This window comes from Tachysurus vachellii, chromosome 3, assembly GCF_030014155.1.
Source record: "Tachysurus vachellii isolate PV-2020 chromosome 3, HZAU_Pvac_v1, whole genome shotgun sequence".
Lineage (NCBI taxonomy): Eukaryota > Metazoa > Chordata > Actinopteri > Siluriformes > Bagridae > Tachysurus > Tachysurus vachellii.
In genome coordinates this window covers 20,943,910-21,088,088 of record NC_083462.1, presented here as the reverse complement: position 1 = coordinate 21,088,088, position 144,179 = coordinate 20,943,910, and the positions used below count along the sequence as shown (strand labels likewise).

General features: G+C 37.7%; 7 protein-coding genes across 9 annotated transcripts; 2 read left to right on the top strand and 5 right to left on the bottom strand.

The window, feature by feature from the left end:
- The first annotated feature begins 3,534 nt into the window (after positions 1-3,534).
- scara3 (scavenger receptor class A, member 3) lies at positions 3,535-16,539 on the top strand. Its single transcript, XM_060866241.1, has 7 exons — positions 3,535-3,873; positions 8,913-8,948; positions 9,179-9,223; positions 9,723-9,842; positions 11,275-11,340; positions 11,989-13,023; positions 13,109-16,539. The coding sequence occupies exons 1-7, from the start codon at positions 3,867-3,869 to the stop codon at positions 13,549-13,551; spliced, it is 1,752 nt and encodes a 583-aa protein (XP_060722224.1). The 5' UTR covers positions 3,535-3,866; the 3' UTR covers positions 13,552-16,539.
- A 21,613-nt stretch (positions 16,540-38,152) lies between these two features.
- ccdc25 (coiled-coil domain containing 25) lies at positions 38,153-43,716 on the bottom strand. Its single transcript, XM_060866240.1, has 9 exons — positions 43,552-43,716; positions 42,984-43,031; positions 42,857-42,896; positions 41,661-41,712; positions 41,501-41,576; positions 40,498-40,601; positions 40,104-40,306; positions 39,914-39,959; positions 38,153-39,146 (listed from the first exon to the last, which is right to left on the bottom strand). Exons 1-9 carry the CDS (start codon positions 43,574-43,576, stop codon positions 39,117-39,119), a joined length of 624 nt encoding a protein of 207 aa, XP_060722223.1. The 5' UTR covers positions 43,577-43,716; the 3' UTR covers positions 38,153-39,116.
- Positions 43,717-44,023: 307 nt separating this feature from the next.
- esco2 (establishment of sister chromatid cohesion N-acetyltransferase 2) lies at positions 44,024-50,377 on the top strand. Its single transcript, XM_060866238.1, has 11 exons — positions 44,024-44,205; positions 45,426-45,489; positions 45,632-46,478; positions 46,759-46,843; positions 46,930-46,966; positions 47,314-47,455; positions 47,537-47,668; positions 47,778-47,867; positions 47,958-48,101; positions 48,600-48,784; positions 49,732-50,377. Exons 2-11 carry the CDS (start codon positions 45,431-45,433, stop codon positions 49,862-49,864), a joined length of 1,854 nt encoding a protein of 617 aa, XP_060722221.1. The 5' UTR covers positions 44,024-44,205; positions 45,426-45,430; the 3' UTR covers positions 49,865-50,377.
- A 531-nt stretch (positions 50,378-50,908) lies between these two features.
- On the bottom strand, positions 50,909-56,381 carry pbk (PDZ binding kinase). Its single transcript, XM_060866239.1, is given in 7 exon segments — positions 50,909-51,167; positions 51,917-52,301; positions 52,839-53,008; positions 53,214-53,353; positions 53,440-53,533; positions 56,113-56,186; positions 56,313-56,381. Coding segments are annotated over 6 exon segments (1,095 nt in total). The 5' UTR covers positions 56,183-56,186; positions 56,313-56,381; the 3' UTR covers positions 50,909-50,931.
- Positions 56,382-63,635: 7,254 nt separating this feature from the next.
- Positions 63,636-69,286, bottom strand: slc35d3 (solute carrier family 35 member D3). Its single transcript, XM_060866250.1, has 2 exons — positions 68,567-69,286; positions 63,636-66,809 (listed from the first exon to the last, which is right to left on the bottom strand). Exons 1-2 carry the CDS (start codon positions 69,000-69,002, stop codon positions 65,995-65,997), a joined length of 1,251 nt encoding a protein of 416 aa, XP_060722233.1. The 5' UTR covers positions 69,003-69,286; the 3' UTR covers positions 63,636-65,994.
- A 551-nt stretch (positions 69,287-69,837) lies between these two features.
- pex7 (peroxisomal biogenesis factor 7) lies at positions 69,838-113,318 on the bottom strand. 2 transcript variants are annotated; one of them, XM_060866251.1, is made up of 10 exons: positions 113,011-113,318; positions 112,252-112,309; positions 112,007-112,157; positions 111,658-111,735; positions 110,632-110,740; positions 99,916-100,022; positions 99,181-99,294; positions 95,498-95,553; positions 80,039-80,138; positions 69,838-71,265 (listed from the first exon to the last, which is right to left on the bottom strand). In XM_060866251.1, the coding sequence occupies exons 1-10, from the start codon at positions 113,114-113,116 to the stop codon at positions 71,185-71,187; spliced, it is 960 nt and encodes a 319-aa protein (XP_060722234.1). In that variant the 5' UTR covers positions 113,117-113,318; the 3' UTR covers positions 69,838-71,184. The 2 variants fall into 2 exon arrangements, with proteins under 2 accessions (XP_060722234.1, XP_060722235.1); XM_060866252.1 differs by lacking the exon at positions 95,498-95,553.
- Positions 113,319-116,781: 3,463 nt separating this feature from the next.
- hey2 (hes-related family bHLH transcription factor with YRPW motif 2) lies at positions 116,782-122,679 on the bottom strand. 2 transcript variants are annotated; one of them, XM_060866236.1, is made up of 6 exons: positions 122,432-122,679; positions 121,740-121,784; positions 120,404-120,482; positions 120,236-120,319; positions 120,067-120,148; positions 116,782-119,154 (listed from the first exon to the last, which is right to left on the bottom strand). In XM_060866236.1, exons 1-6 carry the CDS (start codon positions 122,512-122,514, stop codon positions 118,613-118,615), a joined length of 915 nt encoding a protein of 304 aa, XP_060722219.1. In that variant the 5' UTR covers positions 122,515-122,679; the 3' UTR covers positions 116,782-118,612. The 2 variants fall into 2 exon arrangements, with proteins under 2 accessions (XP_060722219.1, XP_060722220.1); XM_060866237.1 differs by lacking the exon at positions 121,740-121,784 and having other exon boundaries at positions 122,432-122,677.
- Positions 122,680-144,179: the final 21,500 nt, after the last annotated feature.

The following is a 144,179-nucleotide window of genomic DNA, read 5'->3' as shown; positions in this document are numbered from 1 at the left end:
ACATTAACAAATCCCAAAACAAATTAACAAATGCCAAAACACATTAACAAATCCCAAAACAAATTAACAAAACAGAAAACACATTAACAAATCAAAAAACACATTAACAAATCCCAAAACAAATTAACAAATCCCAAAACACATTAACAAATTAGAAAACAAATTAACAAATCCCAAAACACATTAACAAATTAGAAAACAAATGAACAAATCCCAAAACAAATTAACAAATCAAAAAACACATTAACAAATCCCAAAACAAATGAACAATTCTGAAAACACATTAACAAATCAGAAAACACAACGACAAGTCAGACAACCCAGAAACGGTAGCGTATCGTTTTTGAATGGAAACTTACCGATCATTGGACAAGACACCTGTCACTCAAGATATACAGGTATGGAATCTTATGTGTAATGTGTGAAGTTCTCCGTTTAAATAAAGTTCTCCGTTCAAGAAAATAACAGAATTAATCCACAGTAATCCATTCCAACTTTTCCCTGTAGTAGACTGTTGAACTTCATGTATAATTTGAGTGACAGGTGTCTTGTCCAATCACAAACTATACCAACCGCTTCCGGGTTGTTTGAAATGTCGTTGTGTTTTCTGATTTGTTAATTTGTTTTCTGATTTGTTAATTTGTTTTCTGATTTGTTAATGTGTTTCATGCACCGATTTAGACAACCCGGAAGCGGTAGGTATAGTTTGTGAATGGAAACTTACCGATCATTGGACAAGACGACTGTCATTAAAGATATAAAGGTGAATGAAAGTGTACTCCGGTTTCCTCCCCCAGTCCAAAGACATGCATGGTAGGTTGATTGGCATCTCTGGAAAATTGTCCCTAGTGTGTGATTGCGTGAGTGAATGAGTGTGTGCGTGTGCCCTGCGATGGGTTGGCACTCCGTCCAGGGTGTATCCTGCCTTGATGCCCAATGACGCCTGAGATGCCTGGCACAGGCTCCCCGTGACCCGAGGTAGTTCAGATAAGCGGTAGAAGATGAATGAATGAATGAATGAAAGGTGTCTCATCCGATGATTGTAAGTTTCCATTCACAAACTATACCAACCTCTTCCGGGTTGTCTGACTTGTTAATGTCTTTTCGGATTTGTTAATTTGTTTTGGGATTTGTTAATTTGTTTTGGGATTTGTTCATTTGTTTTCTAATTTGTTAATGTGTTTTGGGATTTGTTAATTTGTTTTCGGATTTGTTAATGTGTTTTGGGATTTGTTAATTTGTTTTCTAATTTGTTAGTGTTTTGAGATTTGTTAATTTGTTTTCGGATTTGTTAATGTGTTTTCGGATTTGTTAATGTGTTTTGGGATTTGTTAATTTGTTTTCGGATTTGTTAATGTGTTTTGGGATTTGTTAATTTGTTTTGGGATTTGTTAATGTGTTTTGGGATTTGTTAATTTGTTTTCGGATTTGTTAATGTGTTTTGGGATTTGTTAATTTGTTTTCTAATTTGTTAATGTGTTTTGAGATTTGTTAATTTGTTTTGGGATTTGTTAATGTGTTTTGGGATTTGTTAATGTGTTTTGGGATTTGTTAATTTGTTTTTGGATTTGTTAATGTGTTTTGGGATTTGTTAATGTGTTTTGGGATTTGTTAATTTGTTTTCGGATTTGTTAATGTGTTTTGGGATTTGTTAATTTGTTTTCTAATTTGTTAATGTGTTTTGGGATTTGTTAATTTGTTTTATAATTTGTTAATGTGTTTTGGGATTTGTTAATGTGTTTTGGGATTTGTTAATTTGTTTTCGGATTTGTTAATGTGTTTTGGGATTTGTTAATTTGTTTTCTAATTTGTTAATGTGTTTTGGGATTTGTTAATTTGTTTTCTAATTTGTTAATGTGTTTTGGGATTTGTTAATGTGTTTTGGGATTTGTTAATTTGTTTTCGGATTTGTTAATGTGTTTTGGGATTTGTTAATTTGTTTTCTAATTTGTTAATGTGTTTTGGGATTTGTTAATTTGTTTTCGGATTTGTTAATGTGTTTTGGGATTTGTTAATTTGTTTTCGGATTTGTTAATGTGTTTTGGGATTTGTTAATTTGTTTTCTAATTTGTTAATTTGTTTTGGGATTTGTTAATGTGTTTTGGGATTTGTTAATGTGTTTTGGGATTTGTTAATGTGTTTTGGGATTTGTTAATTTGTTTTTGGATTTGTTAATGTGTTTTGGGATTTGTTAATTTGTTTTCAGATTTGTTAATGTGTTTTGGGATTTGTTAATTTGTTTTCTAATTTGTTAATGTGTTTTGGGATTTGTTAATTTGTTTTCGGATTTGTTAATGTGTTTTGGGATTTGTTAATGTGTTTTGGGATTTGTTAATTTGTTTTCAGATTTGTTAATGTGTTTAGGGATTTGTTAATTTGTTTTCGTATTTGTTAATGTGTTTTGGGATTTGTTAATTTGTTTTCGGATTTGTTAATGTGTTTTCGGATTTGTTAATGTGTTTTGCACTTCCCGGCCACCGTAGTCTTCCTTAGCAGAATCATAAGACCAGGTTTCTTGGTTAAGTCTAAGATGTCATTTGCCATCACTGGCACTATAAGGTGAAATTATGCATTTGACATTTCTGTGGACTTTAATGATCAACCATCAAGAGCAGTTACTTATCTTACTTTCCCAAAATTCAATGTTTATTCACACATCATCATAACGGACTTCTGAGACATGGACAAAGATATGCCTTCAATGTAACAGGTGTTTAAATGCTTACAACATTAGATTTTTTTGATGAAAATACAAACTGATTGAATATGCCAATTATAATGACTGTTACAGCTAGGATAGCATGAGAGCAAGATGTTGACATAGAGTATTAGTTAGCCAGTTGGTCCTAAAGAGAAGAGTGTTTCTCCTCTTCTTTCCTTTTTTATATAAGAAAATCTTTTCATTTTAAAATCTCTGGTCACCCTGGTGGTACGAGGGTCCTAACGAACCAGTTAATTGCTTATAGAAAGAAATAGTTTTGAATCTACTAATGCCAATCTGGGGAAACTGTGGTGCATCACTATGCTTTTATTATTATCGTTGTTTTTGTTATTTTATTTCCTACATATTTCCTACGTAGAATACATTATTACATGTAATTTTTTTTATTACTGAGAGGCACCAATAACAGGCCAAAATTTAAAGCGTAACTAAATTATAAAATATTAATCACAATATTTTTAATGGTTAAATATTATGTATACTTTGGAGGTGTTAATATATTTTTATAGAGCTACCTGTCTATCGAAAGTGTGAGAATCTCTGCACTAATCCACATGGCACAAATTCCATTCCACGGATACTGATTTGGAATGTGGAACATTGGGAAACAAACAAATGGAAGAATATGTGAACCGGTCTAAATTCCCATAAATGTGTCAATGAAGGAGTAACAGAAGACAAAGGTGCCTGTCCTTCCCTTTCCAGACATTTGTTAGTAATTAGGCTGGGATGGGACTGGCCTGCAGGAACATATGCACTCCCTTTCTCTCTCTCTCTCTCTCTCTCTCTCTGCACCTCTCCCTCCCCTTCTTTCTGTCCTTCTCCCACTGAGAAACACACTCCAATCTCTGTTGTGTCTCTTCAAACTGCACATGTTTTTAGCTTCATCTAGTTCTGCGGAAAAGAGAAGCATGTTCTGGAGCGGCTGCTACATATGCGCACTTGCTTAAACATGTAGCATGTTAGCTGCTCAAATCAGCAAGTGAGCTCCGATTACAATAAAGTGGACTTGTTAAAAACAGGATACTCATTTAAGACACGTATTCAGCTGTATAATTGGACAGCGGAGGACTTGTGAACTGAGACAGCTTTCAAGACTACCTGCTCATCACTGTTCCTTCTGAAACATCATTACATAGCAAATATGAAAGGTAAGACAATATTCTTCATTTTATTTTAATTACAGATACTCTAAAACTTGTAGACAGTTTGCTGTAAAGGCTGCACCTCTCAGCCCTTTCAATGTCTGGGGAAATTCAGCATATGTTGATCTTGGATGTAAGACAGACTCAAAAAGAGAGTTTAATATTAAATTTCTTCATTCTCAGCACTCAACACATTTGCTTTGGCATTTCAAACAAACTCCTACATAAACAATATGATCATGTGATATTTAAGAATTTGGTATCCTGTAATGTTTTTTTCACTGGAAATTACCTTTTGAAGGTAGATTTAGCATATGGAGAAGACTTGGTAAGCTGTTTTCATAGGTAAAGGGAGCAGGTAGGAGGTCTGTTTCTCTTTATTTGAGCTTATATCCCAGAGAGCTTTGGCAAAAGTACATTGTCGGAGATCAGGAGACAGGCAGCAGGTGTGTGCCCGGAGATCCAGATCACATGATCCAGTCTGAGCATGACTAAAGACATAACAAGTCATGTGTTTTCACAGGTGGTATGAAGATATACTTATTTGCAATACAGCTGCACTGCTTCGGAACAGTGTGCAAAATTTGTTTTGTGGTGGTGAATTTATACAATTGAGTATCTCTGTATTGTTAAAATATGTTTAAATCTGATAGCCAGCTAATTTTATTACTGGTATTAATGGACTTTTCTTTTGTTTCCCTGTGCCTATCAATCTTGATGAATGTGGCATGGCCTCTGTGCCTCTAAGTTGTACGAAATTGACTGTGACCTTTGTTGTGTCAGGTCAATGAAGACTGTTTAGCTGTTAGTCCCAGGAAATACAATTTGACTGTCAATCCTGATGATGGAGACATGGTCTTTATACATGCCAGCCCAATAAATGTGCTTGTAACTTCCAGTAAATGGGGAGTGGCATCTGTGCTCGTTAGTCCCAGCAAATGCTTTATACTTGATAGTCATAATGAGGGATGTGTGGCCTCTGTGCCTGTCAGTCCCAGTAAATGATCTGTGCATGCCCCTTAATTCCTGTCAGTCACAGTAAATTATTTGTGCTGGTCAGTCAGGATGATAGAGGTGTAGCCACTGTGCCTATCAATCCGTTGAAGAAGGTATGGTCTCTGTGCCCTACAGTTGCTACGGTTCTATGCCTGTATGTTTCATTCATTGGGTTGTGGCCTCTATGTCTGTCATTTCCACTAAATGCTGAAAGTCTGTTAGTCTTATTTCCACTAAAAGTTTGTTAGTCTTAATGATGGAGATATGACTTCCAAGCCTGTGAGTGCAATATAAGATGCATGATCTCAATACAAAAGGCATAAGGTGTGGTCTCTGTTCCTGTCAGTCCAATAAAGGAGGCGTGGTCTCTGTTCAATAAAGGAGGTGTGGTCTCTGTTCAATAAAGGAGGTGTGGTCTTTATGACTGTCAGTCCAGTGAAGTATCTGTGGTCTTTATGATGGTCAGCCCAATAAAGGAGGTGTGGTCTTTATGACTGTCAGTCCAGTGAAGTAGCTGTGGTCTTTATGATGGTCAGCCCAATAAAGGAGGTGTGGTCTTTATGACTGTCAGTCCAGTGAAGTATCTGTGGTCTTTATGATGGTCAGCCCAATAAAGGAGGTGTGGTCTTTATGACTGTCAGTCCAGTGAAGTAGCTGTGGTCTTTATGATGGTCAGCCCAATAAAGGAGGTGTGGTCTTTATGACTGTCAGTTCAGTAAAGTAGATGTGGTCTTCATGACTATCAGTTCAGTAAAGTAGATGTCGTCTTTATGACTATCAGTCCAGTGAAGGACGTGTGGTCTTTATGACTGTCAGTTCAGTAAAGTAGATGTGGTCTTTATGACTATCAGTCCAGTGAAGTAGATTTGGTCTTTATGACTGTCAGTCCAGTGAAGTAGATTTGGTCTTTATGATGGTCAGTTCAGTAAAGTAGATGTTGTCTTTATGACTGTCAGTCCAGTGAAGGAGGTATGGCCTTTATTGCTGTCAGTTCAATGAAGGAGGTCTTTTCCTGTTTGTCAAATTAAGGAGGTGTGGTCTCTTTTCCTGTTTGTCCAATTAAGGAGGTGTGGTCTCTTATTCTTTTAGTCCAATGAAAGAGGTGTGGTCTCTTTCACTGTCAGTTTAGTGAAGGAATGAATTTTACAAGGGTGTATCTCATAATAAGTATGAAGGTTCTACAGTGTTGAAACAATGCTTTAGCTTTCTTTATTAATATTCACACAGGATGCATGTGAATGTGCTTCAGTTTAACAGTTTTAACCCCAGACCACAACACATGCATACCTTAGTTCTTTTCTCAGTGTTTGATGAAAATGTATATACACATTCCTTGCATTTCATTGCTTCAGAACATGCCCACATGATCCTTATAAAGTACAACTGGAAGAGTTTGTTTGTTGACACGGATAAAGTGAGACTTGTTTCTTGCAAAAGGGCTTCATTGTGCATTTCTGAAAGTTGGGCAAAAACATCTACCACAGTGAAATGAATGCACAATCATTTTGTTTTTTTTGGAAATTTAAAACAAACATAAAAGGTTAAGTTAATAGTAAGAAATCTCCGAATAGGTTAGTAATAAGACATATCTGGAACTCTTCATCCTGATTTGTTGCATGAGAAAAAGACCATAACAAACATCTGAAACACCATATGCTTTGTGTATCTGGGATCCTGACTGGTTTTATGTTCCTGGGCTGTGTTACACAGCATTCATAATAACAGCATGCGACTGCACAGCATTCAAATACTAACTTTCTGTCAAAACAGCATACACATGCATTTTTATTCATTGAAAGACAAGTATTCAAAACCAGTGTTTTGGGACTCACTTCAGGAACACAAACCACTGAAGAAGAACTCTGGATTAGAGTGTGACAACATGTTGTGTTAGATGCCAGCTGTTAAATAAATAAAAGGAAATTATTTATTTTTCTTCTGTCAGAAACTAGTTCAAAGCCATTAAACTTCTTTTTGGCACAGAATGTGCAGTGGCTCAGGGTTTCCAAAAAAAGCCTCTTTCATCATCATGGTCTTGACTTCAATACAAACAGCCATCTACAGAGTTACTCCATAGAACAGACTCATAGATTATATTTAATGACTATACAGCATGTCATGATTCATATAGATGTAGTTATTCACTCAGCGCTGTTCCTTGTTGAGCTAAAGGGCACGTGTGTAACATCACCACGAAATCTAATCCCCCTGTTTTTACAGGAAGTTGGCAGAATGCTATTAAACATATGTCCAAGTAGACCAATCTCCTTTAATACTTCCCTCCACCTACATCTGAGAATAAAAATGCTGAGTGTCAAAGATTTGATATACTGCATAACCACACTTGTAAGCCAACTACTGGATTTCAACTAAGTTATAGGTGGAGCTCATTATTTTGTTCTGAAACTTTTTCTTTTCTTTCTTTCAATTAAAAAGCTCCTCTGACTTTGGCCTGCTGGAAAATGGTATATGGAACATGTCTGAAGGACATTTTGGTATCTTCATGAATATTATAGACTTTGAGAAAACATTTAACTATGTATAATCTGAGCCTGTATTGATCTTATATGCTGAAATGTTTCTGCATGTTTAATGTTTCTGTAATATTTAGATATGTTTTGCACCATTTATTTGAAACTAAGCTATTACGGACATTTGACATTTTAGTAGCTGGATACTGAACACCTTTTTTAAATTTTAATTGGATTACTGGAAATGAGGTGGAAGTACACCCTGAATGGGACTCCAGTACACTGTCACACAGTCATTTATGTTAAAGGGCATTTAGGGTAATTTATGAGCTCACCAACACTTGCGATCTTCTGGATTTCTGCAGCATTGTCTACATTTCATCTTTCCCAATTGCAGAGAGAAACATAAACACACAAGCAATTGTATTCGCTTTTCCATCATCATTGTGTGTGCTGTAAAATTTCACAATCCATAAACATACGGTTCTGCAGTGTAAACCTGTTTATGTCTTACATCAGAAGACAAACTAGATTTCAGACGTACTCGGTTTCCCGCTGACTCATCACTCTCCTCAAAACTAAATTCTAAAACTAAATAAACTTGTGTTCTCAGACTTAAGCAAACCCTCCATTTCCTGCAGCTTCTTGGACACCCGTTCCAAATATCCTGCCCTTTTCAGACATTCAGGACTTTTGAAGGCTGCTTCTGTTAAATGAGCCTCAGCAGTTTTTCGAAGGTAGGCTTCTGAACTTGTTTTTGGAGGGGATGGCCACCATCCAGACCAGAGGATCTCCTAAATTTTTCCTCTGTGTTGTTGGCAGCACTAATGCCAGTGGCTAAGGTTGGGGCTGTTGATCCCAAAGACACCTGCGTAGCCACTCCTGGGTTGGAAAAAGTGCACACAGACGCACATTTCCTGGTCTGTTGGTGCAGTACTTCAACTCTGACTGACCTGTACTCTCTGGGCAGATGATGCCTTACACACCAGATTTGAAAAAATAAAACAAAACACCAATTCAATGTATGTGAATACTGAATTTGCGAAATGTACCAGAGGACCTACAGGATGATAATTTTTTAAATGGTTAGATCCTGGTGTGGAGTTATTTATTTATATATGTATATACATATATAATTCTGCAACTTTCTAGTGAGCTTGGCTTAAGCAAGTTACTTCTTTAGCATCTGTTAATTTGCTGGTATAATTTACAATGTGTTTGTGTAATGCACCAAGTGGAGCCGTTCCTGTCAAATACTTCATGTTCATGCTGTTTACATACTCTTGTGTTTTCTTTATAAAAGAAGATATTTCTTTCTGAAGCACTGATTAAGCTACACTTCCTTCTCTGATTTCAAGTTTTTTGTGTATTACTGTGCAGTGCATTAGGTTCCAGATATTACCTCATGTTCATAAACAAGGCCAAGTCACATGGTTTGTGTCATGGACAGCAGAACTCAGAACTGGCAGCTTTTTTTTTTTAATAGATGGCATCATTAGCAAAAAATAATCTTAAAATAACATGTCAACATGTGTTTTAACTATCTAATACATAACCCTCTATATCCTTTTCTTACAGAAAGTTATTGTGGATACGAGAACCAGCTATTCAAAGGTACTGTGTTTTTTCTTCCATGATTTGTTAATTTATTAGTCATTTGGAATGTTTCAATAAATGAGTTTAAATGCAATTAAACAGAACAATTTGTCCTGTTTTGATCTATGTTTAAAAGTTTACATATTTTATATAAAATAAAGTTTTAATGTGCCTCAAATGAGTTGATGAGCAACATTGATAATAGGCAATTGTTGCTCATTAATCTTTTGAACAATCTCTTTTCTCAGAGGAGGACCTGACCGGAGAGGAGGAAGAGATTCCTCCCTTCAGAGGTTAGACAAATCTGAAAACCTGCCAAATATTACACAATTTCTAACATTGCGACAGTTATGTATCTACATGCATGCTGTGTAAACATACAAAACTTAACCTTACTGAGCGTAAATGAATTTAAGGCCAATAAAACAGAGACAAATTCATAGCATTAATGACATGATAATGAATGTGATACTAAACTGAAAACTCTAGCAGATTAGCACTTGTTTGTGTCAGCTTTTACAGTGTTGTTTATGTCCCTACATCTGTTTTTGTACAATTTACTGTGAAACTAGGAAATGATGTGTAAACTCTAAACATCTTGCACAGGCTGTATAGGTTTATTAAGCAGAAACCTAACTCCAGGTTATGTCATCACTTAGAGAATATAGAACGAAAGTAAAACCTTTGGGCGTAGGTTGAAATTAGTATTAGTTGTAATGGCACCACAAATCTAAAATGAGCTTATGGTTTGGCATATGAGACCATGCACTCAATACTTGTTTGTGTCTACAGGAAGAACCCGCGGAGGTTGTTTGAAATGCAAGCAGACTCGTTCTCTCCAGCTGGCTGTCAGAGTTCTATATGGCTTCTTTGCCTTCATAGTCATCACCTTGGCAGTCCTGGCTTCTCTGGGTGAATTCTGTTCTTGAGTCTTGACCACTCCATCCTGATGGAGAATATCCTGGGAATGCCAGTCACAAAGTAGAAAGACAGCCAAGTCCATCACTTGCTTCTTCACACATAGAGAGAATTTAGCATAGAGCATAGCTAATAAATACACCTACCAGCATGTTTATGAAAGTCGGAGGTAACTGGAGAACCTTGATGAAGCCCACAAGGAATGAACATGTAGGCATCAGGCAGATACCCATGATCAAGTTCAAACAGGTTTCCTGCAGTTTTGAGACAGAAATGCCACCTGCTGCACCATAGATATCATGTCATGGAGACCATGCCATGATGTGATAAAGCTGCAAAACCTTAGTATAGTATTTCACTCGTGTATTTTGAATGTCTCAGTAAGCCACACATAATGGATACCATGAAATTAAATAGCTTCATAAAGTTCATTCCATCATTTGGCATTTTAATAGGCACCATGGTTACAAGTCTCATATCACTAATAAGTCCACCAAATGCGTCCCACATTCACTACGCTTGACTTCACTGCATGCTTGTGGAATTGTAAAGCACAGAGAATTGAAACCATGGGGGTCTGACTGAAAAACAGAGGATCTGCCAGTTATTTACGGTATCATATGAGCAGGCCATCCTCCTTGTTTGCCATTGCAGATGTTTCTCTCCAGATGTTTCTCAGATTTCAGTGTAATCATGGGATTGCAGAGACCTAAACCCATGCTTTTAGATTTACAGATAATAACAAAGGGGCAGCAAATTCAAAAACACATTTGGGGCTCTGTGGTGGTGCTGATATTTTACTGGGAAGACATTAAATTGACCTTCAAATCCGTGGCCTAATGAACTGAAAACAAAAGAATTGGAAAAGTTGGATTCCAACAATGTGATCTGCTGTTATTGCTGAATGAAAAACAAGATTGTGTGAGGGCAGAAACATTCACATCTGGTTCATATTACCCAGTTGCCCAACATGGGTGTAAAACAGCAAGCATTCAATTGCCTTCAAATAAAGTATATTATTTCATAAAATCCGTCAAAGAGCAAAAAAACTAATAAACTTTGAAGTATGCAAAACATTTTAGGTGCCAGATGATTTAGAATGTAATTTATCACTATTGATCCCTGTTTTATAACTAAAGGGCCTTTTCATCACCCTGTTGAAATAAAACATACTACATATGCATGCAGTCTTGGAGAATTATTCTGTAATACTGCATTATAATTTGAGATTTTGAGCCTTGAAGAAATACCAGAACACTCCTACTTTCATGAGAAATCACACATTGGTCATAAATCACAGTGGTTATGAGTCTATTTCAAATGTCTGGCTGTTTTTTTTATTTCAATTTCTGTACCAGGGCTTTGAACATTTTCATTCAATCAATCACTAAAATCTGAAATTAATCAAATTCCATTATGTCATCAGTTTTTAGGAAGGTTGACAGCTTATATGAAGATAAAAAGATACCCAAGGCCCAGGGAAGTACCGAAGGTAAGATATTAACATTGTCATATGCCTGAAGAAAAATTGTTTCACTATGGGGATATTTATAAATTATGTTGGCAAGGATTGGGGTTTGGGTCTTGTACTTTTACTGTTAAGAGTTAAGTGTCACTACAAATCAAATCAATCATGTATTTATCATTTAATTACCTTTATCCTATGATGAAACATTTTGTTCTTGATAGCAGGGCACACTTCCCAGTTCAGTGAGCCAGATTTGTATCGGCCACACACAAACATACATAAATATATACATATATATATATATATATATATATATATATATATTTAGTAATTCATTTAGAAAACTAAATGAAAAGCAAAAGCCATGTTTGAAATTGGGCTGATATTAATATTTTCTGATCCTCTGGCTTATTACCCTTCATCCCCTTGAAGTGGGCCATTATGCATTGATTATAAAATATTAATAATAAAAACTAAATAAATAAAAAACAAAAACCTCCCTGTTACATTATTGGTGGCTTTACAATCAGTTCCAAACTCAACTGATATCCATCATTTGGAGACTTTATCTTTTTTCTGCTTTTTCCAAGTATGGCAGTCTAAGTATAGCAGTCTTTCATGGTACAACCATCCAAACCCATCAGAACTGTAAATATAAAACATATTTTGCAGATCTCATGAACTGCACTGAATGCTACAGCACAGTTAACTTCCGAGACGAGATCACCAGGCTCAAAAAGGAGTTTGATGACCTCCAAAAGATGATTGTGGGTCAACAGCAGTTATTGGACCAGTCTACTCAATCCCAAAACACTCTAACACAATCCAATAACAAGATGATAAGAGATTTCCAGGCTTATGGGATTACTATTAAAAGAATTAACCAATCTCTTGAGCAGTACCTGAATCAGGTAAATGGATGGCAGGCTGTTATCAACGAGACTGATCAGGGCATGAAGACCTTGGTCCAAGACCAATATGATTTGAAGGCTACTGTACAACAGGTCAACAGTACTGTCGCACTTAGTGCATTGTGGATAGATGCTCTTAAGAGGAAAGCAGAAGAAGAGGCATTGGTGCTACAGAAAATTACCAAAGACTGGCAGAACTACAGCAGAGCACTTACTGCACTCAAGACCAATTCCAGCACCAATGTCCAAACAATGCGAAACATCCAGAGTGGCATCTCTGCCACACATCAGAGAATCAGTATGAGCTCAGATATGGTACATGAGCTCACGTTACAGGTCATGAACCTCCAGATACAGCTGGACAATGTGTCTTCTTACATTGATGAGCATGAGGAGAACATGCATGACCACCAGTATCACGCCAAATACTATGAAAATAGGACTGGGGAAAGGTTTATGACACTGGACACAAGAATGAGTTCCATTGAACTGGAGATTGATACCATTGCCTCTAGCATCAATGCAACAGTCAGTCATGTTCAGAGCATGTACAAATACATCAACATGGAGAGCTCATCTTGCCAGTCAAAGCTGGGCAGCCACACAGAAGACTTGCAGAATTTAAACAATACTGTCTTGCTTCTGCTAAACCTGGCTGATTCCTTGAGATCACGATATATGCTGCTTAATGTACGTCTTGATATGGATATGAGGAACCTCTCTATGGTTATGGAGGAGATGAAGTTGGTGGACATCAGCCATGCTCAGCTAATACAAAACTTCACCATTTTGAAAGGTAGCAATTCTTTTAAATTGTTGCATATACTATTAGATCGTATATTAAAAAAAGTATATTAATTTGATCTCTTTTTGTTTTGCAGGCGCTCCTGGTCCACCAGGTCCAAAAGGGGACAAGGGCGAAATTGGGACAACAGGTCCTACAGGATCAATAGGGATCAAAGGAGACAAAGGCCGTGTTGGTTTTCCTGGTCCTCCAGGGCAAAAGGGTTTTATGGGGCCTAAAGGAGATCAAGGGGAAACTGGTCCTTCTGGAATGAAAGGAAGCCAAGGTCTAAAAGGAGCAAAAGGGTCTTTAGGACAACCAGGACCTCGAGGTGAACAGGGGCAGAAGGGTGACATGGGATTTTCTGGCAAAGATGGATTGCAAGGGCAGAAAGGACCACCAGGAATCCAGGGTCAAGCAGGACTGCGTGGTTTACATGGGATCCCTGGGCCTATAGGAAAGCCTGGTCCTGTTGGCCCACCTGGTCCTCCTGGTCCACCTGGTCCTCCTGGTCCACCAGGGAACTCCACAGTGGGATGAGAGATGTTAAGATCACTCTGTTACAAAACTTGTTGAACAATGTATTGAGATATTTCACATACAACTTTGTTGGACACAGTGATGTTACTGATAATGGCTGGATGAAATCAACTTCAGCTGCATACATTTCATGAAACTTTCACCTTTAATAGACCTTATCTTACATCATTTAGCAGACACCCTTATCCAGAGTGACTTACTTTTTTATTCAATTTATACAACAGAGTAATTGAGGGTTAAGGGCCTTGCTCAGGGGCCTAGCAGTGGCAGCTTGGTGGACCTGAGATTCGAACTCATGGCCTTCCGATCAGTAGTCAAACAGGATAACCACTGAGCTACCACATCCCACTATCTTCAATATACATCCCTCAGGCTATAAACTGCACATACATATACAATATCTGACCCTCATCACATGACTGGGCACTAGGCAACTTGGCATTACTTTGTACTGAGGATGGAAGACTATGTAGGACTTACTACAGCACAGTTTTTTTTTTGCCAAACCTTTTTGGACTTTTGCTTTTATATATACCTTGAATAGATATTTTGAGAATGTCTCTGAATCATAGAACGGTAAGTTGTGATATTTGTGATGGCCTTTTATGAGTTTATTTCATTAAAAATCCCTTACATATCATGACAACAAACTTTAAGGCACTTTAAATGTTAATAGAATTTTTAATCAAGCCATTATTGTAGAATTACTTCTATTTTTGTATATACACCATGGTGTATTCAGAGCAGGTACTCTGAACAAGATAGAACAACGTGAAGATTTTTTATTAATCATCCTGCAGCCATACTATTACCAACAAAAGTGTAAAATACAACACACACAATAAGAAAATGCATACTATAGCATCAATACTATGTTAAAGCGTACATTTTGCTGATTTTACATGTGCAAAAATTATTTTTAGTGCTTTCACCATAACATCATAGTGAACATATTTTATGCTCTTGTGGACAATTTTATGTGGTGTTGTAAGAGTTTAATTTTGACATTAGTGTTTTTACACTATGTTAAATAATAAAGAAATAAAATCATTTATTGAAATAAAGCACAATTCCAGGATAACTTGCCAAGTATTCAATACTGTACAATGTATAAAACTGACTAGCACCATCTTTGATGCAAATGATGTGCAATGATGTAAAACTAGAAGTAATGATGTAAAACTAGAAATATATTTTTTATAACTACTTATATTACACACACACACACAAGCACACACATATATAGTGTTGCTTGAAAGTTTGTGAACCCTTTAAAATTTCTATATTTCTGCATAAATATACCCAAAACATCATCATATTTTCCAAAATCCCCAAAAGCAGATAAAGTGAACATAATCAAACAGATCAGAAAAATATATTATACTTGGTAAATTTTTCATTCAGGAAAATGTTCCAATATTATATATTTGTCAGAGGCAAAAGTATGTGAACCTCTAGGTTTAGTACCTCATTTCAAGGTGAAATTAGGGTTCATCTGATTTCAGTCAATGAGATGACAATCAAGTCTTCATGAGTAACTATTTTATTTAAAGAACAGAGATATATCAAAGTCTGATGTTCTTGACGTGTGTTTGTGGAAGGGGATCATTGCAAAAACAATGGAGATTTCTGAAGACTTCAGAAAAAGAGTTATTTTTTCACGTCAGACTGGAAACGGTTACAAAATCCTCTTTTAAGGGATTGGACTCAGTCATATAGATTCTGCACAAACAGAGGAAATTTAAGACCATTGGTACATTCCCACAAGTGGTCAGCCAACAAAGATCACTGAAGTTCATGGATCTGCCATCAGGTGAACACTCAACAACCTCGGTGTGCAAGGCAGAGTTGCAAGGAGAAAGCCACTACTCTCCAAAAAGAACATTGCTGCCCATGAAGTTTGCTAAAGATCATGTGTACAAGCTAGAGGACTATTGGAAAAATAATTTGTGGATAAATGAGACCAAAAAATAACTTTTTGTTTTAAAATGAGAAGCATTATTTTTGGAGAAAGGAAGATACTGAATTCCACCATAAGAACATTATTCCGTCTATGAAACATGGTGGTGGTAGTATCATGCTTTTGGCCTGTATTGCTGCATCTGGGCCAGAAGAGCTTGCCATCATTGATGGAACAATGAATACAGAATTATACGGGTGCTCTCTAAATAAAAATGTTAAGACATCTGTCCATGAACTGAATCTCAAAAAAAAAATGGGTCATACAGTACACCAAGACAACGAGCACAAGCACACAAGTGTGTCTACCGAAGAATGATTAAAGAGGAACAAAGATAATGTTTTAGAATAGCTAAGTCAATGTCCTGACTTTAATCCAAAAGAAAAATTGTGGAAGGACCTAAAGCAAGCACTTCATGTGAGGACACCCACTAAAATCAGAGTGTTGAAGCTCTTCTGTAGTGAGGAATGGAATAGAATTCTTCTAAGCTGTTGTGCAGAACTGATCAAAAAGTTACTAAACAATTTATTTACAGTTATTGCTGCACAAGGAGTCACAACAGATACTGAAAGCAAAGGTTCACATACTATTTCAAGTCACAGTTATGTAATGCTGGATAATTTTTGTCAGTGAAGAAGTATAATATTGTTGGCTCATTTGCTTGATTGTGTTCACTTTGGTTACTTTTTTTGTCTTGAGATTTTCCAAAGAAAAAAATAGTATGGCAGCTTGAGGCCTGTTTATTGTAAACTAAATTCAATTTATTAAAGACATGCAAGCAAGAGAAATGTAATTAACATTGAATGATATTCACTTGTTTGAAGCTGAGTCAAATATTTTAAAGCCTTTTACGCAAAAGAAGCAGGTTACTGAGTGCAAGTACAGACTCACCACTGCATCACTTCTCTGTTCAGACACATGTAAATAACTTATCAAAAATAATCCCCCTGTATTTAATTCATTTTTAGTTTTCTTCATTGTGAAAAGTGGTGAAAAGTGTACAAAAAATACTAATACATGCTACTGTTGTAATAATTCATTTGAGCAAAAGTAAAAGTGTCGATCAAGAAAATGTTAATAAAAAATCTGATAAATTACTTGCATACATATTGACATCTGACTGAAATAATTTAATTCTGTTCTGTTCAAAACTTCCAGGATCTTCATGTGTGGACGTAATACATTCACATTGTAATGTGGTCTGTGGTAGATTTGCTGTTATATTTCTGCACAGTTCTCAATGTTCTCAAAGTTCTTTAATTGGATTTATATTAATATATGTTCAAAATAAATATTGCTTAGATATTTAAGCTTCACATAATTTTTTAAAACTGTGATGGAGAAAATATGACAGGAACAAAAAAAAACAACACTTTAAACATTTTACATTAATATTGAACATGAGCTTTATAACTTATATAAACAGGATATGACTTGTAAAATTGAGCTAAGACTAGAATTATTTAATTCTAACCAGAATTTATTTAATATTTGCAAAATGTAATCAATTTTCATATGTATACATGTGTTTTACACATCATTATATATACAATATTATTATTATTCTTTTATGATCTTAAAAATGTTTTGTTGTGATTCCTAGCACATTTATTACTTGTAGTTTACAAGTTTTATTACAGTGTGTGATTTAAATAGAAATGTGTTTAGAAAACCTAATTGCATTGACTTGGTTGAGTTATTAGGTTATTCATTATTAAGTAATTTGTTGGCTGGGAAAACAACATGCAGATTGTTTCAGCCGGTTGTGAGCTCATGTCTGATATTTTCTCTCACCCTCAATGTCACAACACAGGTCTTGCCAAGCAAAACAATCATCTAGTGCAGGTTGGTGTAATTCCCTAAAAATCAGTTAGAAAAGTTATGTAACATTTAAAGGGCATGTATGTGGACTTCTCATTTCACTAAACTTAGAAACTGAAAAAAACAACAGTAAAAAACATGTAGTGCTGTGTATGGTTATGCATGTGGTCAATCAAATTGAATTAATTTTTGACTGCTGACAAAAAGACTGCAATCAACGTCTGAAGCTACACACCACGTACCGAGTGATATATCACGAATATAACACAACAGGGTTGTGCTATTATAGCAAAACAATCAATGTCAATGTAGCTACTAATGTAGTGTTTAATTCTGTCCATTAAACAGGTATGTTCCTGTTATCATGTTAATGATGAACCAAAAAACATAAATTCCTCTTTCCTGAAGACTTTAGGGTCAGAAAATTTAAATGTTACAGCTTTACCACTGACTGTTATAAATCACTGAACCTGGAGACTCATTCCATAAATGTTAGGTAAATGTCTGTTCAGAGCATGCTTTAATTATAAACACTACTGGAATTACTCACAAATGTTGCACATGTAAGTGACTGTGTAATGAAATAAGGTGTAAAGTGTCAGTATACACAGCTACATGTCCATGCTCATGATTTGTAATATGTCATCTCAATTACCACTAGTCAACAGATAGCTGCTGAATAGAAGTTATATTTGTATTTGCCCTCTAAAAAAACACATTAACATTTTCTAATAAAAACACATTAACAACAATACTGTTCAATAACCCATAGTAAACTATGTACTAAAAAAGTTAACCTTTTAACGTAAAGCGTATGTGTGTAACATTGTGCAGACAGTGCAAGACAAGGCAACCTGACAATACACATTAACCAAAGCAACTTACATTTTAATCTCTTTTTAATACAACTGAGCAATTGAGGTTTAAGTGCCTTGCTCAAGGGCTCAGTAGTGGCAGTTTGGTGGACCTGGGATTTGAACTCACAACATTCTGATCAGTTGTCCAACACAATAACCACTAATCTACCACATCCCAGTAACAAAACTGCAACATAAAATTACATCAGTGTACAGTCTGTGTTGTTCTGGGTGCAAAAAGGATGCTTAATTTTGTATCGGAATTTTGTAAGTTATTGCTGTCAGTTTTCACTTTAGACCTGCATGGTTCAATAAAACCAAACACTGACCACGTGTTCCTCTGACAGGACCTATAATGACTCTTATAAACATTTACATTTTAGACACTGAAGTGTTGGAATAGAAATATTCATTCATTTTTAAGTGATCAGTAAGTAATAAGTAGATTAAACAGCAATTCTGTAAGCAAAATGTCAGATTATTGGAGTGTTACTCATACTAACTGAGCAATTAACTAGTAGTTCTTAGTAGTTTATAGGAATAGTTGTTAATTTATGATTAGTTCTTGCATAGTTCCCTCTGATTTGTTGAACAGCATTCTTACTAAAAACATTAGCATGGGGACACATCCCTAATATTAATTTCATAAGGACTTGTATTCTGTTAATGCTTCTGATTTAATGTATAATTGTATGGAACTGCACTGGATTTATTGGCACCTGAAAAGCTGGGCAAAATTTAACATGTTGAATATCAAATCTTGAATCATGTGAATTGTTTTGTAACAGGTGAAGTTTTACTGTTTAACTTTGAGACACATACACACACAAAAAAACAAAGGGTGTTATACTGCACTTTTCCTCTCCTGGAAATACAATAGCTGCCAGAATAAACGGCGCCAGACATTAAGCATGTCACTGGAGCCAGTTATTTTCCTTCTTTTCCTCTCCAGGTGGAATTCATTTTAGGAATGCATTTTTACCCTGTTATGCTTTGAAAATTAAAATGCTTGCCCTCCTGTTTTCAGGAGCATCTTCCAGAATGGTCACAGAAAGAAGAAATGTACTGAAATTAGTGTAGTGTGAAAAGGCACTACCATTGGTGATAATTTAGCTCTATCAAGAGCACTCGTGGTCATTTTGACAAAGAAGACAGGTATGTTTACAAGAAAATTAGGACGGATAATTGATCCAAGGATTAATCTCTGGCTTTGCAGCACCCATTTCATCTTAGCTAAGTAGCTACATGTAACTATAATCAATGAAACTCACATGCTAAGTAAAAATTAACAAGTTTAGCTTTAGTTGCTAAAATGCCTAATTCATATGTGGTGTTAAAAATCCTATAGTATATAGTAACCTACATCAAGAAGAAAAGCCAACGCTAGATATTTAGGTGATATTCTTACTGAGGTGTTGCCTATAACAGACAAGTTTATTTAGCTTGGTTCAACTTTGAACTAATTATTTTATAGCACCTGATTGTGAAGCACTTCAACTTTTAGGGCAACAATATCATTGGTGTTGTACCTAAAACAATAAAATTTTGAATGTTTCCACAAACAACAAAGTTGTAAAAATTCATAGACTTTCTATGAGATATGCATAGATATTCATCATTGAAGGCTAGACCACCACTTAGCAACATTTAGCCACTGACAGGATTACAATGTTCCATTAAGTTACTCTGTTTGAAAGTGTTAGTTTGCATGAATAGCACCGCCTTTTAGTCTGTTAGTGTAAATTCATAATAATGACTAGATTAGCTAAATATTTTAGCTATCAATCTGATTCCTAGTCAAACACCAAATGGTTCTATACACTTGTTTCACAATTCATGGTAAAGAGGTTAGGTTTTATAGAAAGATTTCAAGACTTAGTTGTTGGTTGTTTTTGCCAGAAAAGAAACTCTTCATCTAATTGATTAGCATTTGGTGATGTAACATTTAAGGGCTCCAGCAGACCCTGGAAAGGTTATAAATGAAAACACAAGAAAACAACAAAAGCGAACCTAAACTGTCACTTTTTGTGCAGAATTTTATTTTGTGTGTGTGTGTGTGTGTGTGTGTGTGTGTGTGTGTGTGTGTGTGTGTGTGTGTGTGTGTGTGTGCAAGTTTCAATGCCACAAAGATTTGCATTTGCATTCTGATGATATCCAAGGTCTTAAGTGTAAAAACAATGCAACATTGTGTTTTGTCCTTAGAGAAGCCCCAGATTCTTTTTGGAATGCAGTACTATGTGTTTTGGATGGTTTCTAGTGGGAAACTGGGCTACACTGTAAGAGCAGAGCCAATACCATGTTAACCTGAGAATACTTTGACTACTTCAGAGAAAAACAAGTCCAGATGGAGAGAAAAAGAGGTAACATTTGCTTATCACTGTGGTCCCCAATTTTTAACCATTTCTAATGTTTATTTGATAGTTGATTGTTAGATGAAGGGGTTCCATTTCAGCTATAGATTTTTGCACAGACCCTTTAAAGTTTCCCCAAGACGCACAGGATGCAGGGTGCTGGATGGAAAAAATAATAATTGTTCCATTAATTCTTTGAATAATTAATGGGTATTAGCTTCGCAAAAAGTTTATATCTTTTGCAGCATTGAAAACGATACTTTCTTTTGTAAGGCTCTTCACAGGACCATTAACAGTTTCCCTGAATGTCAAATTAAGGATTTTATTTATAGGCTCTGAGGGAAACTTTGTGGGATTTTTGCATAGTTCAGGATTGTTAGCATCTTTAAGGTGTTCTACATTTTTTCTAGAGTAACTTACCAACCAATCAAATACTACACCTTTAGAAAAATGTTCCTTGTTGGTTCTTTATATAATTAATGGTCCTTAGCTTCTTATCTACCTTTAAGAACTTAATGCCAGATTTTGTTCAAGGATTCATATATTCCTCTACATCCCCTACACCCCATGATGGACAAATAAATAAATCTTAGAAAAAAGATTTCTACTTTAAGAACCTTTAAGTGTAGTCCTAAGTGACAAATGAAAGATTTTCTACAATCTTAGATAGAAAATTTCTCATGTTTCTCATTTTTACCATTTTTTTTGTTTGTTTAATTTAATTTTTACTGTCTTGTTTTTTGTGTTCATATTACTTTGGTTACTTTGCTTACATAATTGTTCTGTACTGAACACTCAGTTCTATTTCTATTACATAATATTTTTAGCTCTCTAAAGATTTTTCACCTTTGGAAACCTTTTTTGTTCTAAGCATTAAGGGTTGCCAGAGTGACAAATAGAGATTTTTTTTCCTACACATTATTACACATTTAGCTTTAGTTTTGAAAGGGCCCTATATGCATAAACTAAAGAAAGTTTTTCTACAGGGAACTTTTCCTCCAAGGATTCTTTGTAAAATTATTGGTTCTTAGCTTCCTACAAAGGTCTACTTGGAACAGTGTTTCAGTGAGAAACGAAAAGTTCTTTATTTCTTCATAGAGTATTTATCAGACTGAATGTTTTTTGAAATTCATTAATATAATTAAGTTTTATTACACTGTATGTCTGGGATATATATTTTTCAGAGTTCATGTCCTACCTTGAGTTCATGAAGAGTTTAAAAGAGTTTCTAAAAGAGTTCTCATTCTTGTAAACACACACAAAACAAACCACAGAACACTTGTTAATCACAACCAGAGGAAAGCTCTGGCTGCACAGCAGTATGAATCTGATTACTTTTTTTACTGGTCTTATCTTCACAAAACTGACACTTGACCAATGTTTTCATTTTAAATTTTCACCATGAAAATGGATCATGTATTTCTCCCTTTGGATCAGTTTCCCTCTTCTGTAAGCAGAACAATTGTCCACTAAACACAGTAGTCTTTAATGTAAAGTTTGTATTTTTTTAAACTAATTTATGTCAGAAACATTCTCTCTATTAGCCTTCATGAGAAACAATTCTTAAACAAGATGTTTTTGGTCTTTTGGCAGTCACACCGATATTCTGCCATAATGTTCAACTGGTGCTGCAATGCCTAATGTCACAGCACAGCTGTTTAAATATGCAGCTTGTCAAAGAGGCTTCAGGTGTTGGCGTGGTTGATCTCATTATTTCTGCTGTGTAAACAGTTTCTCTCCACCTTTAGCTCATGAGTCAGTGCCACCACAACTTTGGAGCTCTGCATTTTGGTTGTCGCTTCTATCAACAGGTCTAGAAGTTATAAACAGAGGTTATAAGCAGCTGTGATATAAAACAAGTGCAGTGGATAATGTGTAATAATGTGCACAAATCTGAGCTCCTTATAATTAAAATGACAATGTAATGGTGTTAAAACACTGCTGAATTTAATGTTTGTGTATGATTGTCAATAATTTCGTCCTTGACAGGTAAGAATTGGAAGGCTGAGAGTTTTAAGGTGGGTGTAGTGTGAATTCTCTATATCTAATACTAACTCCTCACAAACAGGGTTAAAATGGATCGTTTTTCTTTACCTATTTCTGCCAGCTTGAGGATATGTTTTTTGAAAGAACTTCTTTAAGTTGTTCTGGAGTAATGCATACGCCAAATGCTGTAAATTCAAATATTGTGTTTTTTGAATCATCTGAATGGGTTATTCTAGAAACCTTTGTGTAATGGTTCTACACGGAACCTTTAAGGTTTCCTCCAGAGATGAACTAAAGAACACTTTTGAGTGCTGAAGCTTTTCTCTCAGCGGTGTTGGCTTCCACACTACAGATTTAAGAATTTTAAGGGTTTATTTAGCACCAAAAATTCAAACTCTTTTAGAAAGCTGGAAAAATTAACCATTTAAATGGTCCAATTTTAAGAGTATACTAAAACATATAAATTATTTTTTTTAGAGTATGTAGGTTTCCGTCTCTGTGTTTTGAGAAGATTAGATTAAATTTCAGTGTCAAAACAATAAACCTCTGGATATGCTGAACGTTTTTGAAGTAGCACTGTAAGCTGGTATGATTATAATCATGCCAGTCAAACAAATGCACAAAGTAATACACACACAATGAACATATAAGATGAACTTTGTCAAGGATTTAATATTGTGTGCCTACACATTCTTCTGTTATAAAATGTAATGAACATTATATTGTGGTTTTCCATGTTGTGGCAAACACTGAAGAAAATAATACCCTTAAAATGCCAGTATGTGTTTTATTAAAGCCACATGGACATTAAAATGCCTTCCAAATGTGATTAACTGATAGCTTTTGGCAAAGGGATTTGTGACCTCAGAGTGAATTTTAATCAGTGTGGGGTTGATTACTGAGGAAATGTGATTTCTGATCTGAATTTGCATAACTGAAGATGTAATGAGTAATGTAATATGTACGGTTAATAAAGAATGAAATCCTTCAGTATTCAGGAAATACAAGGTCATTATGTTTAATGACTACTATAAACTACTATATTAATTTAGACTACTATAAAAAGAGAAAAGATATTACCCTTCAGAGAATTCCTCACACAATACCTTGTGAAATGGTTGTAAATTGTTATGGGTAAGCGATTATGCTAGTTATACATGCATACATGTTTAGCTAACTGTCCCTATCACTATCTACTATATCACTATTGAATAATTATCTGGGTTCATCATATGTACTGCATAAAACGCTCAGCTATGGTGTTGTGTGGTTTATAGCCACATGATTCTTATCATGGATGAGAAATGAACTGTAACCTGACAAATGATTTTCTGTGTATTCTACTTGATTTTTGTAGTCAGATTAGTGTTACTCATCATTGGATTTATTGAATTTTGAGATTCAGATTATGTCCTAGTGTTGTTTAATAGCTTATTGATATTTAATAGCCAGCTGCTGACTGCTACAAGTTATATCCTTTTGAAAAAGACACCCTGGGAATATCTGATGCAAGAAGCGCATCGAAGCTGGAGTCTGTTCTGGAGCTATCTTATTTGAATTTTTTCTACCTATTACCCTTCTGTAACACTATAAACAAATTATGAAACCGAAAGTCATTCCAATTGAAATTCAGCAAATTACCCTTTTCCACATTTAGAATAACTGAATAAATTAAGTTTTTTTGGATGTATTCAGATGTAGGGCTTAGGACATGCATGTTTTCAAGGTCTGGGCCAAGAACCATTATCATATGGTCTTAAGTGCACAGCTGCTCTGAAAGAAACCTATAATTTTCAACTCTAGCTTTTATGTATAATGACCTCAAGTCTCTCTGTAATCTGTGTAAAGTGCCTGCAGTGTGAAGAGGTCATGACCACCCACACTGACCTTTTTTTAGGAAACAGATTAATATGTGCTAATATTTCTTTTCTGTTTTTTCATCCTTTGAGTATTCAGACCAGTATTGAATCTCAGACTGGATCGCTACATAAACTGTTGAAAGACACATTGTTGTTTGTTATTAAATTCATGTCTAACTTTAATGCCAAAAAGTTATTACATATGGGTAAAAGATACAAACAATTCACATGAGCACAATGGCAAATTTCTTGAAATTCAATAACCTTGAGAAGACTTTCAGTATTGTTTCAACCACAAAAATCAACAGCACAAACTGCTTATGTTCTTTATACCTTTTTCTAGAATAAATACAGCCTCATCCATAGTCTTCAGTTTTGCAGTTTGTCTCTCTGGGGAAACCATTAAACTTTCTATGCAGAACCCAATATAGAGATGGTTTCTTCTTGAGAAAAGTTTCCGATTATAAAAGACTAGAACCACTAACCATCCAAAGAACCGTTCAGCAAAGAATTTCCACTCATTTCTAGTGATTTGAAAAGTAACCATCCAAAAAACCCATTAAGACATAAATTTTTTTCAAGGGTAATGAATGAATAATTAGAATTTACCCACTAATCATATAAATAGTTATTTTATATGTGTAATGCCACCAATTAGCTGAAATCTTGACCATGATATGCCAATTTTGCTTTATTAACCCCCTTCATCCAAGTCTGTAAATAACTACTGTTACTGTACTTATAGACTAATTGGTCTTGGCTCCATTGGTAAAAAAAAAAAAAAAATTGAGGAAAATGTCTTTGTCTGATGGAAAAGTCTGCAAGAGCACTTTACTATATGTGTCACTGCAAGTCCACACAATATCAGTGGCTTTGCCAAATCTTTCAGCTTTCAACTAATTTCTGTAGATTTTGTGAAATGAATCAAGATTCAAGAGACTCACACAGAACAGTTGAGTTTACAAGCAGCAAAAATAAAAACTTATACAAGTCTGACATAGAAAATATTGTTGGCGTAAAGATTAATTAATTTTGATTTGATTTTGGTTATGTTTGATTACATTATCTGATGTCTGAGACCTGCACTCATCCTTTGAATAGAGTTAAGGTAAACATTTCTAACAATTTTGTGATTGTTTCCACTGATTGTCATAATGTGTTCAGTGTGAGGTGTTTATTGGCAATTATACAATACAATTATCTGTTTTTTTTTTTTTTTCACCTTCCAAATCCTACACATTTGGCAGATTTTCCCATCATTCGACAGCCTGGGGACGAACTGGGAAGAGAATAGCTATGATATGCTTCCTCTATGACATGTGAAGCTATCCAACCACATTTTTAGGTCCACTAGTCATGTTGCATCACAGGGCACTTAATCATACATAAAAGAAAGTGCTATCTGATGCCAGATTGATTAGTGTCTCTGTTAATGGACATGTATGCAAAAGTACTAACATCTCTGTGGCACCCAAAGTGTACAGTATATCCTTTTTTTGTTCCTGGCCATGGATTGCTGTGGCAGTAATGTTATTCTTCATGACTATTTTGTTTTGTACTGTTGTGTACTTCTTTTCTTTGCAGTAGTATCCGTATGTAGCAGTGCTCTTAGTAATTTTCAGGAAATAAAAATATTAATATATTTAAATAAAATATTTAAAAATAAATATAAATGTTAATAAAATATTTAAAATATATATAGCAATATATATAGCCTTGAAAAAAAATTAAAAATTATATATATATATATATATATATATATATATACATATATATATATATATATATATATATATATATATATATATATATATATATATGTATATATATATATATATATATATATATATATATATATATATATATATACATATATATATATATATATATATATATATATATAGCAATAAATTCTGCTATTTACTTGCAGACTTCTGTAGATAAGTATGTATTAAAGTGCACAAGCAGCTGTGCAGCAAGTATTTTACTGTAAAATCGAACTGGATTTTTCGTACAGGACTGGCTTCCTGACGTAAACCTCATTTAAATTTTAAATATTCCAATCATATTCCAATCAAGTGACAGCCAAGTTTGTTGTTTAATTGTTGTCTGTTAATCTATATATCTTTGGTGATTTGTGTTTATTGTCCTACTTGTGGTCTAGTTATTTTAATCCATATAACTGAAAACTGGCTTTGCTGTTGATATGACAATCCCAGGAGTCAGATATTATGTCACTTTTCCTGGATTAAGAGAAACACGTACATGCTGCATATATTGTATTTATAAAGACCCAAATAGTTACATAACACAGTTTTCACAGTGGTAAGTTGTAAGAGGAATAGAAGGCTTAGTGTCACTTGGTAGACTAGTTTGTCCTATAAACTGTGAGACATTGACCCAGCGTTAAAGAATGCTGTCATTGTGCTCAGTTCCCATAAACCGACTCTGCAGCACAACAGACTGAGGGGAGACAGCAGAGGCGTTTTAATGGCAGTAGCCCCTTGGCACAGATTTCTCAATGCAATTAGAGAAGAATGGAAGTGTGGGTCCAAACAGAGGGTCCTGGTTTGCTCTGCTTTTCTGCTGAGTTAATCATCTGCGGTTGCCTGTGAGGAACTGGAGGGGGGAGCGGGACACGACTGGCAACCCAAACTAACAGAGTCCAAATGGTGCTGTAGAAATGAGGAAGGTCAAGAGCTGTTACTACAGCTGCATGTGGTGGAAACCTAATATTATTATTTATTTTTTTCCTCTTAAAGGTTTTTTTTTAGCCTGTATGTAGGAGTGAGAAAAACGAAAGTAAAGAATTCCCACGTGAAATGTAGCAGCAGAATAAAAGAATACACGATGGATTATCTTCGTGTCAGAAAGAGGACTAAAATGCAGGACTACATGAACAATACTAGTGTCTAGAGATTGGGAGGGACTAAGGGAGGATAGGAGTGACATTGTTTTCTCTTTGCACCACACCTTGGTTATTTTGGCCCACACACCACCAAAGACAGCAGGATTTTTAAGATACCAGATGAAAAATTAAAATGCACAGTGAAACACCTAGTTTAATTTAAAAAAATATATCACAAAAGAACCTCTGGAGATTTGAATTCTTCCTAAAATATTGTTGAAAATGAGCTAATACACATGAAGGTGCTGATGGATACAATGTTCTATTTGTAAAGAGAACGCAGTTCAGGCCTTTTTCCAGTAATTCCTATACAAGTTAAATAAACAGGAATGTGTAGGAAAACAGGATAATGTCTGGGCTGTGCTTAAAATCGCATTTGTTTTGACAAGCACTCCATGGTTATCACGCTAGCCTTGAAACATGTAAACCTCCATGTGCCAGGTGGAAGAATTATCCACCCTGATTTTAGTATAAATAAAGCTGATCCCAAATGATTTAGAAGAAGATGTATCATATTGAATGGAAATTTATCCATTAATTATTTACATGTGTATTTCCAAAAAAAAAAATTATTATATTAATGCCCCTGAATTTGTGTCATTTTTATGAATATGTAGACTAACCTTGATTGAATGGCATAAATAATAGAGTGGTATAATTTAAGTTGAATTACTGTACTTTAACATATGGATCACTCTATGATAAAATCACTTGTGTCTTTCAGTTACTCACTCAAATTAAGAATGCCATTATATAAAAGGATGACAGACTGCATTTGCTCGAATGGTGTGTAAGTCAGTTTTGCTTGCTATCTCCTTTTAATTCCATCATTAGAGCCAAGCACTTGATTGGTTGATCTGGTATGTTTCAAGTTGCAATGTGCCTTTAATCCCTAGTGTGTTCTATAAAAATTGCTAACATTGTAAGCCAAATGTATTTAAAATACTGAATGAGAAATTTCTGTCTGAGACACTAATACACTTTGCTTTGAAAAAAAAAATTATGATGATACCGATGCATGATGTGCTTAGGGTATAATTTGGGAAAAGGCCCCACATAAAAATCATTGGTTATAATTACTGTACAATGGATGTTTAACAAACATTCCTAAATGTGGATGCCTTGTGTGTGCCAATAATGGGTAGAAATTTTCTGTTCCACCTACATGCATAAACAAAAAACCTACCCAGATAGCAACTGAGTGATTGCCCAATGCTAGCATGTGCTTCCCACTGTCATCTGGCTCACACACCACAATGGAGGAGCGGTGATTAACTCATCTGTGTCTGACTGCCAGAACACAGCAACAACTCAGGTCTGGTAAGCCCATATTCCAGACCTGAAATGGAGCTGAACCTACATCTGGGGAACCTTTAGGCTACAATTGAAATGCTGCACAAGCATTAGATATGGTAAGTTACACTCAGGTTAATTTTGACCAGACTCCAAATACCAGCAAAACTACTGCTTACATGTTTGGCAAATGATACACTTGACACTGCCATCACTGGCTATTATATGTCTAAGCTCAACATTGAATCATTGTTTGAAGCAAAATTATTCTGTATATATTCTGAAGCAAATTATCCTAAGCATGACGCAGTCATAAGCAGGGGTGTGAAGTAATTGATTTTTTTAAAGTGAGCAAAGTTCTATAACTTTTGTGTCATAGTTGCTTTGAGCACCTTGAATAAACACTATGTTTATTCAACAAATTTTATCAGTACATTATTCTAAAAGATTCAGATAATTTTTACTTTGTTGTTTTAATTTAATTTTTTTCATTTTTGCCACAAGATCTCACTATTTTGGATTGAACCTAAAAAAAAAATCAAAAATCATGTTGTATAAGGATCCCAAATGTTCATTAGAGTAGCTAAAATTATCCTGTGATATGTCTAAAATTATGTCTGAAGTCTTATTAACTTTCATTTTAAGTTTCATTGTAATGGCCAATCAGTCTAATCATTCGATTAAATGAGCACTTGTCCAATTTGGCCAATCCAGCCTCTATGTTTCATCATCAATAAATGCCATGTTCTCTAAAAATCACTTACAATTTATTTAGAGTTTGAACAGACTGGAATGAGAAAGGCTCATCCAAGATAAGCAAGATAATACATGTTTCCAGGTCAAATATGGCAATGGTATGCTCCCAACCATAGCTAATGCATGAACAATCTTTCAGTTTCGGCCCAAAGGTGGCACATCTGGAAGTTCAAATCAAGCTTGAGATGTGGTCCCGCTAATGCTGAATTGTGGATCAATTCTGGCAGGCAAATTTGGACGAGCTCATCCGGGAATTTATGTAGGCCAGATGAAAGTGCTCCAGAACTGTGCTCCAACACTGGGACATCACTCATTTACTATCTGCGTTGTTTTGAACAGTCCTTTCACCAACAAATAAAACACATTTAAAACAATTATGGGTGTTTTGTATCCTAATCCAGACCCATTTGTCAAGACCTAAAGAGTTGTTGAATGAAATGCCATCCACTACACTAAGCCACAATATGGCTTCTTTGTTTCCGAATGGATAGCAATAAAATTGTTAGTTTAGCCAACTGGGAATGACTTCAATACTACACAAGCTAATACTTCTTTCTGAAAATCCCTAAAACCAGTTCTAAGTTCTTATGCCACCCTCATAAATCAAGCTTCTTTCATGAGTACTTACTATGTGCTTTACATCAGTGGGAGAGATGAGGCCACACTTCAAACTTTGGCTTGGATGTGGCATAATAAACCCTGACTAACTCTTGGTATGAACCATGTGGGACCCAAATGCTGGATTTCATTCTGGAAATATCACCAGCTGAGAAACATGTGAAGAATCATGTTTATCAGAGTTGCACAAATTATTAATTTTTGATCCAAAGTCAAATCCAAAAGCAACCCTTCCAAGCAAATGTTGATCAATGCAGACTTAGCCAAGTGCTTCTGGACAGCAGGAAGCGATCACATGGCTGAAACTGTTTCCAGATTTCAACCCACAGCTGACCTGTTTTCCGCATGCCACACGCTCAGCAGGAAAAGATGTTTCGTGTTATGAGCTGTGAAGTGTGAAGTGATCTAGTTCAATCACAGTTCATTTAATGTGTTTGGCATACAGTATCCTGAACATTCTGATGTCATCGCATGAGCGTCGTTAGAGAAAGACAAGTGAGTACAAATTGGAGAGAGAGGAAATAGAATGATAAATAATCCTTCGCTGAACATCACATGCCTCTGGTCTCTGCCAAAGGAATTTGTGCTGTCAACTGTTGAAGCCTACTAAGTCTCCACTGTCTCGGAGGCCTCTGGTGTGAAATAGCAGGAGGAAGTATGCTAAATAAAGTGTGAAATGCTATGAAATGCATTTGGGAATCATAAAATTTACAACAAAATAGAGCTTCATGCCTTCATGCCTATTCAACCCAGTCACTTGTTATGGGCTAGATTTTTCTTTCCAGTAGCAAGTCAACACAACAGAAATGGCAATATAATCTAACATTTTAGAAGTCATCTGAGGAGCTTTAATCAGCTCTCATTAAGCTTCAGGTCTTCATATGTCATATATCATTAAAAGAAACTTCATTTGGCGAATTGTTTTAAATATCAAAACATCAAGATAACACCAAGTCCACCACCTTAATTTGCTATCAGTAATTCTTTTGAAGATGTAAAAAAGATGTAAAGTGCATTGCATAAGTATTTTCCCCCTTGGACTTTTCTACCTGTTATTCTGTTAAGGCTCGGAATAAAAATGGTCTCTATAGGAAGTCCATGTAATGAATATACTTATAATAGCTTTGAAGAGGCAGGAATATACCTTGCAATATCAACATTTGGGATATTTTAGTAACAGAACTCTGTTGAAACTCTTATCCAGAACTTTGACACAGACTTGTTTTGATAACTCATTGGTCTTCATCATGCTGTTAGTTTCAGCATGCACTGTAACAATGGGGCATTGTAGGAACAGGTGCATTTATATTAAAATTACATGACACTTTGAATGTACACACATGAACTATATATTTTTTATAAATTATGTGATAGAGACACTTGTACCAGAACTAGCACAAGTTAAACTATATTGATTTGGTTTATAACAGATAATTGCAATTAAAAGTAATCGGTTCCAGGATATAATACAAATCATTTAGTTTACTCGAAGAGAACAGAAAGGCACTTAAACACAAAGACCCTTAACTCTTAAGGATTGTTTGGTAGTTCCTTTTTGTGACAACGCAAAGGTTCTGTATCAAATCCCTATAACAGATCACTTTTTTAGGGATGTTCCAAATAAAACCCTGTGAGGAAGACACAATCCATTAACTGTCTATTTTATGTTATTTTGTATAGTGTTTATTTTGTTAATTTATGTTAAACTAGCTGTATATTTCTGAGTCAGTGAGAATGGTATCTAGTCTGTGTTATTTCAGGTTCACAACCCTTTAACTATTGTTGTTTTCAATGACACTATCCATGCAATTCCATGCTGTCTATCTGACCCTCTACCCCCCTGTTGTGTGAACTGTTCAATAAGCCCCATGTGTGCACCATATTTCCTTGCATCACAGCTGCTCATCTCCAACGTTGCTGTCCTCCACCTGCATTTTATTGCTTTCTTTGCTTTTCTTGGAGGCCATGCCAGCAAGAGGGAACACGGTTGAAGGGTACATCCATTTTTATTCGTGTGGCAGTCTACACTCCACACCACACCACACACCAGCTATACTCTTCCTACTCATTTTTAGTTCTTGTATGTGTGTGAGTGTGAGTGTGTGTGTGTGGTCCTTACAAAGTGTTTTGACACAAGCATAGTGATTTCCGAGGTGTAACTTTAGTTGACCAGGGTTGATTTTTCCAGCCACAACTATGGAGACCTTGCTTGTCTATTCTATTTTTAAACAAGAAAATAATGAACCATTATGATGTAGAGAGGTTATACAGAACTTCAGTCTCTGCATTAAGCTTAAATACATGACAGAGCATGTAGTAAGTGTTTGGCACATTTTTGTTCTTAATCTGTTCAAATCACTGATAATAATTTTGAGGCCAGCAGCTTTAGTATTAAGCCATGCCTTTGTCATGTTAAGTGCTTTGCAATGACTAAATCTTTCCTGTAAACACAAAGCAGAGCAATCCACCCAGCTAAGATCATCTAAGGCAGCTAAGGTCATGTTATCCAGCCTAGCCAAATTACTCCTTTCTTTTTGACTGCAAAACAAATGGCCTCAGAACTCAAGATGCTTGGTGGAAAAATCTTAAGTCTGTACATAGTTTAGTTATGCTTTTCTAAAATAAATAAACCCTACTGCTGAGCATGTAGCTTGTTTTAATAAGAAAATAAAATGTGTGTTTAATCAGATACTGTACATCAAATACAGGTCCAGGCTCCCCGGTTCAATCCTGGGTTCTCTGATTTACTCCAGCTTACCAAGGGCATGCAGGTAAGAAAAACTGATTCCGCTAAATTAGTACAAATGATTGTGTGATTCAGTCATCAGTGCCTTGTGTCATACCTAAGACTGATGTCTCATCCAGTGCGAATGGTTCTAGGATAGGTTCCAAATACACCGTGACCCATGATTAATGAAGATGAATAAATATATTTGGTTCGCATTGCCGGCAGTAAGTCAGACTTGTTCCCAGTGCATGTTGGACTCCGGCAGGGTTGCCCTTTGTCACCGGTCCTGTTCATTATTTATATGGACAGGATTTCTAGGTGCAGTCAGGGGCCGGAGGGAGTCCGGTTTGGGGACCACGGGATTTCGTCTCTGCTTTTTGCAGATGATGTTGTCCTGTTGGCTTCTTCAAATCAGGACCTTCAGCGTGCACTGGGACGGTTTGCAGCCGAGTGTGAAGCGGCAGGGATGAGAATCAGCACCTCCAAGTCCGAGGCCATGGTTCTCAGCCGGAAAAGGGTGGCTTGTCCCCTTCGGGTTGGTGGAAAGCTCCTGCCTCAAGTGGAGGAGTTTAAGTATCTTGGGGTCTTGTTCACGAGTGAGGGAAGGATGGAGCGGGAGATCGACAGGCGGATCGGTGTATCTTCTGCAGTGATGCGGTCGATATACCGGTCTGTTGTGGTGAAGAAAGAGCTGAGCCGCAAGGCGAAGCTCTCTATTTACCAGTCGATCTACGTTCCTACCCTTACCTATGGTCATGAGCTTTGGGTCATGACCGAAAGGACAAGATCCCGGATACAGGCGGCCGAAATGAGTTTCCTCCGCAGGGTGGCTGGGCGCTCCCTTAGAGATAGGGTGAGGAGCTCGGTCACTCGGGAGGAGTTCAGAGTAGAGCCGCTGCTCCTCCACATCGAGAGGAGTCAGCTGAGGTGGCTCGGGCATCTGTTCCGGATGCCTCCTGGACGCCTCCCTGGGGAGGTGTTCCGGGCATGTCCAACCGGGAGGAGGCCCCGGGGAAGACCTAGGACACGCTGGAGGGACTATGTCTCTCGGCTGGCCTGGGAACGCCTCGGTATTCCCCCGGAGGAGCTGGAGGAAGTGTCTGGGGAGAGTGTCTCCTTGCTCAGACTGCTGCCCCCGCGACCCGGCCCCGGATAAGCGGTAGAAGATGGATGGATGGATGGATGGAATAAATATATTTTGTGAACATGCTCTGGACCCTATGCTCAGAAAACTGGGCATAAGATGGGAATACACTCCAAAATCACTGACCCATGATTATCTGTTATATATATATATATATATATATATATATATATATATATATATATATATATATACATATACGTATATATATATATATATATATATATATATATATATATATATATATATATATATATATATATACGTATATATATATATATATATATATATATATATATATATATATATATATATATATATATATATATATATACGTGTATGTATATATATATATATATATATATATATATATATATATATATATATATATATATATATATATATATATATATACACACACCCATATATATCTGTTCACTATACTTAAAACAATAGTTTGGCCAAATTGTTCCCTTAACACAGAAACCAAGGTACGTACGTATACACAACCTCCATCTCAAACTTCATCAACTGAATGCAGAAATTATATACCTAATATAGCTTATTTCTACAGTATAGCATCACTATGCAGTTTGAGGTACAAACCCTGTGTTTTCTTGTCTAAAGTATTGCTTTACATACCCTAAGGAAAAGCACCTGACACCCCTTATATTGTCCCCCCATAAACAGATAAGCAGTTTCAGAGAACAACATGAGAACTCCTTTTGAATAAACTGCAATAAAAAATCTTTACATAATTGTTCAAGACTTTAAGAAACTCTCGACCTGTCATTAGTTTGCCCTCTGTAGTTTGCAGTTTCAATTCAAAAGGTACTTTATATAACTGCAGACATTCACAATAAATTAAATAATAAGCTTTATGAATAATTTAAAAATATTATTCATATATTTTCACTTTTATCTAATATAGTCTGTAAGGTCTTTCATAACAGGATATTGGGTGGTCCTAAAAGGCTTGTAAAACAAAATGCTGACACCTAGTGGCTTGGAGAGGTGTCACATTTTCTTCACTAGTGCTTACTAAGTGAAAACATACATATTTGTGTTTTAGCAGTTTATTTCTATCCATTTAGCAAATCAGTAATACACGACAAATGACAGAAAATAATCCAACATACAGATAAACAGGGACCATAGATTAGCATAATTAATATATGTCAGCTGAACAGTATTTTATTTATATTTTATTGTATCTCTTTCTTTTTCCTCTTACTTGGTCAATTTTATAACTAGTGATTGACTAGTGATCTTCATGCACCCTCTCTGTATTTATCCTATCTTGTACCTAAACTATTCTATCAACAATGTCTGTAAATGCGCCTAATACACATGCACATTTTTTTTTGTTCATCTTTATGAATACATTAGAGCTAATAATTCATACTTGGCAATAATGAACAATGGTAGCTTAATCTTAATCTTGATCTTGAATTCCAGGGCTTCAGTGAGAATATTTTCCATGCTGTGTACAAAGCAATTCCACATCCAACAATCATGACACTCTTTTTTACCTGAAGAAAAAACCCAAACCATTTATTACTACATTATCCATTCGTAAATATTTTATTTCACATTTCTCAAAAAACAAAAATAATAATTTCCCAAATCTGATTGGTCAGAAGGTATTATTATTATTATTATTATTATTATTATTATTATTATTATTATTATTATTTTTTTTTTTTTTATAAAAGCAGCTCTGACTTTATTTCAAGCTGTAATTCAAATCATGGGTTTAGATTAACAATGTTGTTATTTCTCAACAGCACTTTAGTATTGTTTCTATAGTACCCACAAATTCATTGCAACTTAAAGAGTAGAACTAGTACAAAAATATCTTATTATTTAACAGAGAAAAACATATTTGTTCATATTGTGTCTTTTCTGTAAGGAGAAGTGCAGTATATTTTACATGTTATCTAATCTAATAACATTCCTTAAATGTTCCTATTTTTTTTTCTTCCATGACAGAAGAGTCCTTAATAACCCAGCTACACAATAATAGTTTATATCTGAAAACACAGTGAACTTACTAAGTAATAACAAGAAATAATCAACATGGGAAAAAATGATGCGTATTTAATATAAAAGAAATTGATCATTTTACAGTGATTACAAAATCTAAGTGCTGTAGTATAATAAACACAACTCTTAAAAAATGCTCTTTGTGGAAAATGATATGTAATAAAACTGATAATACACTAAAAATGAAACTTTCTTAACTATTAGTACTCACTTTCTTCTGAGGTTCAGCATATTTCTTTAAGTAATTTCCTGCTTTGGTGATTGCTTCATTATTCTTTGGACAACTCAGCAGTCCGGAATCCTCATGGAACAAGATGTCCACCATCAACAAATTTTCCCTATCATACCTGCTGCTGTTTGGTGGAGTGGATTCGGTGTTGAAGGTGTGGTGAAGTATAAACACAATAGTGGGCTTATCACCTAGAAAGTCAAATAAATAAAAAAGTATAAGTGATATAGTATTTTTAGCAATTGGCTTTTACTCACTTGAAAGCTATATCTTTCAAAAGCCAGGATATAGCACTAAAACACATGGCTTATAATGATTCATAATTAGATTTCATATTAGGTGAACATCTCTGCATGTTGCAGTGTGGCTCTGAATAAAAGCCAGCTGAAGTTAGCTTTTGTTAACTTTGTCACATAAGCCAAAATAATAACAGATCCATACAGAAGAAAATTCTGGTCCTGATGATCCTGCTGTATTTCACTTATTACTAGTATTTTTTTTCTTGGAATTTTTGTTTCTCATATTTACAGCATGATTTATATTTGCCCAGGATTACTACTTTTGTTGCCATGTGGGCCAAGGCATTCACTAAATTCCAGGGGTTTCGTTACCACGACGTAAAGTGGGCGTGTTTCCGGAGGTCTTGGAGGTCCCTCTTTCCAAAAAAACAGCATACTACGAAGGACAAAACAGTCATGCAGGAAGATTTATTTTAGAAAACAAATAAACAAAAAAAAAAATACGGTTATGGTTTGGGTTAGGATTAGGGTTAGATTATCAAATCGGCCACGCCTACCCGATGACGCAATATCTGTTACGCTGTACTGAAATCCCTGGAAATAAGTGCCTGCCATGTGGCCATATTTTTTTCTTTTGCTAAGTCACGTGGATATTTACTTCATGTAAACAGGTTTTGTGCGTGTGTGTGTATATAATTACATTATAGTGAATATCCAGTATAATGTGATGATAAATATATTAATGATTTAAGTATATATTTACCAGGGAATAGGTTGCAGTTGATACATATTATTATTATTATTATTATTATTATTATTATTATTACTCACCTCGGACTCGAGTGAGAGCCTCTTGAATGTCGGTTCCTGCTCGAGAGACGATCGGACAGAAGAACACATTAACATCGCTCTTCTCCTCTTCATCATGATTGATAACATTCAGGATCTCAGACAGACGTCCACAGATTGCAGCACGAATGTCCTTGATTACAGGACGTTCACTTTCAACACAAACATTGATCGTGTACACGAAATCGTAAAAATAACGGTTTGTTAAAATTTGATGCAGAATATTCGCCATCGTTGCAGGGAAGAAAATAAACCCTAATTAACCCGTAAACGAAGATTCTTACAGCTACTAGTACTTATCCATGTGTTACTTTCTCTTTCGTTTCTTCAAAGTGAAATTAAAATCTGATTGGTTATAGCGACAGCAGGAAAATACTCGTTTCTGATTGGCTGGCAGAACACTTTCGTACCCATTATAAATCTGGTACATAACTATGGTCATATTTTATTTGTTTTTCTATTCTTACAGCCTCAAAAATAACAGTAACAAAATGTACTTTTACTTGTCTCTGGTATGGTGTAATTGATTAGGCACGTTTTGTACCTTAAGTGTTATAATTACCTTTAGTATATAATTTATTTTCCTCACTCACTCATTCACTCTTAGAAAACCTTAATCAGTATTTCTGTGGATGTGGAGGCTATCCCAGGAACACTGGCCATAAAGATGAATGCATTTATATTAGCCAATCCACCTACTTGTATGTTTTTGGGTGGTACTATATGAGGAAACTGTAGAACATGAAGAAATCCCACATGGACACACACAGACAGTAACCTGAGACCAGGATAAAAGTAAGGACCCTGTAGCTGTAAAACAACAATGGTACCCACTGCACTGCACCACTGCATCACTCTAAAGCTTTTAATGGTACGCTGCATCCGCCTTCCCAGGTAAAATATTCGTTTTAAAGTACAAAACTGTTCCTTGCAGCAAAAAGGGAAATCGTGTCATCGTTTTATGTCTGAAAGTGTACCTTCAAGGCAAATTGTTTATTTTTTCCTGTCTCAGTACAGTAAAGTCTAAAGACAAATTCCATGTACATGTCTGATTTGGATACATTATCTATAATCTAACAATCTATAACCTGTACATGTTATTGATGTAATAGATATATTATTAACAAAGAACAAAAAGCTATGGAACAACAGGATGTTACAAACAAAACTCCAGGTACGTGAACCCTGACAAGTGCTTTCTTAAAAGTGGACAGACTTTAGCGTCTGACTGCTTTTTACTCATCAAGTGCAGTAGCTATAAAACAAACTGCTTCAAAGATAACCAATCTGTTACCTATAACATTTCTAATCAACCACTGAAGAAGGAAAGGTATGTGGTTTAAGATTTATTGCAATCAAAAAAAAAAAAACTAGAAATGAATCAGGGCTGGCATACATATATAACACTGTCAGTAGGCTTGAATTAGCATCTGGCACTCTTCACGTTTCAAGAAAATAAGAGTCTTGAGTCAAGAGTTAAAGCACATAAATCTATACAATCCATGACAGACCAGCATCCAAGCCCTGTTATGGAAAAAAACTGATAAGAAATTTATCACTGCTGCAGGATCAGTTAAGGTATAATAAAACCGTGCAATTCCATTCCACTGAAACAAAAAATGAAAATGACAATTTGCACTGTAGAAAAATCAGCAAAGATACTGAGAAAAAAAAAAGTTTCTTGATTCATGAACAGCACTGCAACACCAGACGTTGCTTTTTCTTGTTTGGTGTTTTTAAGAAGCCATTGGTAAATTTGCTCCAAGATGATTTGTTCCAAGCAAAATGTTTTCTTGGCACAGGTAGTGTTTAAGATGCACAGAAAGCAAGTTCCTCCATAACAGCAAACCCTGTGGCCTTCCTCGGAGCATGCATATGGTTTAAGATGTCAGGTCTGCTCTGCAGATCTTTATGTTTCCAGTTACATAAAATCATCAGAATCGTTACCATCCTGTAAAAAAGGCAGATCGTAAAAGGTTAGATGTTGCATATAAAGCTTGCGTATTATGCACACCAGTTTAAGTCACACCACACTGTCAGGACTCAAAATGATCATTAATAAAACTATGTAGGACCTGCATTTATTAGGCTACCAACAAATAATTAGACAACAGAGAGAACCATTAACTCCAAAAATATTGGAACATCAAGGCCAAGTCTTTCCTTTTTATATGTATATTTGCCTTGTGGTTCCAATACTTTTGGACATGACTTTATATTTATAAGCATGAGCGGCATATTTATTTAACAGCTTATTTAAAAGATTATAATCCACAGGAATGTTAATGATTGGTCAAAAGATATTGATTAATGTACTAGAAATGCAGCTCACAGACTTAAAATATGTTCCTATAGTTACAACATACACAGTTCCCCATGAATCGATTTTCGATGTGTGTTATTGTGAATAAGGAAGATAAGGTTTTTAAAAGAGATATTTTATTTGACATTTTGGAAGGAGTCTCCAGTGTGAGCCTTGATTATTCTCCTACAACAGCACAGACACTGTTGCTTAGTCCTCACTTAAAGTATGCTATAATGTAATTTGGTAACGTTTCTGCATATTAAACATATTTTGACAGCAATCATACCAGTACTGAAAATTTTCACATCAACCCAAGTGAGTTTTAGATGTGCACTAATATTCTTTAATCTGGATAACAAAGATTACCAAAAAAAAAAAAGAGCACAAACTAGAGAGAAAAATGAAAGTTCTACCTCATTTGTGGTCATGTTTTCACTCTTCATAAGTGCTGAATAATTCCTGTTAAAGAAACAAATTTAAGCTGCACATTTAATTACACATCATTAAAATAGAACTCAATCTAAATCCTCTGATTTATATTAACTTCAGGCTTCAGGATTTACTGACTACTTTAACATTTTGATGCTAAATTCCTTGCGATACCTTAACTCCTCCTGCTCCTTTTTCCTCTTCATGTCTTCCTTTTCTCGTCTCTTTATGTCTTGAATTTGAGCCTTTTTCTCGTTCCGGTCCTCTCTGTCTCGAGACTCTTTCTCTGCTGCGAGATCGGGGTACTTCTCTTCTTTTGTCTTCTCGAGCCGATTGATGATTTCGTTGATTTTCTTTTCCACAGCCACAGTTTTCACCTGTTAATGGCACAAACATGTTCAACATACATAATATCACTTGTGTTATTACAGAGGCAGATACTGAACGATTTCACTTTTATCGGTTTGCTGTAATAACTAAACAGTTTCAGTGTATAATTAAAAGTCATGTCTTGACCAGTCAGCTTCTTTTGAGGTAACTGATCCCTTTTCCATCATGTTCTCTTTACCTCTTTCTGGCGATGAAAGCCAATCTGACCCACGTCCATGTCTCCAGTTTTCTTCAGGTTGCCCCATGATGTGTAAACAACGTTGATGTTGTTCATTTTGCAGCCTGTCAGTGAGAAGACAACAGCAAACTCTAGTAATAAAAATATTGTGAATTTAAATACCAGGAATATCACAAGGTCACAGACCCTTGAGCAAAACGGCTCACCTTATACTGTATGTTATATGTATGTAGACATCATTCGTAATTCATAAACCACAAGGAAACATGATATTAATGACAACCCTACTGAGTTTGGCTTAAAAATGTATCACTGTAAATGATTTACTTGAATTTTTATATACAGATAATGCTCTCTCTCTATAAAATTATAATTATAAAATTATTATTATAAATAAAAAAACTATAATAAAAATTTTAACTATAATTAAAACCAAAACAAATAATAGACAACAAGAAAACAGCCAACTCCAAAAATATTGGAACAGCAAGGCAAATTATTAGTTATTTATTTATTTTTGCTATACTCTTTACTCTATGAGACAAATAAAACTTGAATTTGATATTTAAAACCAAAACAAATAGACTGGACATTCAATGGGGACAAAAGAATTGGCACCCTGACACGCTGCAGTGGCAGAGCTGCATTACTGGAAGATTTAGCGCATGTTATCTTTAGGGGCTGTTTCACTCTTAGTCGCTATTTTGACATTTTTTGCTCTGTGAGCTTTGTCTTTTGTGTAATTTTGTGGGTGTCGTTGAAAATCAGAATTGCTGTGAAAATACTTGGTCATGTGAAAATGAAGAAAATCAGTGCTACTGAAACTTTGTGTCCCAAGAAATATTTTATCATTTTCGGCTGCATAATCGTGCATATTGAAACAAAACATTTGATAATAATAATAATACAATAGTAGTATTTGAACCAATCCGTAAAAATAGAAACACGTGATAAACGTAACTCAATGTTTATTCTGCTAAATAAAAATTATAATAAGATTTACCTTGAATGCTGTTGTTCTTTACGAGCTGTGCACAATCGATCAGGACCTCTTTGGGTATGTCATCTATCGTTTTCCCCTTTCATGCAAAAGTTAAAAATGTTTACTATAATAACAAGAAATACAGAGCTTTGTTTATAGCCACCTAAATAAAAAAATGTACCTTAGGCATTCTCAGGTAAACGTGTGCAGAGGATAGTTTATCCACGTGAAACCTGAACCACAAAAATATAGGATTGTTGTTTACAAAAACACAGATTTTTGTTTAAACCTTATTACCATCAATTGTGACTTAAACTTATAGGCAGCCTTGAGTCCATTTAGGGTCAAATCCAAAATTATTACAAAAAAACAATACACACATCAACACATGCAATTAGCTTAGGTTGAGTTTAAAGGTGGGGTGCACGATGTTTAAAAGCCAATGTTGACATTTGAAATCACCAAAACAAACACGCCTCTAACCCAAATGGGTGTCACCCCTGTTTTGATAGCTCCGCCCCACACATACATGAGTACAATACTATGCAATACAATGAGTAATACTATGGTAATACAAGTCAAATGTGTTTTTGTAGTACTGTGTGTTGTACCGTAAGAGGTTTAGCTCTGTTTCACGCGGAAGACGACGTTCAACACCTAGAACCCGAGGCAGAGGTAACTGCAGGTATCCGCCATGTCAATGTTTCAATTGCTTTTGGCTAATGTCAGACATGCGCACTGAACACTCTCTCTACTGCATATTGAGAAGACACACCCCACACCTGCTCATTGGCTACACGTTTGTTTTGTTAGTCTGCCCGACTCAGTTTTCTGAAGCATTTTTCAAACACCGTGCACCCCACCTTTAAATGAATGGGATCACAGAATAAATACAATCTTTATCCTTTACACTGGAAAACTAAGGTTTTAGATTTAATGCTTGGTACCCCTAATATTTCCCTTATGGGTCTATCAAACTTGAGACATGAAGAATCTTGAAAAAGTCATCTCCCTCTTTAATTTTTCATCCGACTCAAATTCAGAGACTGAGATTATCATTGCAAGAACCATTAACACTGTGTTTCAGTAACTACTGCTTTGTTGATTTGGTTGTATGTTTGGACTCATTCTCTTGTTGAAGATTTTAGCCTCCTGGATCTTTGTGCAACAGTCTTCTGAAAACTTTTCAATTATGTTTGTGTGTAATAGAAATTTTGCTATTCTCAATTCAAAATGGCAAATGTAGGGTCTTGTTTGAGTGGTGAAAAAAGAATTGGGGTGCCAATAATTATAGAGCTCAATCTATTTTATCAATCTGTGTGCTATGTAAGTGTATTTGCTCTTAATTCTACTACTCTAAGACTGCGGTTTCCTTACCAAATGTCCTCAGGCCAGCCGTATTTTATGAGATCTTCATCTGTTGAGAAAAGTAAATCGTTATCACTAAAGCACAACCATCAAAGAAGAGGAGCATAAAAGTTCATGTAAGAGAACAAACACTAACTTTCATATTTGTCTTTCCCCATGTAGATGGTATAGGGTGGTGTGACAACTGAAAACAAGATGGAAAAAAAAAACATTTCCAGCATAATCCACAAATCCTACTTCTTTAGACAGTTGAATGTTCACTATAACACAATTGAACCTATTGCTTAATTTCCTATAACAGCACACCATGAACATTATTTATCACTTAATATATAAGAGAGGTTTATTTTTAAACTAAAAATGAGCTAAAACTACAGCGTATGAATGTCATTGAACACATCTTCCATCTTAATTATCCTGTTATTTTAGTTAATAATAATACGTAATGATGTTTCTAATATACGAAATTTCTTCCTGTTCATATGCCACTAAAACCCGCCTCCTCCGTTCTGATTGGTTATTAATTGATACCTCTGAGCTGCGCGTCAACGAGACAGTTTTATTAGCCATTGGCAGCACGGAACCGGAGAGAATTAGCCAATCGTAGCAAAGGATGCGGGACTAAGAGGAATACGGGTGCATAAATAATATTGTCTTTATCAGATCGCACCAATGCTTCTGTCCAGACATAAAACAGCACTTACTGGCGCTGGTGAAGTAGAAAACCATGTTTCCGCGATTGAAGAAAGTACAGCACGGATTAAAAAAGAGACAGCTGTGAAAGTAAATAGTAAACGCACGCTTTCGGCATTACCTAGTAACTAGCGTGCTAGGAGCACTGACAAATCTGACACCGGATGTGAATTAAACATAAGGTCATTTCCGACACTGCACAGCCATATTTATTTATTTATATTTTTATTATTTTTCTTTAAAATGAGAAATTTCTTGAATTCAAAGAACTCCCAAACGAATCGCGTAATATCGCGTAAAGTCACGAAGTCACGTTTAATTACACTGCACATTTAAAGACTAATGGCTAACTTTCTCTTGTTACATATATTTAATCGTTTTTGCCATTTTTATTTCATTTATTTATTTTTTGTAGGTTTGGAATGGTGTAGTTTACCTTTTTATTCATATTTATGTTGTATTCCACGTTTACTGAGGACTTTTATACTTAAATGAGCAAACCGGAAGTCCTAGATGCACACGCGCGCTGGCGCAAAAGCCGAGTTTGGCGCGCGGTTCAAAAGCCAGAATAGTCCGAGCGCGCGCATGTGAGAAAGCAGCGAGTCTGTCATACAGGCGGTTTGTTTTTTCTCTAACGAACCGAGTTTACCAAGTGAATCAGTACAGTAAGTGTTTCCTATTTATAATATTATCATCTCTCCCACGCACACAAACTTTTATTCTGCTTCACATCGGTGTGTTTGTTAGCTTATTGGTGTTGTTATTTGCGCGCGCGCGCAATGTTTGCTACTTAGCTAGTAGCTACAGCTGAACATTTTACCTCAGAGTTTAACGGACGCCTGTGGAGATAAATATCTTTTTTCAGTGTTGTACGTTTGTACAATGGTATAATAATATATATATATATATATATATATATATATATATATATATATATATATATACACAATACTTGCTGTACAATATTTGTAAATATATAGCTTAAACACCTATAGAAGACGTCAACAGTCAGTTTTTGTCTTCGGTTCATCTGCAGTGGAAGTAAACAGGTCGCTGAACATACTGTATTTATTTATTTGTTTATTTATCAGGACCTGATGTAAGAAATGTCCTTAATAATAATAATAATCTAAGTAATTATTAAATATTAAATTCCAGTTAAATCAACACTCTTAACCTCTGACTAGACGCTTAAAATTCAGGATTGTGGAGGAGACTTTACTGTTCTTTTTCTTTATCTTTCTTTAAATTTTATATTAACAGCTTTTTTTTTAAGCTTAGATTTGTTCATATGACAAAAACAAGGATGGCTCATGAGCCAAATAGGACACAATTTCTTGTTTAAATTAATGTCATACCATAAATTTCCCCTTTTTTCTTATTCTTTCCTTAGATAAGATGCACAAATCTTAATTTCTTTGACTCTACATTACACACAGCTATGTGGTCCCTTGTGAAATCCCTGAACAACACATCTTTTGACCTGTATGATATCTATAAAAGTCTAAGGAGCTTTTCCAAAACAAAAACAACAACAAAAAAAAAGCATTTAATTTCCACAGTAGACCAGTAAAATTTAGATTTCACAGCAGACCTGTAGTGTAGTGACTTGGCAAAGATGTTGAGATTAAGGACATCGCAGAGATCTTTGAGTTTCTTTTTAAATCTACTTCTCAACTTTTATTGTTGATATCTGAAAAACAGATACTAAAAAAAAGATCACTAGTGTAAACGTTTGTGTTGTCTGTTCTAGCAGTACATTTCAACATTGCTGTTAAAGTAGAAAATTAGATATCTTGTGGCTAATTCGTGTTGTGACTCATTTTGTTCTATCCCTGTGCTCTTTGTATTAGTCAAAGTTTATTTTTTCCCCCCTATACTTTAGGTGAGATGAAAATGTCAAAAAGCACAGCAAAGAAAAGAAAACAGTGCTCTCCGAATGCTGAAAGGTGCGTCCTATTTTTACATAAAAATGTGTTTTAAATAATATTAAAAATTGTGTATATAGTTTTTTAATCTAATTGGTTCCTAATGTTTCTGACAATTTGTGTAGAAACATTTTTTTTTAACACTGTATAATATCCCTTATAGTAATCCTCCAAAGAAAGCCCTGAGACAGGAGACTTCCTCAAAGAGAACATCCATTAGGCTGAAGGAGAACTGCCCGTCCCTGCTGAATTCCCCTGAAAGGCTGCGTTCCTCGTCGTGCTCTCCCAGAACACCCAGGAAGATGCTGTGCACTTCCAAGTTGGAGTCTCCTCCTAAAAGAGCGTCACCATTGAAAACCACGCTCGGTGCAGGGTCGTTTTACAGCAAACAGAAACCCCTTTACCTCACACCTCTCGAGAGGAAAGTGCTCAAGGAAACCAAGTCGCCTCCCTCAAACGAAGGTGAGCTGAGCCCTCCTGTGTCGTCTGTAGAAAACGTCAAAACCAAAAAGCCTAAAAAGAGGGAGAAAGCGAGATCACAGAAATCCAACCTAAAGGGCTACTTTACACCTAAACCCAACTGGAAGACAAAAGCAGATTCATCCTCAAACAAAGTAGAAGTAAAAAAGCAGAGCTCTATTACATTCAGTAGTTTGAAATCCAAAAACAAACCCAGGATCGTCATCGGCGCTGCTTTCTTCAGCACCGGGAAAAAGTCAGCGTCCATGTACAAGCCTCACACTCCGAAACCGAAGCCCAAACAAGACACCTCTCAGAAACCTGAAGTGGGGAAAGGCACAGCACCAGTACAGAGAGATCACTCTCCAGTGCGCAAGGCTGTTTTTATTAACAAACCTAAACCAAATCCTCAACCTCAGGGTGCAGAACAGACGCCACAGCCTCGGCCCTTGAGCTCTCAGTGCCTCTCACAGGCGACTGAGGTTAATAAGGCAGTTACCAGGAAACCTCATTCACCAGTCAAATCCTTGATCTCAACTACAGATCAGCAGGTAAGGCTCACTACATCTCAAAGTCTGAGTACATTTGGGGAATGAACAAAATGTACAAAAGTTAGTTTTGTATCGGAGCTGTGAGACCAGTGTATAAAAATTGACAAAAGGATGTTGGTTCAAATCTGGCACAGGTTAAACTCGACATGCTTTGATTTCTTCATTAATAGTTTATTTTATAAAACTATTAATAAGAAAAATGACACATTGCAAACTGGATGATTTCAGCTCGCTTAACTGAGCTTAATAATCAAACATGGCTGATGTTTAAACGTTGTAGGAAACACCTGCCAATCCTGGTTCAGAAACGGTGCTGGACATCAGTGAACTCAGCACTTCAAATAATAGTGGCTGTTCAGATAATGGTAAGTTAGACCTGCTTTGAAACAAATAAACAAAAAAAAAGGTTTTAATCTTACAAGTAATGACACTTTGTGTTTTGTCTTCTCAGAATCATCAGCCATGTACCCCATCTTTGGCTCCAGAAGGTAAAATAAGATTTAGCAGAAAGTGTGTATGAGAGCATAATGTACATGTCAGCAACCAAATATTCTTAAAATTCAAGGCATGTAGAAATGACACAAATTATGAAAAAACTAGAAAATGAATCTGAGATTTGCAGTTGCTCATGTTCTCATATAGTTTCTATAGCAATATAATGATACAAACCACCCGAACAGATTTCACCATTTAGTTTTAACTCAAAGATTAAACATACAAAAAGTACACTGTACTATTGCTCATCATTACAAGATGACATTAAATGTCTGACAGAAATGCTACATTTAGCCGATTATGATTAATTTATCTTCATATTTTGTATTTTCTGTTGTAGGGCTCAGAAAAAGCACAGTCTCTCCTCCCCTCTGAACTGCAGCACTCCATCTGCTGGCACACCGTCTCTCTTGGTTAAGGAGAGGAGCTCCAGAAGGAAGAAGGAGGTGAAGAAGCAGAATGATGACCAGCAGCTTGTCATTGTGAGTAGAAATGACTAAGTAAATGAAAAATATCAGAGGATGTTTGCTGGGTAAGCTGAAAGATCTTCCCCTTCTGTACAGGATGCTGGCCAGAAGCAGTTTGGTGCAACTACATGTCATTCGTGTGGCATGCTTTACAGTGTAGACAGTCCCGAGGACAACTTCCAGCACACACAGTTCCACCAGCGTTTCCTTGACACCATCAAGTTTGTGGTAAGGAAGCACTGAGACTCAGAAAAATAAAATCAACACCTATAAAATATACAAACACGTATGTATTTTTTTTTTTTTGCCAAGAACTCACTTTTGTCATTTCATGAAGGGCTGGAAGAAAGAAAGGGTTGTGGCAGAATTCTGGGATGGCAAAATCATCCTTGTTCTTCCTGATGACCCGAAGTATGCAACTAAAAAGGTAAGTCTTTGTTATTAAAGTGGTTACATTTGACACACGTCCTGCTGATAGGAAACAGTGGTAACAGTAATCTGTGATGTCTGATTTCAGGCAGAAGATGTAAGACGTATTGCAGACAGTGAGCTGGGATTTCAGCAAGTCAACCTCAGCAGCCCCAGTGCTGCCAAAACCTACCTGTTCATCAACAGTGACAAGATGGTGGTGGGCTGCCTGGTGGCGGAGCCTGTAAGACAGGTGTGTATGTTTTTGTGGTGCTCACTTCTAATAAGGACCTGTCAGTGATTATATGTACTAGCTTCATGTTACCACTTTTGGTAATTTCTTACATATTTATACAGAGTCATACATATTCTTCCATCAATCATGGGTAAATTCTGTATAATTAATCTATGTCTAGCTCAAATGACACAAAGACCAAACTAATGTACTGCTTCAGCTTAACTGCTAAAACTTCATAATGCTACATCCTGTTCTTGTAAACATATTATTGCTAATTTATTGTGGTGAGTAATTGAGTGTTTAATTATATACATGTTTAGCAGCTTTGCTTTGGGTATTACTAGATCTCACAGTAAACTTTCCACAAGCTGATTTAAAAAAGAAAAGAGCAGAGATCAAATTGAACACCTTATCTGTGATTTTAATGATCCGGCAACCAGCTTCATGATTAAAGTGAATCAATGCTTTCAGAGGGATCTCTGTGGCTCTTCTTGAACATTGTTTGGATTGCAGGCTTTCAGAGTGCTGGAGCAACCGGAGAAGATGAAGGACATGACCAAGGAGGACTTCATGGAGCACCACAGAGCCTGGTGCTGCTCTACTGTGCCAGAGAAAGCTATTTGTGGAGTGAGTCGCATCTGGGTGTTTAGCCTGATGAGGAGAAAAGGCATCGCCACACGTCTTCTAGACACCGTCAGGTACACTTTCACACTTATGCAACTTGCTGATAGTATTCTTATTCTGCTGCAACTGTGGCAAGTACATTAATGTTATACATTATCAAGCACCAAATTTACTGTTGTGGAATGCTGCTGGACCAATAAATAACGTGCAAGTTGTCTATTAATTTGAACATGTAGACCAGGGGTGGCCAACCAGTCAGAGACCAATAGCCACATCATACACATGGGCACACACGAACATCACCCTATCCCTTCCTTACACACACACACCTTTGCTCAGCCAGGTTTACTGTAAATGTCACACACCAACATGATAATGACAGAAATTGACTCCTACATTGCTAAGACCACAGGCCAGTCATTTTCAACAATGAACACAGACAAACTCTCAGTTCAACCAAGTCCACAAACAAAAATATAATAATTTACAATAGCATTTTTCTTTTACTATGCATGTTACTTAGTGGGACTTCTGGCATTCCTTGCCTCAAACAATCCTCTTCAAATCTGGCAGTTCAGTCCCTTTTGGAAATTCCTTGTCGATGTTAGCATGGAGTGAGCTGAAGTGGCGCTGAAGCTTTGAAATGCGCTAATGACACCTGACATATAAGGCAGAATGGCTTGCCACATTCACTCTTGTTAAAAACGTCCTGTGTTCATCTTCATATTTTTGTTTTGCTGTGCATTTTTCTTCCCTGCCATTTTGAGAGCGAACTTGACAAACAAAATGATCTTGCTCATACTGGGAAACTTTGAGGTATTTTCATCCCACTCGCATGCAAGTTTGACAAAAATACCAAAAATTGAACTCAAGTGCAGCAAACGCGCACATTAAAAAACACAAATACAAACTTCTATATGAACCAAAGAGCCACAGGTTGGCCAGGCCTGATGTAGACCGATCTAATGTGTATGTGAACAATTAGAGACTTTATTAACCTCTTATTTCTATTTTTTTGCAGGGGATCGTTCATGTATGGAAGCCCACTGACCAAAGTTGAAATCGCCTTCTCTGACCCCACTCCTGATGGCAAGCTTTTTGCAACAAAGTACTGTGGTACTCCCACGTTTCTGGTCTATAACTTTATTGGCTAATTATTGTAAAGTGGTTTAAAAGTTCTCACTGTCTTATTTTTTGTCTGAGAAATAATTTGCTGCTATGTTTAACAGTTCTGTTCTAACTGAGCTATTTTAATGGAACAATTGGTCAGAAAAGATGAATGACATGCTGTGAAAGAGGTTTGACTCAGTAATCCAAGTGTAAAACAATTTTTATAAATCTATAACATAAGTAGAATGAAGTGTACATGCAATTATTTAAACATGCACATTTCAGCTTTAGCCGTTCTCCTGTGCCAAGCAAGAAGAACAATGAACCATCTCAGCTCAGTGCCTATATTGTGTTTTAATCTGGTAACTTCCCCAGTTCATTTTTTTTAATGTGAATTCACTTCCAAATTTGTTACTTTGGCAAGTTTTAGCTCTTGTTGCATTTATTTGGAGTATTCAAAGAATTTACACAGACACCATGTTAGAACAATCTGCTGGTATAAATGCTTTCTGTGCAGTCTTTCTGTAAATATTTTAAATAAATGTTGCTGCAAAGCATGTCTGTTTGGTCCTATATTCATTCATATAAAGTCATGAAACCCTGTGTAAACACAAGCACTGTGTGGGTAATTGGTAAATATCCTCAACATACCTAACAACATCAAACAGTTCCTGAAAGTCAACAGAAAAAGCACAGGCCTAAAACAGCATTCCTCATGGGTTCTACGGTTAGTTAAGTGTCTTAGCTTTCTTAAAGGAGTTTCACAAGGAAACTTCATAACTTCTGGCAAAAAACCTAAAGGACAATTGTTGGAAAGCTAGATAGAGTGCAAGATACTACATTTGTAAATATGTAAAATGTAACAATGAAAATTTACTTAATAGAAAGTTTTAGCATCACATCAGAATTAAGACAGATTACATTATTTAATTATAAACTCTTTAATAAATGAAAAGTCTACATCTACTTACAGTAAGATCAGTTATAATAAAAGTTGCAGGTTATAGCTATAGACTAAGTTCTGTATAATTATGGAGAGTTTTAAATGAAAGACAGGAAAAAATTAACAAAAACAAGGACGGACAGAGTAGAGAAAACTGACGAGCAGACTTTAATCTATAACTATCACCTCACTATGTTTATCATCCAGCTGGCTGTTGGACTCCAGAGCCTGAACGATGTGTGCAGCTGATGGTCTTTTGTTAGGATCTTCCTCAGTACAGAGACAGAAAAGTTCTACCATTCTCTGGTAGGCACCACCCAGAGTGGCTGCGTCCAGCGGAGGACGGGTTCCCAGTTTCTCGTAATAGGCTTCCTCGTCAAAGTCGTCCTCATCAAATGAGTCGTCTAAAATAGTTCAAATGGAGAAAATAAAGAGAAATCTATATAATCAACAATTCCTAATCCTGGTATTGGATTAATACTGCATTGTTATTCACAAACCTGATTCAAATAAATAAATAATGCTAAAACGCTTTCAGCACACAGTAAAGGATCAGTACTCTGTAATGATATAAACAAGTTCATCAACCAGAAACACTGACATCAGCAAAACAAGTTTGTTCATTTCCCAGTATGTTTTGTTTTTCATTATGTTCCACTTGCTGTAGTGCAAACTCCCAAATCCTACAGACTGCTGCACTACATAAATCGACCAAGAGCCACCTAGTTGACAGTGGAACAGTTTTTACCCAGCAGATTTCAGAATCAGGAACACGCAACTACATACGCAACACTGACAAAACTGAGAAATTTTAATGAAGAACATTATTTCCCTTCAACATTATAAATGAAGGCTCTTATTTGAGTTTGGGGTGAAAGAAAGTTCCAGAAATTAAAACAAAATCATGTATATTGCACAATGTGACTCATTTTGAGAGACATGTGTTTAATGTCTGGAGTAAAGTCACTAAAATAAGCACCTATGGGATATATAATTATACCAGGTCTCCATCTGAGGTTCAGTGTTTAGCTTAAAAAAAAAAAAAAAGGAGGGGGGGGGGGGACATAACTCTTTAGATGTCTACTGGCTAAGAACATATTACTACTGAGTGTTAGTAGTAAATGTTCAGTAAATATAAATAAATATATCTAACCATCATCGCAGTCACCCTCGCTGTTCAGCATCTCCAGATGAGGCACAGAGAGAGTCATCATCTCCCACAGGGTGAGTCCATATGCAAAGATGTCTGCTTTGTCTGTGATTAGTCCATCCTCCAGCGCCTCTTTTGGCTTCCAAGGCTCGGTGCCGATGTAGTGAGCCTTTCGGTCACTCACTACATAAATGATGAACATGATTATGAACAATTTCTATACCCATTTTAATTTACTTGCGCTTAGGGCTTACTTGCCTTGCATATTTTCATCTAACTTGAGGGAAACGCCGACATCACAGATTTTGATGGTCTCAAAGTCGCCTTTAATGACGATGTTGCAGGATTTCATGTCCCCATGCAGAAGCCTCTTCTCATTGTGCAGATACTGAAGCGAAAATTGTAGTGTTTATTATACAGTGGAATAAAAGGCAAGACATGAGCAGCAGTTGACATGACTGATGAAACTAATTCTTGTAATTAGGACGAATGTTTTGACAGAAATATTATTAATAAAATGGCCAGATTTGTAAGAAGTATAATACATTATAATTAACTGGCAGTGGTGGAGATCCTTTACTTTACACTGTATCTAAATTGTGTGTACATTTCATTTAAAAGAATAATAAGAGGACAATCAAAACAGAAAATGTCCCAGTTTATTTGGTTGCATAGTGTGGTTGTGTAAAATAAAAAATTTAAAGATTGTATTTTTTGTTGATTCAAATTAATAAAATGTGATTCAACTAGTTGGTTTCTAAATTGGCTGCTCATGAAGCCTTATACACAATCTAAAGATAAATACATCTCTAAGAACGTGGAAATAAAAAACATAACACAAAATCAGGTTTGTCAAAACAGTGAATTTGTAGATGATGAAAGACTACAACAGGAAGAAAGAAGGATCTGTTTGTGTATGCAGTACCTGCAAACCATGAGCTACATCAAGAGCCACTTTTTCAATAATGGCAACTGGGAAGGCCTGTAAACCTTCCTCTCTCCTCTTTTCAATCAGATCATTGAGAGACTGCTCCCCGCCGTATTCCATCGCCAAACACTTTGAGCCATCCTTTGCTGTGGTGAACGCTCTAAAACCTTGAGCCATTCAAAAAAAAAAAAAAACCACACATTTCTTAGTCTAAATGGCTCATTAAATCGTTTGGCAGAGGCACTTATCCAAAACAAAGCCACAGCAGGGTTAAAGGATCAGCATGAGCTGAAATGAAAAGGACTTCATTTCCACCATAGAAACACAGCTGCCGGTTCATCCAGTCCAGATGAGATTGAAAGATATAATTACCAACTATATTTGGGTGCTGCAGATCCTTTAAGATCTTTGCTTCTTCACATAGCCGCTTCTGGTACACGTTCTTCTGAGTCTTTGCACACTTGCTGTTGATCTTCTTAATGGCCCATGGTGACTGAGTCTGTTTTCCATTTCTGAAAGCAATTTTGAGCCAGTCGAGTGTTAACAGGGATCCTTCAATCCAGAAATTAATCAAAGAACGGATTTCAACCAATCATACCTGTTCATGAGGTAGACGTTCACACCAGTGCCACAGCCGAGCTTCTTCATGAACGGAGATGCTGGAATAGTGACCGGGGTTCCACATGCACTCACTACAGTGGGGAAAAAAAACAAAACCCAGAAACCATTTATAATTATATGACTAACCGTTTAATCCACAGGCAAGTGTATATGTTGTGAAGCCTATAAAATTGTCTCAGATTTACCACATAAAACTAATCACTTTCTTAATTTATAGACCACCTTGTGCTCTAAAAGGATACCTTGTAGTCAGAATGATAGGTTGTCAGTAAATTTGGATTTTGTCTGAACACAGTATCTATTTTATTAGATTCATAGTTATTGCCACTGTGCAAAGTACATGTACAAAGCCAATGAATTGCAGTTAGCATCTACCCAGAAGTACATAAGTAGCATAATTACAATAAATTATGAATAAAGATATGCAGCTTTGAGGGTGATATGTACAGAAGGTATACTGCACCTTCTGTACATATCACCCTCAAAGCTGTATAGAGGTAACAGCATGTTTAAATAGTACAATCTATACAGAACTACAATAGATTATAGATAAAGAATACAGTAGTGCAAAGATGTATAGTGGATAAGTAAATGTAAACAGTCTGTTTGTAAACTCAGTTTGTTTGTTCAGGGTAAGAGGTGTCTGATAACACCCCTCGTCCCTCAAATCTCTTAAAGTAAAAATACAACAAAAATGACTACAATACTGTATTTGTAATTAACCAAGTAATGAAATTCAAATTATATCTAAACCAAGGATTGTCCACTCAACTCCCAGGGTGTCAAGGTGTCATCAAATCAACAAGTCTGTTCACAGCATCAAAGTAGCAATTCTCTCTCTCCCTCTCTCTGTCTCTCCATCTATCTCTCTCTCTATCGATCTATCTATCTATCTCTCAAACTTGCTTCATCTCTCTCTCTCTCTCTCTCCCCCCCTTATCTCTGTCTCTCTCTCTCTACACGCACACCCGAATGCACCACAAGTCCCAGCACTTTAGTCATTTGGTTTTAGCTCCTTTTTAGATCTCAAACCTTGCACTTGCACACTCATAGATGACTGACTATATATTATTCACCCCCTAGTCTTCACCCCATATTCAGGACCAAAAATTCGAGTTTCTATATCGTCGCTGTCCGGCGGAAACCTTGTATGTTCAAATTTTGTCAATTTCATATTTTTTTAACATATTGATGCTATTGTTCAATCCCCATGTGGGTCTGTTATTTTTACAAGTTATTAACCAATCTAAAGCCTTGAAAATAGCTTGAGCGCAAATCTCTTAACTACATTGGACACTTTAACTGTCTGAGAAACCTCATAACTCCACTTCTTCTTCACTCCACGGGAGAGCTTCGCGGCATATTTCTCCTCAAGATTAAGAGTCGCAACGAATCAACACGTCTCAACATGAATCAACACGTGATATCTAAAGTGATTTTCGTGTGGCTCAAAGAAAAAAAATCTTAACCCCCGCTAGTTCTGGTGCTCATCTAAGGACAGGAATTTAGCGCAAGACAATCCACTGCAACGCAGACTAAACCCTGTGCATTGCAGATAAGATTGTATCTTACAATATCAAGGCAAACCGTTAAGTTCAACAAGTAGCTGCCTTTGCCGTCATGCTCATCTCTTTAAGCAAGCTGGCTGGCTTTTTGCCTCGTTATTATAGGTAAACATGCCGTATAACGTAGTGAAACGATAATTTGACCTTTATTAATTTTATTTTTTGGGTGAACTATCCTTTTAACTATGATTTTATATAGATTTCTATGTTTATCTGTGTTATTGATGTAATTTAAATATCTATTTATTACAATTTATTAATGCTTATTATACATGTTCATTGACGTTTTAAAATGTTTTTTATAATATAATATTTGAATTAAATTGAATGTTTTGGATACCACTATAAAATTATTGTTTTTATTATTATTTTACTGACTTTAAGTCAGCCCACTTATAGACAATGTCTCTCTTGGCACTGTGCATGTAAAACACTGTTTTTTTGGACACTAACAAGTGAAAATAGTTAGGTTAGATACATTTATATAACATAACATATAATGAACGTTGCTGACAAAATAAACACCAGTAAAAAAATAAATTACGCTATTAATGTTGCATTACTTTGTGAATATAAAATTGTAGATAGCAAACGTGCTAACATGTCACTAGCACTTCTTTCCTTATCTTTTGCATTTTAAATAAAAAATAAATAAATAAATAAACAAACAAAACAAACAAATAAATAAATAAATAAAAACACCTTTGACACTTTTTCATTATAACTCTGAACAAATGTTTTAAACTCATGGTATCTTAAGTATGTAACCTAGTGAGCCAGCATTAACGATTCAATGTTAGAGATTTAAGCACTTATATACGTCGCTCTGGATAAGGGCATCTGCCAAATGCTGTAAATGTAAATGTCACGAGCTCGTCGTGTTAGCTTTAGCGTTAGCTTTAGCGTTAGCTTTAGCGTTAGCTTTAGCGTTAGCTTTAGCGTTAGCTTTAGCGTTAGCTTTAGCGTTAGCTTGCTAAAACAACATAAGCCGTAATTTTTGAAACAAAATTACAATCTTTATGTAGTAAAATGTAACTTTAAAAAAAAAAAAAAAAAAATCAGACTTTATATTCATGATGTCTTGCCTGGACTCTTTATCTTCAGCGGTTTGCACGGAGTTTTAAAGGCATCCGGTGACTTGGTCTCGTCCTCCATTTTACTGAAATATAAAACAATAATAAACACCTAAAAAAAACAGCAACCCAGAACGTCTGTTGATAAATAGGAGTATCTGTAGATTATAGAAATACTGTTAAATATGTCTTATTTAACTGTATTTTATTACCGAAGCAGATGATCAGCTACCTCACCTCCTAAACAACAAGCCTTTTATTTATTTATTAATTTATTTTGAAAATCCGCGCCGTCTTTCAAAACACGCCCCACTTGGTATAAGTGCTGCTCCTCCTGAGTTGTTATTGGCTACTACGATAAAGCGTCCTGCGTTCTGATTGGTTGTAATTCCAATCTCTGCTGTAAGGAGCTAATCGACGATCTTGAAATTTGTACAAACAGGAATAGGGGAAAATAAAATGAATAAAAATAATTATAGCGATAAACTTTTGATTGCGTCTTAACTTGTCTTAAATGTTGAAAATTTAAATTTTGCCCCTGAAATTGGGTCCGTGCATCTTTTGGTCATTCGACTTTCCATTTAGAAACGGGTATAAAAAACAAAAAAAGAGTGGCTATTTGATTTCCGTTTTAAAATACAAAAATTACAATTGAAATACAACGTGTTTTTCTTTTTCAAAAACGGATGAGTAAAATTTTAAAAATGGTTTGATTTTCATTTTATATTTCGAATAACAAAAAAATAAAATCACCAGAAAACAGAAACGAAAAAAGGCCCGTTTTTTATATTCCGAGACCGGATGTGGTCATTTATATGACAAGAGCGCCAAATTTGAGATTGTGCCAATGTGGCTTTATCCCAGACTAAAATGTCTTTGGAACCGTACTCAGTTATGATATTAGATATGGCAAAACAAGGCCTGTCATCTGCAGAAATCTCTGCACGGATATCACACGAAAGTGGGGGAGCAAGAGGATGTTCTGCAAGAAATGTGAGGAGATTTTGTGCTGAAAATGGCTTAAGTTTGATGGGACTCCCCGACGCGCATTTGGAGTTAGAGGTGGCAAAAGCTATAACCGAGGTATGTACTTGCTATATCTCCCCGTTTTTGCACTTTTATACTCACAAATAGACATGTTGTATTTGACTTTGTTGACTTTGTATTTGATTGATTCAAAAATTGAGTTATAATGTTAATTTATTTACATGTTTAGGCTGGTTGATGTGATTGGTGTTCATTGTTCTTGTTACAAATTTACATTCTGTTCAAATAGAGCGATCTGCTTTTCACACATTGCGCTGAGTTGTGGTTATAAGACAGAGCAATGCCTGTTTGTACGGAGCCAAGTCAGTTTGTACGGAGCCAAGTCATTGTTCACTGCTCTAGAGAACAAGTCTGAAATGTCTGACTATTGCTCAGCAAACTGATTCTCAACTCTAAGTTTGTCCTGTTCAGTTGAAAATGGATCAACTCCAAAAGTTGAACGTGTGGTCAGTGAGGATCCCAGCTGTTGGCTGTAAAGGTCTGCTGCATCAACTGAATGAGGCAGCAGCTCCTGTGGGATTTTTTTGGGACATCCACAGCCGGCCAAGTCATTTGGTACACCTTTACCTGTAAAATAAAGAACAGACTGTTGGTCTTAACTTATGAATGCTTATTGTGATTATTGTAATCTTTGCAACACTTTTATTTCACCTGGAATTCGGTGAGCATTCCATGACTCCACCAGCCTTGTAAGACCAATCTGGCACAACTGGCCAGTCAGGTTTGACACACAGTATCTCACAAGGCTGTCGTTCATGTATATTTCCTCTTGATCCACGAACTGCAGAAGAGCTGTCTTCAGTGGATAGTTGACACGACTGTTGACTTCAGGCCAGATTCGTTCAACTATATGAAAAAAATAGATAAACAATGTACTGAAACTATTTCATATACAAAATCCCATTAGTCCTTTATACACTGCATCGGTTGCAGGTTTTATAAATGTAATGATGCCTATTTGTGTTGTCCATGTCAAATAAATTAATATAAATAATTATAATGAATAAATAAAATAAAAATTAGGGTATTTGGTTTGATTATACTATACAATTGTGTAAGGTTTTTTTAGACAAGCTAAGTAACTGCAGCTAAACAACCATATAAAAATACACATTAGCTCATAGTTAAACATAAATTGGAATTTTGATAATGTAAAATATATTAATGTTGAGACTGTACATATCTGACATCTTGCTTCATGGTAAGACTGATGCATAGTTCTGAGCACTGTTCCAATTCGAGTCTCTGCAGCATGCACTCCTTTCATGGCGAGATACCCCTTTATCATCCTTCTTCCATATGTAGGTCCCGTCTAGATAACAAATAACATGATTTCCGGGTCGCGGGGGCAGCAGTCTGAGCAGGGACACCCAGACTTCCCTCCCCCCAGACACTTCCTCCAGCTCCTCCGGGGGAATACCGAGGCGTTCCCAGGCCAGCCGAGAGACATAGTCCCTCCAGCGTGTCCTAGGTCTTCCCCGGGGCCTCCTCCCGGTTGGACATGCCCGGGACACCTCCCCAGGGAGGCGTCCAGGAGGCATCCAGAACAGATGCCTGAGCCACCTCAGCTGACTCCTCTCGATGTGGAGGAGCAGCGGCTCTACTCTGAGCTCCTCCCGAGTGACCGAGCTCCTCACCCTATCTCTAAGGGAGCGCCCAGCCACCCTGCGGAGGAAACTCATTTCGGCCGCCTGTATGCGGGATCTTGTCCTTTCGGTCATGACCCAAAGCTCATGACCATAGGTGAGGGTAGGAACGTAGATCGACTGGTAAATAGAGAGCTTCGCCTTGCGGCTCAGCTCTTTCTTCACCACAACAGATCGGTATATCGACCGCATCACTGCAGAAGATCCGCCTGTCGATCTCCCGCTCCATCCTTCCCTCACTCGTGAACAAGACCCCAAGATACTTAAACTCCTCCACTTGAGGCAGGAGCTTTCCACCAACCTGAAGGGGACAAACCACCCTTTTCCGGCTGAGAACCATGGCCTCGGACTTGGAGGTGCTGATTCTCATCCCTGCCGCTTCACACTCGGCTGCAAACCGTCCCAGTGCACGCTGAAGGTCCTGATTTGAAGAAGCCAACAGGACAACATCATCTGCAAAAAGCAGAGACGAAATCCCGTTGTCCCCAAACCGGACTCCCTCCGGCCCCCGACTGCGCCTAGAAATCCTGTCCATATAAATAATGAACAGGACCGGTGACAAAGGGCAGCCCTGCCGGAGTCCAACAGGCACCGGGAACAAGTCTGACTTACTGCCGGCAATGCAAACCAAACTCCTGCTCCGGTCATATAGGGACCGGGCAGCCCTTAGCAGAGGGCCCCGGACCCCATACTCCCAGAGCACCCCCCCACAGAATACCACGAGGGACACAGTCGAATGCCTTCTCCAGATCCACAAAGCACATGTGGACTGGTTGGGCAAACTCCCATGAACCCTCCAGCAACCTGGTGAGGGTATAGAGATGGTCCAGTGTTCCACGACCGGGACGAAACCCGCATTGTTCCTCCTGAATTCGAGGTTCGACTATCGGCCGAATTCTCCTCTCCAGTACCCTGGCATAGACTTTTCCGGGGAGGCTGAGGAGTGTGATCCCCCTGTAGTTGGAACACACCCTCCGGTCCTTCTTCTTAAATAGAGGGACCACCACCCCAGTCTGCCAGTCCAGAGGCACTGTCCCCAGGCGCCACGCGATGTTGCAGAGGCGTGTCAACCAAGACAGCCCCACAACATCCAGAGACTTGAGGTACTCAGGGCGGATCTCATCCACCCCCGGTGCCTTGCCACTGAGGAGCTCCTCAACCACCTCAGTGACCTCAGCTTGGGGGATCGATGAGTCCTCAACTGAGCCCTCTGCCTCTGCTTCCTCAGTGGAAGACATGTCGGTGGGGTTGAGGAGATCCTCGAAGTACTCCTTCCACCGTCCGAGAATGTCCCCAGTCGAAGTCAGCAGATTCCCGCTCTCACTGTAAACGGATAAGCGGTAGAAGATGGATGGATGGATGGAACATGATTTCCAGTTTCCAAAATCATACCAGCTGATATATGTTTATCATGCCATTAGACATTGCAGCATGTGTATGTCTGTGTTAAGGGATTTGTCAGTGTTGTAAGGATTATGTTGACAGCGATTACTTACAAATAATGGTAGGCTGAGGCTATTTAGTGTGATTTATTTACTATTTGTAATAAGCGGGCATAAAAGATGCCAGTTGAAGACCCTTTGGGGATGCAGGACATATGTGTGTGCATATAGGCCTACATGTTAGTTCTCACACTCTTTCTTTCACAGAGACACACACACACACACACACACACACACACACACACTAAAAACGGGGAGATATAGCAAGTACATACCTCGGTTATAGCTTTTGCCACCTCTAACTCCAAATGCGCGTCGGGGAGTCCCATCAAACTTAAGCCATTTTCAGCACAAAATCTCCTCACATTTCTTGCAGAACATCCTCTTGCTCCCCCACTTTCGTGTGATATCCGTGCAGAGATTTCTGCAGATGACAGGCCTTGTTTTACCATATCTAATATCATAAGTGAGTACGGTTCCAAAGACATTTTAGTCTGGGCTAAAGCAACATTGGCACAATCTCAAATTTGGCGCTCTTGTCATGTAAATGACCACATCCGGTCTCGGAATATAAAAAACGGGCCTTTTTTCGTTTCTGTTTTCTGGTGATTATTTTTTTGTTATTCGAAATATAAAATGAAATTTTTAAAATTTTACTCATCCGTTTTTGAAAAAGAAAAACACGTTGTATTTCAATTGTAATTTTTGTATTTTAAAACGAAAATCAAATAGCCACTCTTTTTTTGTTTTTTATACCCGTTTCTAAATGGAAAGTCGAATGACCAAAAGATACACGGACCGTAGATAATTGCCCCAGGGTTTTATATCTCCATGTGCACTATGTATATTAACCTATTGTGTCCTACAGTTAAGGTTTTTGTTTGGTATACTTATAAAGTGTAATATTTAAAATACTTTAAATTGTGTGTGTGTGTGTGTGTGTGTGTGTGTGTGTGTGTGTGTTGTATCTTGTGTAGAATTTCCCACATGGGATCAATAAAGTACTGTAGATTAATTTTTTTCAATATCAATTAAGTATCTATCTATCTATCTATCTATCTATCTATCTATCTATCTATCTATCTATCTATCTATCTATCTATCTATCTGTGTCTGTCTGTCTGTCTGTCTGTCTCTTTTAACTGAGTCAGATCAGTTGAATCATCTCATCAATAAGAGCACCTTCAGTTCGCCTTTACCTTCATTGCTATGATATTTTTTTTTCTAAACTGGGTAAAAAGTTTGCAATATTCTGACCAGTGATTGGTGTTCTGGCTGGAATAATTTCATAAACTATTAAACTAACATTTACTAACAAATAATCATAACTATAAATGGCAATTTACAACATATATACAATATGTTATAACCGTGTGTGTTCTTTCCAAAGCGTTTGCTTTAAAGTTTGAGGCACATATTTGTATAGAAACCCTTAAAAAAAAACATGGCATATATTTTATATGAAATTTGTCTCTATTTGAAAACGTTTACATTTTGAACATCAAAATCAGCCCCATCTCTCTGCATCAGCACTGTTCACTTCTCTACAGGAGATACTGATGCTCCTATGAGACCAAGGTCTTGTTTTTTTTTTTGCCTCTCTTTTGTTACTCTGAGGCCAAATTTTCATTTCATTAACTTTTCATGAGTTTGCCTTTTAGGGCCTTTGTCATACAGTTTCTGATAAATGATCCACTCGTATTATGCCCCAAGGCAAAACTTTAATGCATCATATGGTGCTCTTAACCTAGTATAACAGCACATGGTAAGAGATCCTGCAAAACACTGGAGTTAAAAAAAATGGAGGGAAAGTGAAGATGAAACCTGGGGTGATGGTTTCAAACCTCAGACTTGGTTATGCAAAAGCACATTTTGCTGTTTAGATATAACACAAGAATGAAGCTGAGAAGAAGCTTGAATTAGCATTTTCTCTTCTATGAAAAAACTGGAAACTGTGGTGCTTTGTGAGAAAAGACTTTTTTTTTTATTTTAAACTCACTCTCTAAAGCTCCTCTGAATCAAAATCTAAATCATCTCCCACAGAGTTAAACATGTCTCTATGTTCTTCTCTCTACAGGAGTTGATTTATACTGACAACTTTAGATTATACCTAATTTGGGCTTCCAGTCACTAATTTATCCAAAAGCAGGTTTATTCCAAGTAGAATCCAATCAAAGCACCAAATCTAAACATTGGAAAGTTAATGATTCTGCTCAAAGGTCTAACCATTCATTTTTAATAAAATACTTAACTAATAAAGAGCTATTTCTTTAAAAATACTGAATTCCAAAAATACCAAATCTCTTAATTGTGTCTATCTTATTGGTGATAATACTATAATACATAATACTGTGCAATGAGAAAAACACCTCCAAAAAATTCCATTCATTTGAAAGTCATTTAGAAATGAAGCCTAGTTTTTGGATTTAATATTAAATGTTAAAAATATGCTAATACATTATGCAAATTGAATAGGAACAGTGGCAAAAGTGGAATAAGGTGAGAAAAAGTAAGAGATGGTTTTCAACACATTAAAAAATTATTTAGTTAGTTTTCCAGAAATGTACTGTTAGGTTTAGTAACACAACTGCGAATTGAAATGTGAAGACGAATTTTATAGAGATTTAGGGCTTAATTTCTGAATACCCTAGAAGAAGAAATATATCTTCAGTAACTGCTTTATTCTGGTCTGGGTCACTCTATATCAGAGATCATCCTGTATCCTTGGAACACCGAGTGTGAAGCAGGAATATACCTGGAATGAGACAGTCTGATGCAAAGCATCATTCATACACATTCACACGCTCATTCACACACCAATAAAAAGTAGCCAGATGAAGTATCTAGCACGTTTTTGGGAGTTGGGAGGAATCTAGAGACCCCAAAGAAAACTCCACATAAAGAGTAAGACTTGAAGCACATAATTAGACATTCTTCATCTTTAAAATAACAGTAGGAGAAATGTAAAAAAAGCTTCATTTTTGCTTCTCATTAAATTTTTGTAGTGACTCAATTTAATAACTGCCCCATAGACTACAATTATAAGTGAGTTTTTTGAATATGTTTTATTTGCTCAGTACTGAGAACTGTTGAAATGATTGTCTGTGGTGGATGGTGATGACAGCTATCGTGGATGGAGATGTGTTGGTTTATTCCATTAATGCAGAACGTTAAACACGGAGCCTCCACTACTTACTTCCTACTGCAATATGGAAATCATTTTACTTTGCCTTTCTGTTTGGTTTGATGTTTTATAGTCACTTTCACGGTGTGCACAGAGAAGAACATCTACTCATTGTATGTGTCTTAAATAAAAGTAAACTTCACCCTTTGTGCTTGTGTACATTTTCAAAACCAAATTCTTGTTCAAATATGATGATTTATTAAGCTAAATTTGTATTTTTGGTGTAAAAAGCATCTGTGGTTCATCAAGTGTTAAAAAAGTCTGGGAAGCTTTTACATTCATATATGCGCTCTTTTAATCACAAAGACATCCCTTTACACAGAACATACTCATATGAGTTAGAGAAAAATCGCAGTGCTCACGGTCTCAGAAGGTGGTCGCATCCTGGCGTGTCTTGACTCGGACCCCCCTCAACTATATAAACATAGGTAATAGATTCTCTAATGATGCTGACTTCAAGATTAAGGATAAGAGGCCAAGACAAGATCTTCTTGCCCTTGAGCTGAGCTTTCAGAGTGAATCCAGATTGTTTTCATGTTCAGTGACCCTTATCAGAGTCATCTGTGTGTAATTCAGAACAAGTCTTCAATGACAGCTCAAGCAGGGCAGCCAGCAGGAATCTCTGATAAACGCTTGATCGTTAATGATAACATGAGCATTTCAAGTGTTCCATATCAAACTTGTTTAAGATTACTGTTACATGACACATGCAAGTAATGATCATGGCTTCTTTTTTGACATCGCATTTTCTCAGCTCGAACAGAACCCAGACCGGGACAGATGATGCGTGTAGGAAATTAAAAAACAAAATGCTAAAAATTAACTAGATAAGAAATTAGATTCTAAAGATCTCAGTTGTTTATCAGAAAATTGAAATGATTTGTTTCTTAATCATATTTTTTCTCATTTAAAGGATTTGTAAAAAAAAAAAAAAAAACATCAACTTTTACAAATCAATTCAACAAATTTACACATTTATTACCCTTAAATATTAGCAATGAGCCAAGACGTGATGCATTTGATGTGTGAAGTTTGCTTTTAACATAAAGTGCGAACGAGTCTATCCCAGGAACACTGGATGTGAAGCAGGAATACACCTTGGATGGGGTCCATTTCAGTACCATTCTAGTGTTCCTGACAAAAACTGTAAACTTCGCATAAAGTTCAGTCTTTTCAAACAAATCCGTGTTTGAACTTTACTGCCGTATATTCTGCCGCAAATGACATAAAAACTTTTTTTTTTTTTTTAGATATATGATTATGTTAAAAAGCAGGATGTGTTTTAGATTAACATAAAATTAGATTCAACTTGGAACTGTATTACGATCCACATTACTTCCAGCTTTCTGCTTCAGTTCCAGATCCTGAATTAAAGACAAACCAAAAATAAATTATAATTCTTGGTTGATTTAAAAAAAAAAAGGAATTTGTATTACTATTGTCATTAATATTTCTGCACTGCATTAAAAAAGTAATGTTTTAATTTGTATGTTTTAAGAAATATTTCAGTAAAATTAATTATATAAATTAAAGCACAATTGGTTGTTGTGTAATTGAATAGTATAGAAAAAGATCCTGATTGTCAATAAGATACTACTTTATAAATTTGATAAATAAAATAAAATAAATAAAAAAATAAATTAAATTAAGTGCTATACTAGAACTGTGAAGCCCCGCCTCCTTCTCTGATGCACTGATTTTTTAAATTGATCACGTTTAAACCATTTGGTCGAAAATGGTCAATATGTCTCATATATCCTTTTGTTTTAAAGTATTGACAAGCTTGTTATTGGGGTTAAAGATGTTGGTAAAAACGGGGAAAGTGTCTGTAACCAGTTAACCACAGTTAACTACAACCTGTGAAAAAGTTTGAATACAAAGAAAAAGTTGGACTAGTTTGGTCTAGAATATACAACTACTAGAAAATCTAGAACTTTTAAGGGTTCCTCTTAGGTTTTGATTAATCCTTTAGGGTTCTCTGACAGTGTTTAGTTTTAGGAAGCTTTGAATAAACTTGTATAATACTAAGTAAACTCTTAAGTGTCAGTTGAATAACCCTTTCTAAGAGTGTATGAGCAAAACATTTTAATTTAAACTGTGTTAAGGGAAAAAGTGGTTTTCCAAGATGGCTGCCCTGTAACCATTTTCAGTTTCATTGTGCAGGTTGTTTATGTTTATAGCTTACAGGAAGTCATCTATTACATGAATTACTTCTTAGGTAGATTTTGCAAAACCTAAAAAGAAAACTTCACACACCAAACACGTCCTGCCTGATCACCTACATCTAATGTAAACCACCTCGTTCAACCATATGTAAAACTGTGTGAATTTAATTTTTTGAAGGATTTCATGCCGTATAAGACACTGAGAGAACTATCAGTCATCATGAAACTCCCATTCTTAAAAACAGCCTATATATGACTTCTGCCTACATACAAACAAATCATAGTATGTTTTTTAAAAAATATTAGCTTTCCATAAATCCAGGTTAAGTAATAAAAGGCAACATTCCTCTTGCTCACATAGTCAGTCTGTGAGAATGTTTAAACTTAGCATGCATCTCTTTTAACCTTCATCAAGGACTTTGCACCTCCATGTTGTCCAATAATGTGTCTTTCTTAAGGAACTTTAAGGTGCGCACTGATCTCCACACGTCCACAAAATTGTTACTGAAATTCTGGTTTTCAGCTTCGCTCTCTGGTGCCAGTGCTGATGTTTGTAACTCTATAGATTCTGCAACTTTATTGTCAGACACATGACCCAGGCCACTGTCCTCCAACGATTCAGTCAGGCAGCCATTTGGAAAACTCTCCACATCTCCATCAGGTTTGGTTGGAGGTTCCACATACGGCTCTCCGGGTGGTTCCTCGTCCTTCGCGGCCTTTTCCATGTCCTCATAGCTGAGCTTCTTCTTGGTCTCGTAGTACTTCACTATGCAGTAGGTGATGGAGCCGATGGTGTTGACCACTACACCGGCTATAAACAGGTTGGTGGGCTCAACGTCGCTGAAGGCCAGCATGCCTACAGTGATGGTAGCAATGCTCTTTACCACCCCCACAAAGCTGGTGGTCACTGCTGAGTTAATGTATGTGCAGTGCAGCGTGGTGAAGTTCATAGCGCAGCCAATGACTACACAGACGCAAAAGATTCCCGTGATGATCGGATTACTCCAGCCCTCGTAGGTCCACATGTCAATAGCGTCCATGCTCACGAGGGAACAGACAAGCAGCACGGGCGAGGCCATCAAGGCGATATTGTATTGAGCCGTCAGCGGGCCGTACTCGCTTTCCACACTTGTCTTTTGGATGAGTACCAAGTATGAGGCATGGATAATAACAGCTAAAATGCCTGTCACATAGCCAAAGGGGTCGCCTGTGAGGTCTCCTGCACCTGCACCAATCAACCAAAAAAGAAAACACCAAATTTAATACCAAAATAATATCTATTTATCTTTTATCCTATAGTAGTACCCTTTCTGTAGAAAGCAACAAATGGGTTACAGGCAGTACAAAAGTCTAGGTACACTTACCTTGTAGCACATATAGGCACGTCCCAAATTGCATACTTGTACACTATTCTATGTCATTTTGTAGTATAAATAGTGACCATGTTCACACTGAGAAGAAGTGTACTTTAAGTACCCGGAACAAAATCACAAAAAAAATCACTTGAGCACATCCAAGATCAAATCATCACTGGTTCACAACTAACCTCAGAGCTGCTTGGGAGGACACTTTATAGAATTACCTATTGACCTAATCGCCCCTTGTGTACAATTTTCATGAAATGCCATTCCATCAGTCTTTAATTTCTTGTTCATGGATACACACATTAATTCATTAAGCTAATATATGACATAGATATTATAAAAAAATGTATATAACTAAAATTTAATTGTCTTTTATTTGTAAACTGCAAATCTCACTAGTTAGAGAAATGTTAGTTGACTAGGTTATACCACAAGTTTCCCTAATAGCTATAAATAAACAAAATGTTATTTCAATGCTAAGTTATTTATTTATAATATATGATCTGCACAATCTACATCCATCTAGATTAAGATAAAGAACTTACTAAAAAATGAATGAACGAATGAATGTAGTACATATTCAACACGGACATATTAACTATTAAACACTTCTACAGTGTCAACCTCACTAGAAGTTAAGTTACATTAAGGTAACTTACCTTGTATACTGTATGTGCCAGTAGGTGCACTTAGTAAACTTAGTATACATGAAATATAAAGTATAAAATATAAAATACTCATCAAGTCTGATAACCAGTTAATATGCTTGTAATAATAAGATAATGTTACAAGCAAAATGTAAATAAAAATTACACTGTAGAAATAAACAGGATCAATCTGATCTTATGTGGTTTAGGAGTCTATAAGTGTCGTTAAGAAGATAATATAAAATAACTGAGTCTACTGAATAATAATTAAGCCTATAATAATTAAGCTATTGAGCAATATGTCAGTATAACAAATTATCCAATGTTCTTTATGAAGAACATCCACATTGTCAGGTGTCAGTATATCATTATTCCAGTAGTTAAGAGGTTTTTTATACGTTTTTTTTTTTTTTTTCAATTCTTTCATGCCAATTTGGAAATAATGTTTCAGGAATAGAAGACTCAGCTCTATTCATTAAGCATGTTATTATGGTACATTGTACATTGTAAAATTGTAATTAATTACATTTACATTATTTACCGGACGGTTTCACCAAATGAGGATGGGTTCCCTTTTGAGCCTGGCTCCTCTCTAGGGTTCTTTCTTATATCATCTCAGGGAGATTTTCTTTTGACACCGTTGCATAAATAATAAATCTTAATTTCATATGAAACTTTGTCTCTATATTTTTTTCTCTATATTTTTATATGAATGTAAAGCTGCTTTGAGACTATGGTCACCTGGTTAAAAGTAAATTTACACTGTAGAGTTTATATTACAATTAAAGGTACAAAAAGTTTAAGAACTGTTGATTGATGGTATGTTTTTGGGTATAGTGATATGTCATATTGCGCACACTGAAGTCATTAAGTTTATGTGCTACAAACACTATTTAAGAGATTAATTGGAGATTTGAACGTAGTCTAATTTTACTGTATCAGTTGTGTGTGTGTGTGTGTGTGTGTGTTACCCGCGAGTGCAGCTCCGCCGGTGGTTATAAGCACAGCTACGATGACCCCGACTGACGGCGCTCCGTCCCGCAGGACGCACACACCGACAGCGAGCGTGACGAGCGGCAGACAGCGTTTAAACACCACGTACATGGGCAGGCTGAGGCCGCGCAGGGACCACAGCGTGAGCGTGGACTGCAGCGTGGAGAGCGCGCACACACCAGCGAACACGCGGGCCAGGCGCGCGCTAGGCGGCGGGATGTTCACTGCACCGATCCGTCGCAGGACCTCCAGCGTAATCACCGCCGTGAAGCTGGTCAGAAACTGGATGAGAGTCAGGTACGTGAAGTGGTACGTGGTGATGAGGAACTTTAGCAGGATGTTAAGCGATCCGGAGAAAACACCGTGCGCGATCGCCACAGTGATCCCCAGCAATCTCCCTTTGCAAACTTCCATCGTGCGCTTTTATTAGTAGATTTTTTTGTTCTTGAAAAATTCAGTCTCTTTCTTGTCAACCAATATAGCAGTTATTAAAAAATGCCCAGCTCGGAATGAGACCTGGCAGGTGAAGTTTCTTCGAAATGCTGCTTTAAAACCAAAGTCCAAATCCACTCACACGCACTCATCCCACTGTCCCGGTGACACGAATCTCTGGGGTTTCCTACAGCCCTGCTACCTCATTCTACACTGTCCACACACTGTAAGGGTTTACAGAAGAAAAAAACGGTGTCCTCCCTCCCCCGAGTATGTGTGTGTGTGCGCGCAGGACGTGCTGTTTTAAACTCAATGCGCCACACACTGCGCCTCCTGCAGCTCCACTGGGCTTCATAACTGCCAGATATGAACTGATTGAGGTCTGAGACTCACCACAGCCAATTATCTTACTTTCAATTACTTACATGCTTGAGTTTTACAAACATTGATTTTAGATTAGTTTATTAAAAGCAGCATGATACAGTAGTATACATTTTCATGCAAGTCCATCAATATCCAAACAAATTCTAGCACATCTGTTAAAAAAAAATAAATAAATAAAAATAAAGAAATACGATTATATTAAGATGCAATTGAATAGAGTATTTTAAAAATAATGATATACACATTTTTGGCTAGCAACGGTGTGTGATTGTTCTTGCACACCTAATACAGCTCTAGAGCAAAATGTATTACATGCAACCTTGACAATGAGCGTAAATAATGATTGTGATCACAAGTTCATCTGATCAATTCCATAACTAGAATTGAATATAGCATACGACACTTGTGAAAAGTTGAACGTGCTTAAAAAAAAGCAAGCACCATTTATTCCAGCTATAGGGTGAAGATGGACGTTATCCAAAAGAAAAAGAGATAATGTACACTCATGTAGGCTTTATAGATTTGCGCTCTGTTCTTTACGTTTAATGTGGGCTGCAAATCCTTATGGAGGAGGGAGTGCATCTTTATTATATTACGCATGGTGATTCGGTGATTTGCATTCAGTGCAACACACCCCTGCTGGGAGAAAAATCCTTTGGAGATTGTGGGAAGATAAAGAGCATGAACAGCAAAGATAGAAACTGTAAATTTATTTATTTATTAACTGATTTTTCATCTCTTAGAAATTTAAAATAAAAAAAGCACATCATGTTTATTTTAATGCCAGTACTGGCATCTGAGGCATAGGTGTGTACCGGTTTGGGAAAACCTGTTAGATGAACTATAAATATATTTCACCATGATGTGAAATGTTTTTATTTCCTTTTGAATTTTGCCTTGGCTTTGTGCAAGCATCACGTTGGATAAAGAGCCAGTTTGACTTCTTGCAGTGTTGTGTTAGAAAATGAGCTCTGGTCATACATTTGTTTACGATCAACAAACAAAGCAAAGATCTGAGTTTTTATTTGTAAGCCTGAGCTGCAGGATTTTTCCCACAGTGAAAAGCAGCACTGAATTAGAACCGTATGATTCCTGTTAGCAAGTTTAATGGCTTGTGAACTGCTGAACCAAAAGCTATGGTAAAAATAGTAAGCTTGCCTAAAGAGATCTAAAACCTTTCTGGCAAAGTGTGATTTCTTCACATAGTGAATGTCATGCTTTGATCAAGTTGTTGTATAGCAGTTCTGTTTGTAATCAGACCAAGACTCAAAATGTCTGCCATGCTTCAGATTTTAAATTAATACTTCTCACTGAGAAACAGAAACACATTTAATTTTAGTTCAATTAAGTCTTTTGTTTTTATATGTATATGTAGTAAAAAGTGTCAGAATTTCAATGTATTAAAACCTCCACACAAACGTAATGTAGAATCTTCCATTTTTTAATTTATTTTATTTAAATTATTAACTGTTATTTGGATAAATTACTTTCCATATGATATCATCACCAATGTCATGGATCAGTCATTAGGAGTCACATCACTTAAAACAAACTGACTGTCAACCTGCATGTAAACCAGTAAAGTGTCTATTTGGTGGAACTTTGACACCGTTGATTTCCAAACTGACTTAAAAACCAGGTTTCAGGTTCACTCTGATAAGAAGCTCCAAAATTAATCAGAATCAGTGTCACCCTGTATTCGTCATGTGGATGGTCCTGCTCCTTTAGGAAAAGCACCGTGGCAAACTTGTTGACTCGAAGCCCTGCTGCCATCTTCTCTTTACTCTGAGCTGGGTTGCATAGCAGCCAGACATGGAGGAGTGTAGATTTTTACCGTCTCATCCCAGGAACAGTCCACCATCTATAGAAACACCCAAAGCTATCAAATTAACAGCACTTAGGAACAGAAATCACATTAAATTTAAAGTACATAATATTGATCAATGCCCAGTTCATATTTACATTTATGACATTTGGCAGATGCCCTTATCCAGAGCAACTTATATTTCTATCTCATGTTATACAACTAAGCAATTGAGGGTTAAGGGCCTTGCTCAGGGACCCGGAATTGGCAGCTTGGTGGACAAGGGATTCAAACTCACAGCCTTCCACTCAGTAGTCCAACATCTTAAGCACTACGCTACCACATCCCCAACACATGCTACTTAAAATCCGATGACATGATAAAGCATCAGTCTTCATTTAAAGCTGATCTCTGGTTGTTGTTCTGGTGACAACACCTGTTGTGTTGAAACTCATCTGAATTAACTACACTATGTTGACTGGAGTCATTGATAATGAGCATAGGAACATAATCATCCCTCTACGTAAGTGAAATCAGTTCAACTGGTTAAAATGGTGCAGTTGAATTGGGCATGGTATATACAAACTTCATTCTAATTGGCTGTTTGGATACTTAACATACACTATATAGCCAAAGGTTTGTAGACACCCACAAAGGGAGGTGGTAGCCTAGTGTTTAAGGTGTTAGACTACTAAATTAGAAAATTTTGAGTTCGACCAGTCTACCACTGCTGGGCCCCTGAGCAAAGCCCTTAACCCTCAATTTCTCAGTTGTATAAAAAATTAGATAAAAATGTAAGTCGCTCTGGATAAGGGCGTCTGTGAAATGCAGGAAATGTAAATGACACCCAGCCATTACATGTGCTTTCTGTACATTTCATTTGAAATTTAGTTCCCATACGCTGTTGGAACATCTCCACTCTTTCAGAGCCACTTAGTTTCGGGAAAAGGAAATTGTAACAGTCTGAGAAAGAGTATGCACATGCACATACTTTTGGCCATATATTGTATATTGTCTTTTCATCTGTCTATGACTATGATGTCATAGAATGTCACTACTGTATCAGTAACAAAATTGTGCCTTGATTACGTGTTAAGTACCACTAGGACGACTCCTTGGAATCATTGGTGCATGACTAATGAAAAATGTACCAGCTTCCAGGATATTTGTACAGTGTAAAAAGTCTCACTTATTGGGAAAAGGACAATGACTCTTCAAAGGGCTTGGTAATTTATACAAAATGGTTTTATGATTTATCGTTTTTGAAAAAAGATAGAGTTTTTGTGCATTCTCTCCTTGTATTTCCTTCAGGTTCCTCATACCTCCTAAACAGATGGGAAGGCAGATTGGCTATTCCAAATTGTCCGTAAGTGTAAACAAGTGTGTGAATAAGTGCACACACTGCATTGCAATGTACTGGTGTCCCATTCAGGGTGTATAGCATTCCTGCCTTCTCACAGTGTTCTTGGGCTTGACTTTGGATCCACTCCAAAATTTGACCAAGATAAAACGATGATGAATGACAACAAAAACATCTCATAGCCAAAACTGTTCTTAAGCCATGCTATGTTTCCAAAGCATGCTACCACGTGGGCAATCGTGGTGGTCACATGGGAAATAAGTTCATCTCACAGGTTAAAGGTAAAGGGTAGGATTACAGTTTACAGTTCCAAGGGTTAAACATGGCAAGCTGCCCCTATCAGTGACCTCCAGCTATGCAGAAAATGAGGTGGTACAATAAGGAAATGAAAGTAAAGTGTTAACCATGAAGGACAAGTTTGCTTTCTCCTGAAGTTTAATCATATTTATTTATATGCAGCGTTCAGGTATAAAATACAGCAGGCTTTCACAGAGCGACGCAGACCGCCTTTGCCAAGTCCAGCAATGCTGCACCAGCATTGACAGTATCACTCTAATGGACTAAGCACCATCGCTGTGGATGATAAAAATTCAATCCCAGTTTTCTTTACTTCACTGCTTTAAAGGGCACTGAGCTCTGGGTCTGAACAAAGGACACTAGCTGACTGAAAGGCGTTTGTCTCGTCTCTGAAATGCATTATAAGCTTCTGGCTCAATATTCTCCAGGTTGGACTACACATCCAGGACAGACGACCATTTGTTCTTTTGAAGCAGCTTCAAAGACGAAGCATAAAGAATGAAAAATGAAGTTTAATTTGCATGGGGAAAGTGCATCGGAAATTTATTCCTGTCGAACGCTCCTTTATTCTCTTAGGCAGTGATGCAACAAAGCGTCGCAAAAAGATGAGGTTGTGCAGAAAACAACGCAGTGTTTGATCTTCTGAAGGCAAAATTGAGAGGTGCCAAACGTCTCTTGGCTAATTGACTACGTTTGGCATCAGCAAAAAAGTACAATACACAAGTTCTGTTGTCGGGGAGAATGTGTGTCCTCATACACCATATGGAGACAGTTAAGACGGTACGAGTTAGGACTATACGAGCTTCCTAATGTTGAGACTGTATTAAAAGTGATCGAATGCTAATCATATGTAAGGAATAACAGCCGAGACAACGAGACAAGCTGTTATGTGAAAATAATCCATTAAGACAAGGTGATGTGACGCAATCAGGTTACTTTCATCACCCTGAAGTCGATTATTTTCCGACAACAGCACATTCATTATCACAGTTAAATTTTTTATTTATTAAAGAATGATCTTACTTAATCCATTTATATTTGCATAACAAGTTGTAGAAATGCTTCTAACCAATCAGAGCCGTGTATTCACTGGGGTATAACATTGGAACTTAGTGGCTACCTTTCAAATAATTCTGCTTTGGAGTCTGTGAGAAATTTTCCATGTGTCTGGATAACATGAGTTAAAATTTTGACCTTTCACACATCACAAATTCGAGCCTGTTGTGCACGGTTGTCATCAAAATACTGGTAGCCTACACGCCACTAAAAGGAACATAATATATCTTATAAAGTGCAAGCAGTGGTGTAAAGACCAGCATGAAAAAAGAAAAAAAAAACCTTGGTAAAGCCATTGTGGACCGCAGAAACCAAGCAAATATCATCTAGTGTATGGCATTGCAAAGTAGAAAGCAGTAAAAGTGTAAGTTTTGGTTGAACTACAGTATGACTTTAAATAAATGACTTTAAATAATAATGTTCAGCCCACTCTCCTTCCTGGATTCTGTCCCACAAAGGAAGTATGGAGGAGACATTCATTTAATTAAAGGAGCCACAAGATGCATTAATTTGTCACAACAACGTAACAAGAAACAGAGGACACTACATTCCCTTTGTCCAAATGCAGCATATGCAGATGAAATGACAGCACATGTAAAAGAGAGAGTGTTGAGACTCGTTTCAGCATAATGCACAATGATGTAGTGAAGTAAGTAGTCTAGGACAGATGATATATGGCTCGGTCCTGTTTACTGCTCCTGTTCTTTCGTCTCTGTCTCAGAAGGGAGCGAAACTCATTATTCCGGAGTAGGAAAGGAGACTTGTGTGCACGGCTGGCAGGCCCGTGACTCATGCACTGAATGGAAAAACGACTTCCATTAATTACTTTACTACACTAGTGAGACTGGACAGCAGAGAGAGGCCAGTGCCGCAGTGAGGAGGGACAATAAGGTAATGACTCGAGTCAGTGGGTGTGAACACGTAAAGGAAAGTTCCATTTGAGGGTGAGTGCTCAGATTCGATTTGAGACGCCACACGACATGATCCTTTTGAGAGATTCCCGTCTCTGGCTGTCTGTGTGTGATGTGATGTGATACTTGCATCTGGAGCAGCAGAGCTGATGGGATATAACTGCAGTGTGGAAAAGTCATAATGACTACACAGGGCTGCAGGTTAGCGGCTGCTGGCAACGTGAGGTCTCATGAATGCAATTTTTAGTTAATGAATGTGTTTGTAATGAATGCATTACACACCTGAAAAGTATAGTTTCTTTCTAAAACCGCATGTCCAGGAGTGTGTTTATCTTGCATGGCTAAACCATGGCTTTTAGTGCACTGGAACACTAAAATGAGCTAAAATGAACACTTTCATCTGTGCATTCTAAACAAAACTCACCCAGAATTGATCTTTCCTGAAACATCATCAAACTTTTTAGTTCCTCTGAATCCAGCAGCAGTAAGTGACAGCAAAAGAAATGACAGTCTCATCAATTGTAAGTGCTTGAGTGACTTTAAAAAGTCCAAGAATGAAGTTTATTATTGTTTCAATTGGTTTTTAGGATAATCAAATCACAGAGAAAAATAATAGGGTTTTAAAGTTCATAATTAAAACATCATATAATAATAAGAAATCCAAATTAATTCCATTGGAGTCTCTATGAGACTTTGGTTCTTGGCCCACTAAAAGTCTATACAGTACCAAAATTACAAATAATTTAATTTAACTGACTGCTGATGACTCAGATGCACCTAGCCCCACCCATGAGCACCAGTAGTTCTTGTTCATACTGATCTTGAGAAGCTACATAGATATAGACATAGATAATTATATCATCCAGAATTCTATGGCCCTCGGTCCCTTTAGTAGTTGGCACTTTGTTTCACTTTCGTTTTGCAAATAGTTACATCACCAATGGTCACTGATGCCAAGTGTCAGTTTAAATCCCTACGTTACTAAAGAAGAATGACTTCTGACCCTCAACGGCAGTGTGTACGCAATGCATATTTTAAACATTGTCCATTTCATTCAGAATTTTTATATTCCTGTAAAGCTGCATTGAGACCATTTCTATTCTTATCCTGTTCCAGCACAACAATACCCCTGTGCACAAAGTGAGCTCCAGAAATAGTGACTAAAAACCTTTGGGATGAACTGGAACACCATCTGCACCCAAGATCTCCTCACCTGACATCAGTGCCTGCCATCACTAATGCTCTTAGGGCTGAATGAACACATATTAAAGTGGAGACTAAATCTGGAATGACATGTTTAACAAGCTTATATGATTTTATTGGTTACGTGTCCACATAACATTTGGCCATATTGTGTATACATCAGCGACCAGAAGATGGATAAACTGTATTAAATGTGTGGTTGAGAATGGTAGGGAGTTGAAGCAGACCCTCTGTAGTGGAACTGACAGGGTGGGAGGCAGAGGAGCATGACAGTCAGGAGGTGTGTGATTGTGTGTAGGGGGATACAGCGAAGAAAACCTGTTATGCTGTGTGCTCTTGTCTGTAATGAACATCCCACTCCATTCAAAAGGCTGCCAACAGCTGAATGTTCTTATGTGGAACGGACAAAAAGAAATAATCCACATGCACGGTATTCTTCTTCACAACACACACGCATTCTTCAAGCCTCATCCTATAATTTGGTTTGAGCATCAAACAGCATCTTTATATTCCTTGTTTCTTTATCCTGCATTGTGGAAGAATTTGGTACTGACAGAATGGTCCACTGATGAAATTATATAAGGGATCTAAGAGATTGGTATAACTACAAAGTGATCCATATGGTAGATGTGTGTGTTTAAAAATGGCTTGTGAGGCAACAAGGTGAGTGTGAATAGTAAAAAATGGGATGTTGGTGAAAGGTGAGCATTTTCCCCTTAAAATTAAAGAGAAGTTTCTAGTGAAGATAAAAGTTATTCATAAAGCATCTTAACCCTTAAAATGCGATTATAAGGTCAAAAAGTCTTAAGAGTAGTGAGGAGGACTTTTAAGAGTTTCTTTATCAGAGGAGAAAATGGCCAAAAGGTGAAGAGGTAGAAAAAAACGTATCGCAGACAATATTTAATAATGATAATGCTACAGATAATCGTAAATATGCTGAAATGATATAATTTGGCACTATGACATTTCTGCGCTGTGTCAGAGATGTTTACATTTACATTTATTGCATTTCTAACATACAGATGTTAGAACATCTCTAATACGATCGGTCACGAACGTAATCCCTACGCGATTCAGCCTTAAATATCTTAACATAGAGACAAAGTAAAGGCTTATAACAGACCAGATTTTAAAAGGACATATTTTTATATTTTATTGGACAACCAATCACAGTCTTCCAAAGAATGTGTCATACCTAGTAACAGGTTAAGCCCCGCCTCCTCTCTAAGATAAAAATGGTTATATTTTCCTCGTTCAGAGTTGCTCTGAGATCGGTCCTGAATCGCACAGTAGATAAGATCCCTAGTTAGAAATTTTTAAGCTAAATTAGGAGCTCTCTGAGATCATACTTAGACTCTATGAATACGGGCCCTGGTGTCCAAGGTGGCCGTCTAATAACATTACAGCATTCAGACACACTGTGAAGTGACGCTGTGTCATTAAACACATCAGCAGACATGTACAGATTCGAAAGTTCCACTAAGATATCCCCCATGTTGCAGAAATATTCTATGTATCACGAATGCGCATTAGCGTTAATACGTTTCCACATGACTGAGAAAACAAAGAAACGCACATCTCTCACTCTCACTCATTTTCAACCGCTTATCCGAACTACCTCGGGTCACGGGGAGCCTGTGCCTATCTCAGGCTCATCGGGCATCAAGACAGGATACACCCTGGACAGAGTGCCAACCCATCGCAGGGCACACACACACTCTCATTCACTCACGCAATCACACACTACGGACAATTTTCCATAGATGCCAATCAACCTACCATGCATGTCTTTGGACCGGGGGAGGAAACCGGAGTACCCGGAGGAAACCCCCGAGGCACGGGGAGAACATGCAAACTCCACACACACAAGGCGGAGGCGGGAATCGAACCCCGACCCTGGAGGTGTGAAGCGAACGTGCTAACCACTAAGCCACCGTGCCCCCCGCACATCTATCTAAAAAAATTTATTTAAACTCCACTATGACCGTTAGTACAAACATTTGTTACTCAAATAATCACTCTTTACAACTGCAGTGAGCAGAAAAGCATCTCAGAATGTACACATCCATCAAATTTTCAAGTGGATGAGCTACTACAGCAGAAGACCACATGATGTTCCACACTCCTGTCAACCAAGAGTGTGGACATGAGACTAGCCTTGCAAAAGAGTAGTAAAAGGAATTGAATCTTTATAATAAAGTGGCCATGTATAAACGTAATCGTTTTGTGAAAATTGTGAAAGCATTATTGTTTTGCTGATTTTCTTGATATATTGTGCAGTACTGCACATATATTGTAAAAGTAAAGCTCTAGAGAATTGTAAAATCAACTCCAAGGAGTTTTGAAGCTGTTCTGCTGGTTCATGGTGGTGTAACGCACCTAAGATTCTAGGTTAGTTTTTCCTTGTTTTTTTCTGTACATAATCATAACTGCTGATAGTAACATTAATAAAATTCTGTAAATGATATTTGGACCACTGTACCACTCTGTCTAACAACTTCTTATATTTGAAGTATTTGATGTACATTACTCACTTTATTTCCCTTGTGTTTCAGTTCCACGGCTGGATACAGAAGAAAATGTTGGAAGCCTGAAATATCGATTCTGCTTAAAGACTTGAAAGCGGTACTGAAAGGGTGTGCGTTTTGTGCAAAGTGTAGCTCAGCGGGACATGGTGCGGCTGATGAGTTGAGTTTGTGAGTGACGGTTCATTAAATGATCTGACCTCAGGCCTGTTCTTCATCAGTGTGAGTGCTGGAGTCGGCGCACGGCCGTCTCCCCTGAGGCCCGAGGCTCACACTGCTACCTCAACACACACTGTGCTCTGCGTTGGCTGGTACATCTCTGCCTGCTGCCAAACACGCTCTGGGTTCATCATGAGATCTATTACGTGCAGCTTTTTTTTTTGTCAGGAACAATCAGAATGTCACATGTATAATCACTGATTAGGTCTGGTTATTACTAGAAAAGTAGATTGGGATGGCTTGATGGAAACAGTGTTGCAGGTTCTCAGAGATTAATAGCTGTTTGCTTTCAATAAACTTACTCGGTCGTAAAGAACAAATGCGTGACTGGGAAGATTAAGGTCAGTAAGAATTGAAATGAAATGAGATTGTATTTAACCAATAGATGCTGACTATTGTGTTGTCCTGCTAATCATTCACAATTTATCACTGCTGGAAGAGCACGCTTGCAGGACAACTGATCAGACATCGGAGAAGTCACAAAACTAGAAAGCATTGCAAAAATAAATAAATAAATAAATAAATAAATACATTTTAGAAGCATGAGAGATAAAGGATTAAATATGGGGAGAACGATTATATAGCGATTAAACGATAAAACATTAAATTGTTTTAAATGAAAGTATATGCTTTTTATCCATATATATTAGTCTACAAACAAGACAATCTTCTGTGATCACTTAGGTTAGAAATCATTTATCTTATGTTTTTACCTTATAGCCTTGGAATAGCTTCAGTGTTTAACCTGTGGTACATGCTTTGACATTAAGCTGCTGCTGTAATCATAAAGACACTCTTGCTCATCCCAAGACTGAACATCCTTTCAACACACTTAACTTTACTCATCTGCATTAATCCTATGAATACTACACTACATCTAATGAATACTGTAATCTGTAAACACACTATCACTATGACTATCTTCACCCTGAAGCGGATTCGTATTTACGTAAAGCGGTTTTGTAACAATGTCTATTGTTAAAAATGATATACACATAAACCTGACATGAACTGAGTTAATGCTGATGTGTAGTAAGTAAATTTGAATCACATTCATGAAGGGACTGGACAATTATTTTAACATTTTAACACAACTATTATGCAACTTAATGAAGTAAAGACACTTGGTATTAAACAGCATCTAGCATCTTTTTTGAATTTATAGTTAAATTTTGCACTGAACTGAAATATAAAAATCGGTTACGCTTTGAAACGTTACTGAAGTGCTTTATTTTCCTAAAATGTTTATATTCTTGTACCTGGTTGGGGATGTGCAGACTGAAGTCCAGGCCGCATACGAACTCCGAGTGGTGCTCCATGGTGTCGAGCAGCGGCGGACTCCTGGAGAAATCCCAGACCCTGCAGATGGAGAAGCAATCACACTAATTGAGTGGTCGTTTTTCTTTCTCTGTGACGGGCCGAATGGCTCAAAGCCCTGACGCAGCCCTGGCTCAATGTCCCTGGTCTCATCCATTCAGCAAATACGATTAAATCACCTCCCTGGCTACGGCAAAACGGTAGGCGAGCATTAATACTGATGTCGCCTGTGGAGTTGGAGCAAACATATCACTTATGAGCGATATAAGACTGCAGCATGATGGTCCTTTAGGAAAAGCTGTCAGTGTGAATTATAGATAATGGATGAATTAAAGGAAAAAGAAAAGGTGGTGGCATGGTGTAAAGATGATAAGCTTACAAATCATTATTTATCTGATAAGAAAAGACCATAAAAAAGCCTTGAAAAGATTTTGTGTCAAACAATAAACCAAGCTTGAACTGATTTAGATTTATTTCTTTTATTTTTAGGAAACCGTTTTCGCCAAAGATGTTGCTCCTGGAAGACCGTCTAGCAACATTCTCTTCACCTTAAAGGAAAAGTCCTCCCGTAATGCGTAGTAAACTATCTATTTCGTACTAAAAGTTGACTGTTTTTAGTTTTAACAACTATCATATATATTTTGGCCTGATTTTACTTTATTAATTTTTAAAGGTGTCTCCCAAACTATCAAACTTCTTAGTGACCAAAATCTGTCTGATTCAATTTTTACTAAAATAAACAAAGTCAAATCTAGAGACTTACTCAGCTGTCCGTGCTTTGTAACAGTCACTAAGGTATCATGAAAATCTGTACATTTTTCTTATTAAATAGTCCAAAACCAAGAACCTAGAGAGGGCGTAACTGTTTATAACTGTTTATACAGTACATAAAAAAGGAATACACTTGTTTTACAGTTTCAACTCATTAAATATAACTATATAATTATATAACAATAACTATATAACGATAACTAAAAGGCTAAATAGTATGACGTGGCATTTTTAAATCCAAAATTTTTAATTGAAAAAATATTATTTACAGTCTTATCCAGAACGACTTACAATTTGTCTTTACAAATTAATTAACACATTTGAGGGTTAAGGGCCTTGCTCAGGGGCCCAGCAGTGACATCTTGGTGTACCTGGGATTCAAACCTACAGCCTTCTGATTAGTGGTCCAACACCTTAACCACTAGGCACCCACATCCCCAAAATATGGTTTTATAGTTAGCATTGACAAACTTGTGATATTAACGGAATGAAGCATTTCAGTGTCGCTATTACGTTATTAGAAAATTATTCTTCCAGGCTGACGCCACACCGCCTTAAGTTTTATTCTGTATATTATATTTTTTACGCATGGTGATGTGTAAGTCAGCGTTTTTTTTACGGTCGAATGCAATATCAGAAGCTTATCAGTACAATAACAAAGTTCAACAGACTCTATACATTTTTTCATTTTTTTATGTTTTCCATGACAGGTGAAATCCTGTCATGGAAAACACACACGCACGTCACCTGCTTGGAAAAATCAGAACACTTTGCTAATATCCATGTGGTGACAAGACTGAAGAACCAATTTCCGTTCCCAATTAACTCTTCAATAATGCAAAATTTACCCTCTGAAACCAAACCCAAGTAAACAGGTCAGTTTTTATGACTAAGCCTCTGCACGGCAGCTCATGTGGGCAGTTTATTGTGACAGAAATAGGAAGCGTTATCTCTGGTAAATATGGAGACCTCCTTCTTTTGTAAGCGGCCTGAGCAGACTTCGGGTAAGCAAACAGTGCGGTGTGTGTGACAGCAGGTGCCTCTCACGCTTGTGTGCACGTCATCCTTTACAAACGGAGACAGGTCGGCCAAACAAGCTCGCTTCACTATACAGACCACTAACAAAAGAGGTTACTACATATGCAAAATCAGTTTTATTGCCTCTCAGATATTAATACAACATGGTGCAAGCTTCATTCTTTTAATAAGCAAAACTCATATCTTAGAAAGCAGATAACAGAATCAGCTACAACCGGCAACACTAAAAGTGATAAACTGTTCAAAAACATACACAACGTCCCACTTGTACCGAAATTATGCCTAGTCTTTAGCTTTGTGCTGAAACTATTGATACTACTATTATGTAAACTGCACATCTAAGTGATCACTCATTTGCCTCAAAGGCATTTGTGTATACAGTAACGTCACACACACACGCACACACACACACAAACACATATATATATATATTTGTGTATACATGCACAATTCAGCCTACATGCCTGGATGCTGTATAAAGTGAATAGAAATTCTGCTACTTATCAACTCATTGACGTCCATCGATCCAATTTTTATTCCAACATTTTACTGGCCTGATTTTTTCCTCCGCCATATTCAGGACAGAATTTCCATTGATTTTTATTTTTTTACTTTGTAAGAAAATAAATGATACTTCAGCAAAGATCTGTTAGGATCTGATATACGTCCGATATATTTCATTCGTTCCTTCTTTTTTTTTGGCAAATTCTTTTTACTGTCAGCATGTGTAAGTCATGATAACATAATATTAACATTAGAGTATCATTTTAAAAATAAAATAAAATAAAAATCCTCCCACCCTGAGACCTGGCCCATTTAAATTGATAAATTCACTTAAAATACACTTAATTCACATTCATATAATGTTCTACAAGAAAGCACAACAAAGACCAGCAGAACATGAAGCCCTGCAAAATGTATAATAATAATAATCCCACTGCATCTTTTAGCCACTGTGAGTGAGAATGTGGGCTAGTGGACTTCCACTGTAGGAGAAGGTGATGTCTGGCCAATAATGATGTAAAACTAGTCTATACCTATAATCTATAACTATATCCATCCATCCATCTTCTACCGCTTATCCGGGGCCGGGTCGCGGGGGCAGCAGTCTAAGCAGGGACACCCAGAATTCCCTCCCCCCAGACACTTCCTCCAGCTCCTCCGGGGGAATACCGAGGCGTTCCCAGGCCAGCCGAGAGACATAGTCCCTCCAGCGTGTCCTAGGTCTTCCCCGGGGCCTCCTCCCGGTTGGACATGCCGGAACACCTCCCCAGGGAGGCGTCCAGGAGGCATCCGGAACAGATGCCCGAGCCACCTCAGCTGACCCCTCTCGATGTGGAGGAGCAGCGGCTCTACTCTGAGCTCCTCCCGAGTGACCGAGCTCCTCACCCTATCTCTAAGGGAGCGCCCAGCCACCCTGCGGAGGAAACTCATTTCGGCCGCCTGTATCTGGGATCTTGTCCTTTCGGTCATGACCCAAAGCTCATGACCATAGGTGAGGGTAGGAACGTAGATCGACTGGTAAATAGAGAGCTTTGCCTTGCGGCTCAGCTCTTTCTTCACCACAACAGACCGGTATATCGAGCGCATCACTGCAGAAGATACACCGATCCGCCTGTCGATCTCCCGCTCCATCCTTCCCTCACTCGTGAACAAGACCCCAAGATACTTAAACTCTTCCACTTGAGGCAGGGGCTTTCCACCAACCTGAAGGGGGCAAGCCACCCTTTTCCGGCTGAGAACCATGGCCTCGGACTTGGAGGTGCTGATACTCATCCCCGCCGCTTCACACTCAGCTGCAAACCGTCCCAGTGCACTCTGAAGGTCCTGATTTGAAGAAGCCAACAGGACAACATCATCTGCAAAAAGCAGAGACGAAATCCCGTGGTCCCCAAACTGGACTCCCTCCGGCCCCCGGCTGCGCCTAGAAATCCTGTCCATATAAATAATGAACAGAACCGGTGACAAAGGGCAGCCCTGCCGGAGTCCAACATGCACCGGGAACAAGTCTGACTTACTGCCGGCAATGCGAACCAAACTCCTGCTCCGGTCATATAGGGACCGGACAGCCCTTAGCAAAGGGCCCCGGACCCCATACTCCCAGAGCACCCCCCACAGATCACCACGAGGGACACGGTCGAATGCCTTCTCCAGATCCACAAAGCACATGTGGACTGGTTGGGCAAACTCCCATGAACCCTCCAGCAACCTGGTGAGGGTATAGAGATGGTCCAGTGTTCCACGACCGGGACGAAACCCGCATTGTTCCTCCTGAATCCGAGGTTCGACTATCGGCCGGATTCTCCTTTCCAGTACCCTGGCATAGACTTTTCTGGGGAGGCTGAGGAGTGTGATCCCCCTATAGTTGGAGCACACCCTCCGGTCCCCTTCTTAAACAGAGGGACCACCACCCCAGTCTGCCAGTCCAGAGGAACTGTCCCCAGACGCCACGCGATGTTGCAGAGGCGTGTCAACCAAGACAGCCCCACAACATCCAGGAGACTTGAGGTACTCAGGGCGGATCTCATCCACCCCCGGTGCCTTGCCACTGAGGAGCTTCTCAACCACCTCAGTGACCTCAGCTTGGGGGATCGATGAATCCTCAACTGAGCCCTCTGCCTCTGCTTCCTCAGTGGAAGACATGTCGGTGGGGTTGAGGAGATCCTCGAAGTACTCCTTCCACCGTCCGAGAATGTCCCCAGTCGAAGTCAGCAGATTCCCACTCCCACTATAAACAGTGTGAGCAGGGCACTGCTTCCCCCTCCTGAGGCGCCGGACGGTTTGCCAGAATTTCTTCGAGGCCAACCGATAGTCCTTTTCCATGGTCTCACCGAACTCCTCCCAGACTTGAGTTTTTGCCTCTGCAACCACCCGGGCTGAAGCTCGCTTGGCCCTCCGGTACCTATCAGCTGCCTCCGGAATCCCCCGAGCCAACCAGGCTCGATAGGACTCCTTCCTCAGCTTGACGGCATCCCTTACTTCCGGGGTCCACCACCGGGTTCGGGGATTGCCGCCACGACAGGCACCGGAGACCTTACGGCCACAGCTCCGCACGGCCGCGTCGACAATGGAGGTGGAGAACATGGTCCACTCAGACTCAATGTCTCCAACCTCCCTCGGGATCTGGTTGAAGCTCTGCCGGAGGTGGGAGTTGAAGATCTCTCTGACCGGAGACTCTGCCAAACGTTCCCAGCGGACCCTCACAGTACGTTTGGGTCTGCCAAGTCTGTCCAACTTCCTCCCCGGCCATCGGATCCAACTCACCACCAGGTGGTGATCAGTTGACAGCTCCGCCCCTCTCTTTACCCGAGTGTCCAAGACATACGGCCGGAGGTCAGATGAAACAACCACAAAGTCGATCATCGACTTCCGACCTAGGGTGTCCTGATGCCATGTGTACTGATGGACACCCTTATGCTTGAACATGGTGTTCGTTATGGACAAACTGTGACTAGCACAGAAGTCCAATAACAGAACACCACTCGGGTTCAGGTCAGGGGGGCCGTTCCTCCCAATCACGCCCCTCCAGGTGTCACTGTCGCTGCCCACGTGAGCGTTGAAGTCCCCCAGTAGAACGACGGAGTCCCCGGTCGGAGCACTTTCCAGCACCCCTCCCAGAGACGCCAAGAAGATCGGGTACTCTACACTGCCATTTGGCCCGTAAGCACAAATAACAGTGAGAGGCCTCTCCCCGACCCGAAAGCGCAGGGAATCGACCCTCTCGTTCACTGGGGTAAACTCCAACACATGGCTGCTGAGCTGGGGGGCTATGAGCAAGCCCACACCAGCCCGCCGCCTCTCACCGCGGGCAACTCCAGAGTAGTAGAGGGCCCAGCCTCTCTTGAGGAGTTGGGTTCCAGAGCCCAAGCCGTGCGTGGAGGCGAGCCCAACTATATCTAGTCGGTATCTCTCAACCTCCCGCACCAGCTCAGGCTCCTTCCCCCCCCAGCGAGGTGACATTCCATGTCCCTAGAGCCAGATTCCGTGTCCGGGGATTGGGTCGCTGAGGCTCCCGCCTTCGACTGCCACCCAATCCACAATGCACCAGCCCCTTACGGTTTGTCCTGCAGGTGGTGGGCCCACAGGAGATCGGCCCCACGTCACTCCTTCGGTCTAAGCCCGGCCGGGCCCCATGGGGTAAGACCCGGCCACCAGGCGCTCGCATGCGAGCCCCAACCCCGGGCCTGGCTCCAGGGTGGGGCCCCGGTTGCGCCATACCGGGCGACGTCACGGACCTTGTTTTAACTTTCTTCATAAGGGTTTTTGAACCGCTCTTTGTCTGGCCCGTCACCCAGGACCTGTTTGCCTTGGGAGACCCTACCAGGGGCAGAAAGCCCCAGACAACATAGCTCCTAGGATCATTCAGGCACTCAAACCCCTCCACCACAATAAGGTGGCGGTTCAAGGAGGGGAATATAACTATATCTATACTAGATATTTTTTTTTAACAGATGGTCAACTGTCTGGTTTGGGTGATCCTGTGTCCACTGTAGCCTCAGATTCCTGACAGGAGTGGAAACCAATGTGGTCTATGGCAGTTGTAGTTCATCTGTATGGACTGAGCTATCTCACCATTCTCTTCTGTCCTCTTCCATCAACAAAACTGCTGCTCATTTGTGAGTCACATCATTCGATGTATACCATGCCGTAAAAAATCCCAGTAGCTCAGCCGTTTCCATCACCCTCAATGTTAGCATTACTTGCTGTCAAGACACACACCTCAATTTATTAACCATAATCTAGCTAGCTAGCTTTCAGCTAACAGAAAGACAAGAAGGAATCGACTTGTTAGAGACCTACTGTGTACATCAGTCCACTTTTCAGTCCTTTAATTCTGGACATTATACAGTGAGACATCATATGTAACACAATGATACATCTAGAGCCTGTCCGAGATACTGACACTTTTTCCTTAAGGGCTTGACTGATATACCTATAGAAATCCCACAGATAAAGCACCATTAGTGTCTCATTATACATTCTACAGGGAAAAAGAAATTTATGGATGTGATGCCATTTTTTTTTAAGTGGCTCAATTGACATTTCTCTCATTTCTGAGAGCTCATAGTATTTAAACAATATAATTTTGATTATTAGTGCTAATATCTATATTAAATCTAATAAATATATCTTGTTCATACATTTGTGTTGGATTTTCTGGTTGTGTTGAAATAGGAAATTCGATTCAACTCAATGTAGCACTTTTACCAAAGGACATTGTATTGGAGCAGCTATACAGATATCTGGATATCGATATAGATTTGTAAAATCTAGCCATGGGGGTCACAGTCCAGTGACTTCTGTGCCGGTCCCAAGCCCGTATAAATAGAGAGGGTTGCGTCAGGAAGGGCATCCGGCATAAAACATTGCCAAATCTAACCATGCGAGTTGTCAGTAAGAATTTCATACCGGTTCGGTCGAGGCCCGGGTTAACAACGACCGCCATCGGCGCCGTTGACTTACAGGGCGCCGGTGGAAATTGGGCTACTGTTGGTCGAAGGAGTAGAGGAGGGAGGAGAGTGCACAGACAGAGAGAGAAGAGGAAAGGTAAGAGTGTAGGACTGAGAATAGGGACTCTGAATGTTGGTACTATGACAGGGAAAGGTAGAGAGCTGGCTGATATGATGGAGAGAAGGAAGGTGGATATACTGTGTGTACAGGAGACCAAGTGGAAGAGTAGCAAGGCTCGTAGTATAGGAGCAGGATTCAAGCTGTTTTATTATGGTGTGGATAGTAAGAGAAATGGGGTAGGTGTGGTCCTGAAGGAGGAGTTTGTGAGGAATGTTCTGGAGGTGAAGAGAGTGTCAGACAGGGTGATGAGTCTGAAGTTAGAGATTGAAGGGGTGATGTTGAATGTTGTTAGTGGTTATGCCCCGCAGGTAGGTTGTGAGTTAGAGGAGAAAGAGAGATTCTGGTGTGAATTCGATGAGGTGATTGAGAGTATTCCCACGGGTGAGAGAGTGGTGATAGGAGCGGATTTTAATGGACATGTTGGTGAGGGGAACACAGGTGATGAGGAGGTGATGGGCAAGTTTGGAGTTAAGGAAAGGAACCTTGAAGGACAGATGGTAGTAGACTTTGCTAAGAGGATGGACATGGCTGTGGTTAACACGTATTTTCAGAAGAGGGAGGAACATAGAGTGACTTACAAGAGTGGAGGTAGGAGAACACAGGTAGACTACATCCTTTGTAGAAGAGGCAATCTGAAAGAGATTAGTGACTGTAAAGTGGTAGTGGGAGAGAGTGTAGCCAGACAGCATAGGATGGTGGTGTGTAGGATGACTCTGATGGTCTGTAAGAGGAAGAGGTCAAAGATAGAGAAGAAAACTAAGTGGTGGAAGCTGAAAAAGGAGGAATGTTGTGAGGAATTTAGATAGAAGTTGAGACAGGCTCTGGGTGGTCAGGTAGTGCTGCCGGATGACTGGGAAACTACAGCAGAAGTGATCAGGGAGACAGGGAGAAAGGTGCTGGGTGTGTCATCTGGAAGGAGGAAAGAAGATAAGGAGACTTGGTGGTGGAATGAGGAAGTTCAGGATAGTATCCAGAGGAAGAGATTAGCCAAGAAGAAGTGGGATATGGACAGGACTGAAGAGAATAGACAGGAATACAAGGAGTTACAGCGCAGAGAGAAGAGGGAGGTGTCTAAGGCCAAGCAGAAGGCATATGAAGAGTTGTACACTAGGTTAGACACTAGAGAAGGAGAGAAGGACTTGTACAGGTTAGCTAGACAGAGGGATCGAGATGGGAAGGATGTGCAGCAAATTAGAATTATTAAGGATAGAGATGGAAGGGTGCTCACAAGTGAGGAGAGTGTACAGAGGAGATGGAAGGAATACTTTGAGGAGCTGATGAATGAGGAAAATCAGAGGGAAAAAAGAGTAGAAGGGGTGAACCTTGTGGAACAGGAAGTAGATAAGATTAGAAAGGATGAAGTCAGGAAGGCTTTGAAGAGGATGAAAAGTGGAAAGGCAGTTGGTCCTGACGACATCCCGGTAGAGGTCTGGAAGTGTCTAGGAGAGGCAGCAGTGGAATTTTTAACTAGTTTGTTCAACAGGGTATTAGAAAGTGAGAGGATGCCTGAGGAATGGAGAAGGAGTGTGTTAGTGCCGATCTTTAAGAATAAGGGTGACGTGCAGAGTTGCAGTAACTATAGGGGGATAAAGTTGATGAGCCATACAATGAAGTTGTGGGAAAGAGTAGTGGAAGCTAGGTTAAGGAAGGTGGTGGAAATTTGTGAGCAGCAGTATGGCTTCATGCCCAGAAAGAGCACAACAGATGCAATTTTTGCTCTGAGAATGTTGATGGAGAAGTATAGGGATGGTCAGAGGGAGTTGCACTGTGTGTTTGTAGACTTAGAGAAAGCGTATGACAGGGTGCCAAGAGAAGAGCTGTGGTACTGTATGAGGAAGTCAGGAGTAGCAGAGAAGTATGTCAGAGTGGTGCAGGACATGTATGAGAGGAGCAGGACAGTGGTGAGGTGTGCTGTAGGTCAGACAGAGGAGTTCACAGTGGAGGTGGGACTGCATCAGGGATCGGCTCTGAGCCCCTTCCTGTTTGCTATAGTGATGGACCAGTTGTCAGAGGAGGTCAGACAGGAGTCTCCTTGGACGATGATGTTTGCAGATGACATTGTGATCTGTAGTGAGAGCAGGGAGCAGGTGGAGGAAAACCTGGAGAGGTGGAGGTTTGCGCTGGAGAGAAGAGGAATGAAAGTCAGTCGTAGTAAGACTGAGTACATGTGTGTGAATGAAAGGGAGGGAAGTGGAACAGTAAGGTTACAGGGTGAAGAGGTGAAGAAGGTACAGGAGTTTAAGTACTTGGGGTCAACAGTCCAGAGTAATGGAGAGAGTGGGAAAGAAGTAAAGAAGCGAGTGCAGGCAGGTTGGAGTGGGTGGAGAAAGGTGTCAGGAGTTCTGTGTGATAAGAAAATATCAGCAAGAATCAAGGGGAAGGTGTACAGGACAGTGGTGAGACCGGCCGTGCTGTATGGTTTAGAGACAGTGTCACTGAAGAAGAGACAGGAGTCAGAGCTTGAGGTAGCCGAACTGAAGATGTTGAGGTTCTCTTTGGGTGTGACAAGATTGGACAGGATTAGGAACGAGTACATCAGAGGGACAGCCCATGTTGGACGTTTGGGGGACAAAGTTAGGGAGGCGAGATTAAGATGGTTTGGACATGTTCAGAGGAGGGAGAGTGAGTACATTGGTAGGAGAATGTTGGACATGGAGCTGCCAGGCAGGAGGCAAAGAGGAAGGCCAAAGAGGAGGTATATGGATGTAATTAATGAGGATTTGAAGCTAGTGGGTGCAAGTGTTGAGGATGCAGAAGATAGGGTTAGGAGGAGAGAGATGATTCGCTGTGGCGACCCCTGAAGGGAAAAGCCGAAAGAAGAAGAAGATATAGATTTGTAATCAACGACCAGATGGTGTGATGTGAGCTGACAACCACCTCGAGGTTGATTATTTATCAATAACAGCATACTCCAATGTTTTTTTTCATCTCATTACACAAATTAAAACTTTCTATTTATCATTGACCACATTATGCAATTTAAAGGTTTATGGTTACATTTAATGTTGTATAATGTCCACGAGTCAAGTTAGCTCGATCACATACAATGTAACATGTATAAACAATCATGTCATTGTCATGTTATGTAAAGACTCTCCTGCGGTGGAAAACCTACTGTTACAAAATGCCGACACCAGTGACTCAGAAATGTTTTTCTTATAGAAAACCTCACCGTATCATTTACTATATATTTTAATTTGTTAAACAACACAATAAATTCTTTATTATTATTAACCATATATTATTAGGAAATGTCTGAAATACAAATCCTATTATTATTATATCACATTAACAAAAACCTGTCGTCTGATATACAACAGGAACAACTGTCAAAGCCGCCGTTACAGTAAATTCATCAACACCTACTGACTAGTCAGATTTCAGAACTCAGCACTGTGGTATAATCGCGTTTAAGAAATTCGCTGAAAAACTATCAGGGTCCATTTATGTTTTTAACATTAAAATGTATTTTTAGATATTAGCATGAATAATAAGAAGAATATCGTAAAAATGGTACCTGAAAGCTCATAATGGAAGGAAATGTTTTTGATGTGTGTGTGTGTGTGTGTGTGTGTGTGTGTGTGTAGCTGATTGAACAAATACGAAGAAACAATAATGATAGAAACCTAACTGGCTAGCCAGTCTGGCCGCTGAGAGACGAACACACTGACCTCCTCCTGAATTCCCGAGGCAACGATTACCACTCTACAGCCTAGTGATGTTCCTTTAAAAGGCCTGTCACTGCAATAAATGACCTGCAGCACACAGCTGGCATAAGTTCAACGAGTCATATCCTGGGTTTCCAGGTACAAGTAAAGCCCAAGTTTAGACTGAATCACATTGTCAATAAGGATTCTCTATTAAAACGCTTCTACATTACATTAAGTAAATTGGCATCTGTTTGTCTTTTAGCTTTATGGTAAACACCCCGACAAAGGCACATTATTGATCTAAATGAAGAATTAGTGACTGATTCTACAGGGATTTAGCTAAAGCTTTTTTCAATTTATTCATCGGCGGTAAGTGCTTGAACTAAACAAACATTTCAGAGTGAATTACTGACTACTGTATTCCCTCCAACTTGGTCATCTTCCTGTAACAACTCAATTCAAGCTCCATGAATGCAGGAAGATCAGTTTCAGGAACTTGCCTGGACTTGTATCCAACTGGTTATCATCTAACGAAAGGGATAAGTTGGAGTTATTAAGATTTTAATAAGATGTGTGTGAGAAAGGGGGCACGGTGGCTTAGTGGTTAGCACGTTCGCCTCACACCTCCAGGGTTGGGGGTTCAATTCCCGCCTCCGCCTTGTGTGTGTGGAGTTTGCATGTTCTCCCCGTGCCTCGGGGGTTTCCTCCGGGTACTCCGGTTTCCTCCCCCGGTCCAAAGACATGCATGGTAGGTTGATTGGCATCTCTGGAAAATTGTCCATAGTGTGTGAGTGCGTGAGTGAATGAGAGTGTGTGTGTGCCCTGGATTGGGTTGGCACTCCGTCCAGGGTGTATCCTGCCTTGATGCCCGATGACGCCTGAGATAGTTCGGATAAGCGGTAGAAAATGAGTGAGTGACTGAGTGAGTGTGTGAGAAAAGCATTCAAAATGGTTGCGGATGGCAAAGACAGCTGTTAGTCCTTAGTTCATTAGTTGGTATCAGGGGTATGTAAGCAGAGATCTGATGATGACCAGGAGTTCATAATAGTGGTCACACACTGTGACAAGGTGTGTGTATATATGACTCTTAAAGAAACGTCATAGTCATGTGCTATATTTCTAGAAGTACTCAATGTAAAACTGGGGCTATTCCGAACACTGAATCTATCATCAACACAGTGTTTCAAAGCTGCTCAATGACACTGTTATTTCAGGCACTAAATTAATTCCTGCACAAATATATCTGCTGTGAAAGCTACAAAGAACAGCTGCAATAGCCTAAAGCAAAAGTGCTTACAATGGACACACATCTGTTTTTATTTAAACACAGGTTCTATTTTTAAAAGGCTTGGTAATTATATTTTAAATGGAACATACGCGAGTGAAAAGCATCATAAAACTAAACACAACCCGTGCCAACAATCTTTTAGTGTATAAACTGAACAAGGACATTTCTTTAACCTTTACTGTACACTGATGTCATGTGAGTTTGGGATGAATATTAGATGATAGAACAGAATTTCAGCTTTCATTTACTGATATTTACATCAATATGTTTTAAACAACTCAGAATGTGGCATCTTTGATAGCAGAAAGGACATTATTTACATTTACATGACTTCCTGTCACGCAAATGAGGATGAGGGTCACATCTGAGACTGGTTCCTCTCAAGGTTTCTTCCTCATAACATCTCAGATTTTCCTTGCCACCATCACATCAGGCTTGCTCATTATGGATAAATGTTAGAAGTGCTATACAAATAAAATGAATTGAACTGAACCACCTCATATCTGTGTGAGCAATTTTTAGGTGATGTCACCGTCAGTTATTTTGAGGTTTTTCTTCACAGTTCTCGCAATGTTTCTGTATTAACTGCTGTTGATTTCTGGTTGTTAGTACACCAGTGTTCTTCTTTTTAGGACTGTTTATGGTCTATTCCCCCAGTTCTTTTTGCAATGGTGCTGGTAGATTCTCCCTTTTTTCTCAGCTTGCTTTTCTTCTATAGGCATGAACTTATTTAACAAATCTAGAAGTAAATATCAGGAAATGAAAGCTGCATTTGTGATCTATTGTCACATATTCACCTTTTTGACCTAAAACCCAAAGATCTTTGGAGTAAAGAAAAGAAAAACAATAACGGATATGCCTTAAAGTTCGATTACTTTCAGAGGGCGTCGTTTGTCTATATCGCAGTCATTTTGAGTCATCGGACATCTGTATTGAATATTAGTATTTTTCATGAGCACAGGGCCGATACCTCATGGCAGTATCAGTATTGGCGCATTACTAATCAAGTTTAATTCATCAGTAAACATGTGCAGCAACTCAGAATTAAGGTATTAACCTAAAATCTAGTTTCTACCCAAAAATTCCAATGTGCCTTCCAACATGAAACAACAGAATACATCAAAATCAAAGGCAGCTTAACATTTCCTGCTAAGTATTATCAAGCAGTATTAAAATTCTCCAATCATATGATATTACCGAAGGCTTTGAAATGAACAGCACAATGCAAACAGTTCGAACTGCAGGTTTACAGAACATTCCGGCTAAAAATAACATGCAAACAGATTAAAATAGATTAAAATAATCTACACAATACTTGAAAGATTCCATACATCATATAACTGGGAAGATTTATCCTGGGAAATATGCAAAGACATGGATCATTAATGGGTAAACAATGTGGGCACGTGTGTGTGCCAAGCACCTCAGCATAATGTGCTCAAACCCATAAACCCAATTTTCTTTTTCTCATGCCACTTTGAGTTCAGCCCATGACCTCTACATCCTTCCAGGTCAATAGAGCATTATAAATATTATAATTTTCAGACAATGAAATAATTTCTGTAAAAGACAGAATAAGCATTTTTTTAAGCTACTGGTGGCCGACTGACATCGTATAAATCTCCACATGCATGATTATCGGTTACTTTCTCATTTAAACTGCTTTCAATATTAAAATCCTGTGGTTTAAAAACCTACACCATATGATAAGAATACAGAAATATACCTTATACTAAAGTAATAAAGTAATGTAATAAAAGACTCATTTTCATTTTACACAGCTGCACTACCTGTGGCTGTTAGCGAATAACAATTAGATGCCGGACTACAATAATGATCTGTAATCAGAACATGGTTCTTTGTGGCTGAACAGCAGCATGAAGTCGTAGCCATGAAGGCAGTGATACAGACTTCAGGTGCAAAAATGATCTCCGTGTACATTATGAACACAGCTGATGGCCAATAAACCTGCCATGAAGTCAGTGATACAGACTTCAGGTGCAAAAATGATCTCTGTGTACATTATGAACACAGCTGATGGCCAATAAACCAGTGAAATTAAATCAGCGTGTTGTACAGCTCTATGAGATTGAAACAGCACCAATACGTCCATCGTTGTAGCGTCTGACCTCGTGCTTTACCCACAGCCCACACGCTGTAATAGATCGGTGCTCAGCATCACAAATAACTGCTGTGTCTGAACAGGCAAATGTCTGAAAATGTCACGGTCCAGCAGCATTTGGGCAGGTGTCAGGGGGTATTGGGGGGGCAAGAAAAAATCAACGTAAGGAAATGATCTGGGAATATTTGACAGAGTCAAATATGGCCATGTGGAACCTGTAAACAAACCCACAACTCCTGATGCTCTAGATACTAAACTAACCCAAAAGTAAGGCCATTTTTATTGCTTCCTAAATTACATATCTTATCTCAGGTTATTTAATAATCAGTTAGCCTTATAAAAGAATTAATATCAGAGGACTGATAATGGGCCTCTGTGACAATGTAGATCTTTCTTTAAAAATAATTTTACTCATTTTATGTTTTTGAAATGGATAAAAATAAGTTCTTCTTTTGGAAAACAAGGACATATCCAAGTGATCCCAGACTCTGCTTACACTGTGCATAAACTCCTACTCAGGATGTGTAAATAAGCAATTAATATTTAGCCAGCTTTTTTTATGTCAGTTAATTTTACTACCATGTTACTTTTACATGATAACTTTCGTGTTTTTAAATTATTGCATTTTTATTTTTCTATAAATCATATTTTCTTCAAAAGATTTGCTTTTGAAAAAAAAAAGCATTATATATATACACACATACATACACACACACAGTTACTGATTATTACTGAGTATTACTGATAATCACAGAATTACAGAATTTTAATAGTTTATAATATATAAGTTTATTATATATAATAATTTTAATAGTTTTTTAAGACAAAATACACTCCACCAGACAGAAGAGATTTAAAAAAATATATATTATTTCAAAGTATTACCATGAAAACCTGACTTATAAAGAGCAAGAAATAAATTATGTTGTAAATCTTGCATGCTGTTTGATTTTTGCTTTACCTGACTGTGAAGTCATAGGAGCAGGATGCCAGCATGGTCTTGTTAAATGGTGAGAACTGTAAATGTCAGAAGAGGTAATGAATAACACAGATCTCTGAAGCAATACACTGCTTTATTCACATAAACTAGTGATCAGTCATGTGACCCTTCATATACATAATCAATCTGTTTCTTTTCACAAAGTTCCAACTGCCAGCAATCTATCAGCAGGAAAACCTCTACACCACTGCTGAGCAGGTATAGGAGAGAGCATCACTCAATGCTCAACCACCACGGTAAAGATTTTATCTGAACCATCTTTGAACTGCCATTGGGTCAGTCAGCTTTGTGCTCTGGTCTTCATCTGTGAACATTTGAAGACTGTGGCATGAATGAATGTGTTATGTCTGTAATAAACTCATATTACCCTGATCTATTAGTTCCTCAGGAGCTCTTGGTTGCTTAATTCCACTCAACTACAATCTATTATATAAAGGACATTATTTACATTGAGATTATTTCCTGTCCAGTGTCACGCAAATGTTCACTCCTGAGACTGGTTCCTGTCAAGGTTTCTTCCTCATAACATCTCAGGGAGATTTTTCTTGCCATCTTCGCCTCAAGATTGATTATTATTGATAAATGTTAGAAATAAATAATAAATTAATTTCAAACTTTACAATTTTTATTTTGTTTCTATACTTCTGTAAAGCTGCTTTGAGACCATGTGAATTGATAAAAGGGCTATAGATATTGTCACAAAGCTGATATACAGAAATCGATTTTGCAAATTTAGATTCTTAATGAAAAAAAAAAAATATATATATATATATATATATATATATAGGGTCGCAAGAAGCGTGTGGAAAAACCAAGGCGCAAAATAACTGCCCATGAACTGAGAAAAGTCAAGCGTGCAGCTGCCAAGATGCCACTTGCCACCAGTTTTGCCATATTTCAGAGCTGCAACATCACTGGAGTGCCCAAAAGCACAAGGTGTGCAATACTCAGAGACATGGCCAAGGTAAGAAAGGCTGAAAAACGACCACCACTGAACAAGACACACAAGCTGAAACGTCAAGACTGGGCCAAGAAATATCTGAAGACTGATTTTTCTAAGGTTTTATGGACTGATGAAATGAGAGTGAGTCTTGATGGGCCAGATGGATGGGCTCGTGGCTGGATCGGTAAAGGGCAGAGAGCTCCAGTCCGACTGAGACGCCAGCAAGGTGGAGGTGGAGTACTGGTTTGGGCTGGTATCATCAAAGATGAGCTTGTGGGGCCTTTTCGGGTTGAGGATGGGGTCAAGCTCAACTCCCAGTCCTACTGCCAGTTTCTGGAAGACACCTTCTTCAAGCAGTGGTACAGGAAGAAGTCTGCATCCTTCAAGAAAAACATGATTTTCATGCAGGACAATGCTCCATCACACGCGTCCAAGTACTCCACAGCGTGGCTGGCAAGAAAGGGTCTAAAAGAAGAAAAACTAATGACATGGCCTCCTTGTTCACCTGATCTGAACCCCATAGAGAACCTGTGGTCCATCATCAAATGTGAGATTTACAAGGAGGGAAAACAGTAAACCTCTCTGAAGAGTGTCTGGGAGGCTGTGGTTGCTGCTGCACGCAATGTTGACGGTGAACAGATCAAAACACTGACAGAATCCATGAATGGCAGGCTTTTGAGTGTCCTTGCAAAGAAAGGTGGCTATATTGGTCACTGATTTGTTTTTGTTTTGTTTTTGAATGTCAGAAATGTATATTAGTGAATGTTGAGATGTAATATTGGTTTCACTGGTGAAAATAAATAATTGAAATGGGTATATATTTGTTTTTTGTTAAGTTGCCTATATATATATATATATATATATATATATATATTGGGGGCCCTTGAGCCCTCAACTGTTCAGTTTTTTAAATGAGCTTAATACAGATGGCTTTGGATCATGGCACTTAGCAAATATTTTGAATGTTGTAGAAGAAGCAGACTTTATTTTGTCACATACACATTACAGCACAGTGAAATTCTTTCTTCGCATATCCTCACTTTGGAGTTTGGGGTCAGAGCGCAGCGTCAGGGGGCATGATGCAGCACCTCTGAAGCAGAGAGGGTTACAGGCCTTGCTCAAGGGACCAACAATGGCAGCTTGGCAGTGCTGGGGCTTGAACCCTGAAAGCTTTAACCGCTTGATACACCACTAACCCTAAATGTAAACGTATTGTAATGAGATAATAACCATATATCAATTATATCTAGTTGAAAACAGACCTTTGGGTCCACCATCAGAGCTCCAAATATAATTGAAACAGTTTTTTCCTACAAGAAGAAATCTGGGATTAAATCAGTTAGATTTTCTGAAGAAACGTGGGGCTTTATTGTTATGTAACAACACAGATCAGCTAACTGTCCAATGTATTGTATATTACACTACATTCATGCTGTCTGGGGAACGCTGATGAGAGGCTTTTAATGCAGTAATCTATAGTGGTTAGCGGGCTAAAATAACACGCTGACAACTTCAAACAGAAAAGCCCTGACAACTAGAGGAACCTATTGATTACGCTTGTGTCTCACACCTAGCCTCTCATTTCACTGACCATTGGGATATTACAATAATATAATATCAGCTCAATATTATTGTACTGCATATCGTATTATCGTGTTGCACCTAAGATCATTTCAATATCTACTAGTTTAAATAGTCAGCTTGAAATGAGTAAAAAATAAATATGAATTGCTGTTAGATCACAATGTTATAATGCAACATTTATTAAATACACCTATAGCTTTTATACAAGATATTTGAATATGTACTTGCTTAAACATTAAAAAACATATTCAACAGATTTTTTGTGTGTAAACAGTTACAGACTATTACACTGAGATTAGAACATAGTCTATTTAAATGTTGGCAGTTTATACACCAGCGCTGGATTTTATTCAGTGGATTTAGAGAAAATCCACAGCATTCATTAATACACACAAAAAAAACAAGCATACCGAATATTTCTCTCACAGACACAGACGCACACGGACACAGACGCACACACTGACACAGACGCACACACTGACACAGACGCACACACTGACACAGACGCACACACTGACAGACACACGCAGACAGACAGACACACACACAAACACACACACACACAGACACACACAGACAGACACACACACACAAACACATATCTTACTAGTATCACAAGTATAACCTGCGCTTGCCGACTTCACCAAGCTTCAGGCATTAATTGACTCCATTTCTCGAACACAAAGTGACGCCATAGTGGCTGTGCGTTGGAGTGATTAAGGGTCACATTACTACAACATAAGCGTTCAGACAAGAAAATGAAAGTTCCAGATATGTTCAACGATGCCAGTTATCACTTACTGGTATTTACTAATGCTTCAGAACAACAAATCTATGGAATCTTTCACTGGACTGAAGAACCGGAAAGCTTAGTTACTCTATAATGATCATGAGATGTTTTATGTATTTTTAACTTTCTGACATTTTCATATTGTATTTTTTGTAACTGCCGACTTAACGACCGACTTAATACTCTTTATCTGCTTATCATCTATTTTTCTCACTCTTCAATAAGTCAATAAGGCAAAAATACCTTTTGCAGATCAAAAACAAAAATTTTACATCAATGTAAAAAAATAAAAATGCAAAAAATAATTTACAATTTACTGGATGTTACCTTTACTCTCCGGATGGCATAGGAATGACCCAGCATTTGAGCTACAGGCTGCCGAACGTTACGTAGATCCCACACACACACACTGGAGTCAACAGCTCCTGTCGCCAACACGTTCTGCAAAGACAAAATGTCTGAATGTTGGCTAAGGTGTTAGTTGGTTGGATGGTTGCGAGTTCAAATCCCAAATCTACCAAGGTGCCAGCGCTGGGTCCCTGAGCAAGACTCTTAACCCTCAATTGCTCAGTTTTTTAATGCAATAAATTAATGTTAACTAAACTTACATGTTAACTAAATTTAAAGACTTGCTTGTTAGAAAGAGTTTTATCAGATGTCACGTAAGTCAAAGATGTTAAATTTACTCACAACAAAACATAAAACATGACAAAAACCAAAACCACAACCACATGACTGGTTAATAATGTTTAAATTTAATTAACTTAATTTGGGCATAATAATAAACATGGAAGTGAATAATATACCCTAAGACTCATATTCAAGTTGACACACACTGTGAAAATTGATGGATAAACACAAAATGCAATCAAATAAATTAGAGTTACATTCAGAATTCAATAAGAAAGCATTTGCTGATTAAATCTATGAAAAGAGCCAAATGAGTATAGAGACATTTCTAAATAAAATTTAAAATAAATCAAGTTCGTTGAAAGTGTTTATTTGCCTTTTGCTATTAACGCAGCTCCATGGATAATGAGTAAACCCTGATGTGTAGGTCACCTGGTCATACTTGCACCAATCACAGCTAAGGATCTCTGCTTTGTGTGCCGGAATAGCCAATCGACACGAGCCTGCTTTTACGTCCCAAACTCTCAGCGTGCCATCTCCTGGAAACACAAACCACAGACTGTTATTATTGGCCATGATTTTAGTCATGCATAGAAAAATAGCTAATTATTCAATATACAGATATAATCAGTAATTCGCCATTTGGTGAAAGTCACCCACAAAACCCCCTGAAACATAAACTGAGAACTTGTCTATAGAGTTGGATATAAAGCCAGCACATGTTACTATTCTTAAAAGCTGTGTAGCACAACGAGACTATAACACACGAGTGTATAAACAGATGAACTACTGAGTCATTAACAGATAAGAGGTGGCAGGAATCAGGATCAAACGGAGTGTGTTATTCTGTTCAAACCACTTTTAACCATGCATATTGTCTAAAAGCAGCTTTACAGAACATAAGAAATATAGTATAAAAAGGTTCAAGATGATTATTATACTTATTAGAGATGAGCCGGATACTCGGCTGAAACGAGTATCCGGTACTGATAAAGCACTTCTGACTCGTAATACGAGTCAATATCTGTGCTCGGATTGAATGAAAATCATCATTGGGTAGCTGATTGTGTCAGCGTTCTGTGATAGGCTAGTCACAGCGCCCCTCCCCTACAGTGATAGGCTAGTCACAGCGCCCCTCCCCTACACACATACAGATGTATTGTGTTGCTGTGTGTCGCTCTGCTCACTCACAGTCACACACAGAACAGCTCTCTGTCTCTCCCTCAGTCACTCGGGTTCGCGGGTCTTTTCCGTTAACGTTTAGGGTTTCTTCAGCTTTTTACTTCGGGTTGTAACGTTAATAATACGTACTTACTAACCAGTAGAGTTCTGGTAAACGTGGGTTCGTTCAGACATGGTGCTTGCTTGGTAGAATGCGACTCACATTGCGTCTCTGCCTGTCGGAGATTTTTCTTATTTTTTAAACCTTCAGCTGTCTCTAACCAGTAACACGTTTTTGCTGTATTTCATAAAAACATAAAGGTAGTAAGCTAGTGTTATAAATATTACAAAATAATTATTACCGGTTAAATCCCCGCCCATTTCAAGACAAGCCCCGCCTACTTCCGAGTACGGATACGGATACAGATAATTCATATGGTTAACAGATACGGATACAGATACAGATAATGCTGTACTCGCTCATCCCTAATACTTATATTTAAATGTGTTTGTATTTATCCCCAATGATCAAACCCGATGCCTGTGTCAAGGAAAAACTCCCTTAGATGGAAGAGGAAGAAACCTTGAGAGGAACCAGACACAAAGTGAATATCATCCTCAATTGGGTGACACTGGAGGGTGTGATTATAAACTGTTATAAACATCAGAGAGTGTTATTATGAATAAATGTCCTTTCTACAGTCAGATACAGTCAGACAATTGTGTATTGGTTGTTGTCCTCAAAGACCACATGGAGTTAGCATCTTCTCTCTGAATGTCTGAAATGTTCATGAAGCGGAACACGACTGACGCTGGTACATCTCTAGATCCCTCAGGACCCTTTGTCTTAGATGTGATGTAGAAATAATAAGTGCAGATACTGCATTTGAAAATATATATATTCGATTTAGCTTCGGTGTGTAGAGTGTGTGATGATTCATGCCTGGTCGCTTGAACACTGCTAAACTAGTAGCTATAAACAAAAGCAGTCTTGCAGCTCCAGTTCAAATTAATAAGGAACATTTTTGAGTCTTGATTGACTGTCTGGGGAATAAAGGAACACTGCGGATGGTTTGTTTTTTAGCTGAACTGCTCTTTTGTTTTTTAACGGGACGCTACAATCAGCAAAGGTGGTCCTGCCAAATTCTCCTGCCGGTTCAAACTGCACGAATGCTGTAATTGCTGCCCTCACACTAGCACAGCAACTGCAAACCGTATCTAAACCTAAGAAATATTCCCCCTCCGATAATTCCGCAGAAACCTGTGAGCTGTGACGTTCATTTCAAGGAACACGTAGCCATGAATGGAAGAAGAGTAGAACTGCCAAGATGATGCGGCATTATGTAAAAATGTACCAGCTAGACACTGAACTTTAACACACATATCTCTCTCTCTCTTTCTCTCTCCATCTATCTATCTGTGAGTGTGTACCCTCTATGACCTTCATTCATATATCGGAAACCCTAAAAGCCTAAAAGGAGGAGACTCATGAGACTCTGTAATTCAACACTACATTTAACATTCTGCAGTCAGCAGTAAGTGAGTTGTGGGTTGGCCATTCATCGTATAGGGCACGTGTCCATGGAGACCTGCAACATCACCACCATTTTCACCAGTAAGTCTAGAGCTGATCAGAGAAAAAACACTGTTCTAGTGACACTGATTATTATACATATAATAATCGATAAACTCGTCAATCGTCTTTTACTGTTTCATTTATGGTTTAAAATTTTGCCCTCAGTCAAGTGAGCAGATAGTTATTAGCCTTTATAATGGAGGTGTAAAGAAGGTGTGGCCTGTGTGTATCAGCCTTAATGAAAGAGGTGTGGCCTGTGTGTATCAGCATGTATCAGGCTCAATGAAGGAGGCGTGGCCTGTGTGTATCAGCCTTAATGAAGGAGGTGTGGCCTGTGTGTATCAGCTTGTATCAGGCTCAATGAAGGAGGCGTGACCTGTGTGTGTCAGCCTCAATGAAAAAGGCGTGACCTGTGTGGATCAGACTCAATGAAGGAGGTGTGGCCTGTGTGTATCAGCGTGTATCAGCCTCAACGAAGGAGGTGTGGCCTGTGTGTATCAGCCTCAACGAAGGAGGCGTTGCCTGAGTGGGTCAGCCTCAACGAAGGAGCTGTGACTTGTGTGCCTGTCAGCTCTAGTGAAGGAGGTGTGGCCTGTGTGTATCAGCCTCAATGAAGTAGGTGTGGCCTGTGTGCCTGTCAGCAATAGTGAAGGAGGGGTGGCCTGGGTGTATCAGCCTCAATGAAGTAGGTGTGGTCTGTGTGCCTGTCAGCTCTAGTAAAGGAGGGGTGGCCTGTATGTCAGCTTTAGTGAAGAATGCTTGGCGTTTGTGCCTCAGTGTCAGTGAAGTAACAGTTTTGTACAATACTGCACCATGAAACATGAAATCTTTTATTTGTTAAAATATTTATAAACACATCACACACAAAATTAATCATCACATATCAAAAGTGAAGCTTGTACTGACTCAGTAGATAAAACAACACAATTCAATAACACACACCTCTGTGTATTAATCTTTTTGTCATGACCTTTTATCTTAAAGGCGGTTTCTAAACATGAGAATGAAGTGTTTTATAAACGTTCCATTCCTATGTGAATAACTTTAACATCTCCACATTATACACAAGCCTCTGCTTTGGACAATTAACTACAGAGCAATCCAAATATTATTCTTATTGACAAGTCAATAAGTAACTACTTCAATAAATGGCCTTAAATTTACTTCACTATCGCTCTGGAGCTTTTACGCAGAGGCTATGCGCAACAAACCGCAGTTGATCGGAAAGCCGCAGTGCTGAGCTCGAGCCAAATGAATTCTTGCACAAAATTAAAACTTGTGTCTACTGCAGAATATTTTGTTTGTCCAATTGGACAGCTTTATTCAGCCTGGTGCATTTCATGAATTCTCATTAAAAATGAGAGGAAACTTCTGTTCCTTGAACTACTGCCATCCTTGTAAAATGGACTGCAGAGATTCCAAATGGAACTCATTTCTTGGGATAAATTAGCATTTCTTACAGGGCTGGGCTGCAGCGTTTAGTTAAAATTTTTGATTTGCAACCCCCTCTGCCCACTGCTGACTTTAATTGTGGGTAATGGATCTCTCATCGAGATTGCTGGCACACTAAGCCTTTGCCTTTAATGCTTTCATGGAAGTCTGAATCAGCAGTGTGCGAGCAGAAAAAAAGCAGGATCGCTGATAAGCTTTAATCTTGTACTAGTGCTATTGTTTCTCTCTGCAGCTCTTCAAAGCAAACCTTCAATATAAATGATATTATCATTCAGCAGTGTGCCATAGTGCTGTTGTGGAACAAAATAAAGCTGGAAACAGCACTACAAAGCCACTTACGTTCAATATTTTTTCATAACAAGAACACTACATGTTAATGTGACAGGACAGATCACCAAAAATGAAGCGCTTATATAATCTGTCAAACAATATAAAGTTCTACTTTATGATCAGTGAGTTTAAAAAATGATCTCATCACATTAGGTTTAAGTGATATAAACTGAGTCAGGTTGCTTTTGGCTTTCAGTGTGAGGATTTTTTCTCTCTCCAGTTTTTAGATGCTTATGAACCAGCACTTGGAGTGTTTCAGAGAGCAGAAATGGGTTTGATATCACTGTTTACTTCAAAGATCATTGAAGAACATTTGTGTGACATAAAAACATACTGTTTTGGAGTATAATATTGAGGGAGAATAATATTGAAATAAAATGTTAGCATGTACGCATGAGAAAATTCATCAACCAAAGGACAGCTTGGAATTCTATGAAACTCTTGAAGGAATAAACTAAAATTGGTGCACGTGTGTTTAAGATTATATATAACTACATCGCCAATGAACATCTCTATAATGTAACGAAAACACAAAATGCAAGTGATTGGCTTTCACATTTTAGCACTCCTGGAGCCAGGGGTGTGAACTGAAGCCACCAGCCTCCAGGCTCTCTTTCATCATTGACTAAAGCACAGAAAGTAATTTCATGGTAGTGCATATGATGAGTGGCTCACAATGAACGTGCACGAGTGGCTGTTCGATGAAGTAGGACCCTGGGTTAATGCATATTAATAGGTAACGTTGGCTTAACACTTAGGTTGGTTAAGCACATGAAGTATATGTGTTAACTGATTTAGTGAGTTAATTGATGTACTTGATAAGTACCTTTGAGCGATGTTCATCAGTTCAAGCCCGATGATCCCACAATGATATGTAGCTGGAAGTCCAGAGAGCAAAATTGGTCATGTTTTTCGGGTGAGAGAGATAATTCATTCTATCAAAACCATGTGTGAGGGTGTGTGTGTGAGTGTGTTACGCTGTCGTATGTATAAATAATTGAGTGCACACAAATGGGATGGGAAGAGAATGTTATAAGCACAAGCTCTATATAAGGAATAAAAGACAAGGGATGTTCTGTAATAGGATACTAATTAAAGACTAAACGGTTGTGTAATACTGTGTTGTATTCACTTTTTACTTCAGCAGTTAGCCAACATGGACACATTTTCTATGTCATCACTAATTACTCTCTCATCTCTCTCACTCATTTTCTACCGCTTATCTGAACTAACTCGGGTCACAGGGAGCCTGTGCCTATCTCAGGCATCATCGGGCATCAAGGCAGGATACACCCTGGACGGACTGCCAACCCATCGCAGGGCACACACACACTCACGCAATCACACACAACGGACAATTTTCCAGAGATGCCAATCAACCTACCATGCATGTCTTTGGACCGGGGGAGGAAACCGGAGTACCCGGAGGAAACCACCAAGGCACGGGGAGAACATGCAAACTCCACATACACAAGGCAGAGAAGCGAACGTGCTAACCACTAAGCCAACATGCCCCCCCACAACACTAATTAAATTAATTTTATTATTTTCTTTTGGTTTTACTATTTAAAAGCTTTGATTAGAACTGAGGTTTACTTTTTTTTGCATAAATCTGTTAATTTGATATAGTTTTATATAACATTAATTTGGTGGACGTTTTCAGCCACAGTGGTACACGTAAAGGCGTGTTTATGAAGTGTCCAGAATGGGTTAATGTTCATGTGTCAATGGTTTGTTCTAATAAACAGATTTTAAAAAGCTGTTTGTTTAATTGTAACAGGTTTAAATAAAAAAACCATGTCTTGTGGATAAAGGAGTTTATGAGAGAGAGAGAGAGAGAGAGAGAGAGAGAGAGAATGAATAAGCCTGGTGAGGGAATGAATGTTTATCATAGTTTTAGCATGATAGCATGAAGTAAAAACACAAACCTGTCTATTGTCTATTCCACAACATTAACGTGAGGCATCATTCATTAAGAAAAATAGTTTTTGCCATGTGTTTTTTTTTCCACCTGTATTTCTAAGCAAATAAAATTGCTTTATTAGAGAACGCTACAACAGCTATGAATTGGAATCAAATTTAATGGCATTTTGTCCAAAATCGTATTTGCTATTTTACTATTATTGTTATTATTACTATTATTATTTCACAGCACGGTAAAAGAAATGAGATTTGCTGGCGGTATTGATTTTTTAGAAAGATAAGATTATAAAATTATGCATGTTCCTCACATGAATGATCACTGATCAATATTTATAATCGATAAGTTCCCCAAGTATGAAAAGGACACAATTCTCCAATATAAAACTTAGCAATAAAGCACAAAGCAGTCAACTACTCAAAATACACTGAAAATATATATTGCAGTTTATTTTTAACTGACAGTCTACCCAGCATGTTTGTAACCTTTGTCTCAGCAGAAGCACAAAGACTTTTTCCACATGATCAAATTCAGTGTTGTTTCAGCATCGAGGCTCCCGCATCGATTTTCAGTCATCTTTCATTACACACATGTTTAGAAAATAGGAAAGAAAAGGGCTCTTCATCATCACGTCCTTGCTACATTCATTTTGGACAATTCAAATACAAAGGAATAAAGCACTGAACTGTAAGTATTAATGGAAACACCAAATTCATGCAGTTATTTAATCAGCCAAAGACGTGGCAGCAGTGCAGTGCATAAGATAATACAGATACGAGCCTGCAGCTCTCGGTGATGTACATATATGTTCACATCAACTATTAGGGTAGTATCCAGTGAGTGGTAGATCTGTGAATGGAAACAGCTTGATGATGAGAGAGGAGAATGAGCTGACAGAAAAGAAGATAAAACAGTAAATTGGATAAGCACTCAGTAGCAGAAAAGTATATCTCTGAATACACAACATGTTAAACATTGAGGTAAAAGACCACTTTGAGCTCCAAGTCAGTCAACCAAGAACAATAACAAAAAAGCCAAGGCTGCAGTGGGCACAGGTTCATCCAAACAAAACCTGGTCTGATGAGTCTAGCGTTCTCCTGAGGCACACAGATATTAAGATCAGAATTTGGTGCCATCAGCATGAATCCATGGAACAAACCTTCCTGGTGTCTACAGTCCAGACTGCAGGAGGTGTTGGGATGGTGAGGGAAATGGCTTCTTAGAACACACTGGGCAGTTAATACCAATAGATCACTGAATGTCACAGCCTATTTGAATACTGCTCTTGGTCACATGCTTCCCTTCATGACCACAGTTTACCATTTCCAGCATGATCACGCACCATGTAACAAATCAAAACTGGTCTCAAACCGATTTCATGAACACAATGAGTGTTTCAGTGGTCTTCCTTGTCGCTGAGTCAGAACCTGGTAGAACAACTTTAGAATGTAATAGAACTGGAAAATCACGTACTGAAAGTGCACAAGAAAATCTGCTTAATGCGTGACACAAACACGGACCACAATCTTAAAGGAATGTTTCCAGTATCATGTGGAATCCATGCCACAAATAAGCCCTAGCCTGAATTACTGTAGTGTTCCTAATAAAGTGCTTGGTGAGTATAGAAATTATTGACACACCTATGAAATATTTTAGACAAATTCAAACAACTTGCCATTCTTTTATATACACCTATATATATATATACACACATACATACATACACACACACACATACATACATACACACATATATATATATATATATATATATATATATACACATACACATATATATATGTATATATATATAGATAGATAGATAGATAGATAGATAGAGAGAGAGAGACACACACACATACATACATACATATATAAATACATACACACTACAACTAAAAGAATCTTTAACCTTCAGCTGTACAGGCAGCCTCTGTTGAGAGCTTTATTTCTGAAGCACTGGCGCTCAGCAGGGTTGTGTGTTGCTTTATTTGGAACACAGCCGCTAGGTGAAACAGTGAGGTAACAAAGCACAGGAGCTGCAGAGTCTCTGTGTGAGCTGATAAGATCTGTACAGAGCAGCTGGGAGCTGAACAACTCCAGGACACGATGACAGAACCGACACACACACACACACACACACAGACACACACGCGCACACAGACACACACGCGCACACAGACACACACGCGCACACAGACACACACGCGCACACAGACACACACGCGCACACAGACACACACGCACACACAGACACACACAGAGCATTGTCTCCAGCACTTAACTTTCTCTCTCCCTGTTCTGATAAGAAAAATCCTTAATATTTTCTCAAAACAATAACTAGTCTAAATAATAAAAAAAAGTTAAGGAGAATATTCGTTATTTTTAGCAACTCGAGGCACAGGTGTTTGTGTAACCCACATAATAATTTCACAAACAATAGCACTATTGTTAAAGGCTGTGCTGTGAGTGAACGTTCATGACGAGGTGCTCAATACTGACCTGAAGAAAAACTCAGCTATAGTCCTGTACACTTCATGAGGAGGCTGAGAACACAGTACTACGGCATTACAGGCAAAACATCCACGACATCCACCAGTCATCTCGGTCTTCTCTTCTTCTTACACGTAGTGCATTACTGAATGTACACAATTCTGCAGCGTACAGGATGTACCGGATCTCATTTCAGGTAAAAATATCACCATGGTTACTTTCATGCATTTTTACCTTCTGTTTTATTTCTACAAGCTCTTATTATTTATCAGTTATGCAAAATCTACAGCACCCACAGTTTAATGTGTTACAGAAAACTAGAGTCAACTTCTGACACTCATCCTTTAACCCCAAGTGAACCACAAAGTCACATCAGCGCACTTTCGCCCTCTGCTTGTCAAAGAGGTGAACATGCTGACTAGGACCAATGTGCCAGACTACAATTCATTCATTCCTCATTTCTATCCTAATTGCAAACCATTATCTTATATTGCCTGTAAAAAAAAAAAAAGGATTGGATATAAAACTAAATTACGCACAGTTCTGTCTGTATGTTCAGACTCTAATTGTGTGCATTAATAATGTTTTACAGCAGGCTGCATATTCCAACAATTTTCCTCTTACTTACAGTAGATATGCAACTCCTTCAGTTACAACTGTTTGTCGCTTCATAACATAAATTAATACAATGATGTTTGATGGACTATAGCACAGGTTTGTTACTGCACCGTGTCACTAGTCTAGAATAAAACATTACTGCCTTACGATCCCTAATTTGTTTAATTCCAAATAATTTTTTTCACAAAAAAAGAGTCGACCTAAGACAAAAATCAACCTAAAGCTTCGGAGTCGATTCAATCTGACACATGAAAATGATTCATCTTGCATGCACACAGCGTGAATCGACTCCAAAGCTTCTGGTTTAATTCTTAGACTTAATGCCTAAAAATCAATAAATCAGCGAATCGATTCCTTGAAAAATCGACTCTTTAATCTAAATGATTCAAACACCTTCAAACACTGTATGATGTACATGCTTCATGAATCATCGTTAATCATTTATTTGATTTATTGAGCTTGTCAGACAAACTACCTATGTTTTTGTATGAAGCAATACTTTCTGGCAGAGCAAGAAAAATCAATACACATGACCATAAATGAGATATAGTTAGAAAAGTATTTAAAATAGGATAACTTAGAATACACTGTGTTTAATAAGCATGCTTTAAACTGGGACATCAAACTTGACCACAAACGAATGATTACTATGATCAGAATATCTGCCAGGAAAACATGTTTTTCTGCCATGATAACAGCAATGTAGTGTAATGTAAAAAGCTCCTATCCCTTTCTCTGTGTCAGCCTTTTAAAGTCGAATGTGTTTGAATGAACTGAACTGGCCCTACAGCATGTGTCAAAACAAAGTCCAACTAAACTCTAATGAAAATCACTGTCAACTATTTTTATGACTGAATTTCATTGATTATTTTTGCAGCCCTACTCTGAATTAGATTACTGTAATGCACTTCTGCAAGAATGCCAACGTATCCATTAAGAAAAGAAATTCCAGCTAGTCTAAAATACAGCAGCCCATATCCTAATAAGAGCCAGACTGTTTAAACACATCAGTCCCGTTCTATTTAACTGATGTTGATTTCCAGTCACTGTACATTGAGTACAGAGTAGACTGCTTTATTCTGATTAGTATCCAAAAAATGTCCAAGCATCTTCTAAAGCCCAGATATAATGTTTAACAAACACCCCATGCACACTGCTCCCCACTGCTTAAGACTGAAGGTGTGACATTGCATTGAGCCAGATCATTTAAGTCCTGGAAGTTGTAGCCTGTATTCATAAAGATTCTAAGAATGATATCAGAGAGCTCCTTATTTTGCCCTTAACCCTCTCTGCTCCAGTGGTGCAGTATCATGACTGACCCTGTGCTCTGACCCCAACTTCCAAAGTTGGGATATGTAAAGAAAGAATTTCACTGTGCTGTATTGTATATGTGACAAAATAAAGTCTATCAAGATGAATTTGAACAGTGTTTAGGCTTATGGCATCTGAAGTCTGTAACCTAGTGAACCAGAGATCATGATATCTATTCATGCATTGATCAAGATCAGTAAGTATAGTAACCCGCTGCTTTATCCAACTGCTTGGGGACCGGCATAAAAATATACAATAATGTATACAGAGTGTGTCCTGCACTTACCTGAAGCTGAGGCGAAGCAGGCTGGGATGTGTGGAGACCAAATGGTGCTGTATACGACTCCCTCGTGCCCCTGAAGTGTGCACATGGACTGAGGGCGCTCTGAATCCCACTGAGAAAACAAGCATTTGTATGGTACACGTCATTTCAAATGGGATATTCAATTGGGATGTTAATTTACAGTAGGTAAGATTTCTCCAAATTTATCAAGATGAAGTGGACAGTGAATACTGAATAAGATTCACATGTTTTGAATCATATTTTCTTTACAATTGCATTCCAATCATATGTTATAGTCCTCCGTGTTTTTCTGAGTAAATATAGAAGAATGAATCACAACAGAATCTGGAAATCGTGACTTCAGAGTTCAGTAGGATAAGTCCAATGTCACGAGTTGCAGCATGACACAATGTGTTAATTATTGCTACAACATCTAGTATTCGCTCAGTTTCCTCTGAATATTTTGTCCCTGAATCTTTTTGTTTAAAAACAGCCCAGTATGCTTAAATCAAGCAACTTGAAATCATACAGCGTTATGCTTTACATAAAGTTTTCTTTTTAGTTGTTCAAATTAGCATAATGTAGATACACTAAAATGTCAAAATCTCGCCAAAGGATACAAGCAACTCAAGATTTTATTACTATTATTACTAAATGAGTAATTAAGAAATGTCTTGAAGTTTTAACAACAACAAAAAAGGGCTATATTTAATTTTTTTAGAAAAGGCAAAAGCTTTGATGATTCGAATTACTCAAACATTTTTTCAAACAGTTCCGTTTTATCTACACATTTTTATATACTGGTGTTAAAAAGCCTTAATTTACGGGTCACATCAGGATTTGAGAGTGAGCAGATATGTTCTACAGATTCTACAGATCTACAGTTCTACAGATATGTTCTAATTGTTGTTTGTGTTTTATATTGTTTAGTGATCGTGATTCATTTCACTGTAATAAATCAAAAAACTTTTGACTGGCAACATCTGTAAAACTTAATCTTATCTACTCATGATTTGTGCCATTTCTCACCACTTTGGCTGTGTGATCCCAGGATCCTGACACCACCAGGTTCTCAGCCCGTGTCTGGCTCCAATCCACTGAGTATACCTAAACACACAATTACTCGATGAAATAATAATAATAAAATATCCAAAACCTTTGAGTTGTAGGTGTATTATTAGCGATATTAACAATTTTCTTCTAATACTATGTGAAGCTCTCTGGGATCATCATCATCTTCATTTTAACATTGCAGTTTGTGATGATTAAAAAAAAAGTCACAATAGTGCTTCTGTATATTTTTTTAAGTCATTACATGCACTTTCAAGTGACACATCATGTATAGAATCCTAATGAATAATCAAGTTATGTATTTCACCTCTTGAGTGTGCTCCTTCAGCACTCGAATAGGCCCCTGTGGGTTGGCCGTGTCCCAAATCTGCAAAGAGCCATCACCAGCTCCAGTCACCAGCACATGCTCGTTGTTCTCGCTCCACGTCACGTCAAAGAGCCCATCGTTCCAGTCAAAGCTATTTATAATAAAAAAAATACAGCAGCAAGGGGTTAAGCAGTCAGGGCCAAATACATAATAAACAGAAATGGAAATTCATGTCTGAATTATACCTTCTCATGAGCACAACATCCGAATCCCTCTGTTCCAAAACCAGCAGCGTTCCACATCCTGAAAAGACGAAAGAAACACATTATGTACATAGATACATAGAACACATTATGTTCCATATACATAGATATATGGAATAAAAACCTGACCTTCAACAGCACCCAAGATATGTTTATAATAATATTTTGAGTTGACTTTTTGAGAACAAAAAGAGATGCTGGAGAGGGAAAGGATGTAAATACATACAGCGTATAATGGTATAATATACACATTAATATAAACGTGTCTCTAGAATGTTTCACAACATAAAATGTACGTATAATTACGAGTTAGCATCAATTAATGGATGAAAATTGTAATATTTAGCAAATTGATGGGGTAGAAGTGGATTAAAGCTCTTTGAGTACGCTGTTATAAGAAAAGCAACGATAAGCAAACGAACAATTCAATAAATATGCAAATTCAACAAATGAACAATTAAATAAATATATAAATATGCAAATTCAACAAACGAACAATCCAATACATATACAAACATGTACATTAAACAAACGAAAAATTAAACAAACATGCAAATTCAACAAACAATTAAATAAATATATAAATATGCAAATTCAACAAATGAACAATTAAATAATTATGCAAATTAATTAGTATCACGTTATTTGACGACTTCTAGCAACATCCTGATCATGTATTTATACCGGAGACACTTTCCCCTGAACAAAAGTAGACAGTTGGCAGTATAATAAGTTTAATACCTGCTATGCCGTAATACTGAGCTGTAGCACAGGCCAGTACGGTGGGGAGAAACGGGGACATTTCCACCGCATAGCCGTGTCGAGCTGGACACTTGAACCACTTCATTACTCCAGAGAAAACTAAAGCGTTTACAAATGAGCTAACAATCACTGTTTATACAAAAGGCTCTAATTAATACTACACAAATGACTTGTTTAAATGTTATTTCACGTAATTTGTGTATTTTAAGTAATAAAAAAAATCAGTCAACGTTTAACGTGTTTCTTCTCTAACATCGCTACTACACATGTTTACTGCTACTTCCTTGTTTTGGTTCCTATGAGGACTGGGCTAAGTTTCAAATACCTCACGGAATCTACACATATTCACTATGTAGGCTATAAAATAAGGGGTTATGTAGTGCACTATCTAGCAAAGAAGGAGTAGATTTGAGATTCAACCAGAGAGTCTGGCGGTTATTGGTGGTTGGTAGTTAAGGACTCAACATTCAGGACATTCATTGGCTGAGGAGTTTGACATAGTTTCTGCATCTAAGACTATAGCGTATAGTGTGTAATTGTATCTGTAAGATTATTATTATTATTATTATTATTATTATTATTATTATTATTATTGTTATTATTATTATTATCATTTTAAATATATCTGTCACGGAAATTATTACTAATATTATATATTTACTCACTCACTCACTCATTTTCTACCGCTTATCCGAACTACCTCGGGTCACGGGGAGCCTGTGCCTATCTCAGGCGTAATTATAGTAAAATATTTTCTCCACTGTGTGGCGCCATTGTTCTTACAATATTCGGCATAATGCACAATTACAATATTTAAATATTTCTGACTTTCTTGGCGATTCTGGTGCAAATGTGTCGAATGTTGCTGTACCCTCCTTTACTCCTGTGTGGAATTAGTGGTTTTGTTTCTGTTTTGTTTGCTGGAAGGTGATATTTGACCAGAGTGAGCAAACCAGGTGTGAGAGCTAGAGAGACTGAAGGAATAAAGTGCTGCTGCATCACTCTCTTTAGTTAAAACTGAACAAGGAGCGAATATTAATATGCAAGTTGTTTCTTATTGTCTATTGCTGATTTAAACACATGGTATAAAGAACACTAAAAACCAGCGGGATTTTCTCACACCACTGTTTTTAGTGGTGTGTAATGTGAAGATCACGTGTCTCTCTGATATACGACGGCCTCTTCAAAGCCATGGGCCTGAGAAGCAGTGTTCTAAAGCAGATAAGCAGCGGATTTACGGCCCTGCTCGGTTCCCATGCATGTCTGCGGTCTGCAGCCGCCGTCTGCTCTAATCCCTATTCACTTGGAAATGCTGATACTTTTCCCTTTTAGGAATGTAAGGACAGGGTTTAATGGCGTGACAGTGATTTACTCGTGTAAAACTGTCCAGCATAAAGGGAGTGGATTAAAGGGGCACAGAGTGCCATTTTGGGGAGGAGTGACCTCTCTTGTTCTCAGTTAATGCTTTGAAGGCTGCAAGTTTTGAGGCCAGAGGTTCACACACACCAAAACGGCTGCAGATCATAAGTGTGTCGGCTTGAAGATCACTCCAAAAAGTGTTCACACTCTTTACACGGCATGAACGGCATGAAAAATATGAGATGGCTTTTGAAAAGAAACCCACAAACCCTACATGTGAACAATTAACAAGAAATGAATTATATTTTGAAAAACTTTGTATTGCATTAAGTGTCTAAAAGCCACATTTGTGAATGTCAGGGAGTTTTTTGTCTTGTATCAAGAGGTTATAATGTTTTCCTAAAGTTTCAGATATAGATCAACATTAATAATATTCTACTTTTCCACTTGCAGTCGAGTGCCCAAAAACGGCTAGATTTGCTGTTATAGAAAAACTCACACTTACAGAATTTGACAGCCATCTTTATCTTTATATATATCATTTCACAATTTAGCACATAAAGTTGACGAGCCTTGCGTAAGGGCCCAGAAGTAGCAGCTTGCCAGTGGTGGGGTTTGAACAGACAGCGTTCCAATAAATAGTCCAAAGGGTATTCAATTCTCTATCACTTTTCCAATTGAGATACTGCTTCCCCTAGTTCGCTACCACTTCCCTCATTGAACTCCCACTGTACTACCAATTCCCTACCATTTCCCTCATGGTGCTACAATTACCTCCTAAGATACCACTTCCCTTATTGAGCACTCACTTCCCCCACCAAGCTACCACTTTGATCAGTGAGCTACAACTTTCCCCTAAGCTACCATTTCCCTACCTCTTCCCTCATTTAGCCGCCACTTCTCATCTAAGCCACCACTTCCCTCATTGAGCTACCACTTCCTCCCCAAGCTACTACTTCCTTAGCACTTCCTTCAATGAGCTATGACTTCCACCTTAAGCTACCACTTCCCTCAATGAGCTACCACTTCCCCCCTAAGTTACCATTTCCCTACCATTCCCCTCATTGAGCTACGACTTGCCCCATTGAGCTACTCCCTCTCTACCACTTCCCTTATTGAGCTACCACTACCCTACCACTTCCATCAATGTGCTATCACTTAAACCCTAAGCTACCACTTCCCTACCACTTCCCTTTGAGCTACCACTTCCCCCACAATTGCACTTCCTTACCATTCCCCTCATTGAGCTATCACTTGCCTCATTGAGCTATGCCCTCCTTACAACTTCCCTTATTGAGCTACCACTTCCCTACTACTTCACTTATTGAGCTACCATTTTCCTACTACTTCCCTCACTGTGCTATCACTTCCTTACTACTTAACATATTGAGCTACCACTTCACTTATTGAGCTACCACTTACCTACCACTTCCCATATTGAGCTACCACTTCCCTTATTGAGCTACCACCTCCCTATCATTTCCCTTACTGAGCTACCACTTCCCTACTACTTCCCTTATTGAGCTACAGTATGACTTCCCTTATTGAGCTACCACTTCCCTATTACTTCCCTTATTGAGCTACCACTTCCCTACCACTTCCCTTATTGAGCTACCACTTCCCTACTACTTCCCATATTGATCTACCACTTCCCTACCACTTCCCCCACTAAGCTACCACTTCCGTAGCACTCCCGTCACTGAGCTACCACTTCTCACATGGCTTCTATAAATAAAACCATGTTCCAGCAATTTTCCCATCATTAGAATTTTCTATTAATAATAGAAAATGTTAAATAATTCCTCATTTATAGTTATGGAACATCTGCACAACAAGTTCTCTAATGTCATAGCAGCTACAAACAGTCCTTCAATAAGATTCTTTCTATCTCTCTCTGGGTCTCTCTATACCTCTCTCTAAACCACCGGAGGCTCCTTCCATTTATACTAAATACACATCTCTTCACAAAGTACATCATCAAATCAACAATTATACACTTTTAATTCTTTTATTTTCTTGCATGTATCATTCTAGAAAATGAATCATCCACATGTGATAGAAGTTAACATTTATTGATCTATTTAGTTGTTTTTTTGCTTGCTAGTGCTAATTAAATTGTTGTTGTATCCATTCAGACTGCACAAAAAAAGTAAATTAAAGAAAGTGCTTTGCTTCTAAATATCTTGAATTCCAAATTTGGGACACATAGTTTAATCTGTTTGTTCCAGGCTTTGATGGTTTCTTTTTGCGTTATTATAAAACCACACAAAAGCATATTATTTCCTTCACCAAATAGTTTCTGGAACTCGGGTTGCGTTTCAACAAACAAGTCTGTCCTCCCGGTTTGTGGGTGAGGGTGAAGGAAAGGATGAGGACGAAGACGAGGGCAAGTAAAAAGAACTGAATTTTAATCTGTGACATCTGCTTTTTTCATTTTGCATAGAAAAATGGTTACATATTACAAGAGCAAGATGGGGATTAAAAAAAAGATACAGTGATTTACTGGCAAATCTGACACACAATATAAGCGAACAGTGAAAGCTGTAGCGCAAATATCACGGAGAGAATCCTGTCTCTCCAGGCAGTAGTGACCGAAGTGCATCGTCATTACAATATACAGCTTCAGTATAAACTCTAGTTACACTCTTACACATGTACATATTTACAGACCGAGTGGTTGTTTCCTCACGACACACACTCCTCCCTCACACCTCAGTTGTTCTGTGATTATCTGGAAAAACTTTGGCTTATTGGGGTTTTGTTAAATGGAAATAAATGGTTTGAAATGCAGACAGTCATTCTCTGAAGGCTTAAGTCACAGGAACGTTCAAACTGTTTGATTTTCTTAAAAAGATATAGTTGGTTTTATGAGCACAATATCTAGCATGTCTAAATGTACTGTCATGAAAAGTGGGCGGGGCTCAATTCAGGGCAGATTTGCATACGTTTTACAGTCATCAATCGCCATAATCACAGGCTGATGTCGCTTCCCCAAAGACAACTGTTTTCTCTGTCCTTTGTGTCTGATTAATGTTGTATTAATGAGTATGGTGTAGTAGAGTGGGCGTGTCAGAGCCACACCCAATAAGACACTTCTGAAATCTGTTTAATTCAGTGGTTATACTTTGAGCAGGTTAATGTTATTGGAATTTTTACTAATGGCCCATAAATGCAAACTACATTAAGAACAGCGTATAAAAACACAAGAGCAAATTTAAAAACACATCAACACAAACTCAAAATAGAAGCTGTATGTCCTTATTGAATGTCACATACTCATTGCTGATTGGTTACGGCGTGTGTCAGTCGAAGAGATGGTAGAAAACAGGAAGCTGAAGAATCCTGACATTAAGAGGAATGATAAGACTAAATGAATCTACTTATGCTTCTGTTTGTGTTTTTACTTTCATTAAGAGCGTTCATATGATGTTATTACAGCTATGCTGTCAACTTTGCTTAATATTAATATCATAAATATGAAAACAGAGCAGAAAACTTGACTAAAGCAAGGAAATAATAAAATAAGTGACGGCTTATTAAATAGCTGGGATAACTAGTGAAAAAGTGCAATATTTTCCTTGTGATAGTCATACGCCATGTTCTATAATCAGAAAGAATGTGACGCTGAATAAGCGACTATAATGTTGATTATAATTTTTCTGAATTTGCTGTTGTGTTTTTTTTGTCTTGTTAATTTCACTCAACCAACCGTTTCCGCAAGTTTAATATAAAGCACAATGTTTACATTAGACAAATTTTTTTTCAACATGTTGTAATAGGATTTTATGCACAGACATGATATTACAGCTGGATAGTTGTAGCTCAACAGTAAAGTTGACTGAAAGTTTCTGAGCTTAAATCCCATGAGAGACGCTAATGAGCTTGAATTTGTTTCACCGTGACTAAGATCTTAAGTCCGTATTTCAGTCACACTGTCCTGCAGAACAGCATCATGCCTACATGTGAAGTTGTGCAGTACAAATAATCATTGTATTTCTCCATGGGAAATGGGGAAAGATAAGGAAAAAATGACAGCAATGATGAGCCCATTTCATTGAAAATACTAAATGGTCATCCATGTGTGATGCGTACAAAATGTGATCCATACTGTTTTCCTCTCCCATGAGGTTTTTTCTTACATCATTGATACACCCAGACAGGCACTTGGCGAATTGATTTGTGGCTGAAAGAGCACAGAGTTTACAGTTCATAGTCTCAGTGCTCAGAAGGCTCCCACTTCAGTTCCCCACGGCCGATAAGGTTTAGCAGAGCTGGAGCTGGAGCTGCTCTGCTGTGACGTTGACGATGAGGATGAGCTGGAAATGGAAGAGCTAATGGTCGCAGATGATGTCATGCTAGGTGCGAAAAGTGGGAATCCTGCGGGAAACGACAGGGGGAAGGTTGCAGACAGCGAGAGCAGGGAAGTGGAGAGCGGCGGGGCTATGCTGCTGGCGTGAGAGAAGGAGGAGCGATGTGGCTCTGAAGAAGAAGACGAGGACGAGGCTGATGGTGAGGCATGTGCTAGAAAGGCTGTGGGTAGCGGGTGCAGTGGGTGGAGAGGGTGCAGGGCTTGAGGATGGTGTGTGAGAGATGAGGCGATGAGCTGAGAGGCACAGTTGCTGAGGTGTGATATGAGGCGAGCACGCAGAGGGTCACTTGAGTCCAGTCCTTCTACTGAGCTCAGGTAGCGAGCCACTTCGGTGAGACACTCACGGAAACCAATGCTCATGAAATCCATGGCCAGAGCATGGAAATCAAAATAACCTGATTAAGAAAAAAAAAAGAAAAGCACAGTTAACCCTTTTCTTCTAGCAGCTACTGTGTTATACTGTGTTATGAAGGTGGTCATAAAAGCAATTATGATATTGTTTATTGGATCAACATGCTATAATAAAACATGCTTTATGATATATCTAGAGGTACAAAAAGGTTAAACATTTCTTTCTATACTGTTGCCTCAATTATTTATGATTTGTATGAAAAATGTGCACAAAAAGCTTTTCCCACGCTCAGGGTTTGTGAAAGACCAGATGAAAGGTGTGTGTTCACAGGTTTGAATTGAAATGAGACAAGGGGAATGGGATGTAAAAATAAATAAATAAATAAATAATTTTAATTTTTGTACATTCTATAACATTTTCTCATATGGACTGATTATGACTGATAATGACTGATATTTTTGGACTCAAATTTAAAAATGCCATAAAGGTAATAAAAAGCTGATTATGATCATATAATTTCTCAAACATACGCTCAATCTCTAAGTGCCTCTAAATGACAGCACTTCATTCATGCTACAATGAAGCCGACAGCTGATGCATGGAGCTGATCCCCTCTGCGCTGAACGCTCGGACTGTTTGTGTGTTTGTTTTGTCTCCCCAGTGCACTGGGTTTACACTCTCTGTAAAGTGCAAACACACCCCCAGCGGTGGAGTGTGTGAATGCGGCCTGCTCGCCTCCCACTGGTTTATCAAAGCAAACACAAGCTTGGGGTCAAGTGATGCTTTTGTCCTGCCTGCGCTTTCCCACGGGCTCAATCCTGCCATTAGCGTCGACTTCCACTCCTTTAATCTGAGCCGAAAGGAGCCGAGTGCTCAAGTTTCACAACACACACACATACACACAGAGAGAGAGAGAGAGAGAGAGAGAGAGAGAGGAAGTCAATTATCTCTTTACCTTTTCCTCCTGTAGCCTGCAGCATCTTTAGATGATCTACTGTCATCTGCAGTATTTCAGCCTTCTCCAGTTTAGCAGAGCCCTAAGAAAAAGAAAATCTCTTTTGTAAAATATATTTTTATTTCATTCTTGAACACATATCAGTTCTAATGATTTCATTTACACACACCTGTTTCTCGAAAGCAGTCGGCACCAAGCGACGCAACTCAGACAGACTGCTATTGATCCGGTCTCTCCGTCGCTTCTCGATGATCTGCAATAATAAAGCAGCCCTGTAGTGTAAACGTTTCATATTTCAAAGAAAAAAAACATTCAAATTCTGTACTGAGTTGCTCACCCCTCTGCGTTTTTTTCGGGCCATGACCTGGGAGGTGGTGGTAGGAGAAGCACATCTCAGAAAAGAGCTGCTGCACTGGCTGTAATGAGTGAGATGGAAATGGATTCATTATATACCAAATTAAACAAGATGTACGCTGTTATAGGAATGTAATCGGTGACAGCGTGGTGTGATTTAACTCATACAGCTCTTACAGGGTTGAACTGATTCCTACAGTAATGAATCAAATTTTATACTTCTGAATAAACTCATACTCTGTTGAATTGACTCTTATAGTGTTGAATTAATTAAAACACCAATGAATAGACTCATGTACAGAGTTAAAATGACTCTTAAAGTGTTAAGATGGCTCATAGAGTGTTGAACAGACACTTACTTTTTTTAATCGACTCTTACTGTGTTGAACTGACTCTTACAATACCGAATCAACTCTTACAGTGTTAAACTGACTCTTACAATACCGAATCGACTCTTACAGTGTTGAACTGACTCTTACAACACCAAATCAACTCTTACAGTGTTGAACTGACTCTTACAATACCGAGTCAACTCTTACAGTGTTTAACTGACTCTTACAATAATGAATCGACTCTTACAGTGATGAACAGACACATGCAGCATTGAGTCAACCAACTTCTAGTGTCAAACTGATTCCTATAGTGTTTAAACTGTTCATGATAAAAGTCTATATATTACAGTCCAGGTTTTTTTTTTTAAATAATTACAATATAATTGAAAGTTTTAAAATCTCTATTTAAAATGGCAATTGTTAGATTTCTTTTCACATATCTCGTTTTAAGCATTATATCTTTTTAAAATATTAAACTATTTTTCCATAGCAAAAGTATCACTGAACCGTTAAATATAATGCCAATATAATTTCTCAGTTTCTGAGTATGTCTATATTTCCCAGCCCTAGTCCACATGCACAAAACTAAAGATTTAAAGGACAGCAAACTATTTTATCATATTATCATCAATCTGTTTATAGATAAGCAGAGGAAAGAGCACTTTAATATTAATTGCAGCAGGCTAAGTATAAGAATTAAAAATACTTGAAAAAAAAATTCTTATATACATTTATTTGAGTCTATCTGGACATAACTGAACTTTGTGCTGAGTTGTTAAATTAGCAGTTATTTTTGTTGTTTTTATTGTGTACCAGATTTCATGATTTTCATTTTCTTAATTGGACTTTATTAAATCATTTACTTTTTTTTTTAAATCATAATTAAGTATTGCATCCTGGACACAAATCTGGAATTACAGATTACACAATAATATCCATAAGGACTAAATTATTCGGAAATCTTATAAAATAATTCAACATTATCACCTGTAGAGTTGAAGTGCCTCTTTCAGTGTGAGAATTATCGGCACCCTTCAAAGCAAAGCAAACAAACAAACAAACAAAAGAAAGAAAAACAACTCAGATATTTGCAACGTGCAGTTCAGCCTGCAGATTTAAACCCTGTGCTTCAGCTACATTAGAAGACGTAATACAAATAAAATGTATTTTCCAGACAAACTGGACATTTTTGGATAGACGTCTTGTGTCAGCAGAGCAATCAAAATGTTTGTGAGGCTGTTAGAAGAGAAATCAGTGTTTTGGTCTGTTGTATTTTCCTCCACTACACGTCACCTTACTACTATACTCTTCTCACACACTTCCTTCCTTCCATAATTAGTCTGATTTCTTCTTTAGAGCACTTGTTCAGTATGAAACCTAAGTCCTACTGTATAAAGTATAATAACAGGCACTAAGTCTGTGCAGGAGTCAATTTCTCCATGCAAACATGTTTTACACTCTTTTATACTTTTCTGTTTGTGCACGTGGACTTTGACACGTCCAGATGGACAGAAATGAACTTTGTTGTTTTTGTTTTTTTTTTTTGAAAGAAACCTACATCTGTGTCCATTTTCTATTATAACAAGCATGCATTAATACAATACTATCAGTGAAATGCAATAAACAAATGGTCATTAATGCAAAAAAAAAAATAAAAAAAATTCTATTAGTGTACTCACGCGGGGTAATTATTCTCACTACCCACGTCTATGGTCTCGTCCATGTCGCTGTCGGATGTGGTGTCCTCACAGGGCCGCTTCATGTCGGCGCGAGAGCGTTGTTTAACGGGGATGAGGAATCGGAGCGCGAGCGATGTGCACACAGCTGGTCGTGGCGCACGCGCGCCTCTCCACCTAATTTTTTTTCTCTCTCTTCCCTTCCAGAATCCCTCTGAGCTTCTTTTCCCACGGAGCGCTCGAGCCTCGGGCGCTTTCCTGACACGCCCACATCCCTTACCGGACACGCCCACTACCCAAATTATTATGGCACGCCCACATCACCACAGCAGCAGGGGGGAAGAAATAAAAAAACGACCGAAGAGTCAAGATTCTTTTATTGACACACAACAGTGTTTCGTGGTAACTGAGTTCGGTACAGCTCAATAACAACAATAAACAAAAACAGCATGATAAAAGTGCACGACAAGGCACCACGTGCAAGACATGTGCCTTTATACTGAGTGGATGGAACAGAGCAAATATTAATGAATAACATATGCAACATAACTATAAAACAGTACAAATATAATGCAATCAATTATGTTGAGTTATACTGAGTTAATTCAAATGCATTTTTGTTTATGTCAAACATTTTTCCATTTGAAACCTACTAAGCCTTGAAATTATACATATAATAAACACTTTTATTAAAATAATAATAATAATAATAATAATAATAATAATGACATTTATTTATTTTTTTTCAAATTTAAATAGGAAATAAACAGGTTTATATATTTTCAAAAAAGAACAAAAATTAAATGTTAAAAAAACCCTGAATATATAACACACAAGATTCGGCACTATTTCTAGGTCCCTATTTACCTGTCAACAAATGTGTGATCTTGCTCATGCTTACTGCTTTGCACAAAGAATGAGATTTTACTCATGTGTTAAATAACACTACTGTGTATGGGGTCTAAAATTGATCATCAAATATAAAGACATAACATAGTATATAAGAGAAACTGTTGTATGAATTTAGAACCGTAAAACCTTATCTCAATTCAATTTCATTTTTTTTTCAGTGAAAAATGATTAAGCTGATTAATGAAGCCACATGCAATTTGTGTGAACTTATTTCTCTGATATAACTCCAACTGTCATGACAAGCTTTGAATATTGAACTCCTGTTCTTAAGTTCCTTCAAACTGGGGGAACCTTTATTTGCACGTTACTCATCTTGGAATGCCTTACAGTCATTTATTTGTTTATTGCTAACATTTTCCTGATCTACTGATATTACCGGTCTTGTCTATTTTACACAGTAGATGTCTAACAGCAATGCCGAACTTTAAAACTAGGAGTGTGGATTTAACAGAGTGATAGATTGAAAGAACCAGCGGTTATGAGTTAATTAATGGCAAAATGAAAGAAACTGCTTCTCTTGAGTCTTATTATATTGATCACCAGTCTGTATCTTTTTTACCAGATGTATAAGAGATGAAGTAAAGTCTACATACAACTCTTGTCTGCTGGTGCAATGAAATAGAATTTTTTTACTACTAGTATTTTTCCTTGCCATTAGAATTTAAGATCCCTAAAGAAGAAGTGATCATCATTACTCTACATGCATTGTTCTAGGTAAAAATTACACACTAAAGGTACAAAAGATTTTCTCTTGATGGTATCACCACAGAGACAAGGAAAATGCTGTTTCGGAGACAGCAATACCGAGCTGTGTGGGATGCAGCCATAAAGTCTCCTGTGACTCTAACCAGCTTTAAAGCATAAAAGAAGAAAGATAGGCTTCAGGAGGAAGAAAGACAAACAAACAAACAAGTTTTTCAATTTGATGAAAGTTGGTCAAAGCTTGTAAATTTTTGGACTGAGAAATTCTGCAGAAATAATTGATTCAAATTCTACTTCAAGATTCAAGATTCAGAATTCTTTTATTCTCACTATAATGAGAACAGTGAAATTAAAGCAGTACTTACAGAGCAATTCAAGTCAGTTATTGTAAATATTGTATAGGTATAAATAAGTATGTAATAAAATAATATTTATATATAGACCTAAGAGTGTTAAGAGTGTAGCTCTGTGCAGAACATTTCTTCTGGAAACAGTTGTATACACAGATATTGAAATATTCCTTGGAAATACAGCAAAATTCATGCTAGGTTTTTGTCTATGTTCACGGGAGTTTTTAGTTTTGACTTATCGTTATATAAAGTTGTGTATAATTATAATGAGTTTCCAGTGTGAAGTCGCTGGTCGCATGTACCAACACTAGTGCATACTGTAGACTCCAGCTCAATAAGCATTTTCCTGGGTTAACAGCACATTGTCTTGGGGCACACACACTCCCTCTCCCCTCCGCACACACACACACACACACACACACACACCCCTCTCTGTCATGTGCCTTCATCCTGGTGGAGCATAACACACTCTCCATGGCATCCTGCCAGTGTAACAGGCTCTGTTCCCACAGCTCGGCACAACACTGAAACCCAATCACCATGTGAGAGAAGGCACAGCGAGGGCCGTCAAGGGCCGCTGAGAGCTCGCTGCCAGCCGTGAGGCGCCCGTTCGCCACCGTATTCTCCACACTGTTTGTGTTTGCTCTATGCCCAATTGAACCAACATGACATAAAACCAGGGAAATGCCCAGCTACCATTGTGAACCGGGGCAGCGCTTGACCTTTCTCACGTTAATTTTTCACAGCTTGGTGGTTTGGATCGTTTCTCAGAAAGTACATAACTGTCCTGAGTAGTCATAGACAACTTTTCCCATTTTCCCTTCGTCTAAAAATGTCTAATAAAAATACTACACCGATCAGAACATTTCAGTTCAGGAAAAGCAATATAATAAGCAAACTTTCCATTAGCCCATCCTTTAATTAAGGTCACTAATACACATGTTAGCTTCAGTTTAGATGAAAAAAAAATATTTTAATGCATTCTTCACTGATTCATTCCACACAAAAGTCTTTGTTGCTATAATGATATCAAACCACATTGTGCATTTTTTATGATGCAAGATGACAGCAACATGGAGAACACTGTGCATGTGAAGTGTGCAATGTGACAGCTAGGATTTATCTGCAAAAGCAAGCCTTTTTTTTGTTTCTTTTTTGTTTCTTTTTGTTACAAAAAGATCTCCAACGGATTTGGCTGCCACAGCCCCCTCAATCAGCTGCCTGGTCTGAAAAGAACGATGTTTCAGCTAACAGGCTCCAAAGACTACCATGGCCAATAATTCTGCCGTGCTCCATACAGTAACTGCCAGGGGGCCAATATTTATGTCCAGACTTCAACTAGGCATTTTAGTTTGTACAGATTATTATTTAAGCATGTTCATTCATTTGCCTGAGGTGCTAAAATGTTTCGAGGTGCCTTACACTTTAACTTGTACTTCAGGATTGCTGTATGGTCCGAAATTATGTAGAATAGTTGAATTGTAAGAACAAAAACTTTATGAAAAAACCCCACATTTTTCCTGTAATTACTTTCCTGTCCTAAAATATTTAATTCTTCTTAGAACACAAGCACTTATTTGTTTTTAAGGTTGCCATGCCATACATTATGTACAAGAAACAAGTTAATTTCTCTTGTTGCTTACATTATAGCAGCTATAAACTGTTGTTCACTCACCAGCCTGTTTTTCTCTCTCTCACAAAGCAACACAGCTAGCACACAGTCTACAGTCTATAACTACAACTACAATTTTATTTCTGGTGTTCTGAAATTAGAAAACACTAAAAAAACGTATCTATATCAACAATGATTTGCTTTTATTTGTTTTGATTTATGTATAGCGTTTACCCTGTAAATGAGCTGTTACTATACAAACTACTGTATACTGTTCACAGCGTTGTCAGAGCTGCGGTTCTAGAAAATACTATACATTAACGCTTTCTGCCCAATCAGAATCAAGAATTCAACATCTTCATGACATTACACATAACTAATAAATATTTTAGGCCATATATGTCAGATATAATTTTTAAAATCATATAAATTAATAATAAAGTCATATGACTTTTTATTATTATTTATTATTGTAGTAGTATGAATAATAATAACAATAATAATAATAATAATAATAAAAACTTAAAAGAGCCAACATTCTGTTTAGCTTAATATTATTATTATTATTATTATTATTGTAGTAGTATGAATAATAATAATAATAATAATAATAATAATAATAATAATAATAATAATAAGGGGGCACGGTGGCTTAGTGGTTAGCACGTTCGCCTCACACCTCCAGGGTTGGGGTTCGATTCCCGCCTCCACCTTGTGTGTGTGGAGTTTGCATGTTCTCCCCGTGCCTCGGGGGTTTCCTCCGGGTACTCCGGTTTCCTCCCCCGGTCCAAAGACATGCATGGTAGGTTGATTGGCATCTCTGGAAAATTGTCCGTAGTGTGTGATTGCGTGAGTGAATGAGAGTGTGTGTGTGTGTCCTGCGATGGGTTGGCACTCCGTCCAGGGTGTATCCTGCCTTGATGCCCGATGACGCCTGAGATAGGCACAGGCTCCCCGTGACCCGAGGTAGTTCGGATAAGCGGTAGAAGATGAATGAATGAATGAATGAATAATAATAATAATAATAATAATAATAATAATAATAATAATAATAATAATAATAATAATCTGATCAAATAAATAAATGATCTTTTTTTTACTTCATCCTTTTCATCTGTCATCCTTTCTGAACTCTGTAAATCCAGACCTGCTGGAGTGCTTCTTGCTTTCTTTCTTTATCACATGATAAAGCATATTTTCTCTCCTGTCATCACTGTGACCAGGTGAAGTTTTTAGAGCTCCAGATTTTATAGGTCCGGCTTCACCCCGTGCCCCTGGCTCACCGCCCGTCATCCTGTCAGCAGCCTCTCATACCACAGCTCTCTTCCAGGTGTGTGTGAACTCACGAGCTAATTAAAGCAGCTTTACGCACCCCGGAGTTTCCCTCGTTTTCCCCTGCTGATAGATTGGTCCCTATATGAGTTTTTTTTTTCTAAATCTTGTGTGGTTATGAATTAAGAACAGTGATGCCCACAGAAGTTGCTGGAATCTAACGGTAATTTGAGAAGACATCTAAGAGTCCTTTCAGTCCTCTTTAAACTATATTCAACCCTCCATCCAAGCTGAACACTTTAAGCCGTAAATTAGAGTTAGAATTGAGATAAGTTAAGTAGAGTAGAGTTCAAGATACAGTAGAGTTGATCTATTTTTGTAGCAAATAAAAAATTATAATAAATAAGAATTATAATAAAATATATGATTATAAAGTCAAATGCTGATAAGTGTGGCATCCCAAGCTCTGAAAACAGGAGAAGTGGACCACAAGAATCCAACCAATCAGAAGGAGGAGTATCTCAACTCATCTCTCAATCATGTTTTCTATCAGTTTAGAAAGCTCCACCTTTTTTGCATTTTTCACATGTTCTAGCCTAGGCATGTGCCATGGGAGGAACATTTGTTGTTAACTGCATTTCTATGCTTTTACTTATCAGAAGACCTAGCATTATAGTAACAGTAACTTACAACTAGTAACTATAGTAACATAACTTACAGTAGAAAAACCTGATGTAATAAACATCTTAATCGCTTGTGAGATTTACAAACTGAAGGTTAGGCAAGATGTAAAGCGCAAGAAAAAAGTCTTCATAGAGCATCTGAAATTTACGTTCAATTTACGGCTGAAACTTTATCTCCATCTGAAGCACAGACTGTGGTTTAGATGTCGCTGTGAACTGGTGGAAGTGGTCAACCATTGAGCCTTTCAAATACTCTGGATGCCTTTTCATTAAAATGATGATTCGTTATTGGGTAAAGTCTTTATTAAGTATGTCAGAAGTGTGTAAGAATAAGTAAAAGGTGTGGCATGCATGGATATGTGAAATTGTAATTGTTTTTAAATCAAGATGGAGTTTCCTCACATCTGCAGCTGAATGCCAAGGGATTGATATTGCTCATGGTATGTGGGTGGGAGGGATGGCATGATGGTGTACTCTCTACTCTGTCAATTAAAGAGACACTGGCTGATTTATTTAGTCTTTAGGTCTGTTTTGTTTTTTTGTAGCACCAATCTCCTGGAGGAAATTTGTTTAATTTTACTATGTACTGCACCAGCTGGCAATAATAGCTTCTTGACTTGACTTAATTCTGAGTATCTGTGACCTCAAGTATACGGAAGTGGGTGGAAAGCACCTTGGTCCACCCTGTGATGCAGCACGAAAAGAAAAGGCTCCTTCCTAAACCTGGATCTTCTCCAGCATTCTTCCTCATGTCCTCTCAGGGAATTTTTCATTGCCACTGTAAAGAGGTATCTACATACATCTATCTATAAATCCTAAAATTCTCTAAAGATGTAAGGTCTTTTCTTCATGTTTTAATTAAAATTGATTGAATACTTATTTGCTTATTGCAGTGTTAGTATTTTCTCTTATTAGGACCGTTGTTATTTGGTTTATTTGCACATTTCATTCTGTCCCCTAAAAAAAAGACAATAATCACTTGTAGTAGCAGAAAGGCAAAAGTGTGCAGCCCCCAGCAGAGAATATGACGCTGTGGCTTCTGGGAATAATCAGAGCATGATTCAGAGCACAGGCTCCAGCCTTGCAAGACAGCTCAGCGTGAAGGTTCAGTCTCTATGTTTGTGTGCCTCTGCTTTTCCCAGGCAGAAGGAAGGATTCCTGTCATCCCGTACATAGTTGCCGTGTGCAGGCAACCGACTCTGCCCTAGCGCCCAGAGAGAGACGCCCGGCCCTGGTGTGCCATGCTATCAGCCGTTCCCAAGGCTGCCCAGTCTGGGAAAAGCTGTGTGGATGAGTTCCAAAATCAGCATTACATGCATTATTGTTTTTTGCCCTCCCTGCGTTCCAAGCACACAATGAAAACAACAGCAACGGCCACGGTCTCGAGCCCTCCCTCCTAACACAAGGCTGCCCTTAGTCACTCGCAAAGTGGCCTTTGCTTATACAAAGTTAACTGCTTCGTGGTCACCAAGTGTTGCCCAGGCACCAACTTCCTTTGCCTGGGGGTGTTTGTTTAAAAAGAAACAGCAAATAAAAAAAGGGGATCAAAATAGTTTTGAGATGCCACTTAGTTCACGTAACTCTTAAATGTTTACTTTTTTATTTTATTTCTAAATAACAAGGTTTTAGAATAGAGTGGAATTAGCAAACACATAAAATTTGGTAGTTAGCATCATGCTAATGGTATGAGAACATTCAGGGCATTCTGATGATTTACACTTTTTTTTATTTAATCTTTAATTTAGGACATTCATCCTTACCAGATATTGTTAACATATCATTAGAAACAATGAAGAAGAAAAAAATACCTTTTTTTTTCTCATGATCCTCGGAAATTTGAAAACGCGATTCAGGAAACATGTTCAGGAAACAAGACAAATCTGTGAATTTTTTTAACTGCTGATTTTTACAGATTAATGCAAAAAAAAAAAAAAAAAAAAAAAAAAAAAAAAATACAACATTTAAAAAAAAAATGCAGTTTATTGGTTTGGCAAAAATCCTGCAGTTTAGCTAACTGCTAGTTATCATATCAGTTAGCATATCAACTTTGCAGAGAAACGTACACCATGCACAGACATCCTGATTACTCTTGACATTTTGCAACTGTTAACCATTTTGATTGCATTTAATAACACAAGCTCATGGTGTGACATCATTACAGGAAGTGATTGTTTTCATCATAATATGAGCACAAGAAGAGTTTTCCTCACACTCATTGAAACAACAGCAAACAGACTCAGGTCTTTCTTATTGTTGTCCCGCAGCTCAGAGACAAACCGGCATCTTTTTGTTTTTCCAGTGTGCAGGAGCCTCACAATAGCTTTGGCCACCAGACTCGGCACCTTTTGACTCCCGGGACGTATTATAGACCCTTTATTAGTGTTTAAGGTCACACAGAGACAAGCGAGTGCATCCTATATCAGGAAGCACCGTCCGTCTCAGGAGTGAAATATTTGGCGTTGAGTGGGAGCGGCGGTCGCGAGTCGGATATCCTGGCGAGCGAGAACATGGCAGACGGGCTCCAGGCGTCGCACGGCTCACCGTTGCACAGAATGGCTTAGAATAATAGGGCCTTTCCTGCCATTCTCAGCTTCGGCAAGATTTCAGTCCAGCTAATCTCATCCGCTGCTGCCTGCTGCTGTGTGGCTGCAGAGTGTTTTTGATTTTTTTTTCTTTGTTTCAGTAGAAATACAGAACTATTAAAGAAGTGCATAATGTTACTACAGAACGTTTAATGCATCTATAGATCATATTCACAGGCTGAATCGACTTGACAAAATTCAGGTACCCCCTTTCTATTTCCTGTTCCTAAGACCCAAGCTTCCTGTCAGGATACATAAGCTTAAAGGAAGCCTTGGATTTCCATTCTATGCATACAGCCTTCATTGTTCACGCATACCCCCAAATCCCCCTCTCCTGATGATACAGTACACACATTGTCACACACACACACACAAACACTTTCTTTCTAAAACTGTTGCTGATTTGTCCGTTTTCCTTTTATTTCTGATCCATAATTGCCGCTATAAAAAAAACACTTCTTCAAGAGACAAAATGCTTTCCATTTGCTAATTAATATCATTAGATGTGGCTAATGGAAACCAGTGGTTACCAGTATACATTAAGCATGATCCATTTAGGATCGTTTTTTTAGCAGACATAAAATTTCTTTCAATTCTTTGATAAATCTACAATTAAGCAAAATAAGAAAATCCACAAGTACTTTATTACCCTTTATCCCAGTCACAAGCTATGAATCTTGTAGAACACCTGTGGGATGGGTTATAATGAGAGACTCACAGCATTTAATTACATCTGTAAAATGGCATCATCCAATCATATCGACATGCACCAGAATCACAAAGGAATTTTTCCAAAATCTTGTGGAATCCATGCCATGAAAAACTGAGGCTGTCCTAAGAAGGAATAATGTACTCAGGGAGAGTATATTATCCCATTAGCCCCCAATGTCCAATTCTGCCTTCTGTCTATGTGTCACATCTACTACAAATTTTGGTTCAACATTACTTCATGCCTCAAAATATGCACTTAGAAAAAAAAGTAATTCATCTTCAAGATCTGGGATTGTTCTTATTTCTAGGATGTCTGTTTTTGAGTTCATCAAAGTATGTGTCTCCAGCAAATTTAATAGCTGAGGACTTACATATGCAGTTGGCAAAACATTAAGCTTTAGTCTATAAGCGTTCATTACTTGTTAGCTATATTAGCCTTGTAGCTAATGTGCAAAACTAATATGTATGCAATCTAATTGGCCGGTCGACTATAAGTAGGTAGACGGAAGCTGGATTAGTGGCTGTCTGCTCCTGTGCCTCCACATTACAGCTGCTCTGGACACCCATGGCTAGAAGTAAATGTGTTAAAGTCATTATCAGCCAAGAGGGAGGAAGTCATTGGATGCACATAGAATGACCCGACCGCTGTGAAATCTCATGCACAGCCAGCAGGATATAGTCTGGGAAAGATATATACATGTGGCGCTGACCAACACAACCAACAGTCATGTCTCATCTCCTCTGCTAAGGACATCAAACTAAACAAGGGAGGAGAAGCTGTCGACATCTGTGCTCAGCATTTCTCTTAACCCGACTCCTAAACTAAATAAACATGACTTTTGCCTAGGATAAACCAGAAGCAGGACTACTGTGTGCACTTTAGTCCCAATTACCAGAGATATGATGGGTATATATGTTCGGCTTGGGTAATTTATTTAAAGCATAGCAATGCTAAAATACTTTTACAACATGACACGGCTTAACATTTTAATACACTTTTTTAAAGGTTGCAGAATAGATTTTAATTTCCAAAATTTTTGTAGGAAATTTTTTATTTAATTTTTTATTATTTTTTTCCTCTTACAAACCCAAACAGTATTATATATTTAATTTTGCTATGAATTATGAGCTTGAATTTCAGTAATGAATGAATAATATGAATTTCAGTAATTTTTTTAGGACCTGGAGTGTGTTCTAAGAACACTCGGTGTGAAACAGGAACACACCCTGCATAGGATTCACCTCTAGTTCAGTTTTATCATAGGCAGTCCACTATTTAAATTACTTTTAGAAGTAAGAGGAAACCAGAGAACCCAGAAGAAATCAGCACGATCATGGGGAGAACATGCAGAACTCCATACTGAAAACACCTCAAGCTCAGGTTTGAACCCAGGATTTATGACGTGACCATGCCACCCACACTGCCACCCTGTACTCAGTATTTTTAAAAATTATTTTTGAATTGCGTTGGTATAAAATCTTCAGAAAAAATCCACTTCTTAGAAAAATCTCAATAGGAAAATGTATATTTAATGAACTACAAGCACCAACACGAAGATCAGGAGGAACAGAAGATTTTTCTGTGTGATGCATCCTGGGTATTGTAATGCATTATAAGGCATCAATTAAACAAAAACCAAAAATATTTATATATATGACAATAAACACATAATAAACTGGCTTATAAATGAATAGACTTAGCTATCTTTATCATGACTGTATTCAATTGTGACAAGTATATAAAAATAAATGGAATGTAAACTTCCAGTAAAATCAACTTAAAGCCTGAGTACAAGGTGAGGTGTATTTCCAAAACATTGACGCGTGCTCATTATACCAAGTTCCTTCAGCGCCCTTTTTTCTATCTTAAAAACCCAAACATCCTTTGATGAAAAACATGGCTTGTGGCCTCCAGACAGCAGCATCCCAGTCTCAGGAGTTCTCCTTGGGTGAGGCCTTCACATTATTTCATCCGCTCAGGAAACTTCCAGTTATCAGAGCAAGACTCGGCAGCGCCACAACACTGATATGGAGAGCTGATGATAAACAACAACGGGTGTTGTTGTAAAGAGTCGGGCTCATCTGAGGTGCTCTAGAAAGCATAATCCTATGGTAGAGAACAGTGTCTTGGCATAAGCCCTGCAAATTTACCTCTGGAACATCTCAAGTAAGAAAGATCTCAGTGCTTTATTTTGAGAATACCAAGGAAGGTTTTGCATGAAATTTCCCCTAATTTTTTTTATATTGTAAAATTTGTGATTAAGATATAATGGATAAAATTTAAAATTAACATCTACTTTACAAGCAACTTAACCATATTTGTTCATTAGCATTACATCGATAATTTTACCTCAGAAACCCAACCTAAAGAATTTTAGTACAAGATCCTTACTTAAAGAATCTTAGCTCAGTAACTTTAGTTCAGAAACATTACCTCAGTGCATTTTCTTCAAGAATTTTAGTTAAGTAACTTTCAGATTCAAGTGTGTTATATCAAAATCCTTAAAATCATACAGTTCATCTTCATCTCAGTAACTTTAGATCCAGAACTTTAGCTCAGAAATTTATATCAGGATCATTAGTTCAGCAGCTTACCTCAAAGACTTTATCTCAGCAACATTAGATCCTTATTAACTAAGTGTGTGTAGACCCACTATATATCCTGTAATTTTCATTCTTGGAGTTTAAAATGAGTTGTTTTGCAAATAAATTCCATGCTTTTATCAACAGCATGGATGACCACACTAGTACTGTAAACAGCCCTTATTTATTGTACACCACTTAAACAGAACATGTGCCATCATTAAAACATCACTTTACTATCCACATCTGTTTTCCTGCCAAAACTGAACTAAGTTTGTTTGCATAATGAGAAAACATTGACTTTTAGTCTACTGTATGTTAATACATGTACCTTTAACAATTACATTTCCTAAACATTACCTTGTAATATACATCAATTTAGCTTTGAAACATTCTCAATGTGGAGTTGTATTGAGGTAAAGTCCATAAGGTAAAGTTCTTTGACAATGTAATCTGATGAAATAACACCAAAAATGGGCTACATTCATTAAGCCTTAATGAAAATTGGTGAAAAAGAAAGGAATTGCCAAGCAAATGTGTGCTGAAGTCTTTCCAAAGCAAAAATCCTTAACGTTTTAATGTACTGTACATGATGTCCCATTGCTTGTGTATTATCTCATTATTTTATTTCTAAAGTAAATGACACATTTATTACGATTACTCACGTTGATAATAGTTTCATTTACTTCCAAAGCTGTTGACTGAGCATCTCAGATTTGCTTTAGGCATTCTGCCTTATCAGTGGTGTGAGCTGCTGAAAAGCACTAGCACACATGCTTAACCCTCTAAACTTCTGGCCTGCTGTCATCCTCTCAGATCCTGCTGAATCTTCAGCTGAAGGTGACGACATGAGTACAGCCGGTGTTATCAGCCAGAGAGCGGGGCATGACAGCTATGCACAGACTCCAGATCAGTTATGTGAACACTATTCCCTTACAGATACAGCAGGGGAAACCTGGTTACATTCCCTGCAGCTGTGACTATGGTGGTCCAGACCTGGAAAATGCCTGTCATCAGAATGGGTGCAATCAGGAATCTCTGCACTTTCACACCAACAATGAAATGGAGGGTGAGGTGTTCATGATGTCTCCCAGATCCCTCCTTCTCAACTCTCTTTTCTCCTATAGCTTTTTCCCCAACTGCTTATCACCATCTAGTGCAGGGTCAGTTAATTTGAGAACTTATCCGTTGGAGATGGTTTTATAATTATTGCTGGCTAATTTACTTGAAACTATTGTTAATATGCTTTAATTAGACAAAAACACAATTGCATATTTGTCCACTTCTACATACTCTGCTCTATAGAGTTAGTACTTCTATATAAATCACATCTTTCTTGTTCCCTTATTCTTATGTAGCTACACGATTTTTTTTTTATAACATATCATGTCTTGTACGGTGGTTACATTCACTTATCTGGACACTATGATCAGCCATTACGTTGGGACAGAAAATAATAACCAGGTTAGGCTTGGTAACTCTAGTGTAGACTTCAGCACACTTTAACCCACTGGGAGGTCCAAGAACTGAACACTCTCTCCGCCGCATATTGACAAGACCCGCCCCTTTCTGCTCATTGGCTACACGTTTGTTTTGATTTTTGTTTTGATTTTTAATTTTGTCGTTCCGACTCAGTTTTCTGAAGCATTTCTCAAAAATCGGAGACCCTACCTTTAATTTGTTTCAATGTACCTGTAGGCACCTGCGGCTTATAGACATGTGTGGCTTATTTATGTTCAAAATAATAATTTTTTTTTTAATTCAGTGGGTGAGGTTATATTCAGGTGCGCTCAATAGTCCGGAAATTACGGTAAAGTAAAACTGTGCATCAACAACATCAAAATTGTTCTCTATAGCTCTGAGTGCTGGAGGGTTATACAGTAATTTATTAGACCCATAGTAGCATTCATCATAGATTTGAACAAAATCAGAAAACTCGTCAGTCAGAGGACAGGTTGTTGCAGTATTGTCCATGAGATCACAACTTGGCCATCTGAGGTGGTTGTGCCCTGACCAAGACTCCCTAGAGGAAGATATATTCTATTGCATCTTATTGGGACTGGGACAAATAGTACAATAAAATACAAATAATACAATGGCTAAAGGACAAATAAAATGTCCTGTGGATGACAGCTGAGAGGATCTCAAAGAAGTCATTACACTGGACACTACCAGTTAAGTGCATGCCAGAATGCTCTAAAATAAGGTGCTGGAGAACTGCTTAATGAACTAGATAGAATGTTGGACTCGATAGTGCACAGGTAACATCCCAGGACAATGATAGATGGCGATACCCTACTGTGGCCTTATATTCAAACATTACATTTGCAGCATTTGGCAGATGACCTTATCCAGATCAACTTACATTTTTATCTCATTTATAATAGGAACTGATGGTTAGGAGGAACCCCCTTGCTTAGGGCCCAGCAGTGGCAGCTTTGTGGACCTGGGATTCAAACTCACAACCTTCCAATTGGTAGTCAACACCTTAACCACTAAGCTATTACATCCAACAGGGACAAGCGGGATAATACTATAATTATTGTAGTTATTACTTTAAAAGACTACACTACTGTATATTTTTGTGCATTTTTACTTCATCTCATAGTTCAGTGTTTCCTTTTCCTTTAGTTTCTATTTGCATATTTGTGTTCCCTAGTGGTTTCTTGTGGGAACATTTTATCTGTCTAAATCGATTAAAGTGATTATTATAGATGTCAGTGTATCTTGACCAGTTGTTCTGTAGACCCCATGGTATCTGTAATATAGACAGTGTATGCCCACCCTATAAGCTCAGTGGAAACCATACATATTTACCTAAGATTTGCTGCTGCAGTCATAAACAATTTCTGTTGCTCATTTAAGGATTTGTATTCAATTTTTCAATTCAATTTATATGAGTAGCACTTTTAACAATTCACATTGTCTCAAAGCAGCTTTACAGAAGTTTAGAAACAGAATATAAAAAAAGAAATAAATATATATGTTAATAATAAGAAGAAAAATAAGACTAAATATAAACAAATGAATACATACATTTGAAGTTTAAAATTAATTTAAAAATATAAATTTAAAATGAAAAATACTATATATCTATCACTAATGAGCAAGCCAGAGGTGACGGCGGCAAGGAAAAACTCCCTGAGATGATATGAGGAAGAAACCTTGAGCGGAACCAGACTCAGAAGGGAACCTCATCCTCATTTGGGTGACACTGAACAGTAAATAATATAAATGTAAATAATGTAATTTCTACACCAGTTTATAATAGTGCAACCGAGAGTTCCTGAGGAACTAATGGGTCAGCACCATTCAGCTGATTTACGCAACATTGAAAAAAGGCATGACAGCCCACAACGATCCCATGAGTCACTGGCTGACCATGCAAATCAATCCCTGGCAGGGTGACCACCAGGTGACGAGACTCCAACCAGAGTTAGAACACCAGGATTGACAAAGTAGCTCTGTAAGGAGAGACAATCAGACTAGAAACTCGGAGCTCGGCGGATTCACAGTCTGAACATTTTAGTTTCTTGGAATGATTTTCCAGCCACATCAGGCTCACTCATTTCTAGATTTCTGTAAAACTGATTTGTGACACTATTAAAAGCATTATGCAAATAAAAATAGAATTAAACAAACTTGTATAAAGGCTTTATTAATAAATCTTATATATGAATCCAGAGTTAATGATTTAACTCCTTTTCATTTTCAGATTTATTCACCTTCTGGACCATTTGTGGCCCTGTAATATTGCAGGAGTTTTCCTCCCAGTTCAGCTGTAATATAATGAGTTTTGGGGAGAAGTGGCTTGCTCATTATGCATCTAAACCTAATCTATGTCTGTATTTTGTTACCGCTTTCTATAGTTAAATGCTATACAAGCTAAAATTAACATAGATATATAAACTTTAAAATAAAAGACATAAAATATGATTTGATTTTTAGATCATTAATATTATTATTTGAAACTATTACTATTTTGCATGTGAATGATTTATATGTTTATGTACTTATGCACTGATTTTCCTCAGCGTTTCTCTCATAAATTATACCGGAGCTGCAGATTGGCAGCCTATTGAAAAAACTATTTTGATGATGTCAGTGAGAATGAGAGCAGTGAATGGAGGTGGAAGTGGCAGTTCATTGTTTGGCTGGGTAACAGGATAAGGCTAGAGCGTTATGGAGAATAATGACATGCTAGACTTTTTATTACTACCATTGACCAAACAGCTGTGGGGAGGAAAGTAGTGTTGTGGAGTTTGGTGCTGCTGCATCATGGGATATGACAAACTGTGGCTACTACTGCATGAGGCAGCACACTCGCTCTCTTTCTCTTTCTCTTTCTCTTTCACTCACTCTCACTTTCTGCACATCTCTCTTTGGAAGAGGAGTGTGAGAAAAACTGACAGGATCACTTACTATAGCTAAATTCATATCTGTATATGGATTTGTATGAATGGCCCAGAAGAGATTATATTTTAAACCAAATAAAAAACAGAAGTGGAAATGCCAGCATATTGTGTAAATACTGACTATGACACTTCCTCAAACTCTGCTATGTCACTTAAGTAATAAGTTATAATTAGTATCTTATAGAAATGTGTGTGGGAGTGCTGTACACATTATATTGATCAATAAAACAAGTCATAAATGAGCTTGAACTGCATTTAAAAGTAATCTCAAAGTCTTCATCTTGCCACAATTTGTACATTCCAAATTAAAAATTGTAAAGAATCTCTGGAACAAACAAAACAAAATAAAAAATAAAATCCACTTATAGTAATTTAGAGGGACCTTAATAAACACTCCCTTAGGCACTCTTTATTTATTTTGTTTGGACCAGGACACAGGTGATTTTGAGGAAGGGAGAATTTCTCCAACAGGAAGTGGGTCCCCAGGACAGGGGTTAAGACTCTCTGATACTAAAAACTACACTAATTAAGTGTATACATGTGTTAGTCAGGTAGATATATCGCTAAGCAAAATGAGTACAAAAGTGCTTATGGAATGAGTACAAAAGTGCTCATGCTGTTATGCTGTTATAGGAACATAATAAGATTTTTCCCTTTCTAATTCCACAGTAGTTCGAAGCTTTAATAAATACAATTTAAATATTATAATATTAAAAGTATGTCAATCTTTCATTCATTCCATTATTCATTTAAAGTGTAATGTTGAAAATCTGTGACACAATTGTGTTCCTGTAATCACACCTAACAGCTAGAAACATCTGTTGCATCCTGGTGAAGTTACTAAGACAAAAAATTTTATCTGAGAAACCATTTTATGAAAAATGGTGCTGTTACATAGTAGTGACACATTGATCCATCCATCCATCCATCCATCCATCCATCCATCCATCCATCCTTTTAGCATGTTTCCTATAAATGGTCACTGGGAGCCTGGGGTCCATAGAGACACCTGGGCAGGATGGTAACGCATCACAGGGCACAATCACACAAACTCACACACCTATTCACACTCTACTGACAACTTAGAGATGCCAATCAGCCTACAACATATGTCTTTGGACTGGGGAGTGCAGATGAAACCCCTAAAGCACAGATACAACAACTCTACACTCCCTGTGTAATATGTTATAGTATAAATGCATCAGAGAATCTGCTGTTATAGAAAAGAAATTAATACATTCTTACCAATCAGATTGGAGAATTTACACAGCTCTGTAAAACTATCTATACAGTGCACATGTACATTATACAGCAAGTGCTATTATAAATAGTACTTTCAATATATTGGACATTGGAGACTTTTATAGGAATTAACAGATCAGCTCTTCTTATATGTATTTATTCTTTATAAGATTGCAGAGTCATACAGTGTCATTTGTACAATGACAAGCATTTTATTATATTCTTTGGAAAAGCCCTGTCTTATATACAGACAGCAACCTGTGCACTTATAGATAAAAAGGCAACACAAGGAGGGGAAGTGAACTCTTAACACCTCAGTGTCTGAACTCTATGACTCAGTTATGACTCTATGTTTTATGTCATAAACCAGAAGTGCAGCTGTTGCACTGATGAACCAGAGTGGTCACTTCTACACAGTCACATCTCACATCCTGTATAAATGCTCTGTCTGTCAGAACTTCAGGGAAATCCATCACCTCATCAAACTCAGTCAAGAAGTCACCTGTTACTTCTGTAGTTTAGTGGTGAACATGGTTGCCTCACATGTCGGAGGTTGGAGGGTTCAATTCCTGCCTCCATCCGGTGTGCTGGGAGTTTGCATCTTCTCCCCATGCTTTGCGGTTTAGTCTGGTTTCCTTCCTGAGTCCAAAGTCAAAGAGACAAAGACAAAAAAGACAGCGGTATATGCTTATTGGCATGTCTAAATTGTTCATAGTGTGTGAATGGGTGTGATTGTGCTCTGTGATAGGTCGGCAGGTAGGATAAGTGACACAGAAAATTGATGGATGGATGAATGGCCCTGCTATTTCTTTATCTTAAACATGAACTTCATCCCACTAGTGAAGAAAGTCAAGAAAGTCAAATTCAGTCAAATCTGAGTATACCACGTAGTCTCATTTACAGCCATGTGCCAAAGTTTAGCAGTCTCTAATGCTCCCATTTCATATAGCTATGTGATGTTTTTATTATGTTTTTAAGCACAGGGGATATTATAGCTAAGTGGCTAAAGTGTTTGACTACTGATTGTAAGGTTGTGGGTTTCCTGATCCAAAATCTCAGGTTCAAAATGATGATGGGACCCTAAGCAACACTCAATTGCTCAGTTGTATAAAATGTTATAAAAATGTGATATGTGCTCTGGATAGATAGGGTTGGGATGAAGGGTGTAGAAACTGAATAAATGAAAAAAAATCTATGTATAATGTTATAATCCAAGCAAAATAATACATTGTGTACATATTTTTGTAGCCAAATAAAATCCTGTTTTACTGCTTAACAATAAATCTACACAGCTAAATTGTGATTTAATTAAATAAAATTTTCTGACATTTCAAGTTAAATCTCTATGCAAAATAATTTCTAATTTGAAATAGCATTAAACAAAGTCACTTAGTTTTTTATAAATAATTTTGAGGTTAAATTTGGTTTTCTACAAATTGTTTATTACATTTTTATCAATTAAGCATAAAGAGGTTACAAAATTTAAATACACAAACACAAACATCAACTTTTGAAATCCTACCTAAAAAAAACAAACCTATATGCTTATTTACTTTGTTCTACACAGTAGTTGTTCAAAAATAGTGGTTCTTTGTGAACGTAGTTCCTGCATAGATCTGTATTGTCCTCAGGCGTCTGTTTAGCTGAAACACATCAATCAAGTGGAAATCGTGTGTTGCTTATAATTTGCTTTAGCATGTGTGTGTTTCCTGTCCCGCTGGCTTATGTCGCAAAGGTCAGGGCCATACATCATGCTTTGATTGGTTCGCCCTCTGCTACATTAGAAGCAAAGGACGTATTAAAGCGCCAAACTAAAAGTGTTTCCGTTTCTTGAAGTCAATTACAAAATAATATCATAATATAAAATAATACAATAGTTCTTGGGTGACAGAATACATGTGTCATGGCTGGTGAGGAGGCAATGAGAGAATAAAGCTTCAACTCAAAACAAACTTTTTGCTTAATTTTTGATACTATGCAAGGCACTGCTGACGTACACCATGTTTGCTAACTTGACTAAATACAAATCAAATTTGTCAAATGTGTCAAAACTGAGCAGTTAAAGGATGAAAGGTTTTATCAATGACTCATGGGTTTCATGATGCAAACAGCCGGGACCTCCTGATGAGCATTTATCGTTATTTCAGCAAACAGACAATGACTTTTTTTTTTCACAATTTTTCAATTGCTTATTTGTTAACCTGAGGACAGGTCCATAACTATTTTTTTTTTTTCAGTTTTTAGAACCTATAGACAGTTATAGATAAGATCATATAACATAAGATAAGATGTTACACGATGAATGTTATGCTAACATTGGTTGGCTATGTAGCTAAGAATAGCTAGCTATTTTAGCAAATAGTTATCTAGATATCATTTTAACATCAGAAAACATACTCATGCTCTTTTTCTTGAGCTGGAAACTACTAGATTGCATGGTAAAACAGCTAGCTATTTTTTTTTTATCTTAAGAACTAAGGTTAATGCTGAGTTCGAGGCACCTTGTAACTTGCTGCATGCTACAAGCAAACACCACCAGATACACCCCTTTATTTCAAAAGACACACACACAACTGCTCAGTTAACCTCAAATCAGCATGGCTGCTTCTCTACTCTTAAATTAGTTCACAGCATTATTGGCTTTAGATCAGTTAATATACAGACACAGTTAAATCTATAACAGGGACTGTACTAATCGCTGATTTGAAAATGTAATCATTAACATTAGCATGAGCATTAGCATTAACTTAGCTTGTTGCTCAGCTGAAATTTCAAACCAAAATGAATGAAAGTTCGATGAAGGTGTATATGTTTTTTTATGTTTTTTTTTCTTTCCGCTTTGCATGTAAAACTTTCAGAGATGGGAAATGACATTCTTACAAGTTGTGTTTCAATTTACAGCTTAAAACGATGCCACAAACGATGCCACGCATAACTCTAAGGCTCTAACTCTTTGTGGCTAGCAAGATAGACAAGTATTCGATAGGTGATGAGATAAGCCAAGGTTTTGTTTTTATAACTGTATTTTAATCACAAAAATATGAACACAAATGCATACACTGTTATAGCTAGCAAACAATGAAATCATGCACATTTTTAAATGAAGTTTTATCAGCCATGTTTGTTGTGTTTGGTCGCACTGAGATGGATACTTGCTATGATTGGCGAAAAAACAAAAAAACAATGAACCTCTTAGGCAGCTGCCTTCTGAACGGCGCAGGCTTTATCTCAGGAACGTGTAGATACTGTCAGAAAAACATCATGATTGGGATGCAGTCTTCACAGCTGTGGCGTTAAAATTCAGGACACAGTTACAGGCCACGTTAACACCGTCTGACCCCGAGCTGTGTCTGGAAACAGCATGGGTCACATGAGGTCACGTGAGACTGCCCAGAGTGTCGAGACAAGACACTGAGGCTTTAATGTAGCTCAGCATGGATACCATAGGGACACATATGAACATCTCTTTTGCCTTTTCTGTGTGTGTGTGTGTGTGTGTGTGTGTGCATGTGTGTGTGTTACAGCAGCTGGAGCTTCAATTACTTTCTGGTTCTTTATAAACCTGCCCTGTGTCAGGAAACGTGGGATCACACAGACCCACACACCCACACACACACACACACACACACACACACACACACACTGAACAAAAAGATTAATTACTGTGGGTTAAGCCAAAATCAGCTACGTGTACACATATATAAACATCACAAACAAGTATGTGGTCATGTAGGAGATTACATCTGAAGCTTTATCACAAGGGGCAACATTTTTGTTGCTGAGATTGTCAACCACAGCAGAAAGTCATTTCAAGAAGACAATAATTAAAAATAAAAGAGAGGATTCAAAGAGGATACGGTTGAAAGCTTGAGAAGATTGAATAGGCTCATAATCTGAGCTGCTTAAGTGCTAGCAGGAGCATTTGGAACTGGAGGAGTTGCCTCTAAGACACTAATTTAGCATGCTAACTTTATTCAAGATTGTTTACAATGACATAAACACAAAACATGTCCGTGTTGAAGGTGCCCACAAACAACAAAGCATGTTGTAAGCATCACCAGACTTTTATGCCTTCAACATCTCTAGCATAAATGTTTAGAGTTGCTATGTATATATGTCCAGGCTTTCAACCGCATGGCATCATTTAACCACTGACAGCATGCCAGGTCAGGATCTTTTACAGTTCTGCTAAAATAGTATTCATTGTCTTTTTTTTTAAATTAAATTCTTAATAGATTCATCAGTCAGTGCACCATCACGATCCTTATGTTTGTGCCGGAAAAGTGTGTCATGCAAGTGTGTGATGCCATGTGGTTGAAAGCCTGGACATGGATCAATATGCAGTGGCTAGAAGGCAGCACATCTGGATCTGAGGATATCAACAAGGTAACCTAATTAGGGTGAGTTTTTTAAGAACGTTTGTTTTTTTTAAATATTGAAGGGGACCGTGGTGAGATTCTTTTTAGGGCCTGTAATTTCTGTAGTCTGTGATGGTTTTAACATCATTGTTCAAATTATTAATATTAAAAAAAAAATTGTTTATTCTTTTTAATGTTTCCTGTAAAGCTGCTTGGTGGCAATTGAAATTTTTTAATTTCTCTTATTAACTGAAATAAACTGAACTTACCATATATTTACTATCATTATAAAGCCATATAATGCCACTATATAATGTATTGTTAAACGG

Bases quoted from the DNA above. Each gene is read 5' to 3' on its own strand.
- pex7 (XM_060866251.1), bottom strand. From the start codon at position 113,116: ATGAAGTGGTTCAAGTGTCCAGCTCGACACGGCTATGCGGTGGAAATG. The intron at 100,023-110,631 runs GTAAGTGCAGGA...TTGTGTTTCCAG, and splicing joins CTGCTTCGCCTCAGCTTCAG to GAGATGGCACGCTGAGAGTT. The intron at 95,554-99,180 runs GTAACATCCAGT...TGACATTTACAG, and splicing joins ATGCCATCCGGAGAGTAAAG to TTCTCACCATTTAACAAGAC.
- hey2 (XM_060866236.1), bottom strand. From the start codon at position 122,514: ATGAAGCGGCCCTGTGAGGACACCACATCCGACAGCGACATGGACGAG. The intron at 121,785-122,431 runs GTGAGTACACTA...TTTGCTTTGAAG, and splicing joins AGTGAGAATAATTACCCCGC to GGTGCCGATAATTCTCACAC. The intron at 119,155-120,066 runs GTAAAGAGATAA...TTTCTTAATCAG, and splicing joins GCAGGCTACAGGAGGAAAAG to GTTATTTTGATTTCCATGCT.
- ccdc25 (XM_060866240.1), bottom strand. From the start codon at position 43,576: ATGGTTTTCTACTTCACCAGCGCCA. The intron at 41,713-42,856 runs GTAAGGAAACCG...TTTGTGGTTCAG, and splicing joins GGCTGGCCTGAGGACATTTG to GTTTCACGTGGATAAACTAT. The intron at 39,960-40,103 runs GTATCGCAAGGA...TTTCTTTAACAG, and splicing joins AAGGAGCAGGAGGAGTTAAG to GAATTATTCAGCACTTATGA.
- slc35d3 (XM_060866250.1), bottom strand. From the start codon at position 69,002: ATGGAAGTTTGCAAAGGGAGATTGCTGGGGATCACTGTGGCGATCGCG. The intron at 66,810-68,566 runs GTAACACACACA...TGATTGGTGCAG, and splicing joins CGGCGGAGCTGCACTCGCGG to GTGCAGGAGACCTCACAGGC.
- scara3 (XM_060866241.1), top strand. The intron at 9,224-9,722 runs GTTAGACAAATC...TTGTGTCTACAG, and splicing joins AGAGATTCCTCCCTTCAGAG to GAAGAACCCGCGGAGGTTGT. The intron at 11,341-11,988 runs GTAAGATATTAA...CATATTTTGCAG, and splicing joins GGCCCAGGGAAGTACCGAAG to ATCTCATGAACTGCACTGAA.
- esco2 (XM_060866238.1), top strand. From the start codon at position 45,431: ATGAAAATGTCAAAAAGCACAGCAAAGAAAAGAAAACAGTGCTCTCCG. The intron at 45,490-45,631 runs GTGCGTCCTATT...TATCCCTTATAG, and splicing joins TGCTCTCCGAATGCTGAAAG to TAATCCTCCAAAGAAAGCCC. The intron at 48,785-49,731 runs GTACACTTTCAC...ATTTTTTTGCAG, and splicing joins CGTCTTCTAGACACCGTCAG to GGGATCGTTCATGTATGGAA.